Source organism: Biomphalaria glabrata, chromosome 5 (genome assembly GCF_947242115.1).
Source record: "Biomphalaria glabrata chromosome 5, xgBioGlab47.1, whole genome shotgun sequence".
Classification (NCBI taxonomy): Eukaryota; Metazoa; Mollusca; class Gastropoda; family Planorbidae; genus Biomphalaria; species Biomphalaria glabrata.
The window spans coordinates 31668507-31785815 of record NC_074715.1 but is presented as its reverse complement, the minus strand read 5'-3'; the positions used below and the strand labels follow the sequence as shown (position 1 = coordinate 31785815).

The following is a 117309-nucleotide window of genomic DNA, read 5'->3' as shown; positions in this document are numbered from 1 at the left end:
GCACTACAAAACAGCGATGTCCTTGAAAAACGCCGAAATGGACAGTATAGAGGGACGGTTACGCTGGGTAGGGCACGTATTTCGTATGGGAGACGAACGTATGCCAAAAGCAGTCTTTTATTTTTGGTGAGCTTAAAGGTGGTCGACGTAAAAAGGGTGTTCCACGGAAACGCTTTAAAGACCAGCTTAGGCGTCAACTTTCCTTGGCTGACATAGAGAGCACCTCGCTGCATGCGGCCTCAGAACGAGACACTGGAGGTCACTCACAAAGCCCTCGGGATACACATTTGAAACCAAAAGAAAATCCGCTGCCGAGGACAGATGCAGACGGCGAAAAGAAAATGTGGCAAAATATGTAGATCACAGCTGGGGCTGCGTAGCCACGGGAAATACTGCATTCCTCATTAATATTCAGACTCGAAGACAAGCCTTATGGGCTGGGGCGGACTGGGTGTAAAAATCTTCCCGGGCATTTCTATACAATCAGGCCCATAAATTGCATATCATATGATGGACATCCAATTATAGGCATGCCTGTAGTCAAAATCATTACGTTAAGTTTGAGTATCAATAACTGTACACGTGCATACATACTATACTTTCTAGAGGATAATCTGAAGGAGTAACTTATTAGAATTGATTAATTCTGATTCCTGTTCATCAAATGTGGCTGTTATGTGGTCGGCCGAGTTCTGATACACTTCAAACAGCACCAGACACCTTTTTCATAAAAAAAATAAAAATAAATACAATGAAATGGTTAAATTGTATTTCTAAGTTTTGATAGCACACTTACATCAATGCATATCTTGTGACAAAGAATAGAGTCACATCCTAGGCGTATCCTTATTAATGTTGTTCTTTGTTAATAATAAAGAGCTTTCACATTTTAATTATTTCTACTACATACACACGCATTTCTTATTCTCCCTAAAAATGTGTGTGGAGGGCAGGGTAGTAGTTGTCACTATCATTTAAAAAGATCATGGCGCCATATTCTTAAGAGATTCCCGGCAAAACTCGTCTCCAACAGGATTGTTCTTAAGTGTTATACGACCGTCCGTCTGGGGGGTTGATGCAGGGGCGGACTGGCTATATGGGCAAACGGGCATATGCCCGGTGGGCCGGTACCAAATGGGCCGGTACCAAATGGGCCGGTCTGGTCGCGACACAAGAAAAAAAAAAGTTCAATGCAGACAACTTAAAAAAAAGTGACAGCAGCAAGACACAAAGGCCCGAACACGTTTTCTTGTTGTTTTTTTTTAAATTCTTATTACAATTCATTTTGTTTGAAAGAATATAAAAAAAAAACAAAAAAAACTATACACTGTACGTATTATCATTTGCAAAACGTTAGACTGTACTTTCTGCTATGCATGAGCGGCATGGACTGCTTTGTTGTCTTCGAGGTTGTGTTTAACCTACTCATTTTGCTGGTCGGCATGGGCCTTTGATGGCGCTCCCATTTTGTTTTTGCTCCTTCCCTTCCCCGTCTTTTAATGGTTCCAATGAAATTTAACCAAAAAGAGGGATGACAGAGGTTAAGTTAGAAAACATTGATATAACGAGAGCAAAAAAAAAAAATTAAAAATATAGGTGCGACAATTAGCTCTTTAACAATACTTTATAGAAATAAACTTTAACACATACACACAGCCACGAAATTGCAAACCACCCAACTTATTCACAGCTCAATTTGGGTATAAAGCTCTACTTCTGCGATTTGAAAAGAAAAAGTAAGATTCTCTTTGTTTATTTGTAATAACATAGATCTAAAAATACTACACTTAAGGCTTACAATAAAAATTATTTAATTAAAAAATAAATCTAGATCTAAATCAATTTTTATACTATTATAATTAATGGCAAGCCTATGCTTAGTATGAAGCATAGACTATATATAGTCTATGGTATGAAGTCATTAATGACTAAAATTATTACAATAATTACAATAATTTATATAGCGCTGTCACACCCGGTATTTAATGAAAGGAGATTTATATTTTAAATAATGGGTCATGGTATATTCATATAGAAATCGCGTTTTTGAGAATGTACTTGGAGGAAGCAAAAGCTTTTTACATTCAGTAAGTGCCTCTCTAACCGTTCTGCTTTCTCTTATATTTTAATGGAATGGGTTGCCTGCGTCAGCCACGAAAACCAATGATTAGATTGACATATAAAATGCGTTAGACGTAACAATCTTATTTTTTGAAGAAACGTCTGTTATCAATAAGTAGCCTAATACCAAAAAGCTTCAAACTCATCCAGTTTTCGATGCGTTATCAAACTTTATATATTTTGTAGAGAATTAGGCTTACACCTATAATATAACACACGGGCGTAGCCGGGAGGGGAAAGTCTTCAAACCATTACTTGCCTCAGACCTCATTGTCTGAAACGGAAACTTTACTTAATGCCCCAGTGCAGTAGACTTAAGCAAACTACAGTCACGAAATTTCATTAGCGTAGCCAAAAGGGGTTTAGTGGTTTCCCTTCCCCCTACAATAACAAAATTTAAAGCAAAACTATAGTTACCATTTTCTACCAGTCGCTGGACTCCATTGAATAGCATATTTGGTTTTTGATTTTTTTAGCGGAAGATTATCAGGATAATTCCACTCTATATACCTCAGAATATGCATTTTTAAAGCTTAAAATAACGGAAATAATGCTTGGTTCCGGGGCTTCGCCCCGGACCCCAATGGGGGGAGCTCTCAGCGCTCCCCCCGGACTCCCAAATTGCCCTTTGGTGGTGTGTACTGGTGTGTACTGTCTTTCCACTTATTATAGGAAGAGAGTATTCTATGTTAGAAAAAACGATTAGATTAGAATGTAATGAAGATTAATTACATATATACACACACTATATATATATATATATTGCGGAGTGGGGTAAACCCCCCCCCCAATGAAAATATATGACATGCCATTTGTGGGCCGGTTTATCTGGTAATGCCCGGGCCGATTTTGATACCCAGTCCGCCCCTGGGTTGATGACTGAGGTGTGAAAACTCTTGAGCGACACTAATCGTAAGCTTGGAGCGAGACCACGGAAATGTTACGTTGGTTACAGTAAGACACGCCGATGTGGGCGCTGTGCAGTATTGATAGCAATCACTTGTGAAATGGTGATCTGTCGAAAAACATTATAGGGCAGAAGAAATATGTGAATTTGCTATGTGAATCTGTTATGTGAATCTGCTAGATCTATGGCTTAGACTTATATGTTATACTAGACTGGAAATATATATTTTTATGTACGTAAACTCTTTGTCAAGCTCTAAGGGGAGTCGTCCCAGCGCCAACTTGGAAAAGTAATGATCTTTAGTTTTCAAAGTTTAGAAATAATGCAAAATCATTTCTCGGATATTCACGCAAATATATGAAACAAAGCCATTTCCTGTTTGTTTCCATTGAGATAATGTTTCAGAAATCCTAGATCGAAATAATTCATGTTGATTTGAATCATCTTTTGTATATTTAAATAGATTTATTACCCAGGTCTTTCTAGATTATGTATCTAAAAATTGCAAAATAATAATTATGAGACGAGAATACCCTTTTTTTATGTTCAATTACTAGATCTAGATCATAGACATAAATAAATATAGACTGGTCGATTAAAGAGTTTTATGAAAAGAAAATTTGTGACTTGCAATTTTGTGTACTTTATTATACAGCATTTATGAGCAGTATAAAAGTTAAGTATTCATATCTATTTCAGCCATAACCTATATAAGTATTACAATATTTTCATTAGTGTTTTGTCATAGACATATATATATAGACTGGACGATAAAGAACAAATTATTATCGGAAATATTTATGTCTATGTGTTTTGTTTAATCTCTAAGAATGAAGGTCATGTAATTTTTTATAATTCGGAAATCCGAATACAATAGATATATATGTTTTCAAGTTACATGAAGTTACTTCCTTCAGCCAGTCTATATTTATTTATGTCTATGATCTAGATATATAAAATTAAATTATATGTTACATAGGATAGGGTTGAAAAAAAAACCGCAATAACTTTACTTCTCTTAACTACTTTACAAAACAACGACTTGATCCAACTTTCAAAAAAAAAATTCACATTTTTTGTAGTGTTAAAAAATGTCCATGTCCAGTCTAGATATAGTGTATATATATAGATCTAGATAAGTCTATGATCTATAGCCTGAACATGGAACTATACTAGTATAGTTCCATGGCCAGACTGAATAGTGGACTTTTAAAACCGTTTAGATATGTATAATTAAAAATGATTATCATAATAATATAGCGAAAAAATTAGGCTACAATAAACTGCTAATATTCTTTTTTTAAATAAACTTTTCTAATAATTCGTCTTTTCCTGGAAAAGAAATTATTAAATGTTTTTTTACAATTTATTTCCTATAAAATTCATTAAAATCAAAGGAATAAACCCAAACCCAACACATATAGATCTACGGTACATCATCTACTAATTACACCGTCTTCTAAGATGACTCGACAAGTTTGCGTAATTTCCTTAGCCAACGTTAGACTGTCAACAATTACCCCACCCTCTTTGATAACAAACAGACACCCCCCACCACCACCACCCCAAAAAACAACAACTCTAAAATTGTTAAATTACACTGATCAGGATTACATACGAAATATTTAGGCCTATGCGATTGGTTTCTTGGTCTCATAAATTCTCTTTAAATGAAGCCCACGTGCAAGAAACCCGTATTCACAAACTTTCAAAAGATTTGACAGATTGCTTTGGCGGCTTTGGCTTTATTAGTTATGTGTAGCAAGAGACGGTGAGGGAAGAAAGAGAGAAAAAAACAAAGGAGGGGTGGGGGCTAGAATGTTAATGAAATAAAAAAAAAAAAGAGAAAGCCGGAAGAAACACAAATAGTTTGTGTGGAAAATGGAAACACGAGCCCTGAAGTGGTCCACTCAGGCAGGTAAAGAGCCAGCTTTCAATATTTTCAGCAAGAACTACTATCAGCAACCCAGAAATATGCATTTACCAAATGGTATCTTTCTTATCTATTAGCCAGAAATAATTTTAACAAAATTAATTAAAATGCCGGTAATTCAGTCTATGTCTGGTCCAAGTCCAGAAAGTGAACGGAGAGGGGTGAGCCTAAAAGGTTATGTGAAGGAAGATATGACATGTCCTTTACTCCCATACAATCTTGGTTGGTGTTGGTTAAAGTGTCCAGACATTTGACCAATGAGCCAATGGCTACACGTAAGGCGGAGAAATAACGATGCGTAAAAGTGCTCCACGTGCCTATGGGCGGAGAAACCAATGATGCGTAAACGCCTCTATAAAGAAGCATTCTACATCAAGGATGATAGCAACTTAGAATTAAGTATAACATAGAAATAATCTACCAAGTGTTGATCTTTTCTTTTGTAGACCTACACTTTTTGACTTCACATGTGTTAAAGATATTGGAAACTGCCAGTAAGTCTTGTTTTATTCTCTTCCAGTACCCAGGGCTTTTAAATACTTGTTAAGTTATGTTCAAAGTGATTTAACTATGAAATTTGTTTTGAATAAATACATAATCAACTTCATAATCTATCGCATTAAAATAAAATGGGGGTCAGGAGCCATCTCTAAATAGGTCCTACCTTCCTCCTAGAGAAGACAAATCTTATTCGCCTGTCACTGATTTCGGTAAAACACGATGGTCCAAGCTGCCACATCCCTTACTTGAGAAAAGAATGGAATGTAACAGTCTAACCTTTTTAGAATCAATGAAATACCGGGGTATTATCATTAGTAGCCTAAATAGTAACCCAATAGGTACAATTTATTTACAATAAGTGTAACAACTAAGCTCATACTTACAGAAAGACGAATTTAATAAATAATAAAGTTTGAAATAGATTTAAGAATTATACATTTAAAAATTGATGTCCGATTCTGACATTTGATTTTAGTGTACTGTAACGACACTTGTTCCTCTGCAGCCCGTCACTGGCACATTAAGTGAAGTGAACTTAAGCCTTAAGAAGAATGTGTGCTTTTATTACGCGCTTAAATGAAAAGTAATAATAGTATAGTACCGACTACGCCCGCTGATGGTTGAACGATAAGTAATAAAGCATATATAAGTTGATCACTCTATTGGACACACGAATCAGTAGGCCTATATAGTGATGGGAACTAAACTAAATTTTAAAAGTTAAACTAAAACTGGATATCAACTAAAATAAAGTAGTTAAACTATTAGTTTATCATGAATGTCAAAAGATAGTTAAACTAAACTAAAGAAAATTAATTAAAGTATAACAAACTTTTTTGTTGGGGGGGGGGTGACCTTGAAATATTTATCCATTATAAAATCAGTAATAAGGAATATGTTTCTTACATAAACGTTAATGCACGTGTTTATATCTAGCTGACCAGACGTTAAAATCAGTTGGACACAGTCTATTTATTTTATGGTCAAGAGAGGGTGTGGATTAGATTTTTTTTTTCTAGAGTTGGTTATCCTAATGCTTTAAGATCTATCTAGGTCTAACTGTCGATTCTTAGATCTCAATAATAATGTCTTAAGACTATAAAAAGAGTGTACTTGATGTTCCTGTAGTCCATAAACCAAAACGACTAAATATTGACCTAACTCACTAATCTGACTCCCACTAGAAACAGAAATTACACAACACCACGTGGCTCAAAAAAAAATTAATTCGGAACAATCCCAATCATAATATTGCAAAGAAGCTTTTAGCAAAAAATGTTTAACAACATTTATTGCTACTGCTATATACTGCTACTTTCAATTGTAGATATTTCATCCCATGACTTCTACCAGCATTTTACTTTACCCTCTTCAAATGCAGACTAAATAGTTGTTAACTGCATCATTTTTTTGATAATCAAAGTTAATGATATCACAAGACCAGAAAATAGGGATGTGCTTTTTAACCCTGACCACATATTGAAAAGTTGTACAAATTTTAATTAAACTTTTTAGTTAGTAACTAAAAAAATTAATTAAACTACAATTTTAACTAAACTTCTTTTCTAGTTAAACAATGGCCTTAACTAATTTTTTTTTTAGTTAAACTAAAAGTTTCTAACTTTTTAGTTCACTTTTGCCCATCACTAGGCCTATATCTTCTCACCCCCGCCCTGGTCTGTAACGGTAGGCGCGGCCCTTGGTAACCCGGGCGACGGCCGAGCCGGTATGGGTTTATTAACGGTCATCATCTCATTTGGTGTAACAAGGGCTATTTACTTGCATGGCGGCGCCCATCCCTCTCCATGCTGACCACAGCCGAATGCCTCCAATTAGGTGGATCGCCTTGGTCCTGAACACGTGGCCGTTGTAGTCCATCCTGGGACTCTTCCGCCCTGGCCGGTGACCTTAATCTAGAAGGCCTTTCGCCCAGTGGTGCCATGTTATCACCACCCCCTCACATGGTTTAGTCCGCCAGCTGAAGCGGTTTTCCAGGGCATGGCGCTTGGAGCCACATGTGAGAGATTTAGGGGTTGGAAGGGGACCAGTGAGGCCGTCCACCTAAAGGTGCAGCATGCCGGACCATCAAAGGTACTACCCCTTTCCAATACCCCCTTATGCCCAGCACAACAGCACAACAGAGCAAATCCTAAACCTCAGAATACTCTGTGAGAAATATCTCCAACACCAAGAGAATCTTTTCCATGTCTTTATTGATTTCAAGAAAGCTTTCGATCGAGTATGGCACGGAGCACTCTGGGCGACAATGGAAAAGTACAACATTAATAAAAACATAATCAAAGTTATCCAGAACCTCTACAAGGAGGCCACCAGTGCGGTGTACTTCAACAATAATATTGGGGACTGGTTCAAAACCACAGTTGGAGTAAGACAAGGCTGCCTACTGTCACCAACACTCTTCAATATCTTCCTTTAAAGGATAATGGAAGATGCCCTCGAGGGCTATGAAGGTACTGTTAGCATTGGAGGAAGAAGAATTACTAATTTGCGCTTCGCAGATGACATTGACGGCCTAGCAGGGACAGAAGAAGAACTAGCTGACCTGGTGATGCGCATTGACAAGACTTCCGCAGCATATGGCATGCAAATAAATGCCGAAAAAACTCAAATTATGACCAATAGCCATCAGGGCTTTAAAAGAGGCATCAGTATTGGAGGTGAAAAGCTAACTAGTGTTAACAGCTTCAAATACCTCGGAGCTATTGTCTCAGATGAGGGAACAAAACCCGAATTATTGGCCCGAATAGCACAGTCCACAGCAGCCCTTTCAAAACTTAAAATAATATGGAAAGATAAGGGCTTAGCCCTCGGCACCAAAATTAGACTGATGCGCTCTCTGGTCATGGCCACATTTTTATATGCTTGTGAGTCGTGGACGTTGAATGCAGAGCTTGAGAGGAGGATCCTAGCAATGGAATTGAGATGCTACAGAAGGATCCTAGGCATCACATTCAAAGACCGCATCACAAACCAAGAAATCAGAGACAGGGTTACTGTAGCGATCGGAGCTCATGACGACCTGCTTACTATTGTGAAAAAACGAAAGCTTAAAACCTTTGGCCACATTACGAGATCTACGGGGCTCGCAAAGACCTTTCTTCAGGGAACAGTGCCAGGGAAAGAAGAAGAGGCAGACAGAAAAAGCGATGGGAGGACAACAGTAAAGAATGGACAGGCCTGCCATTGAGAGAGGTTCTGAACAAGGCAAAAAAGAGGGAGGAATGGAGAAAGACGGTCGACAAATCTTGCCTGGTGCCCCAACGGTCCAACAGACTAAGGGATAGGTAAAGGTAAAAGGTAAGGTAAAGGCCTATATGCTTCAAAGTATTTTGCTTTGGATTGTTACATTATGATTATGTCCTTTCTGCAGGAAAATATGCGTAAAGTTCACATAAATTTATATAGACCTATGTGATAATTAGGTGTACATATAGTGTATGCACCATGGGCGTAGCCAGGAATTTTTTCGGGGGTGGAGGGTTTATCCCCACCCCCTGTTAAAAATAAATTATATATATATATATGTTTGTATGTGTATATATTATTAATCTTTATTAAATTCTGACCCTTCATTCCTTCGGATGATGTTCATTGTACCCGAGAATAGGTTCTTCCTGGAGTTAGTGGAAAAATTGTAGACAATGGGGTCTGGGGGAGAGCTGTGAGCTCCCCCAGCACGGGGGAGGGGGGAGGAGTCCCCACCGTCAAGCACTATTTCTGGTATTGAAAGCCAAAAAAATACATATTCTGAGGCATGCATTATCCTGTTATTAAAAAGATTTATTTCATAAACCTAGTAATGTGCCATTCTTACTGAATTAGATCCTCCCGCGCCGTTTGGCGCATTGGGCGGAAAGCTGTTTCCACAAAATTCTGTCACTGGCAATGTATGAAGCCTCTTCCCACCTGCTCTGAAGACCTCTATGAAAGTGTGGCGTGAAGTTGTACTAGGATGTTCCTGTTTGCGATGTCCTCGTAATATCCTCCATGTCATCGCAACTCTTTGTATGCGTAATTCATTTTGTCGGAGAACATGTCCCGCAAACATCATTTCTACGCTTTGTCACAAACTTACTAAGGGTCGACTCCCAGTTCGGCATATGATTTCCTTAATTGAGACCCGATCTCTATAACGGACTCCTAAAATCCGTCTTAGCTATCTATCTTTGTTGAGCCACATTTAGTATTTTTCAATTTTGGCAGACTATTCAGCCACTGGTAGAAATTTGTAACCTCTCTTGGAATTAGGTGACTGTAGTTTACTTTAGATTTTATATCGAAAAGGAAAGTTTTATCGTCAAAATCATCTGTTGAGGGGTTTTAAACTAAAAAAATCTCTGGAGTATTTTTTAACAAATATAAAACCGCATTTAGCTAAGCTCATAGAATTAGGTGAGAGTAGTTTGCTTTAGAATAATATTGAAGAGGGGGTTTTCAACCTCAAAACCCTTTGTGGGGGGATTTCATCTGGAGGGGTTTTAAACTTAAAAAAAAAAAAGCCATCTGGAGGAAGGGGGTTTAAACTCAAAAAAACCCTTGACTTAGCTACGAAATAGCATTTAGAGGGAGTAATTTACTTTTTTTTATATTGAAGAGGTACTTTTTTTTTAGCTGGAAACCCCGCTGAAGGGGGTTTAAACTCAAAACCCTCTTTGGCTACCTAATAGCATTTCGAGTGCGTAATTTACTTTTTTTTATATTGAAGAGGTATTTTTTAGCTGGAAACCCCGCTGAAGGGGGTTTAAACTCAAAACCCTCTTTGGCTACGCTCATAGCATTTTTTTTAATATAAAGAAGATGTATTTTTTAAGCTTCAAACCTGCTGAAGGTGGGGGTGGGGGGGGGGGTTAAACTCAGGTTCCCGGTCATTTCATCCCCGGTCACTTCATCTCCGGTCATTTCATCCCTGGTCACTTCATCCCCGGTCACTTCATCCCCTGGTCACTTCATCCCCCGGTCACTTCATCCGCGGTCATTTAATCCCCTGGTCACTTCATCCCCGGTCATTTCATCCCCTGATATTTTCATCATCTGATCATTTTTATCTAACAAATTGTAATTTTAAAAATCCTGAAATTAGCAATATTTAATGTATTCATTTTTTATTTAAATGACAAAACTGTAACACATTAATGTTTAAAAGGAATTAAAGCAAAACTTAGACAGGCGACATGATATCCCGAGGATGGGTAAACTCCGCCTTTATGAGAAAAAAATAAAACCTTATTTCAAGGCTAAAAATGACGTGCCCATTTTCAAGAAAGAGCGATTGAAAAATAAAATAAAGTGAAACATGGTCGTACTTTCACCACACCTTGGCCTTTGATGATAAGTTATCAGCGGCATGATCATAATTATTGTAATCGCACTTCTATCTCTCAAAAGATTTCCTCTACTTGCACCACATCTTGGCCTTTGATAATAAGTTATCAGCGGCATGATCATAATTATTGTAATCGCACTTCTATCTCTCAAAAGATTTCCTCTACTTGCACCACATCTTGGCCTTTGATGATAAGTTATCAGCGGGATGATCATAATTATTCTAATCGCACTTCTATCTCTCAAATGATTTTTTACTACTTCCACCAAACTTGGCCTTCTATCCGGATAATATTATATTACAACCCCCACATCCATTAGAAGCGCTATAGCTAAGTACACACCCAGATTTACAATACAATATAAGATTTCTCATTAAGAAAACAAAGTGGAAGAGGAAACACTATAAACGCATTAGTAACAAGTCATAAAATGTCAAAAAGCATTCTACAGAATCATATTTATATATAAAATATTTAATTGGGGATGAAATGACCGGGGATGAAGTGACCGGGGGATAAAGTGACCAGGGGATGAAGTGACCAGGGGATGAAATGACCGGGGATGAAATGACCGGGGATGAAGTGACCGGGGATGAAATGACCGGTCACCTAAACGGCCAGGGATGAAGTGACCGGGGATGAAATGACCGGTCACCTAAACTCAAAACCCCTTTGACTACTCTCATAGAATTTTGAGTGTGTACTTAGCTTTTTTATATTGAAGAGGTGGGGGGGGGTATAGTAAATTTCGAGGGGGTTTTAAAATCTAAATATTCCTTAGCTATGCTCTTGGAATTTGGGGATTGTCGTTTGCATTATTTTTTGTTTTGTTTTATAGAAGAGGGGAGTTTAACTGCAAAACCCCCCCTGGTAGGGGGTTTTAAGTTGGCTGCGCTAGGACAAGTGATGGTTTAGTATTAAAATCTCACCTAAAATAAACAAAATCAAAGCAAAAAATCAGTCACTCAATTACGTCGGGTGGGGGGGAGGTCGGACCCCCCCCCCCTGGCTACGCCCATGGTATGCACCTATTTATAAATCATTTTTAAATCATTACTAAAAACTTCAATAGTCTGTGTTTCAAAGTAGAATAGTCTGAATAGTACAATACATCCTATGAAACAGGTCCTCTCTTAGGCCACTGCAACCTATGCGGCCGCAGTGGGCCCCGCACTTTCATTTGACAGTGATTTTGTACTTAGTAAAGTATGAATAAAATGCAAAGACGAATTTATTTTCTAATACAAAATCTTAATTTTCACTTATTATCCTTATCACAACCTAGAATAGGACTCGCGCAAACCGTTTCGCATAGGGCCCCGCAATCTGTAAGACCGTTCCTGCTATGAAAGAACCTATTCGGTGTGACGGTGTCTGATAACGTGGGCTAAATACTACATTGTTTACTTTAAGATTTAAAGGTTGCAAAAAAAAAACACAAAAAACCCAGCTTGTCCTGAGGGTATTGAAACACGTAGAATCAATATTACCAGAGATTTAGAAAAATTAATTATAAAATAAGTTCCACGTGTATTTAATATTTCAAAGAAAATCTTATCTTATCATGCATCTCACGGAAGTTGTTCACATTGCAAGTGATTTGGAAAGAGCGCGAACTTTTCTCCAACTCACAATATTTTGAGAAAAACGCCTCCAAACTGCCCCACTTGTGAGCGAGCTATGAATGAAATTAAAAGTGCTGATCGTCATGACAAAGTAAGTCCCATTACAAATATCACCAAGTATTAGGTTTTTACTAGGTTTTTTTTTTGTTCCAGCTAGTTTGTAAACCGGTCAAAAAGGACTGGGAAACAAAAACACGAGCTCTATTTGTTTTATATGTTTCGGGTGTTCCTATAGTCTAAATCTCCCGCATGAGCATCGCAAAGACAGTCCAGAGCACGTACCACATGACCAGACAGCTATCTATGGTTATGGTATGTTGGCGTAGGAACAATTGGTCACTGGCCGGGCAAAACTGAGTTACTTTATGTTTGCAAGGATCACACGCATCAAAACGAGAAAACAAAATTGTCCTACGGTTAAGGAGGAGAACATTAAGCCTATTTCACGTGACCTACTTTGATCTATAAATAGATTTTGTCACTTTCAAAGCAGACTAAATCATTGTTTGCCGGTGGCCAATTTTTCTCTTTTTCGCCATCTCTGTCAATGGTGTCATGTATGACTTTGTGAGAGATCTCTAGCTACTACTAATATTACATGACTTATAGTCACTATCATGAAGAACTATACAAAATGTGGGCTTCAACTCTATTTACACTTTGTTTTGTTCTGAATAAAAATTAGGAGTATCTATAATTTTGTTTTGTTCTGAATAAAAATTAGGAGTATCTATAATTTTGTTTTGTTCTGAATAAAAATTAGGAGTATCTATAATTTTGTTTTGTTCTGAATAAAAATTAATATATCTATGAGGGTCTAATATTGAATAGCGCAGCCAATTAGTTAATACCTCCCCACTTACATTAGCAAAATAATTTATTCAAATAGCCTTTAAAAAATGCTTTCTTCTTGTATTATTCACAGATGATTTTCAGATGTCCATCACACAAGTCAAGAAAAATGTCCATTAGAGCTGGCAGCATTCTTTCACGTTCTCCATTGTCCTTATCTGACTTTATTTTTCTACTTTACTTTTGGAGCGTATCGACCCCAAGCAGAGTAGCCATAGAAATGTTAAAACATTCTAGCGTCACGATTCTCAAATGGTACACTTCTTTCGAAGGCGTCTGCACAATGTATCTGAAAGAAAATTCCATCCAATCAGGAGAAACACGACATTCAGCCTGTGATAGTCAAGGACAGGAGCTGAAGCAGAAGAGAAACACTTTGGTGTTCGACGGAAGAAACACCAAGATGAAATTCTGTGGCGAGAACTTCGAGGTAGAACATGTGAAGAAGCCTTTGAAAATATGTTAACTGATATAGGCACATTTTATCCCGTGCCCTGAAAATAGAATATTGAAATAGATGTAAGAACTACTTGTTTATTTTGTTATAATTTTGTAGTCGTCTTAATTTCCCATAATTTTTTTATAAAATGAAAGGCTAATTAGCATTCGCTAAATTAAAAAAAAAAAAAGCTATCTAAAACACCATTTAAAGCTTTCTTATAACTAGGGTAAAAAAAGTACCCCTTCCAGACCTTGCAATCTAAAGGGTAACTAGGGTTCGCCCCATAGTTAATGACTGTACATTATAGTAAAGGCTATCCTTCGAAGTAAAAGATCAAGGGAAAGTGCACTATTTTGCAGGGCTAAGACCTAGTTGGATTCCTTGCATGCCTGTCATGGGCAGATTCAATACTTTTTCTTGTACTGGGGTGGGCACCAAGTTTTGAGGGACCGCATTGCACCATGCAATTAATTTGTGATGTAGGGCTTGCAACGATGCAGAAAACCCAAGTTCTCAAGTTCTTCTAGATCTGGTGAAAAGCAGTTTGATGCAGGCTTTGAAACTCCTATTTATTTTTCATTGAACACTTTAAGAATATATTTTAAGTATTCCATATTATTTCTGAAGTTGTTTTTTTATTTATAAAATAATCTCAAATAATTAATAAGAATAATAAAATATGAATTGGATTAATAGCTGTTTTTTTTTATTTTTTCGCCCCCAAATGTTTTGTGGCATGGATTAGTTTCAGTAGTATTCAAAGCCTCCATTAATGTATCAAAAATGGAAAGTGCCAACTACACTACTAGCTAAGAACATTTAAGAGTCCAAATGAATCATTTTTTTAAACCATTGTTTATTTATCTAAAAAGAAGATAAAAACATGAAATTATTTACATTGCAACGAGGGACATAACTACACCACAATCTACATTGGGAGTAGAGCAAGTGTCAGGGAATAATGACATGATGCTGATATGGCATGAGCTTGTTTTTTTCATGGCATGCATAGATCCACTTGGGTTTCACAAAGATAAGACTGGGATTTTCTGACATGGCCTGTAGTAAAAACAAGAAAGTGTTAGTATTAGTTTTAAGACTTAAGCCAATCTGTTTATGGATTACTGGCAGTATGACAATGAAAGTTGGCAAAGGTTTTTCTTTGTTTATAAGTATGTGTGTTTGGTTGCTTGGCTTTCGGGTATAACCTGTGGACTGCAGATTATTTACTGGGTAAGTGAGTTTGGAGCGTGCTAAATTTCCTGCTTTCCAGAGGAAGATTTGTGCTAGGCAACATCACCTATATAGATTTTGTTCTATCAAACTCTGTTGTACTGAAACTTTAATCATTTTTATCAAAATTCCAGTCAAGCCCTAGGAGGGCATTTCATTTATCTCAACTTTCACTTCTTTTGATTATTTAAACACACAAATAACAAATAATTGTAGTACTAATAGTGCTGAAAATTAATGTTCAAAAAAGCAACTAGTTACTTGGTCAAAGTTTGAATCCCATTGTTTTGAAGTGACCACAAAATTGACAGCTTTGGAGATATAGTGTGAGACTTCACTGAAGGAGTAAGTAAAAACAAAACATCATTTAGAACAAACAAATCAATGCTAATGGCAAAGTGAGGATTTAGCAGATATTTAGGTTGCAGGGCAGGTAAAGGAAACAGATACTAAACTAAGGGTATGAGAATGAATCTTGCTGGTAATTTTTTTCCTCATTTTTAACCCACCCAGTTCTAAATAGAAATAGGAAAGTAAGGACAATCACTTAGTGTAACCTTGTTAAGCTATTGGCTATACAAAAAAACAAACAAAAAAAAAAGGGAATTTATTTTAAGCAATATATTAATATATATAATATATATACTGTGTACTTACCCATTGTAGGCAGCTATGTATCTTGTTAATAGTCTTTTCTCTGCAGCTTCCATTTCTCCATAGAAGAAAAATACTTTGTCAGTAAAAAAATCTGGTAAATCTGGCAGTCCTGAGTCAATATTGTCATCAATGTTATGTGCAGTAGAATTATTTTGTGTACTTTCATCTCCATCATCTTCTTCATCAGTTGATCTAGCAAACGGATCATCCTCTTTAATTGCACTAGAAGTTATTGTTTTTTTCATCTCAGCTGGTGATTTATCTTTTTTTTCTGTAACTCTAACAGAAATGACATTTATGAATAGACAAGTTGCTATAAGCAGCACTAAATGATATTAGTATACTACGGAATAAAAATAAAAATATATTTAATGAAAAAGCAATACTTTTTTTTTTTTTTTTTAATTTCATTGAGAATTATTTTTTCTAATCTTGTCCTTCATTTGTAAAAAAAATAAATATAAAACAAATAAAAAAATAAAGACACTAAGCCTACAGTGAAAAAAACACCTCAAGAACCTTGTCTAGAAACTTACTTTGAATTTTTTTTTACTTTATCACTTTCAGATTCAGAATCAGAGTTTTTAGGTGAAGAATTATCTGGGAAAAAAAATTATTGATCTATGATAAACCTAAAAAGGGAAATTAAAACTACAAGAAAAAGTCAAAATGAAATCAAAATTAACTTTCTTAAATGCAAAATGAAAGTTTTACAACAAATGATAAAGTGACACTAAAATGATGTCAAAATTGAATTGACAAAAAGCAGCTTACATAAAATGAGATTACAAACTGAATGAAGTTCCAATAGAAAAACTGAAATAGTTATGAAACTTTAAAATTGGTGGCCATTCTTTGGCTCCAATTTTATGTTTTGGTTTTTGCTTTCTTATCAATTATCTTTTAACAGACATTTGTAAATAGAAACTACACTAACAATATAAAAAAAATATACTTAACAATAACTCTAAATTTTCTTTATCATGTTGCTTGTAGTTAGGCAGTCTACTTGCGTGAGGGAAAATTGTTATTGGTGTTTAATTATTCAAGATTTTAAAAAAAAAAGTATTTGATATGTTGCTTGTATTCTTTTGCCACTTTTCCTCGGGATTTTAATGACAAGACAATAACTTATTGAACAATATTTGTCCAATGTGATAAAATCTTACATGCCCTCTGCAAATAAGGCTGTACACATAGAAGGCTATATTTAAGTATAGCCCCCCCCTCCCAAAAAACAACAACAAAACAACAAACTATGTATTCATGGTCAACTGTGAGAAAGAGCAATATCACTGTCAGAGTTGTACATTTGTGATATGTCACCAAACTGCTTAGATACCATATTAACATTAAGCAAGTAGAATGAGTTTTCAAAGATCTTTGTTCTTTTTGCAAAATGCCCAACAACCATATCAGAGAAACTTAAGTTTACTGCATTGTACTTTCATTTTACATATTTGATTCTTTTGCAGACTTTTATACATTTTTATATTTACCATCTCAATTTATTATTTTATTTAAATCCTTATCAATATTAACATATTTTCTGGTGAAATATTTTACCTTTTTGAATATCTTTCTTTAAAGTTTCTTTGCTGGTTGTAGTACTTGGTTTATGAACTGCTACAGGAGGTTCATCTTCTTCATCGCTGCTTGTAGGGGGGGATGGTGCTTTTCCTAAACGATAACTTAAGAAAAAAATATTTATTACAATAAAATACATTTTTAGAAGAAAATGGTGGTTGAGTGAAATAATACTTGACGGCTGAACCAAATATATTATTTTAAAAATCTTACTTGACATAGATTTCAGAAATTAAGAGTAGTTCAACTAGATCTAGTCAATCTTATACAGGTTGGTAAAGGAATACAAATAAAAGACTGATAGACTGAACTTACCCCCGCCATGGTAATAATTTTTTCTGATTGTAGCAGTCCTTTATCCAAGCTTTAGTCACTATCTTGCCTTTTCCTGCAACTTGTTGGTATTTGGGAGTGTTTGGAAAAGCACATCTAAAATGTTTCGAAGACAAAGTAAATCAATAAATATTTTACTATTCTAAAAGATGGATCATTTTAAATTTAGCACTACTACAATTCAAATTAGAACTAAAAAGTCATTACACAAGATGTGTGCATCCCTTGCCCCAGTCTGGCCTATACTTGGCTCCCATTTCTAATGCCATGTCTCGCAGCTGACCTCTACCTGGATTCTCAAAGCCACTTAGCACAAATACAACACTTTCCATAATTTTTCTAAAGGTTTTAGAAGATGAAGCTTTGTTGGGTTCAGCTAAAGAAATAAAAAAAAATATTATTAGAAAACAATGAATTTTACAATAACCAACATTTTATAACAAGCAAGAAAATGTACCAAGAACCAAGGACAAAATGCAAGACAACTAATAATATTTTTCTTTTAGTAGAGAGCTAGCTGATGTGTAGTAAGGGCTTAAAGGGGCTTCAGTTAAACTGACATTAGCTTTAAACTAGGAAATAAAATGCAAACAATAATAAAATTATTTTACAACTAAAAACTTGCTTTAAAAAACAACTTAACTATTTGTTCTTTTCAATGTTGTCTTTTCTGAACTGGAAACGGATGTAGAGCTGGCCACAGAACTCAAACTTGTGGACTGTCTTTTAAGTGTTACTGGTTGAGCTTCTTTATCACTGTCATCTTTTGGTTTAATATTTTCTTGTTTTGGCGTTTTAGCTAGCGGCTGTGCAAGTTAATATAATAATATTTATTATCTATGAGGAAATTTGTTTTACAATTGATCATTACTCTACATAGAACAATACATTATTAGAGCAAAGAATTATTACACAAGTTTCTTTTAAACATTACACGTGAAAAGGAACAAAAGAGTTCTTGTGTCAATTTGTTTTTCTGATTGGTGTCATACATCTCCATTGTCATTATAAAATGTTAAATTTATGAATCAAAAGATGTTATTTTATATTAAAGTCTTTATAGTTTTCTTAGCAATGTTTTTCTCAAATAGGTGTCCAAGTGAGGTTTACCAAATCTTATCAAATACAGGCTTTACTTCAAAAAAGAAGATGATTACATCCTATGCATGTCCCTATGCCAATCTAGTCATGCATGTTAATCAATCATCTTACTGGCAACATTTAGGATCTTAAGTTTATTTATATTTTTAATGTTCAGATTGCCATACCAGGCAGTGATGTTGAAACTTAAAATACTGCGATGTGAGCATGGTCAAACATTGACAACGCTTTTTCACTAAAACTAAAGGAGGACATTTTTCTTAGTAGGCTTAATTTTGTTTTTCTTTTTTGGTAATGTAATCTGTGTTTGTAGTGAAATTTAATTTACTGTCTAACACCATTCTGAGGTAATTGAAAGTTACTATTTCAATGCTTCCCCCAGCTGCTGAAACAATATAATTTTATTCCTTTTCCTTTCTGAAGTTGATAATCATTTCTTTTTTTTATTTTTGACATTCAATATATAAAAAGTTAGAATTAAAATATAGGTTTGGAATTACGAAGTAGATTTACAATACAAATTTTTTCCCCATGAAATAGATACAATTTTTATGCAACAAAATTTGTAGTAGAAACTGAATTGAAATTTCAATTTGAACATTGTAAAGAAGTTAAAAAAAAAGGCTTAGTTAAAACTACATAACTTGTAAATTATAATCTAAATGTTAATCTAAATTAGATGGAAAAACAAATTCTTACAGAAGTTTTCCTACAACAAAGTTAACAATTCTTACAGTAGTTAATGGTGGAGATTCTGCTGGTCTCTTCTTTCCCACTTCATCTAGTGATGTCTTAATCAAGTCTTCTGGATGTTTGCTGGCCAGTCTTATAGCTGCCCCTGCTGCAGAGAAACTATTTATCATTAGACCTTAAGAACATATTATTAAAACAACTACCGGTATTACATTAATTGCTGACTAACTGTCAGATCTACCCTGCTAGCTCTTTGTACATTGTAATGTGTACATTTCAAATAAATATGTTTTAAACTGCCACAAAGCCACTTAACTAGCTAAATAATCATGAAAATCAGAAAAGAATAAAATAGCTCTTCAGAAGTACAAAGGAAAGAAAAAAGGTTGTCAAGTAGTTTGGTTGGAAGTTGTTGAAGGATCTATTGAAGACTTCATTTATTGAGAGAAAAAAAATGTTTTCTTGCATTTTAATTTATCAGTATTCTTCATCCTAAAGTCAAATCTATATCAATGGACTTCATTTTATTTAATTATTTAACACTTTGAACAATCCTTTAACAGTCTCATAGGTACAGAGAAAAAAAAAACTTTACATATTTTGAGCATTATTGAAACTATTAAGCTGACCTTTAGGAGTTAGTGGAAGTGTTTTGTTGAGTCTGTTGGCAAATATTGAGCCAATGTGAATGTCATCAGAATCATCATCTTCATTGATTGTGAATGCACCAAGTTTCTTCACTTTTGGCTAATAGAAAATGTTATTTTGATTGTTAATGAAATAGTAGCAAATCTTTTCTGTTATTTATACTTTCTCATAAAGAATTTGGTATTTAAGGATCTGTTACCAATAAGCCAACAGGCAATAATCACTTTTATTTAAAAGCATTAATTTTTGTTCTTCAATGTAGGTATTAATAACATTATAAAAACAGCATATATTATAAAATTGTAAAAGTGAAAAAGATATCAAAGACAAAAGAATGGCTACATTTATGTCAATGAAATCTTGTTACTTTATAAAACAAAACACATTTGCACTAACACACCATTTTTAAACTTTACAAGATAGTTACTGAATAAAAACAATTTATTTTTTTTAAATACAGGAGGCAGTGTGGCTGAGTGGAAAAGCACTTCTGAACTGGAGGTACCAGGTTCAAATCCTGGATTTTTAATTTGGGGATCTCTGAGGTCACCCAGCTCTAATGGGTACTTGACATTAGTTAAGGAAAAGTAAAGGCGGTTGGTAATTGTGATGGCCACATGACACCCTCGTTAACAGTGAGCCACAAACGCAGATGATCTTTACATCATCTGCCCTATAGATCACAAGATCTGAAAGGGGTACTTAATGAAATAACAACAAATGCAACATAATTTCACAATTTTCCTTAACAAGAATAAATGTAAAAGTAAACAAGTATACCAAAAGAAAAGTAAAAAAAAAGAAATTCAGATTGACTACAACTGTCCACCTCAGCATTACTACTGTAACATTAAACAATATAGGTTCAACATTCATACACACACAATCAGAGCCTCATTAATTAGGCTTCTATGTACTTCACTATGACTGAAAGTAAAACTAAAGGAGTTTTAAAATCATTCTCATTACGGTAATGAAGAGGAGCCTTCCACATCATCCAGATCTGATGTAACTATGGTTTAATGGGTGCAGATTGTCTTTAAGAATTTTGTGTATGAAAAAAGGCATTTTTCATGAAAAAGTCTGAGATGGTAGCTATGTTTTAGTGATATAGGACGCTTTTTTAATTAGCCTATTTAGTCAATGTTTTTGTGCCAGTGAAGTATAATCAATCATACCAGCAGGTGATGGCAAAGGTAATTGGACTACTGGTGATTGTTGTATAAAAATGTTTAAATATTGTTTTTGTTTTGTCCATTTTTATTGTCATTCTATGTCTATCATAATAAGTCCAAGGAAATAGTACTTGTTTAACCTACTTCTTCATTTTCCTTTAAAGGCAGTGAGCGAAATTTTATAAATGAAAGTCCATACTGGAATAACTGTAGACAAAGAAAAGAAAGGAGTCAACCATTAACTGTCAAGATACATTACATTGAGAAAAAACAAAAATAGCACATTAAAAGGTTTTAGCTTTGGTCAAATTAGTTTTGGTAGTAATTTTGTTTATTTTGGAAACCAATGCTGTAAAATATTATCAGCTTTTGGAAGGTGAAGTAAATAGTATTTTACTTAGTTGAATAACAGGTCTGATGAAAAACAAACATTTCACTAAAAGCAAAATGATGATACAAGCATTTCATTTTGTTTTGTTCAAAGTCAAATGGTCACAAACCAATGAAAATAAAAGTGAACACATTTTTTTTGCTGAAATTTCTTTTTCTGATTTAGGCGTAATACTAAATTTAGCTGTAGAGAGAACTAAAACAGCTACAGCTACAGTAGGATGCCCCATTGTCTCTATTTACCTTGGAGAAAGGCTGTGAGCAAACAATTTTAATTCTGTCCCAAGACTGGTTGGCAGTTTGTTTGTTCAGATCATCTGGTCCAAACATTCTGACAGATGTTTTATTAGTTTCATTTCGGCTTTCCAGCGGACTCATAAATGATGATGCTACAAGTAATACCTGCAAAACAAATGAAGTACAAAATACTACAAATAAGGACTGCACAAAAAGATCATTAAAGGAAAAAAAAAATTAGTCTCAAGTCAAATTTACACTAAAATAGTAATTTTTACTTTTCAAATTTACAACTTTTTCACTAATAACTTTTTCTTCCTTTCATATTATTTTACAGCTATTGATGAATATGTATCATGAGAAGGCTATCTAAACTTCATCTTATAAAATCATGTTATAGTAAAAAAAAATATTTAATGTTGATAACAAAATTTTTTTTTTTTACTTTATCAATACTAAAATAAATGACAATCCTTCTATTTGATTTTATAGATAAAATTATGTACAAGTACTTGAACTTAGAAGATTACACAAAATGTTTTGTATCTCTAGATAATCAGGAACTGTTATTACATTATGGAAAGCAAAATAAAAAACTCACTTCAAAGTCCTTATCATCTGTAGCAGTGGCTTTCCCAACCAAAATTTCAACAAAAGCTGAACCTTCATTGCCAATATCAATAGAATGTATCTGAGACGATTTGCTGAGCTATGGATGGTAAGATATAAGAAAGCAACTTCAGTGTTTCAGTTATGTAATAATTTTAAATAAACAGTAAGGTAAAGAAAGTGTAAATGTGTGTGTGTGTTTGGTGTGTTCTGTTTGGTATCATACATTTTCACATAAAATTGTGGTTACTATAACAACCACCACCTCACTCAGTTATCACTGGTTTATAAAATTAACTCTAAGATGTGCAGTGACTATAAAGTACTAGTACTGAATGATATTTTTAAATGAGTTTAAAAAAAAACTGTGGTAAAATTAATTAATGCAGAATACAAATAGGTTACAGGTTTCATTTCTTAGGGCCTACCTGTATTATGCATGAAATACTTTTTTCTCCTGCTGTAGTGCTCTTCCATTTATAGCTTCCATCAGGTTTCAATAAGTTCTCAGCAGGATTATTCTGTAATTGAAAATAAATGAAAGAGTAAAAATTGACAAACAATATGCTGGGGCATGGGATGTAATTATCTTCATTTCTGATGGTGCGAAACAAAATAACTGCCAGAACTGGATCAGTACTATAGTGAATTTCAACAAATAAATGCAGATCTAAGACTAAATATAGAACTAGAATCTAGATTGAAGTATCAAGATTTAGATGAAGTAGATCATAATGCAGATAGATTTAGATCTAGTATCTAACCTATTTTCTTTACCTAGGTTCATAGTATAGTATACTAGTTTATATATATATAAAAATGTAATAACCCTGTCCTGCAATACAAATAACACTAAAGGATAGGCTGAAGAGAACTGTGTGTTATTATGAATGGTTGTTGATATTTGCCTTATTCTGTAATCTACTATATAAAAGTATATTGTCATTGTTCCCTTGACATTGAATTGCCTCCATTAGATTTTTGCAGTATATATATACTATTTTATAAAGGAAAGGCAGGGAGCATTTTCCAGAGGCTGTGACCTATTTGGACATGCCAAGCTATTGGATTTGGGACAAAAATACACCTACTTAACACAATTCTCATCCCAATAGCAACATATATATGCTTGTGAGACATGGAAATTATTTGCAAAACTCAAGAAAAGACTAAATGTGACTCAACAAAAATGGCTAAGACGGATTTTAATATTCAGTTATAGAGATCGGGTCTCAATCAAGGAAATCCTATGCCGAACTGGGAGTTGACCACTTAGTGAGATTGTGAAAGAGTGTCACATGAAGTTTGCGGGACATGTTCTCATACAAAAGGAACTATTCATAAGAAGAGTAGCGATGACATGGAGGCCAATACAAGGAAAGCGAAAACAGGGACGTCCTCGCATAACTTGGAACCACACTTTCATGGAATACTTAAGAGCAGTGGACACATGGGAAGAGGCTTCAGACATTGCTAGTGAAAGATCTTTGTGGACAGTTTAATATGTATATTTATGTATACATATAGAGTAAAGCTGTCATAATCGAATAAGTTAAGTCGAATCGCTGCGATTTTTCGCATTTGAATTATTGAAACTCTGTATAGGCTAGACCTAGAAAAAAAAATGAAACCATCTATAAACTTGTCATCCATTGGTCTATAAAAAAATTAGATCTGTTGCATAGTTTCAACTTTCATAGTTAAAATAAAATCTGATGTCAAAGAGGGGTGGGGCAGGTATGACAAAATGTAAACTTCATCAGACAAATTTTTTTCCTTGACTATGATATCAAACACCTTGTAAACCATATCAGACAATATGCATTTGAAATTTATTTAATCATCTAATTCTTTCATTTCAGGTATTTTCCGGTCAAGCAAGAGGTGAACTACCAAGTGCAAAAAAAAAAACAACAAAAAAACTAATTGCCATACCATGTGTCTGAATGATAGTTCAAAATTTTGCCAAAGTCATTGCTATTTATCATAAATAGATTTAGTAATGGCAGTGGGGAGCATACTTAATATTAATTATTTTGTGGGGCAAAAGGAAGTAGATCTGCAAAAATTTTTTTGCTAATTTGTACCAAAAAAAAAATTATTTTTTTTAAACATAATGTTTAATAAGCATGTATAAAATTTATAAATTGCTTGTAAGTGTGTTTTGTTGTCTTTAAGATACTAAAAATTTACTGATTATGTTTATATTTGCTTTGAACATTAAAGAAAAAAATGCATAAAATACATGAACACTCAAAAAAAATAATTGTTCAATATTGTAGCATTTTCTAAAATGGTAAACCTTATCAAACATCCCCTATAACTCTGAATAGGTTTAATGGAAAGCAAGGGAAGTGATACATGTTCTCCTTTCAATCCTGAATCCAAAGAACAGTCTTGCTTGACTAATGCACCATGGGGCTACACTGTAGCTTTAGTTCCGGAAGCACCCCCATTCATGTGTATGAAGTCAAAATAACACACTTTCATACCAGTGTACTTTATCACCTAGTAGAAAAACTATCTTGCACGGGTATACAAAATGTGTTAAAAAATAGAAAAATGGATCGCGCACCATAATACCACAGTATTTCTGTACTAACTATCAAAATAATGATCTATGCATTAATAAAAATAAAGGTGAGATGTCCGATATGGTATACAAAAGGGGGGTTTCCAGGTTTAGATACTAGTCTATACTCTATACATGTATAAAAAAAAAGTAAAGTTCCCCTTTCAGACCTTGTGGTATATAATATCATAGATCTAATATATAGACTCTAGTATAATATTTACTTTGTCTGCACTGCTACAAGAAACAATGTGCTGTAATTCAATGTCTGGCATCTTTGACTTTACTCTAATATCTAAATATAGAATCTAGTATTCTAGTCTTAAGTCTAGACTCAAGTTAGTCAAGTTCTAGTCTACACTCTACAGCCACTACAGGGCTTGAGGTAAAGTAAAAATCTACTGACTGTACTATTTTAGTTTAAAAATAAAAGTTAGGTCTTTCCAGTTAACTTAATGAGCATGATGATGATGATTGATGTCAGTTGAGTGCATGAGTCCAGAGTACTAGAGTCTATTAGATTATTTATATATCTAGATTATTATTCTATAAATGATACTATGACTGTAAGAGTATAGATCTAGATAGACTAGTATTTATTAGTATGACTAAAACAGTAACTTGACTCTTGCTTGACTGCCTTGACTGAGGAAGTTGAAGTCAAAGTTTGAATGAAAGATACTGAGTGAGACGTCTGAGATATTCAGATAAACTTTCTTTAAGTTAAATAAACCTAAATAACTAATAATCTAATTAAATATAATATTAAAACAGCGAAGATAACATGATTCTATTTAGAGGTCTAAATGTTTTATTTAGATATAGATTATAGATATAGGCCTTTTAGATAAAACTCTAGAACTATAAATAATAGTCATATTATCTAGACCAGATCTAGATCTAAGTCTAGTGCTAGTCTAGTTAGATGTAGACTCTAATGCCTAGTCTTTTAAAATAGAGTCTTGTAAATTTAATAACAAAAGTTGCAAAAGTATTGATATCAATGATTGGTATGTTTGATTTTATAACTTTATGCCTGATTGAGATTTTAGTTTAAAATGACTATTTAATTAGATCTATATTTTTATTTTAAAGAATAAAAGTAATTGAATTTAAAAAAATATTGTGTTATAGTTTTAAAGAGTTAGCAATGCTCTAAGTAGATTTTATTAAATTCATTATCAACTATATCTACACGTATCTAGATCTAGATCTAGATAATTTAAAAAATGGCATTTTTGCCAAGCACTGGTCAACAAAACAAACAAAATGGAAGGCACCAGAGATAGAGAACAGCTATTGGCACTTAAAGGTAGGCCTTTTTTCTCATTGCTTCTACTTGTTTTAGTCTCTAGATTGTAATTTAGATTTAAATCTAAGATCTAGATCTAGATCTAGTTTTAGTTCATTAGATTTTTTACTACCGGTAGTCGTATTTATTCTTCAACAAAACTAGTACTACTACTACTAGTTATGTTATGTACTACTCAGACTCCTGTTACTGTTACTAATTATTTACTAATACTAGTGTTACTGTAGTCAGGGGTAGTCTACACTAGTTAGTTAAGTTAGTAAGTTACTAGATCTAGTACAGTTACAGTACTACAGTAGTAGTAGTACTACTTAACTACTACTACTAGTACTACTACTGGTAACTGTACTAGTCTTACTTAAACGACTTAGTTACAGTAGATCTAGATTGTCTAGAATCTAGATTGTCACTCAAGTCACTGTGACTAGTGTGACTCATGACTTGAGTGTCATCATTGTCGACATTGTGATCATTCACCATTGTGACTGTCACAATCATTGTGATATTCTGATTCTGACATCGTCAAACAATACACTTTACTTAGACTTAGACTATACTTACTTGCTTAGACTCTTAGTATACTATACTATGGTGGATGGCAGCCTGGTCGTGCGGTTTGCACGCTGGACTGTCGTACAGATTTATCGATGGTCCCGGGTTCAAACCCTGCCCGCTCCCATCCCCCGTCGTCCTGCGGGAGGTTTGGACTAGGAAGTAATTATCTTCAACTCTGAAGGAACATCCGAAACATGTAAAACATTTTACAAACAAACATTTTATCTAATATATAAAGTAGAATGTTTGACATATGTGTATGATGTATGTATGTATGTCCCTGTATAGAAATAAAAACCGCTTGACCAATCTTGATAAAACTTGGCAGAAATGTTCCTTGGGTACCAACTTAGACTGTAGTTTGCTGGTTTAAAATTGCAGGAAATTGAAAGGGGAGTGGGTGATGTCTGACAAAGATATATGGGAAAAGGGTGAATTGTTAGTACCCATCTCATTTTAAATAAAAGTGTGTTGGTTGTTGATCCTATGAGGGTGAGGGGTGCTGACATGTAAATAAGTTTATTTTAAATCTGCAGAGGTGTTTTTTGTTATTGCATTGTTGTATAGGAGTGATGAGAAGATCAGTGGTACCCCTATGTTGTGTGTTTTTGAAATGAATCACAAATGGACTTAGTTGCAAGATTTCATATGTCACTAAGGTGTTATTGGGTTTGTGTTTTTAAGGTCCTGCTTGTGTTTCCAATGTTAATAATTTAACACCTTGAGCATATTATTGCATATGACTCCTCTACTATTACAGTTGAATTTACCACTAATCTTGAGGTTCATTTTATGATAAGTGAGGGTGGGTGTAGCAAGCATGTATTTGCAGTTCTGACAGGTTGCTAATGTGTTCACTCAAAGTGTTATGAGGTTTTGTGCACAGTAATATATCTTGTAAGTTTTGGTCTCACCTGAATAATGCAATCTAGATGAAGATGAAATAATGTCTCATGTATGTTCATCGGCTAGGAGAATGTTAAGTTTTTTTATGAAAATATTTTTAGCTTTCATGTTGTGAGGGTGGTAAGTTAACTTCAATTTAAGCCTCTTAACATTGATAGATTTAGTTTTTTTCTTGAAAGCTTTTTCACTTCTCAGATTTTTCACTGGCAATAAAGATTTGTCTAAGCTTGAGGGCAACCACTACGCAAGAAACACTTCAGCGGCTTTTCAGTGAATTATTATCTCCCTGAAGAAGTTGGGATTAGGGAATAGATTCTTTACAAGATGGTGGATGCGATGACGAGTATAGAAGATATGGCTGTCAGTATCTTTGTAATAGGTAGATGTTGACTGAGAATTTTTGGTTAGATCTATTTGAATGTCCAGAAAGTTCACTCTAGTGCTAGAGATGGTATAAGTAAAGCAGATAATGGAATTGAAATTACTAGTGAACTCTTTAAATTTGATTAGTTCATCCTCTGTCATAGATGTTATGATGCAATCTAGACAGCTAGATCTAGATATAGACTCAGATTCTGGAACTAGAATATTTAATCTAAAAAAAAAACCTTGTTAGAAGTAGGTATCATTGCTTGGTAAAGATTTACCAAATTGTATTTATTTGTTTGAAATTGAACTATGTGTGCACCAATCATGACCAATGCAATCACTACATTCACAATGGTTTAATTCTCAGTTCTTTATTTCTTGATGTGTTGATTTGTCTCATTGGTTCCTTTGGTGTTTGTCTTGTTCTGATACATTACATGATGCACTTGCTGTTTCTTTATGGCATCACTCAGCAGATCTTTGGGAAAAACACCCAACTTTTATTATTGTTATTTGAATTCTTATCTCTTAATCACTTAGTGGGAACAGAGTAACAGTCTTGTTTAAGTAGAATGATAATCTCATTAGTTTTGCTTGTATGTAGTTTTATATTGTCCATTTAGTTTTCAGATATTGTTTAACGCTAATCTTCAAGTCATGCTTGAAATAAATGCAACTAGTAATTTTGGCTTTGACAAAACATGGCCTGCTTCCTGCAATAATCACCAAACAGCTGGTCTGTAGGGGCTGCACATGAATTTGTGTCAAACTCACCTTCCTCACAATGTTTTTTTTTTCCTTTGTTGGAGGTGTGGGTAGAGGAGGAAGGACTACTCCATTCTTTATTTTTCAGATTTACTGCCCTTGAGTTTCAGGATACTATAAAAATATTATTTAAGGTTTAAAAAAAAAACATTTTGGGATTGTGCAGAGCTGCAAACCTTGAGAAAATACTGAATTATAGTTGAGATATGATTAGTGTCTAAACATTAATACAGTAACTAACAAAAAGAAACCTGTTTGCAATGATATTTATTGCCATTATGATTTAAAATGTTTTTCTTGTTTATGCATGAAAATGTAGTTTAAACTATTCAGTTATCTCCCTTAAATCCATTTGTTTTCTCTAAGAGTTAACTTAGAAGAACTTTTTTTTGTCTTGGTGGATGAATGAAATTTAGTTCTCTAGTATTATTAAATTACATGGTATTTTCGATACTTTGGTTATTCCAAGCAACATAGTTTTTGGTACAGTATATTGCGTAAGCTGGCCCTTAAAATGATTTCGGGCCCATAATTAAAACTCCAACGCTGCCTATCATATAAAGTGATGTAGGCATCTTAAAAATGATACGAATGTATGTTACACACAATGACCACCCTCACGGTAATTTGTACTCATAAATTTATTATTTCCCTGCGGTCATTTGTTGTTCAACTGTTTGAAAACTAAAATGCATTCTTTCGAAAGACCCTGATTTAGTTTGTACCTAAGAACACATGTGTAACTTTTTTTGTTCAAAATTACATTCATTTAACTAATATCAAATCATTAGATTTTGCAGGAGGTTTAAATAAAACAGAGAGATCTAAATGTTAAAATAAGAGATCTAATTGTTAAGATAAGAGATCTAAATGATAATATAAGAGATCTAAATGTTAATATAAGAGATCTAAATGTGATAAGAACAAAAGCGACAGCATCTTTTCCATATGGGAGCTTCTAAAAATAGACGACCGTTGGGATTTTGATAAAGTTTCTTTCTTTCTTTGAAAAAGCAAAAAATCTTTCCAAAATATGATTTGTATAGGAAACTCATTTGCCACCATAAAAGAAGAACACAGGCATTGACAACGTTAGCATCTACCAATGCATGGTAAAGTTATCTTAAAGCTCTACCTATATGTACTTGGCAGCGCTCCCTTTAATGAATGGACCAATCCCTTTGTATAATGCCCAATGACTTTATTTTACTTAGCTTTACTCAATGCCATGTAATCGTTCCTGGCCGTTACATTGATTAAATCTTCAAGTGTTATGATATCATTTTGAAGGATTCTTTCATTTGGAAAATAGGATTTTATTTTACATGCGTATCGTTAAGCTGTTGATTGATTACCACCCCTCCCCCAGATTTTGGTGTATGTGTTTGTCCACTCATTATCCTAGTTTTGCGAAGTGTGTGAATCTTAGTCTAAATTATTTGGTGTGTGTAAATTAATTACTTTAGTTTTGCTGCGAGTCATTATCCTTCTTTTTCTCCCTCTCTATCTCTCTCTCTTTGTAGGTGAATTAATTTTGCTGCAAATGTAGATTCAGTGCACTAGTTTTGCTGTGAGTGTTAATTAATTACACTGGTTTTGCTGCTAATATGGACTCATTATTACAGTTTTACTAATTATGGATTCATTACCATAGTTTTAATGCTAGCGCGGATTCTTTATCCTAATTTTGGTGACTGTGTGAACTCATTTTTAGCGGCCCCCGAAAGGGGAAAAGACGCTATTAGTTTTGTGTGAAATGTCTGTCCGTCTTTCCGTCCGTCCCGTTTAGATCTCGTAAACTAGAAAAGATATTGAAAATCGGACATCACAATATTTTAGACCATTCAAAGATCTGATGCACGGCTACTTTTTTTTTTCTGAAAGCGAAAAATCGAATTTTTAAAATCAGTTATGCAAGTATTTTTTTAAAGAGAAAAAGCTAATTAGTATGCATTATAAGTTAGACCTAATTTAAAATGAATAGTAATCTTATAAACTTCATTTTCCTGAACTTTTTTTTTATTGCGGAATTTTTTTTTTAAGGATTCGAATAAGAGATTGAGCCTTTTCAAAAAATTAGATCAATCATAAGACATCAGTTAGGCCAGGGGAGGCGCGGTGGCTGAGCGATTAAGCGCTTGGCTTCCGAACCGGGGGTCCCGGGTTCGAATCCTGGTGAAGACTGGGATTGTTAACTTTGGAATCTTTGGGCGCCTCTGAGTCCACTCAGCAATGGGTACCTGACATTAGTTGTGCTGGCTACATGACACCCTCGTTAACCGTAGGCCACAAAAACAGATGAACTTTACATCATCTGCCCTATAGATCAAAAGATCTGAAAGGGGAACTAGTTAGGCCAGGCTCACATCTAACTTTACATTCACTTTCACTTATCCTTTGATCTGCGGGACCGTTGGGGCACTACACAAGATCTGTTAACCTTCTTTCTCCATTCTTATCTCTCATTTGTCTTTGATATAATTTCATTCGGATGTTCTTTCTGAAAATATTGAAGCCTGCCTGGGTGGACCACTTCGGGGGCCGATTTTGAGTTTGTGTTTTCACACAAACTGTCTTTTGTAACCTTGTTTTTCTTTACGATCCACTTTGTACATTTAGCTTTCTATTTGACATTCATCTTTGTTTCTTAATAGTTAAAAAAAATGTGTCTTGAAAGGTATACATGATATACATCATTTATGCATACATGTAGTTTGATTACAATACATTCGTGCACGTATCACCCTGGACAAACAACTTTTGGTATCTGTAAACAATGTGTAAAGTTTATTCTTAGAAAACAGTAAAAAGATTTGACATTCGACTCAACATTAAACAAGAAATAAACCAAACTCTGGATGACACTTGAGACTAAATCAACTAATGACAGAAAAAAATATCGTTGAAAGAAAGCCACGACGTCACTTGTAGTTTAAACAAGAAATGTGTAAACATTACAAAAACAGAAACTAGACTAGTGACTGTAACCATGTGAGCGCCACATAGTATTTCATCAGTTATAACATAGAATTGCTAACTATACTACTTGTGGACATATGGGCTAATTTCCTAACAGTCAACTAAACCCGTGCTTAGTCACAATTCTGGTGTAAGTCTTTAATCAGTAACAAAAAAAAAAAACAATTTGCTCTGGAAAGTCGTGAAGATTAATAAAACAAATTATGTAACTCACATTTTTCTTTTAATAGTTAAATAGACAATACAAATAAACACACTTTACAAAGTTCTTTGAAGGTTTTCATAAAAAAAAAATTACATGAAAAAACTCCAATTAGAAGTGATCTAATAATCAATGGATTTCTCCATCAGTAGACAACGTGATAATAAGGAAAAGAAATATGTGTTTGCATAATAAGTAAAACAAAGTGGGCTGTCAACCGAAGTTTGCTTGGAAGTGGCTTCTGCTCAACCAGGAAAACATCCGATTGGATGAGACCAAACATTCCCAGTGTGCAGCGCATGTTTTATCTGTACAGCAGTGGAAAACGTTTGTAGAGTCATTTTATAATTATACAAGCTAAACATACATAGTACACACTAAATGTATACAGTACACAGCAGACTAAAAGTTTGATTTATATCAATAAAAAAACTTACTAACATATAAAGGAAGATGCATACAAGGGAGATAATCAGCGAAGTCCCCATTTGTTTTGTCTCGTTATTTTCGTTGGAATCGCAATGTTTAAATAATAAAAAAAAAAGACAAGACAAGAAATTGTTAGCACAAAGACAGGATGAGTGGCCTCGTCAGTGAACCCTCTAGTGGCCTCGTCAGTGAACCTTCTAGTGGCCTCGTCAGTAAACCCTCTAATGGCCTCGTCATTGAACCTTCTAGTGTCATCTTCAGTGAACCGTGCAGGAATAGAAACTATGACTAGAAAATACAAACATATTGAAACTTTTAGAGTCATAGTGTCTAACAAATACTGGATATCATGCAATCATTGATTGTCTATCCATGAGCTCCACTTACAAAAGATGAACTTTGTACATGGGATTAAATTCTAATATCATGTACACACGAATCTTAGAAACATCTTATTAATACGCGTTTTGTAATATGAAGTAATATATAACATATCAATGTGTCAACAACAATGACTTCCAATTCAAATGTTTAACGAAGGTAGAAGGCGTTGATTCTTCTCCATCAGACAATAGCTTCAAACTCAACAGTTTGATCATAGCTAGGTGACATCACAAAGTATGCGTTTTGTGGGAGCGACAACAAGGAATTAACATAATGTAAACGTCATTGTATTGTCTCTCTGTTATTACACTATAGTTCTTCAAGGCGGGAAGAAACATTTGAAGGGAACATTTTAAACACTGAGGCCTGGGAAGAAACATTTGAAGGGAACGTTCTAAACACTGAGGCCTGGGAAGAAACATTCTAAACACTGAGGCCCGGGAAGAAACATTTGAAGGGAACGTTCTAAACACTGAGGCCTGGGAAGAAACATTTGAAGGGAACGCTCTAAACACTGAGGCCTGGGAAGAAACATTTGAAGGGAACGCTCTAAACACTGATGGCTGGGAAGAAACATTTGAAGGGAACGCTCTAAACATTGAGGCCTGCGAAGAAACATTTGAAGGGAACGCTCTAAACACTGATGCCTGGGAAGAAACATTTGAAGGGAACGCTCTAAACATTGAGGCCCGGGAAGAAACATTTGAAGGGAACGCTCTAAACATTGAGGCCCGGGAAGAAACATTTGAAGGGAACGCTCTAAACACTGAGGCCCGGGGAAAAAAAAAACAACTCTCAAATGTTGTTGTTTCTTAGTGCTGGACAAAGTCGTTTGCATAAAGACTGTTACTGACCAATTAAAATACGCTATTTTCTTATGCCCTTGCTTTAAGTCCTCCAAATCTTCCCCGTGCTTATCTTATAACATTGCCGAAAGTGTTGGCGTCCCAATGTTGCAGTGCACTAAATACATTTGGTTTCAGTTTGGTTTGTCTCCCTTCCTTCATCTGTTTCTCGTTCTTTTGATGTCTCCATTTTGTGTTTTCAATGTGTGTTTGTAGATGTGACAACATTCTCTTGCAATGTGAAGCCTGTCACTCTTCAAAGTTGAGTGTATCCCGCTCCTCGAAACCATTGTCTTCGCTTCTCATTGGCACATAGTAGAAACAAGAAACAATGCACTCCAAGCTAGTCTCAGAATGTTGCTTAATTTTGATATTATATATATATAGGTAAAATTATGTTACTCGCCAGTGCACATGGACTATATTCACATTGTGTTCTGCCTGTGTCGAACGTATGTTAATAATTAAATCAAAATAATTGCTAAATGATGTAGATCGATGCTGAACCAGTCTACGAAATTGATTGACAGTTCATGGCATGCAACTTTTCTCGGCAGTTTCACGACTGCCATTAGCTTATGATTCTGACGACAGTCTCTTAAGATTACACTTGTCAATAGATCAATATATACGTAGTGTACACACTGCTTTTAAAACATAAATGGTGGGAATAGTGGCCAGTCTTTTACGTACACAGCTCTGGACAATGAACAAAAGTAATACGAAGCTCTTTCCGATCTTACTATCCAATCAGCGAATATATTTGCTTGTGGCTTGAGTTCATGACAACAAAACAAAGATGTACAAACAAATATCTAGGCTATAATTTATTTACATTGTGTGAAAGAAATAACAAACCAATGGACTACTCAATCTATGTACAAGTATCACAAAGTTCTTGGGGGGCGACCACTAGACACAAACATGGGAGACTGTAGTCTATCTAAGGGAGTTGCATATACAGTTGATCGAGAAGAAAGAAGAGAAACATCAACAAAGTCTCGCACATTGGCGTCTAACCAAAATGGAGATTCAAAACAAAATAACACGTCCATCTTGTTCCCTTTTGGTGACTCTTTTCACAATAAAACAATAATTGAACCGAAACAGGCGCTCTGCGTTTGTTGCTCTGTGAGTTGACTTGCTTGCTATTTGTCAATCTACGTTACATTGTAGCATTGCTAACGACAGTTCCATTACTTAAGAAACCTAATTAGTTTGTGTTGGTTCACAGATCTAATTGCTTTTCTGATATTGAAGTATACGAGAATTATTGTTGACATTCAATTAATGACAATAGTAGGTCAATTTAATTTTCATTTATATGTCTAGATCTAGTGTGTTGATTCAAAACATTTTTAAAAGAAAAGTTAATAATACTCGTCACATCGGGACCCCCCCCCCTTTTTTTTGGGGGGGGGGGGAACAAAATAATAACATTTTCTGGAAACTTTGATCTATTTGAGAATTGAAAATTTTCTGGAAACTTTGATCTATTTGAGAATTGAACGTTTTCTGAAACCTTGATCTATTTGAGAATGTAACGTTCTTTAGCAAAATATTCTTAATTATTTCATTCATTATTGCAGCAATATTTCAGTTTCACTAGCACAGCATATTATGAAGTCATTGTTGTAACATTGTTCTTAGTGCTAGAAATACTTGTACAGGAGACCATGCAGGGTCTATTGCCATTTTGATCATTTCACATTACAGATATAACTGACTATGCGTGCTATGCTTTCAAACATATTTCAAACATGGTTAGCTGACATTGACACCATTTTATAAATTCACATTTGTTAGATTATTTTACAAAATGCCATCTCTTTAATCATCTAGATCTAGTTTTACCATGTATTATTGGTATGTAAAGGACGCTCACAATTATCACTCCCTTCTGGGGTCGCCCTGCACTCAATTGGTTTCAAAGGGGAGGTAAACACGTTGAAAATAGCTCGCAACAACTTCTTAGGAATCATTCTTAAACGTTTGTTTGGAATTAAAATGTAGACCATCGTGCTTCTGGATTGGCATCTGGCATTCACTTGCTTCCTTTTTTTTTTGTTTTTGGTTTCAGGTTAACCAGCCCTCCCTCCATCCTGCCCTCCCTTTTTTTGTTTTCATTACAGAGTAGTCAGTCGTCCAGTACAGTTTGTTTCGAATGTAATGAGCGGACATTTCGGGCTACACTACTACACTTTCACTTTTAGCAAGAGAGGGAGGGGAATGCAGTTGATCAAATCCACAAGCCTCTGCTCTAGTGACTAACACAAATATTGAACTCAAGTTATCATTGAACTCCAAATGTTTGTGTATGGAGCTTTGTTTACTTTAACATAAGGTCGCCAAGACTCCTCCCACCCCGATTTCCACCTTAATTTATAAATACAGTTATGTTTTTTTGTTTTGTTTTGTTTTTTTAACGAGAACTGGAATCTCTTTTTGAGAACGTCAGGGGTTTGTTCTTACATAATATCTACACTCTGTATCGTTACCACTACACAATGAATCATATACATCTACACACTGTATCATTACAGTACATTCTGCATCACATCTATTCACACTCTGTATCACATCTAAACTCTGTATCACATTGGCCATAGCTGATTGAAAGCAACACAAGATACTATCTTGTCGAGGGAAACATTGAATGATAGCTTTGATCAATCATTGTCATTGAAACGATAATTCGACTAATTTCTACTTTCATTCCTTGACCAGTTCTCAAGGCAAAATTATTTTTTTCCCTATTATTATCTTAGAAACTATCAATAGTGAGCTATAAAACCACTAATGACGAAACAATACAGTTTATTACAATTCCTCTTAACAGCTCGCTAATTCTTAATGGGATGAAAAAACAAACAGCTGATCTCATAAACGGCTCTAACGATTTTCCTAGAAATTTGACAGTTTATGTAAATCTTTGGGAACAGAATTACTACACAGGGTTTGAGGTTATAATTTTTCAAAGTATAATATTCTTCAAATTAAATTTGGTCTGCAGGTCTAAACAATCTATATCTTAAACACACACACAGAGCGGTATCACCATATGTTTTCATTAGAGAATCTTCTATAGGTCTATCACATAACTAGAATCTTCTATAGGTCTATCACATAACTAGAATCTTCTATAGGTCTATCACCTAACTAGAATCTTCTATAGGTCTATCACCTAACTAGAATCTTCTATAGGTCTATCACATAACTAGAATCTTCTATAGGTCTATCACATAACTAGAATCTTCTATAGGTCTATCACATAACTAGAATCTTCTATAGGTCTATCACATAACTAGAATCTTCTATAGGTCTATCACATAACTAGAATCTTCTATAGGTCTATCACATAACTAGAATCTTCTATAGGTCTATCACATAACTAGAATCTTCTATAGGTCTATCACATAACTAGAATCTTCTATAGGTCTATCACATAACTAGAATCTTCTATAGGTCTATCACCTAACTAGAATCTTCTATAGGTCTATCACATAACTAGAATCTTCTATAGGTCTATCGCATAACTAGAATCTTCTATAGGCCTATCACCTAACTAGAATCTTCTCTACCGTATGTCTAGATCCAGTATCCTAGTCTAAATGACTATCTTTTCATGTTGCCATGTCTGTTTCTGTAGCACCTAACTAGAATGGTATGTACTCTTATACAACCGGGGGGCGGGGAGGGAGGGGTGAATGGAGGGGAGGAGAATTGGGGAGAGGTAAAAAGTGTTCCTTTTTTTTTTTAAAAATCTCCCATTCATTAGTTATTAAGAACAAAGTAATCGCTCTTAATAAAAAGCCATCAGCTTCGTAAAGGAAGAATGGTCTTTAAAAAACAACTTTTTAAAAATACTTTTTTTATGAAAATATTTAAAAAAAAACGTGCTATGGGATTAGAATTAGGATTTCCTTTTACAATTGAATTCACTTTGTCACCTGTTATATGGGGGGATGATAAGCTATCGTTGAGCATCACGTCCAATAGCTCCTAGTGAATTCACCAACCGATGTTTGGAATTGAAATAGTCCTAAGTTTTTAGTGACATTTTTTTTCAGGGCTACTATGAAATGTTTTGATACCATTTCTGTACTCACTATCCTCCACTATTATTATTAACAGTCTCCCAACCCTGGCAGCTTTCTATACTTTTTGAAAAACATATAGGTTACGTTTTTGTAATCGAGATCCTTACCACAAAATCAATAAGAAGGTTACCTTAAAAACGATCTGATCTGAAGTATGACCGTTGAAAAAATAGTTGTTTGTTTGTTTGTGTGTTGGCAACACTCACGCTTGGGATGTTTTAGTGAAACAATCTGCTTCTATTACAGAGCTTGTTATGTTGTGTATGTCTTCAGTCTTAACTATAGCAGAACAATCTGTTTCTATTACATAGCTTATTATGTTGTGTGTGTCTTCAGTCTTAACTATAGCAGAACAATCTGTTTCTATTACATAGCTTATTATGTTGTGTGTGTCTTCAGTCTTAACTATAGCAGAACAATCTGTTTCTATTACAGAGTTTGTTATGTTGTGTCTTCAGTCCTAAGTATAGGGTGTATGCAGCCCACAAATTGTTCTTTAAATACATATATATATAAATGGTAACTAGGGTATGGAGTTAATATTTCATGTCACTGCTAAGTTTGGAGTTACATTAATCTGAAGATTTCACGGACATTTTTGTTTTAAATCGACAAACGTCTACTATTTTATTTATTTATAATCAATATTTGAGTGACTGGGTCTTTCATCCCCATTGAATGTTAGCATTTGATATAGTGTAACATCTGGGCCAAGACTTACGGTTAAAAAAAATCAACATGTTCTCAAACCTTAGCAGAAAGGAGACACGAGCATTGCAAGAAAAAAGTGCTGTTCCTTTCAATTGTGTTCTCGTTGTCATAATCTATATTTAGACACAGAGTGTGCAGTTTGTAAAAAGTGATTGAAAACAGGAAGAAAAAAACAAACTAAAAATACAGTTGCACTGATAAGTTTCAGCATAATTGATAATTTAGAAAAAAAAATCTACATGCTAAATCACTAGACAAATCTATCATTTCGACCTGTTTTGTGTGAAGTAAAGAAGAAATGTACATTTCTAATGATAATAAGATATTTCGTTATATAATAAAAGAATGTGAGGTATTGGTCAAATTTGAAGCCATTTTCCTTTCATCTGCTGTACTCCATGATGAGTCCGTGCTGGGAATCAGATTATATATTAACATAGATTATAGAATTCCAACAAAAAGAAAATGGCTTTGTACTTTGGTATCCGTAAATGAAATTGGAGTTCACAACTGATGGCACATAGTAACTAGCGCTGACTAGTCTTGCATTGTCTTGCGTTGTTTTCATCCAACACCACTTGAAATGCTGTTTGTCCTGCCTGTTGTATCTACAATACGGTGACTTTTTGGTTGCTTAAAGTGCTGATGGTAGCGTCGTCGTCCATACCGTCAGCTGTGACTAGAGGCGCAGACAGCGTGGTGGTCCCTGGGGGACTGACCACTGAAGAGCTCACCGAGTACGCCTTTGAAGAGTTCTGCATATCGTTGTCTTTGTTGTTCCTGTTCTGCCAGTAGTGGACCACGACCACCTTGGCCTTGTTGCAGATGGCCAGGGAGACGAAAAGTCCCGGAATGGTGAACATGACCCAGATAGGTATCATGGCGGCGAGGTCAGCATCCGGCTGCTTTAGGGAGAATCTAAGTGCCACCATCACCACCAGGCAGTTGAGACTGGACGTCTCCAGAGCGATCGTTTTCACGAATGCCAGATTTTGCCGGCAGATGGCGGCCATGGTGGCGCCGACTACGAAGCCGCACAGGGGGAGCAGCATAGCTCCCAGCAGTGCGTAAGTATTGACTAGCTCAAAAACGTACATGTTGATGTATACTCCCAGAGTGATGTACAGAATGCTGGCCAGAAGTAAGAACGGCTTGATCAGCCACATCAGAATAGCGTCGGCCACCGCTGGCCTCAGACGCTTGATGATCAAGCCGAAGGCGTACGCAAAGAACGTGGCTGCCAGCCAAATCTCGAAGTTATATATAGGAAGCATTCTTGGGTTGAGAACGGCGTCTGCGTTCGTCTGGAAATATTGGCCTAGTACAAACAGCCAGAGGGGCGCTGTACCTGAAATAAACAAATCGACTCACTTTAGGTCATAAGTTTGACTCACTTTTTGTCATTAGCTTGACACACATATACACTTGAATATGCTTTAGTCTCTTTAGCTATTATAGATTTACATAGTTCTAAATTTTAATTCACCATGTGAAGTCAGGCTTCTGTGCGTCGTAGAGTTTGATTGAGTGAATATTTTATCTCTCTCTCTATTTTGATTAATTAGAAGATGAATTATAAACTCGTGGAGGCTTATCAGAAGTTAATTTCGTTTCCACCATCTTCAAAGATATGACTCATTTAAATTCTGGGTTGCTTTGAAGGCAAGCTACGTTCCAATATGTCAGCGTAAACACCGATGTGTGTTTGTGTGCATACAATCATGTTTTTAAATCTGTTTGAAAGTTACAAAAGATAACTAAAGATAGCTTAAAAGCAATGTTTTCTACATCATGACCCATATCATCCTTAGTTAAAGGGTTTTCTTACGAGAAAATACTTGTGGCTCTCCTACTGAAAGTGATCGACTACACCCTCTAGTTGAGACTAACACACACGCACGCGCACAAAAGGTGTCTGCCCTTCAGAATGACGTCACGAGTTCGATCCTAGCAATTCATTTTGCCCAGGGCAGTAGTAGAGCACTTTAGCCCTATTTTCAGAAAGGTACAGAGTTAAGAGATTACAGCTTCAAACCGTCCCAGGATTCCCAGAGTGTTAACTCATGTGGCAGGCCTAGACAACACGATGAATTCAGTGGAACTGTCAAGGGTTAACGTCTTCTTGCAATCTATTTTTCTAAATAAAATATATTTTGTATAAAAATGCAACCTTTATTTTTTAATTCGTATTTTGATTCTTTTAAAACAGCGGCTGCACTACGAAATGGATCACATACTCACTGCACACTTTTAGAATCTTTTTGTTTTGTCTTTTGTTTTATTATGAAGTAATTGGGTTTTGTTGTGTTTTTTTTTTCTCTGTGTTTCCAACTCGCTTTCTTTCTTTTCCTCTCACGTTCTTCTCTTGCAACGTCACGCTTCCATTACCTCTACTCACACACCCCCGTGTATTCATTCAGACACAACTAGGGCTGCTTAAAAGGTATATCATGCTTATCTTATTTTGTATTTGGTACTTTTTCTTTCTCTTATCATTAAGAAGCAACTAATGATTACTCGAGAGTGACCTCATCTTCTGCGACCATTACCGAGCCGTACAAATTGTCCTAAACCCTTTGAAGTAACGTACCCAGCATGGCCACCACTGTAATCAAATTCATGGTCAAGCTGAGGGCAGTGTCTCCGTCCGCTATGATGACCGCTACGTGACTGAGTCCGCCGCCTGGCACACAGGCCACGCACAAAAGCCCAAAGCTAATGTCCTTCTGAAGTGGTAATAGCATGGCCATGCCAAACGCCAACTGAAATCACACAATAGTTAGAATGAGACGTGACTGGCATTAAAAATTAATAGGTTGTTATGAAAACATAATCTTTAAAATATATACACTTTATCTTGATTTTATCTTTGTTGTATAATTTGGAATTGATTGCACTCCCCCTCCTTCTCCGTTTCCTCACTTTAAACACGTTGTAGTCAACCCCCCCCCCTACGCCCTTAAACCTAAAGCCCATGTAAGGTTTTGGTCTATTTAAGGTAGACGTTTCCAACGAATTGGGCTTTTTGATTTCATCTTTTACGGAAAGGTTTGATTGTACGTCTCTAATCATATCGATTGGGATAATCAAATCTGATCTTATAGATGTGAGTAGATTCTTTATCATCTTATTTTACAATTAGACATTGAAATACCTTTATTACAGAACAAATCCAAAAATAGAAATTCAAAATATTTTCAAGAATAAATCTAACAAAAATAAGTACACACATTCAAGTCACAATATAGTATCACGTCAAATATATTTATTCTGCTTAACTAGCATTATTTATTAAACGAATCTACACTTCTCTTCCTCTCGGTCAAGTTCTATTGACCACAGTTAATTCTAGAGCTCATAACCACTTGACAACATAATTATTCCTTTTTTCGTTACTAAGAAAAAATATTGAATCTAATGACTTATTTGATTGAATAAACTTACAAAAAAAGTCTACAGCATCTATACATACCAGTCCAGCGCATTGCTTCCTGAAAGTCTAAATTGAGACGTACCCTTCTTTGGGCAGAATGCTATTTCAATGGACCTATTCTATCTAGGTCAAAGGGGACTACAATTATTTCGTTATTTTATAGACATCTAGAAAATGTATTGAGCTCGGGCCCCGTCAGAGTTTCTGTTGGTAAATTGATGACTGCGATTCTTTTAGAGAGGTCACTATTTTTAATGATTATGACTTAAGACCACCAGAGCGGTCACATTGTATTGGACTAGGGGGTGTCGCTGAGAACATCGCTATAAGAAATCTTGTTGCTTTTTTTTTTTCGTTGTCCGAGATGCTATGTAAAGTTTCTCCTGCTGTTCTACGATTTGGGTTTATGGTTTGGTCGGAAGTGATACTTCACTTGTTTGTTAATACTTTAGTCCCACACTCTGATCTTTCCCTTGGTGTTTTAAGAGACAGTTCAACAGTAACTCTCTCTCCCGTCCCACCCCACATAGTCTTGTTTACTCACCCTGGTTTCGTGCTGGCGCTGGGCGCGCGTGACACTTTCGTGGAGCTCACTCCCTTCAGACTCATTCAAATGCTTTTTGCCCCCTTCCCAGCCTCCTTACCCACCCAATCAATAACATGCTAGAATCGATCGCGAAGGCCACTTTTCTTTAGTGACCACCGCTAGGCCTGTGCCGGGAAGTGCAAGCATTAGATAACAGGAGTCATCCTCCCAGTTCCAGATGTGGCACGGTTGCCCTTCTGTCTCCCTCCCTCACCCACGCCTCTGTCACTAAGTCTCACTAAAGCTGGAACCTTGAAAGTCTTCGCTTGTCACCATGTTAAGTCATTTAGCACGTGACATTGCTTACTCGCTAAGGATTATGACTGTCTCTGACAACGCCTTTGCTTTCAGTTGCGATTCTACGAAGTTAATGTTTTCATAACCATCACATGATTCCATTCTAGGTTGACAATCAGATTGTTCCACTTTAGACATGTGTACTAAATGACAATAGAATTTACAGGCCTGACATTTATTTGCTTAGAGCTCGTTTGTCGAAACATAATAGAACATAGACTTATATATAGATCTATATTGTATCTAGACTGGTCATGGAGATCTTTTAAAACTAAAAAAAAATGTGATTTTTTTTAAAAGTTGAAACATGGCGTTGTTTATTTAAAGAAGTTATAAAGTTTTTTTTCAACCCTAACCTATGTAACATATGATTTAAAAAAAGAATTAGATCTAGATCTAGTAATTGAACATCAAAAATGAGTACTCTCGTCTCATAATTATTATTTTGCATTTTTAGATACATAATCTAGAAAGATCTAGGTAATCAATCTAATTAAATGTTAATAAGATGATTAAAATCAACAGACATGAATTATTTCTATCTAGGATTTTTGAAACATTATCTCAATGGAAACTAACAGGAAATGGCTTTGTTTCATATATTAGCGTGAATATATAGTTCTGTGATTAATAGCCCATTCTAAAGAAAATCCGAAAAATGATTTTGCATTATTTCTAACCTTTGAAAACTAAAGATCATTACTTTTCTAAGACAAAAAGATTGATTGGGGCGACTTCCCTTAGAGCTTGAAAAAGTGTTACGTACATAAAAATCTATATATATAGGTCTGTGAATCGATCAATCGCGGATACGAATTTGTTTCCGGTTTCCAGTTTAGATATAACATATAAGTCTATGTATGAGTTAGAAGTAGAGCACGCACATTGAACTATGAGCTTCAGCTGGTACTTATGTTTTTAAGGGGAGGTATCCCTGAAAATCTTTTTTTTGTTATTTCTGAAGCTAGGCCCTTGAAATTTGTTATGGTAACATATAATGATATTCTAAAACAAATGATGCTAAAAAAAAAGTTTTTTTAATGATGGTTGCCATGGTAACGGCGGCCATATTGTTTATTGTATACAAATTAAAAGTCTGAATTTTGTAAAAACTATTGATCAGAAATACATGAAATTGAATTAAAAGATAAGAAAAAAGGATCCTCTAGATTGATACAACGTCAGAATTAAAGATTTAAGTATGTTTAATTTTTTACAAATTTTTGAATTTTTAGTATTTTTTAGACCTAAAAAAAACAGGATAAATATTAATTAAAAATACTTTTTAAAAAAAAGTAAATAAAATATTGAAAAAAAATCATTGTACGAGTAAAGTTAATGATGTCCTTAAGAAGTGTTTCGAATTTCATCAAAATCTATCAAGTAGTTTAGGAGAAATTCCTAGTAAAGCACAATGACATGTGCAAAAACTAACGTTTTGAGAAAAATGAGTTTAAAGTATAAATTTTATTAAGATTTTGTTTTATAGACCTTACAAAAACATTTAAAAAACATGTTTTGGACACAGATTTAAGCAATAAAAATTATTGTAATGTAAAGATAAATGATTGATCTACTTAATTATGTAATTAGTTAAAAATCGATATCCTAGACCTAAAACTCAATTTTCTCTAGGGATACCTCCCCTTAAACTCCATAAGTATCACTAGCTGTTGATGGAACTCCTTTATCTACACCCTGTACTTATGTGTCCAATAATAGCATACAAAGAGAAACAATTTAGTGCCTGTACAGTCTAACGCACGTTAGCAAAACGGTTCCTCGGTCTCGATGGTTACGCACCTAAACTGCTAGCGTGTTACCTCGGTCTCGATGTTTACATACCTAAACTGCTAGCATGTTACCTCGGTCTCCATGGTTACGCACCTAAACTGCTAGCATGTTACCTCGGTCTCGATGTTTACATACCTAAACTGCTAGCGTGTTACCTCGGTCTCGATGTTTACATACCTAAACTGCTAGCGTGTTACCTTGGTCTCGATGTTTACATACCTAAACTGCTAGCATGTTACCTCAATTTCATAATGACTTTTTTCCCCCCAGGTTCGTGTAATCTGTAGTCTCAGCCTTCCATTACTTAGTAATCTGGCATTGCATCAGTTTGTAATAGAAGTTTACTCTTTAAACATTTTATCTTGTTTAGAGAAACGTTTGAATATTACCTATGATACACACATACACACACACACTTGAGACCGCCTATAAAGCAGCAACGTAAATTTTTAAGTCCACAAAACAACGTTGGTCAAAGGCCATCAACCCAGTTGCCCAAGACGCCAACCCGGTGGCCCAATGCCATCAATCCGGTGGCCCATGACCACCAACCCATTAGAACTAAAACATGTTCATTTCCTATTTAAGAAGGATGTTTTCTATTTCCACTAGATGTGACTATTAATTAATTGAATTGGTTACTAGACGCTTGGGCTGATATTAAAACACCTATATCTAGATCTAAACGTACAAAACAGTGACAATAACTGCCCTAGAGTATAGTTTTCATATTACTACACTCATACTCTTAAACCTAGTGAAATGGTTATACTTTTAAAGAGCCAGAGCCCGAGGTATTCAAAAATAAAATGATATAATGGTTGTCACAGCTTTCCTATTATATTTATACATATAACTCGATAGAATCTACCTTAGGTCTCAATACGTCTAGGTGTCCCTGGTTGAGTTCTAGTTAACGAAATAAAACAATTAAACCACTAGATCAAACACATAAACTTTAATCAGCTTTACTACATATCACACACGCTGGTCTCTCTCTAACAACAAAACACACTTCCGGTCATTCGCGCAGATTGTAATAATAGATTATACATACATACACATACATTCATCCGTGACAATGGTATAACATAATAGTTAGAAGTAGCGCACACATATTGAATTACGAGCTTCAGCTGGTACTTAAGTTTTTAAACTCAATAAGTATCACTAGCTGTTGATGGTTATAGGGGCCTACTTTTAAAGAGCCAGAACCCGAGATATTTAAAAATAAAAATGATTTTATGACCAACAATCTCGAGCATGTCATTGTTATAATCTACATGGTACCTCATGGGACGACCAGATGGCTTTGATCTCCTGACTCCTTGGGGAGCATTTTGTAGAGATCAGTGTAATTTTTTTTTTTTTTTCATCAGCTCCATTACACCAGGGTTAACGTCCCTCAGTTTTAGCTGTAGAGTTGTGCCCCTTCTTTCCATTCACAAGTGGGTCAAAACAAACACTGTTGCAGCTGACCTTTCATTTTTGTTTATTGCCACGTGGGACTAGAACGCTGTTCCCCCCAAGGCTTCACGCAAGAGTCCTATGTATGAGTCAATTATCTTCCTTAAGTTTCGGGCGGAAACAATATTTGTTGCCCTGTCTGCAGCTCGCTAAGATTATTTCGTAGATTGACGTAATTATCTCCTCGTCTCTGCCTCCTACGCGACGGCCATATTTGGAATCTTTTGAACACGAGGCAGGAAACAAAACGTTTTGGCGCACTTTTCCCTAGCAGGTTTCATTAGAGCGAGAGTAGATCTAGATCTATACGCACAGCTCGCGTAGATCACTTTGTATAGCCTTTGTAGGGGGTCCAAATAAAGTTGGACCGAATGCTCTAGTGATCCAAGAGGAAAAGAAATTCTCCCAGTTTGACATTTACTTTTGTTTGAAGAAATATTTCCTACTTTCTTCTGTTTATATTTTGAAAAAAGGCTTTTAAAACATTGAATGGTTATAAATGTAGTAAACACAATTCGAATGAAGAGGGACATCTTAGAAATAGCTTTTGTCGAAGTCGTATTCTTTAGGAATATTCGCATTTGTTCGCTTAAGTCTAGATAAGTTTGTATTTTTGATTGGTATCGACCCTGACTGGAATTGAAGACAACGTTCATGACAGATTATCAGAGACTCGGACTCATTGCTTTTTTAAGTTGCAATGTCTGTGGAGAACCAGAAGCTTTTGGGTCAACTGTTCTAACTGGAAAGGAAAAAGTGTTCTGACCAGTAGACACTAAGAGGTGGAAGGGAAGAACATTGGGATTGTCTTAACGAGAAGTAGAGACATTGTGTGTTACACAGAGATTGAGGCTTCTGCTCCTACAGTTCTACTTCTCTACTATCTATAGGAACAAATCATTGGTAGAATGTATTATGTCAAGAGTCAGCGATGTGAATGACTCACTAAGGGATGTCCACATTGAGTTATGGAGGTACCTTAGTCTGTGTTCCTCCCATTTCATTTATTTTAGTCTGGAGTGGACCGATAAAGTGATGTTCCAAGTGATAATCTTCTGTAAAGTAACACTGGTTGATGTATTGCTTTCTTTATTCAATTGTACACAGAGATAGCTATTCTATAGTGTTGCTCTGTCCATTAATACCTTTTTTAAAAAAAATTCTCAATATTATAGCTGAAATGAGTGCGCAGTTCACATTGGCTCTAGGCTGGTTTGACCATTTTAACATCGCACTTTGAAACTTATAGAAGGAAAGTCGTTACACATCTCTTTCACGTTATGATAGTGTAACAATAGTTACATCGTACTCTTTATCAATAGTACAGTCATCATTGTTACACATCACTTTTTATATATTTTTTTTATCCAATGTATAAATTAGTTTTATTTATGTCCATTAGTACTTTCTGAAGTTTTGTTTTTTTGTGTCCAGTAGTACTTTCTGAAATTTTTTTTTTGTGTCCACTAGTACTTTCTGAAGTTTTGTGTGTGTGTCCAGTAGTACTTTCTGAAATTTGTTTTTTGTGTCCAGTAGTACTTTCTGAAGTTTTGTGTGTGTCCAGTAGTACTTTCTGAAATTTGTTTTTTTTGTGTCCAGTAGTACTTTCTGAAGTTTTGTGTGTGTGTCCAGTAGTACTTTCTGAAGTTTTGTGTGTGTGTCCAGTAGTACTTTCTGAAGTTTTGTGTGTGTGTCCAGTAGTACTTTCTGAAGTTTTTATGTGTCCATTGATATTCACTGAATTCATCCTTCAACTTCGGAATCGAAGACATAGCCGTTATTATTATGACTATTTTCTGTGCACAAATACTTCGTGAAGTTCTATGAGTTAGAACTTTATCAATCAATTGTGTCCGCTCTTATTTCTATCCATTGTTGTACTTATATTCATACTCTTATTCAGAGTCCATTTAGTACGTCCGTAGAATATACTTCTAATTATTTAAAAACTACACTTTTCAATATCTATTGTTTTTGTTTTCTCTACGAATGAATCATAAGCCATTTACAGTGCACAACACCTGCTGCCTTTTAAAATGCAAATGTATTGCTACATTCTCTGTTGCATATTAGTTTCCTGTCATCAACAGTGCACAATAATTGCTGCCTCCTCCGATGGGCACATTATAAGGTGCCTCCTGTAAGGCACATTTATTGCTTCTTTTTATTGTGCACATTAAATGCTGCCTTCTATATAGAGAGCATATTAAATGCTGCCTCGTTTTGGGGTCATGTCTCCAGCATGATTAGAACCATTTCCTCCAATTGAATATTAATGAGCTTCGTTTGTTATTGTGGTTGTTGGTAAGGCAGAATTTGACATCCTCGAGATCTACTATTGATTTCTGTATCGATTTGTGCTGTCGTGTCAGTCATTGCTACTTTACAAACTTAACTTGGACCACTGACCGATCTGACCATGTAACGTTCACTTTAGTTTTCTGGTCAGCTCTGGTTTGTTATGTCATTCTAAGTATGTAGATGATCTTTTTATATTAAATATTAAATGAATCTACTTTTTAGAGTCCCATTAATACCAAGATTTACATTGTGCTATAAATAAATTTGAGTGTAGTAAGGGAGGCAAGTATTTTAGATTCAGTATCCCTCTGTTTGTTTTCATAGCTTGAGTTGCATTACATTCACACTCTACATATGAAACCAAACTGTCACTTGTTTTGTGTCTTGCATTTTGTGATATTATTGAAATTTAAATGTGTTTGGTCTTTGTGTCCAAAGTCTACACCGCGCTCATAAATAGGGCTGATCACAATTAAGGCTAAATTAAACGTGTTAAAGAAAACAGTTCAACCTCTTCTCAATCTTTCTTAACCTTGGAGATTAGCAGACGTCCCTTTAAATTAAAGTTTATTACAGCCTACGTGTATCTAACTCGAGGCTTGGAACGGGTAAAGTCTTTGATAAACGTGCCTTTTTATTGATTGTGTTGTTTGTTTCCGAAGGTAGAGTTCTGAGACCACCCAAGTCTAATAGAGAGTCTTGATTACATGATCATCTAGGTCTAAATCCAGAGGTCTCAGTTTACATCAACTTCCGGTTCCTCTATTCTCGTTTCTCTTTACAATGTCGAAATTTAAATGTTGATCTAATTAAGTCAATCAGTAATTTAAACAAATGGATCTAATCATTTACACATGGACAATAAGGAGGCTTGATTATAAATGTCTAGATCTAACGGTTGAAGTTGTTTATGTTTAAATTTACCAACCTATCAGGATAAATAAAGCTAGTAGATGTAGTAGGCTATATGTAGGGACATAAGTAGCCACTCATTTGCTTTTGTAGCTTACTGGTGTCGCAGTATTGTAGTGATTTTTTTATTAATTGGTACACTCGATATAATGTGCTAATATAAGCTTTTTTTTAAAATAATTATGTTAACGTTTACAAATGCAATGCAAACCCTGTTCAAAACCAACTCTACCCATCGTTTTAATTACAGCCAAATATTTGTACTTCTGCTAGGTATGCAGGATTAGGTTAACTCCTAGTTTATGAATCTGCTGCAATTTGACAATGAATTGTGGTTATTTCCCCTGCTTGGTCATGCACAAACAAGACAATGTCACGAGACAGACCTACCACGGGCATGATTATAAACTGACAACAGAAGCCAATAATCAGTGCCACTGGATACTTGAGTTGCCTCTTGAGGCTGTCCAGGTCTGTGATCGCTCCGATGCCGAAACTGATGATTATGGCGATGGCCGCGGCTGCACTGTTGAACACAATATCTGCTGTCCTTTCCCCTCGGACTGTGGTCACTTGATACTGGGTGGCAGCAACGGCTTGGACATAGCTAGCCTGAGTGGAAAGAAAGAAATATTCTTGACTGCTCTCTACATGCCTACATCGTAATCTGCTTGTATAGTACCTCACTGTCTTTGAATGGCTGCGAATGAATAGTGGCCTTGACAAATAATTGAGTTTTGTCTTCGTCTTTTTAGCGGCCCCCGAAAGGGGAAAAGACGCTATTAGTTTTGTGCGAAATGTCTGTCCGTCCGTCCCGTTTAGATCTCGTAAACTATAAAAGATATTGAAAATTCGACATCACAATATTTTAGACCATTCAAAGTTCTGCTACTTTTTTTTTCTTCTGAAAGCGAAAAATCTAATGTTTAAAATCACTTATGCAAGCAGTTTTTTAAAGAGAAAAAGCTAATTATATTAGTATGCATTATAAGTTAGACCTAATTGAAAACAAATAGTAATCTTGTAAACTTCATTTTCATGAACTTTTTTTTTTATTGCGGAATTTTTTTTTTTTTTTTTTGAGGATTCAAATAAGAGATTGAACATTTTTCAAAACAATTAGATCAATTATAAGACATCAGTTATACCAGGGAAGGTGCGGTGGCAGAGCGGTAAAGCGCTTGGCTTCCGAACCGGGGTTCCGGGCTCGAATCCTGGTGAAGAATGGGATTTTTAACTTTGGAATCTTTGGGCGTCCACTCAGCTCTAATGGGTACCTGACATTAGTTGGGGAAAAGTAAAGGCGGTTGGTGGTTGTGATGGCTACATGACACCCTCGTTAACCGTAAGCCACAAAAACAGATGAACTTTACATCATCTGCCCTATAGACCACAAGGTCTAAAAGGGGAACTAGTTAGGCCAGGTTCACATCTAACTTTACATTCACTTTCACCTATCCTTTGATCTGCTGGACCGTTGGGGCACTACACAAGATGTGTTAACCTTCTTTCTCCATTCTTATCTCTCATTTGTCTTTGATATAATTTCATTCGGATGTTCTTTCTGAAAATATTAAAGCCTGCCTGGGTGGACCACTTCGGGGGCCGATTTTGAGTTTGTGTGGAATTTGAGTTTGTGTTTCCACAAAAACTGTCTTTTGTAACCTTGTTTTTTTTAAATTGCTTTAGGCTTTTCTGGTTTTTATTTGCTTTTGGAATGTTCATGATTTTCTAAATTGTGATGTTACTAGTACTATTTATAATACTTATCATAAATACTAAAAAAAAATTTCAAAAATAATTTCAAATAATAATTATATAATAGACCTACTTCAGTCATTTCTTTATCGAGATCTCACTGGTTAGTTTATGTATGTATGTTAGTTACGCTTAGAGACAGTTCTAGTCAGAAAACATTTTTCTAAACATTGGCATGAAGAGGTTTATTTCTATAGGCCTCCTTGTTGAGTAACACTGAGAAACTGTCTACACAATGTTTGGCCTCCACACTAACATCTTTCTTTATTCAGCGTGGACAAACATGAAGGCTACAAAGCAGTCAAACAAGATTTCATTCACTATTAGGAAGCTAGGTTAAGTTAGGATCAAAAGTTAGAAAATAGAAAAACATCATTCAGACCTCCATACTACAATATCATTCGATATAAACAAAAGTGTAGCCATCCAGGCCAATTTAAGAATGTGAATGTCTCAGCGGTCACCACTGTGCAATGAAGTTAGTTGGAATCTTAGACTAGAGAATACACGGCTAATAAAGAAAGGAAAAAAACATCATAAAGTATGCAATGATTATAAACCAAATATGTTTGTTTCTAGACACTTCAATCTACTCGGCCTAATGCAGTAAATATACAGACAAATCTTGAGTGGCCGATTTGTTCGACTTCTCAAGAACCAGAGCAACTTTTATTGTGTCCGTTTGGCCATTGGTATTAATTCAAGTATTTACTATCAAGTAGTGAATGACAAAGTATGTTCGTGCTAAAACTGTTAAAGGTCTGGGATAATTCAATGCACAACATTGGCATCATGAAATTGACATCTGTGAATCATGTATTGAAATATGCCATTTGTATCTGAGAGTGATGCATTGAAATATGACATTGGCATTTGGGAATGATATACCGAAACATGGCATAGACGTTTGGAAATGATGTATTGAAACATGACACTGACATTTGGGAATGATATACTGAAACATGACACTGAAATTTGGGAATAATGTATTGAAACATGATACTGACATTTGGGAATTATGTTTTGTAATATGACACTGACATTTGGGAATGACGTATTGAAATATGGCATTGATATTTAAAATTGGTGTATTGAAACATGACACTGACATTCGGGAATAATGTATTGAAACATGACTTTGATGCCTTTGAATGATTTCATGTAACAGTTGATATTGTCAACTTTTTTGACTAAACAGTATTTAATACTAGTTAGTATGCAACACACTCTCACACATTTCTCAAGTTTTTTTGTTTTTTTCTTCACCATTACTACCACTGCTAGTAGAGAGAGAAATGAAAAAAAAAAATGAATAGTCTGTTCTCAGCTATGATTATGTCCCCAATTGTGAACAAATCGAGAAAGAGGCTCATGCTGTCAGATGTTTGAAGAAAAGGGATGGAGAAAGAGAGCATGACTTTTATTGATTTCGTCTTGAAATTCTCCATCTGGAAACATTTTCTACACAAACCTACGTCAGTCAGCTGACACAAAACTAGCTGAAGGTCAAATACCATGGGATACTGTTTCATTTCAGTAATTGTCAACATGAGTAAAGTACTCTTTTATAACAAATGGGATATAAATGTGTATGTATATATACAATTTATTATCCTCTCTTCTTGTATACCCCATATAAAGATCGACTGTACTAAACATATATAATTTTAACCATCAGTTGTTGATACAAGAATTGTGATAGCAAACAAAGAATTTCAAAGCTTGGCTTGATTTAGCTGATCAAGTACAAATTACAGCATTCATGGTTATGAATCAAGAGAAAAAGGAGTCAGTTAACGTCACTATAGTTAGATGCAGACTTCAGAAGTAACTCAAGCCCAAAATGGACGTTGGTTATAAGTCACAGTCTAGATGGCATGGGGGATTTCATAATTGGCGACCAATTTACAATTAGCAAGTTTTTTGGGTTTTTTTTTTTTGGTGTATACGGTGTACAGAATACGGAAGTAGTGATAAGTCTTTTATAAATCACATTTTTTGCACTTAAAAACAATGCCGAGTCGAATTTGATTTGAAACCTCCAGTTGGCATTATTTAATAGAGCATCCTTGAGATGTATATTTTGTCTATTTATTTCAAAATCTTTCAAAATTTTTTTCTCCCTTTAATTTCCATTTTATCGCCTCTTACTTCTCCATAAAGCTTACTCTTCTTTTTCCCTCTTAGTGTGTTATTTCTCAAAGAGATGTCTGTTGAATCATAAAATTATCATGATCAATTATGGCGTTGAAGCTAAGAGATTCCCCTATTAAAACATAGCGTGTCGTTCCCACTTACCTGAGGTATTCCTTTATCTCCAACTACAGCTACAGACATGGTGACTCTTCCTATGTGACGAGCCTCTACAGAGAAATTGTGTTGGCGTCCAGCGGATACAGCCATTAGAATATAGCTTCCTTTGGCATCGGCATGGCCCGCAGCCCAGCCATTGGGCATTGGTCTTGCGATAGAGTCATCATCCGAGTATATCATGACCCAGTAACTCGGGGCATTGGGCAGCCTCTCCACAGGCCTGTTTCCGTGGTTATCCTTTAGCGAAGTCAAAGTTGTTGTAGGTGAGAATGAAGAAGATGTCAGTGAAGACCTGAGCAAGATGCTGCTGTTAGCGAAGATGGATGATTTGGTGATTGGGGACAATGTGGATTCCCCAGTTTCTGGTATGGTCACCAAGGAGTCTAAGTGGTGGTCGTTGTAAGAAGCTGGTATAGATCTGGTAGTGCTCGACCGGGAGTCGTAGGCGCCCTTGGCAAACCCTAACCTGTTCTGTCTGGTGTAGAGCGTGAAGTTAAAGTAGACGAACTGGCGGGTGTTGATCTTTAGGTCGTGGATGGACGATGGGTTAAAGAAAATGAATATGGTGTCGTTGTTTAGCGCTGGAGAAACAAGTTGATAGCGGCTCGTGGAGGAGGATGCTGATGAAAAATAAGATGAAGATGGAATCGCGGCACCCTGAACTACACTGTTCGAACTCAACAGAGCGTGACCCACGAGCCAATAAAACACCACTGTGAATAAAAACTCACGCTTACCCACGTGCTTTGGTGATCCGCATGGTGATCCCGCTGCAGTAGTTGTTTGGCTAAGATACACTAGTGGCAGGCGTTCCCTGGAACGTGTTGTATTTGTCTCGCTCGAGCCCGCTCCACACTCGCCTGTTGTATTGGAATGGTAGACGTTATGATGACACTCATCTATAGAATCACAGTAAGCTGTACGCGTGCAACGTTCAGTACAAGGACACGCCACATTGTTTCCGACAGAAGTAGTATGGCTCCAGGGTTCGCTAATTTCCAATCTGTTTCTCCGGACCAAATCAGAGGCACTTTGGGCGACACGAGGAGGGAGCCCGCCTATTCTTCGCCTCATGCCACAGCACAGGACGCACTTACAGGCGTTTGATTTTTGTCTCCGCTTCTTTACGCCGACCTGCGAGTACAACGTGAGCGGCGCCGGCCCGCCGTGTCTCCCTCCATCAATAGCCCAACGTTCACCGGCCATAACTAGGATTGAACGCCTGCTTTCCGCATTTGACATTTAGCGCAATTTCAGTCTTTAAACCGAGATTGCCTCATTCTAGTCATTGATTTCAAGCCAGCCTATAGATCTAGCTTGAGTTAATGCCCATGAGAAGAAAATTGGTAGCGCAGAGTTCCATGGTCTTTTAATTTGGATCGCACCTGTAGGTAGACAAGAAAAACAAAAAAGTGATCAGTAAGAGATAAACAAAATTAAAAGTCGTTACTTCGTAATCAATCTTGTCGTTATACCTAGACTACCCTGCCTTGTTATTAAACATAGACTACCCTGCCTTGTTATTAAACATAGACTACCCTGCCTTGCTAATAATACCTAGACTACCCTGCCTTGTTATTAAACATAGACTACCCTGCCTTGTTATTAAACATAGACTACCCTGCCTTGTTATTAAACATAGACTACCCTGCCTTGTTATTAAACATAGACTACCCTGCCTTGTTATTAAACATAGACTACCCTGCCTTGTTATTAAACATAGACTACCCTGCCTTGTTATTAAACATAGACTACCCTGCCTTGTTATTAAACATAGACTACCCTGCCTTGTTATTAAACATAGACTACCCTGCCTTGCTAATAATACCTAGACTACCCTGCCTTGTTATTAAACATAGACTACCCTGCCTTGTTATTAAACATAGACTACCCTGCCTTGCTAATAATACCTAGACTACCCTGCCTTGTTATCAAACATAGACTACCCTGCCTTGTTATTAAACATAGACTACCCTGCCCTGTTATCAAACATAGACTACCCTGCCTTGTTATTAAACATAGACTACCCTGCCTTGTTATTAAACATAGACTACCCTGCCTTGTTATTAAACATAGACTACCCTGTCTTGCTAATAATACCTAGACTACCCTGCCTTGTTATCAAACATAGACTACCCTGCCTTGCTAATAATACCTAGACTACCCTGCCTTGTTATCAAACATAGACAACCCTGCCTTGCTAATAATACCTAGACTACCCTTCCTTGTTATCAAACATAGACTACCCTGCCTTGCTAATAATACCTAGACTACCCTGCCTTGTTATTAAACATAGACTTCCCTGCCTTGCTAATAATACCTAGACTACCCTGTCTTGTTATCAAACATAGACTACCCTGCCTTGCTAATAATACCTAGACTCTACTACCTTGTTATTAAACATAGACTACCCTGCCTTGCTAATAATACCTAGACTACCCTGTCTTGTTATCAAACATAGACTACCCTGCCTTGCTAATAATACCTAGACTACCCTGTCTTGTTATCAAACATAGACTACCCTGCCTTGCTAATAATACCTAGACTCTACTACCTTGTTATTAAACATAGACTACCCTGCCTTGCTAATAATACCTAGACTATCCTGCCTTGTTATTAAACATAGACTACCCTGCCTTGCTAATAATACCTAGACTATCCTGCCTTGTTATTATACATAGACTACCCTGCTTTGCTACTAATACGTAGACTTTACTGCCTTGCTAATAATACGTAGACTTTACTGCCTTGCTAATAATACGTAGACTATAAAGCCTTGCTAATAATACGTAGACTTTACTGCCTTGCTAATAATACGTAGACTTTACTGCCTTGCTACTAATACGTAGACTTTACTGCCTTGCTAATAATACGTAGACTATAAAGCCTTGCTAATAATACGTAGCCTATAAAGCCTTGCTACTAATACATAGACTTTACTGCCTTGTTATTATACATAGTCTATACTGCATTGTTACAACGGTTATTTCTGCGGTGGGTGTGGCAAAGTATGTAGGTCGCAGCTGCGACAGCGTAGCCACGCGAAATACTGCACTCCTCATTAATCTTTGGACTCGAAGACAAGCTTTGTTATTATATTGCATTGTTATTATATTGCATTGTTATTATATTGCCTTGTTGCTGTTATAGACTTTACCGCCTTGTTAATATAAATAGGTCATTGTGCTTTGCTACTATTTATCGGGTATATTGCCTTGTTATCAAAGTTCAAAGACTTCTGCTTTATTGCTATGCAGATATCACAGGACACATCACATGACATCAATTCAGACTTAAAGAAGCTATGCTAACTCCCAGTTGTCCAGATTTATTCCAGTTGTTCAAATAAAAGTTTCTCTATTTTTGGCGAATATGTTTAATCAACAAAAAATTGGGCAATTCTATATTAACTGGTAAAATTGAGTTGGACAAAACGATGCTATTCAACGCTCTCTATTTCTTCTCTTGCTAGCCAGTCAACAGTAGTGCTTAATCCTAAGGCTGGCTTGTGTTGGATGGAAGTTTCTGACATTAAAAAAACAAAACTTTTATTCTTCAATAAGTTTTCTTCAAACTTTATTTATTTTCAGTGTAAGTTTTTTCTCCAGGCGACTACTTTTTTTCATTTTTAGTTGCAATGATAACACAATTGTGTACTTGGTCTATCAACTATCAACCTTTGCCATGATAACACAATTGTGTACTTGGTCTATCGACTATCAACCTTTGCAATGATAACACACTTGTGTACTTGGTCTATCAACCTTTTTCAAATCCTTATGTTATTATTAATTATCAATGTATTTACCGAAATATATAAAAATAAATCTTTGTGATCAAATGTATTTCTGGCCACTGTCTATATTCTTATAGTCTGGGTTTCCTGTGTCTGTGTATTTGTGTTTTTCTTGTAACGGTCAGCATTGATTGAAACGTGCCTGCACAGACCACCACTGGCCATTTGTTTCCAAGTTGCTCAAGAGAGAAGAAGCTATTTGTCATCCCTATTTAATTGTCTAGGTCTTGGGAGTTTGGGAGATCGATGATACATCCTGGCTGGACAATGTGTGTGTGTGTGTGAGAGTGTCTTCTCTAAACAATTCTACTTGATTGCCTTTGTATGCAATCTAGTGAAAGATTAAAATCAAAACGAAGTTTTCATAACCTCGCAGTGCATGAAGAATTACGATTGAAACTCGTGTTAATATACAAATGTCTAGAATTAATTAGAGCTTCTATTAGTTGCCGTTAGACACACCTAAATTATGTCTGTATATTTCCTGTATTAGAGAACTCAACTTTCCAAGAAGTTCATGCGTTAACTATTTGATTTGACCAATGTATTAAAAGATCAGAGAAAAGTGGATGTGGTCACCTAGAGAGATAATACTAAACTCATTCTGGGCTGTTGCTTTGTTTTTTAATAATCAAAGCCTCTTAGTTTATTGATTGTAGTCGACCTTTGACTTTAAAGTTTGAACTTGTAAAAATGTTATTCTTGACAATGTACCAAACTATTTCCCATTAAGCTCACATGATTTGTATTCAAACCCAGGGTCATTCCAATATTTATCTTTGCTTATTTATCATTTCTTAAACCTTTTTCTGACGCTATTAATGAAAATTGCTTTAAAACTTAACATAACATAGCCAAAATGTAATTTAAAAATACATTTACTTTTGAAAATGCACATCGTTGTATAAATATTGTCATACTTCTACCATTGGGTAAATATGAAAGCATGAAGAGGCTTTGGATGAGAGGCTTTGGGTTGGCTGGAAACAGAGATAAATGGACAGAGCTGGCTTGTAGATTATTTGTGAAGCTCTTACGGTCAAATGTCTTTGTAAAGAAAATTGAAGCCCGAAATAGTTTTCAGTTTTGTGTGTAGCATCTTCGTATGTGTGTGTGTCTTTACCTATCACTCAATGCTGAACATAGCTGTCTTTATGTCTTAGAGATCTGTGTATATAAAACATAGCTGTCTTTATGTCTTAGAGATCTGTGTATATAAAACATAGCTGTCTTTATGTCTTAGAGATCTGTGTATATAAAACATAGCTGTCTTTATGTCTTAGAGATCTGTGTATATAAAACATAGCTGTCTTTATGTCTTAGAGATCTGTGTATGTAGAACATAGCTGTCTTTCTGTCTTAGAGATCTGTGTATTTAAAACATAGATGTCTTTATGTCTTAGAGATCTGTGTATATAAAACATAGATGTCTTTATGTCTTAGAGATCTGTGTATGTAGAACATAGATGTCTTTATGTCTTAGAGATCTGTGTATATAAAACATAGATGTCTTTATGTCTTAGAGATCTGTGTATGTAGAACATAGATGTCTTTATGTCTTAGAGATCTGTGTATGTAGAACATAGATGTCTTTATGTCTTAGAGATCTGTGTATGTAGAACATAGATGTCTTTATGCGGTGATCTGTAAATTTAGAACCTAAATGTCTTTTTGTCTTATTTTATCGGAGATCCGAGTACACTGTCAACCCTGATGACCGGAAATACGATTTCACAGGTCAACATTTTCTTCCACTAAACAGACGGGCTACATTCCAGAGTTTTGGGCCAAAGTTAGACTTGATACACCGAAAACGTTGGAAAGAGGGCGGTAGGGGCCGGCCAGACAGAGAGAAGTGATGTGATTAGCTGGGGAAACAAACAATAAAATTAGTGAAGATGCATGCTCCCCCCCCTCCTATTTTTTTGTGTTCTCCGCCGATCTCTAACAATGCTCTGAATGACACATCTACGTACATAGTCTTACATCCTCCCAGTGCCTCTCAGGGCCAGTTTTTGGTTCGGATCAATAAACCTATAATGAGATTTTCTTCTCGCACCCCGCCTCCCTTTCCTTGCCACCCAGTCAAGCCGCCCCACCACTTTTAATAAACTTTCGGCAATGGAGAGCTATTTTGGGGCTTTTCGAATATTAAAACATTATTTCGGCGAAACGTGCCTCCGAAATCTGTTGCCATTGCATGATGCGTGTCCTGTTGATATGTTGGCTACGTGCTTGGTAGAATCTTAAGAATGAATAATATAGTTTAAGCGACAGCATTTTTATGGGATATAGAACTAGAAACAGTCTTGAAAGCCATCATTCAAAGCATTTGGACACTAAAGTTATGTTTTAAATGATGGAATGCCTTTTAAAAATGCGATAATTAACTTAGAATGAAACTACTGTAAAATAGCGAGTTATATGTGGTGTTATATGCTAGACAACAGTATTGGTTAGAGAAGTCAACATTTTTTTAGAACTGCGAAACAAACTTCAATTATTTTTGTGCCAAAACACTCTCCCACTTATACTTATAGTGAAGAAGAAGATGGCATTACTTGACATCACATGACGTCCGCCTCGTTTAGGATCGGGTTTGTTTGAAAGGCTTGTCTATGACGTCTAAATCTTTCTTTATTTAGCATTCACCTTCACCTATCCCTTAGTCTGTTGGACTGTTGGGGCACTACACAAGATCTTATGACCGTGTTTCTCCATTCCTCTCTTTTGCCTTGGATAGAATCTAATGACAGGCCCGTCCATTCTTTTATGTTGTATTCCCATCGCTTTCTCTGTCTGCCTCTTCTTCTTTTTCCTGATACTGTTCTCTGATGGAAGGTCTTTGAGAGCCCTGAGTTTTAGTTTGCTTTTTTTGACATTAGTTAGCAGGTCAACGTGAGGTCCAATCGCTTCTAATCTCTTCGTGTGTGATGCGGTCTTTGTATGATGATTCCCAGAATCTTTCTGTAACATCTCGATTCCATTGCTAGTTCTGCTGTCAGCGTCCAAGATAGGTCTGATTTTATCGGGAAGGCCATGCCTTTGTATTCCAAATTGTTTTGAGTTTTGCAAGTGCTGCTTTGGACTGTGCAATTATGGCATGTAGTTCTAGTTTGATTCCTTCCCCTGAGACGATAGCTCCGAGGTATTTAAAACTACTGACTCTTATCAGTTTTTCATCCCCAATATTGATGTCCCTTTTAAAACCCTGTTGGCTATGGTCATAATTTTGTGTTCTAAACTTTTGAGCATTGCATGATATCATCTATGGATTGCCACTTCGATTGTATCCAAAGATTGCCTACAGTTATCCAATAAGCCTTTCACGAGTCTTGCACTTAGCTTTAGGCCCTATCAAAATGTTTCTCAAAATGTGATACTACAGAAAATAGATGAGGATATTACAATGTTTGAAGATCCCCCCACCCCCATTTTCCCCTCCCTCCTTTCCTTTATTCCATTTTTTTCTCAACTTCCAAAAATAAAATACTTTTATTTTTTTTTAACTGCTTAAATCTCAGATATGGACAAGAGAAACCACAATTGAATATTTAATTTTAAGAGAGAGTTCTAGTTTTTGATGGACCAATACAAATGGGCCCAAGACAACCAAGTAGGGCCTACATGCAATTTGAAAAAAACACCATCTCGAACAGTGACAAGTCTGAAATGTCACTTATAGTAGTATTTTTAGAGGTCCCCGAAAGGGGAAAAGACGCTATTAGTTTTGTGCGAAATGTCTGTCCTTCTGTCCGTCCGTCCCGTTTAGATCTTGTAAACTATAAAAGATATTGAAAATCCGACATCACAATATTTTAGACCATTCAAAGTACTGATGCAACGGCTACTTTTTTGTTCTGAAATCCAAAAATTTTAATTTTTAAAATCAGTTATGCAAGCATTTTTTTAAAGAGAAAATTTAATTAGTTAATTAGTATGCAATATAAGTTATACCTAATTTAACACGAATGGCAATCTTGTAAACTTCATTTTCCTGAACATTTTTTTTATTGCGGAATTTTTTATTTTTTTTTTGAGGATTCGAATAAGAGATTGAGCCTTTTCAAAACAATTACATCAATTATAAGACTTCAGTTAGGCCAAGGGAGGCGCGGTGTGAGCGGTAAAGCGTTTGGCTTCCGAACCGGGGGTCCCGGGTTCGAATCCTGGTGAAGACTGGGATTTTCAACTTTGGAATCTTTGGGCGCCTCTGAGTCCACTCAGCTCTAATGGGTACCTGACATTAGTTGGGGAAAAGTAAAGGCGGTTGATCGTTGTGCTGGCTACATGACACCCACGTTAACCGTAGGCCACAAAAAAAAGATGAACTTTACATCATCTGCCCTATAGACCACAAGGTCTAAAAGGGGAACTAGTTAGGCCATGTTCACATCTAACTTTACATTCACTTTCACCTATCCTTTGATCTGCGGGACCGTTGGGGCACTACACAAGATCTGTTAATCTTCTTTCTCCATTCTTATCTCTCATTTGTCTTTGATATAATTTCATTTGGATGTTCTTTCTGAAAATATTGAAATCTGCCTGGGTGGACCACTTCGGGGGCCGATTTTGAGTTTGTGTTTCCACACAAACTGTCTTTTGTAACCTTGTTAAATTTTGTTTCACATGTGGAAATTCAATATCTAGATCTATATTCATATATAACTAATTCATGCGAGTTATCTTATTAAAGCTTTCCAATCAGTCTAAAAACATGTTAATCTGGTAAAGTAGATAATAGAAAAAGTGAGATATAATTAATATCAGTCTCTCCTGTCTTCCCAGATACTCTCCCCTTTCCTCAAGCCATTACCCATAAAATTATTATTTTAAGATTTACGCCATATTTGTGTCTTCTACTTTGAACAAGAGCACTTTCAACATGTGTCTTTTATATTTAGTACTGTTAAGAATAGGTCCAAATAAAAGAGATGTATTAAAATATTTAAGAGAGCTTGAATTTCTAGATTAAAAAACAAAGTTGATAATACAGCTAAATTATGGAGTATTCTGAAGTCAAAGTCAAAGCTAATGCCACACCATTGCGGCTAGTTTTGCTTTTGTTCTCTCTGTTATGACCTGAATGAGCACACCATTCTTGTTCTTCATTGTCTCCCCTGGGAAATATCTTATTGCACGGAGCGCTCCAGCCCTCATCAAAATCTCTTCTCCCCGTGGTCATCGGTATGGGTAGGTGTGGCTGTTGGTCAACACTGACCCTTTGCTCACAGGTCTTAGGATAAGAAGCGAAAGTGATGGTCGCCCACTGAGTCGAGAGAAGCCGCTTAGCCGTCGTCTTGTGTGGTTAGCAGTTTATTTATCTCAATTAACTGACATCTATGTCGTGGTCGCCCTCTGAAAACGTGTACTCCCCCCTCACCCTCTTCAAACCTTCCAGCTTTCGATGGGACAAACTTTCGGCTAGGAGACGGCAGTTGAAATAAAGTAATCGATAAAGCTATCGTGTTCCCCCCCCCCCTTTTTTTCCCCATAACACCTTTTTTTTTTGTTTTGTTTTGCTGTGTTCTCCAATTTGTGTTTTTCTTCCTTATTCTTTTGGGCGACCTTTCCATATATATTTTTTCTCACACGATCAAAGAGGGTTTCTTTTTTTTTCATGTCTGTTTCTCCGTCTTTCTCTCTCACACACACACACTGATATTTTATTGCAACATTCGATTAGTCTATGATGTTAAATAACGTGTTATTGCTTCTGTCTGATGTCGGAAAGGGCTTTTCCAGCAGATGTAAACCTACTAGATCGAGATTGTGGCTTTTTCTGTTGAGACGTATGGAATAGGCTGTCAAATATCGAGCAGTGTGACTAATGCACTAAACTTTCTGACCGCAAAAGTTATTGCATAGCATCAAGACATAAAAAGAAAGAAAGCTTTAAGACAGTTAAACACTGGATACTTCAGATCTGTCATGGATAACTGTCTCTCCATACAAGTAGCCACCAACAAAACCTATCAATCATCTTAAGACACAATCCAAAACGAAGCCTTACGTCTAATCAGTGGAGGTATGAGAACTACTCCCACAGCAGCCTGTGAAATAGACTCCAATATTGAACCTCTTAAGTTAAGGGGCAACAGAGCAGCATTAGAAGCTATTGAGAGATACAGAAGGTTGGAGGACGACCATCCAAATAAACTACTAACACAGAGAAATAAGAAAAACAAGGAAAAAAGCAAAGAACTCTTATTCAACTTACTGACGAACTAGCCCTAAAACACCATCTACCCAATAACAGAGAAAAATTACCAGATTCTCAAACATAACTATTGGACTTAACTACAAAAAAACAACCATTAAAACACATTTAATAAATAACACTCTAACAAAAGAATCAAATCCACTGGAGCTCAAAGTAGGCACGCTCGAAACAATTGATAGCTATCCAAAAACAGCCATCCATATATATATATATATATATATATATATATATATATATATATATATACACTGACGGATCAGCCTTCAAAGCCACCATCAATGCTGGTCTTGGTGCCTTCCTGGTCTTACTAAAAAATAAACACTTTGAAATAAGTGTACCCTGTAGCGACTACAGCTCAAACTTCCAAGTAGAAATTAAGGCTATTATCATAGCTTTGCAGACAGTCGAAAACGAATTTTATGAAGGGATACAACCACCATCAGATATTGTTGTCTTTACAGACTCCCAATCCACTCTTCAAGCACTTAACAGCAGAACCTCAAAAAGCCCAAGAGAGTTGACAACACTAATAGTGATAATACACCAGATGATGACAAAATTATCCATCAACATCACATTACAGTGGATCCCTGGACACATTGGCGTCATGGGAAATGAAAGGGCAGATAAGCTTTCAAAGGTAGGATCATCTATGAAACAACCAGATAGACCTGTTAACTACCTCACCCTAAGGTCAATGTTAATTAACAACCACAAAGAGGAGTGGCTCAACCAATGGGCAACAGGAAACACAGGCAGAGCCATGTACAAAGAAATGACTACGCCTAACAAACTGGACAGTATTAACTTCCTCCCCCGCAAAGAGCAATCTACAATCTTCCAACTAAGGACAGGACACACACCTCTGTTAAATTACCATCTCAATAAAATAAATCCCACACAACTCCCCCTTTGTAGATACTGCGTCCACTCTTATGAAACCGTAAACCATATCCTTTTTGAATGCCCCTTCCTAATCCACCTTAGGCAGACCCTAATACCACTCCAGCCCAACATAACCAACACCCTTTACGGCAGTGCTGAACAACTGAAGAAAACAGCACACTATTTTTCCTTGGCACAGTCTGGAAAAGAGCTGACAGCTCAGCTGCAATAAAGCTGGCTAGAAGAAGAAGAAGAAAAAGATCAAGACATAACAACCTATAAAATACTTTAAGCTTGACCTCCATCTGGTATATTCTCAAGACAACCAATAAAATACTTCAAGCTTGACCTCCATCTGGTATATTCTCAAGACAACCAATGAAATACTTCAAGCTTGACCTCCATCTGGTATATTCTCAAGACAACCAATAAAATACTTCAAGCTTGACCTCCATCTGGTATATTCTCAAGACAACCAATGAAATACTTCAAGCTTGACCTCCATCTGGTATATTCTCAAGACAACCAATGAAATACTTCAAGCTTGACCTTCATCTGGTATATTCTCAAGACAACCAATGAAATACTTCAAGCTTGACCTCCATCTGGTATATTCTCAAGACAACCAATGAAATACTTCAAGCTTGACCTCCATCTGGTATATTCTCAAGACAACCAATGAAATACTTCAAGCTTGACCTCCATCTGGTGTTGTGTGATTGATGCGACAACAGAATTTAGCCAGACATACGAATATAGCATGGCGAACATTTTCTTCCGAATTTTATTTTACTGGTTAAATTTTCATTTTTAGCGGCCCCCGTAAGGGGAAAAAGCCGCTATTAGGTTTGTGCAAAATGTCCGTCTGTCCGTCTGTCACACTCAGATCTCGAAAACTAGAAGAGATATGAAAAAGATTATTTCATCATTAAATGCGGCTTCAAAAGTTTAGGTGCAACGGCTACTTTTGGTTTTCTAAAAGCAAACCGTTTAATTTATAAAATTAATTATGCAAGCGAGTTTTTCATAAAAATACACCAATTCTAAAACAATTACGTAAATGTAAGGGAGGCAATGTTACAATATGCTAACAAAGATGTATAATTTTTGTGTATTTTCAGAATACAGAAGTCAAATATATTTTTAAAATGTACAGGAAATGTTTACAACAAATATAAATAATAGTTAAAGATGTTTTTTCTGGTCAACTAGCTGCTAAAATTAAAAAGAAAACATTTCTGTTTGTTTATAAAGGCTAATAATGCACTTTGTATGTAAATATTACGCACATTTTTTTAAATGGACTTTTTATGCAGCGATTTTCGTGCAGTAGCGTAACGTCGCAACATAACCAGGCGCTAAACAAATTCCTTAAACTTTAAAAAAAAATCTGATTTTATTTATTTTTTGTTTAGTGCCCCCATCCGAATAAAAGAAGATTATTTTTGTGCGTTTTGTCTGTTGGTCGGTCTGTCCGTCACGATTAAATAAAAAAAAACTAGAACTGTAAAAGCAATTGAAAATCTGATTTACCCTTTAATTTTCCTCCCGTAACATCTCAATAGTTTTAATTATCTAAAAATTGATTGTTCCGGATTTTTTTGTGCAAAACTAATCAACCCCAACAAATGTTTGTTTGCTCTTCTAATTTATATTACATTCAATTTCCATGCTTAAACGTTGCAAAAACACATTATCAATAATATGTTGTTCCGTTTTTTATGTAAATAGCATATTAATGCTAAATCAAAATCTCTATACTGACTTATATTTCATTAAGTGTAAAAATGTTCCGGATATTGTTTTATAAAACATGAATTATGCCTAATGATTTTTTGAAATCGCATAATTTACTAATATTACACTTATATTATTTGACAATGCGTCACTATAATTTGGTTATCAATATCAAATTGTTCCGTATTTTCATCTTTAAAAAAATTTTTAAAATATCGACAATAGGTTGTTCAAGGCTTTAAAAAAAAGTAATTTACTAGAATTGATTACCGAATATTACTTTTTAGACATTTAATTTTCTTGCTGAAACATAACATAGAGGTTTTGTAATCGATAAAGAATGTTCCGGATTTTGTTTTTTAAAAATCGTCGCCAGAAAGTTCCGAATTTTTAAAAAAATCTACTAACGCCAAATAATTGTATGAACTCTCTCTTCTAATTAATAAACAAATAATCTTCTCATTTACGAAATAATGTTTTTACGGATTTTTATGAAAAATATTTTAACTCACTACTCTCTTACAGTACATTTAACTTTCTACCTAAAACATTAAAAAATCTAATTATCGTTAATATTATGTTCCGATTTTTAAGGAAAACAGAATCCAAACACCAAAGTAAGGTATGAAAATCTCTCCACATGGCTGTAGTACATCTAATTTTTATACGAGACCATCCAAAAAATTTAATTAACGGTATTACATTTATCTGAAATTCTCTTTTTCTTTTACTATTTATACAAACATCCGGAACAATCTATTATATAAACTTTTCAATTGTGTTCATACCTAAAAATTATTGCGATGTTTTGAAACGTAAAATAAAGGTTAATCAATTTTTAATAACTTTTAGTTGTTGTTTTTTTAGATCAAGATGACGGACAGACCGACTGACAGACAAAACGCAAAAACAATGCGGCTTTGATCCTCTTTAAATAAATTCTATTAGAACTCAGTGCACCAATGTCTATGAACCCTCGTTAAATATCTCGTGTAAATAAAGACATTTTTTATGGTACCGGTACTAGCCTATTGTGAGGTAATGGAATTTTTTTTCTTTGACGTCATATGAATGACTCTTTAAATGTAATGCTAAAAGAACGCACTCGGTGCACCAATGTCTATTAACCCTCGAAAATTGCTCGTAATGATGAAAACATATTTTGTTGGTTGCCTGGTCGTGCGGTTTGTGCGCTGGACTGTCGTTCGGATTTATCGACGGTCGAGGGTTCAAACCCTGCCCGCTCCCATCCCCCGTCGTCTTGCGGGAGGTTTGGACTAGGAAGTAAACTATCTTCAACTCTGAAGGAACATCCGAAACATGTAAAACATTTTACAAACAAACATATTTTAGTCTAACTAAGCCGTGTGACGTAGTGTTTTTTTTTCCTTTGACGTCATATGGAATGAATTCTTTAAATGAAATGCTAAAAGAACGCACTCGGTGCACCAATGTCTATGAACACTCGATAAATGGCTCGTAATGATGAAGACGATTTTTAGTCTAGCTAGGCCGTGTGACGTAGTGTTTTTTTTTCCTTTGACGTCATATGGAATGAATTCTTTAAAAGAAATGCTAAAAGAACGCACTCGGTGCACCAATGTCTATGAACACTCGATAAATGGCTAGTAATGATGAAGACGATTTTTAGTCTAGCTAGGCCGTGTGACGTAGTGTTATTTTTTTTCCTTTGACGTCATATGGAATGAATTCCTTAAATGAAATGAAAAAAGAACTCGGTATAGTAATGTTTATTAAGCCTCGTTATGTGACTCGCGTTTAAAAAAGGAATGATATCTTGATTTAGATCTAATCTAGATTTTTTTAAACTAGATCTAGATTTTTATTACAGTATATCTAGATCTGGATTTATATTCTAATTAAAATTATTTTAGAGTCTTGATCTACAATTTCTAGATCTAGTTAAGACTAAAATAGACTAGATTAAAATGTAGAATTTCAATTTCTAAACTTAAAGTGTAAAAAAAAAGTGTAGATTTTCATTTCCAAACGTTTTGATCAATATTGCAATGTTTTAATATACTAAAACTAATCTACTATTTTTTATTTAATTTAAATTTACGGCAAATGAATCTTTGAAACATTATTACTTTTGACCATCAAAATTAAATCACCTCTTGAATATTATTTGCGAATATGCAGATCCGACAGGGATCCGACTTCGACGGGGGCCGCCTCTTAATTTTTGTAACACAAACTCTCTTTGTAATCTTGTTTATTTTCCCTTTGCAAACATTAATTATTTGTTAACGCCCGGATCTTCGAAACGTTTAGTCCTCTTGGTTCTTCTAAACGTCTGTTCTCTTGACTCTTCTAAACGTCTTGTTCTCTTGGTTCTTGCATACGTCTAGTTCTCTTGGTTCTTCTAAACGTCTAGTTCTCTTGGTTCTTCTAAACGTCTAGTTCTATTGGTTCTTCTAAACGTCTAGTTCTCTTGGTTCTTCTAAACGCCTAGTTCTTTTGACTCTTCTAAACGTCTAGTTCTCTTGACTCTTCTAAACGTCTAGTTTTCTTTGTTCTTCTAAATGTCTTAGTTCTTCTAAACGTCTAGTTTTCTTGGTCCTTCTAAACGCCTACTTCTCTTGGTTCTTGCATACGTCTATTGGTTCTTCTAAACGTCTAGTTCTCTTGGTTCTTGCATATGTCTAGTTCTCTTGGTTCTTTTAAACGTCTAGTTATCTTGGTTCTTCTAAACGTCTAGTTCTCTTGGTTCTTCTAAACGCCTAGTACTCTTGGTTCTTGCATACGTCTAGCTCTCTTGACTCTACTAAACGTCTAGTTCTCTTGGTTCTTCTAAACGCCTAGTTCTCTTGGTTCTTCTAAACGCCTAGTTCTCTTGGTTCTTCTAAACGCCTAGTTCTCTTGGTTCTTCTAAACGCCTAGTTCTCTTGGTTCTACTAAACGTTTAGTTCTCTTGGTTCTTTTAAACGTCTAGTTCTCTTGGTTCTTCTAAACGCCTAGTTCTCTTGGTTCTTTTAAACGTCTAGTTCTCTTGGTTCTTGCATACGTCTAGTTCTCTTGACTCTTCTAAACGTCTAGTTCTCTTGGTTCTTCTAAACGTCTAGTTCTCTTGGTTCTTCTAAACGTCTAGTTCTCTTGGTTCTTCTAAACGCCTAGTTCTCTTGGTTCTTCTAAACGCCTAGTTCTCTTGGTTCTACTAAACGTCTAGTTCTCTTGGTTCTTTTAAACGTCTAGTTCTCTTGGTTCTTCTAAACGTCTAGTTCTCTTGGTTCTTCTAAACGTCTAGTTCTCTTGGTTCTTTTAAACGTCTAGTTCTCTTGGTTCTTCTAAACGTCTAGTTCTCTTGGTTCTACTAAACGCCTAGTTCTCTTGGATATTCTTACAATCTTGGCTTTTCGTTTTGATTTGTTCTTATTTCTACTATTTCATTCTTTTATCGATTTGTATTGGCCAACAGGGCATGATTCACCAATGATTTTATTTCTACATGTATATTTACTTTCTTAAGACATTTGTTCTGCTTATTTCTTTAGTAAAATAATTGTATTTCTATTGAGTGAAAAGCCGACCTTGGTTCGTCTGGGCAACATATTTCATGAGTTGTAATTCATTTACTGATGGTGCTCCAAAATGGAGATCAACTTGTTCGACCTATATCCATGTGTTCATTTAGTCCTTTATGTCGACACACTTGGATTTCTTCCATGTCATTACCCGTACCACTCTTAGATGATGCTTAGTAAGCGACATTATTTACGTTTAATTAGAATCAGTTATCCAACCAGAAATACATTTTGTTAAATGAATAATAATGTAACCTAGTTTTGGTCAAATCAGGGAGTTGTTTACGTATCATGTCTTCTTGACCTTGAATCAAAGGATAACTATGTAAATGTAAATCATTGAAATGTGTATGAGTCACACCTTGCAAGGTTGAATGAAGCGGTCATTAACAATTTATATATATAACATTCTTTCTATAACATGTCTGTTGCTTTAACACAAAGTAACCTTTAATTTTGTGGCCACTATTGAAGAATTTGTATGACAGGTGGTCGACCTTGTAACTAATATTTAGAAATTATATACGCCTGTGTCAGACAGATGGGACGCTGATTTGTTTTGCCCTATTACCTGAAAACTATTATATCTGTTGTTTCCCTTGGTCCCAGGTTCTGATGTTTATACTGATTGCATAATGATACAAGTCACGTTCTTATCTCGCGCGCACACAACGCATATAACAAAGTGCGTGAAACAGTGCTAGAAAGTCGGGAAGATGTTTAAAACATTGCAGGAAAGAAAGTGCAATTAAAAGCATTAAAAAAACTTAATTATAAATTAACTTGTACCGCTTTTATCTTTCAAACTAAAACCTTTCCAAATGTTTCGTTCAATCTAGATGATATGTTTTTAATTGAAGGTACGCTATTCTTTATTACGTCAACCTAAACTTGATCTGTCTACGAGGCTGGAGAAATCATGTTTACTACTACAAGATGGTTGGATTCTTAATGGTCGAACACTATGTCTTTATAAACTCTGGAGTTACATCCTGAAAACATAATAATGATATTGTTTAAATACACAGGTCTATCTTTCAAAGAGACAAGTGCGTTTACCGAACAAAAAATCAATAATTTCAATCATTTGTTTCTGAGCAAGTATTTTGTTTACAAAATAGGCATTTTTACTCGAGTATCCTTAAGCCATCAGGTCATTTAGGATTTCGTATTTCCAGATTAAGAACTGCTGCGAAGAAATTCATTAAGGTGTTGTCTTGTATTTCTTAAAAAAAAAATTTGGTTACGTCATTCCATCTAAGGTCATATTGGATCGCTTCAATGTATGACCTTCTCTACTTGGACTCTCTCCCAATTGGTAGTTTTAGACTTTTGTCTCATGGGTGTACCATTTTCTGAGTTCATTCGATTTCCAGAATCAATACCGCCACTCCCTTTATTGAAGACTTTAAGCGTTTTTCTACTATTCCATTTCGTCTCGTTTTTTTCTCCAACAGTTGATGTAAGAAATAGTCGTTTCATGCTACGGTACCGGTCCATAATTTCATAGGGAACATCCTGGTCGGATGACGCTTTTTGGCGTAAAACTTCATTTCGAGTTGACGGTACAATGGAACCACCGAAGTCTTAATGATTTGACCTTCTAGCACACCACTCGGTGGTGTTGGAGAGAACGAGCATGGCTTAATGAAGGGTGAATTCCTACTGAGTGGTTCTCATGCTTTGATCTAGCGTAACTAACTAACGTCTTTCTAACCGGCAAGTTATTCTGAGATTCTTTTAAAAAATCACACTTAGGGGATCCGTTTTACACTCATCACTGATTCTTATTACTAGGGGTGATACTGTTTACATTAAGTTGTTATAAACCCCAACCCCTAATTCTTTACATACATTTTCCCCATTCCCTTAATAACTATTCAAATACTTGACATGAACCTTTCCATTTGAACTTCTAGTATATCCCCCCCCCCCCGTTCCTTCCCTTCCCGTGAATACCGTAAGTCTAGTCTGCGAATTATTGATGCAGTTTTAAAACGCCTCTAAATGATATTATAAGCGCTACACTATACTTCCCAAACACATTCTATTTCGACAATCTCAACCACTATACAGTAATAATTTAGTAATATATAGCAATGATAATTTGAAAACAGTAATAGTGTGACATAATATGAACCTACATGTGCCAGATATAAAACTGTATCATCTTTCTATTCCAAAATTATATTACCTGGCATTATTAGTATCAAGCTGTTTATCAGTAGGTGCCAAATTTAGCTTTATGTTCAAGAATAATGTTCAAGAATAATCTAAGAAATAGGCGAAATTATATTTAAAAAAACAACCCTGAGAGCAGAAACCAGCGAGTATGCGGGGAATGACCGGTGAACCGCGTAGTGGTAACGATTTAGTGTGTTTTAATGGTAATAAAAATCTTGTAAAAACCAAGATAATTGATTGTAAACATTTTGTATGGACACTTACTATTAAGATGCAGTAAAAATGTTGCTGATACTGAATTGGCTGTGCAGTACTGGTAACGATGGAGATGAAATGAATGTCAAGACGTGCGTTACTGCTCTTCTTTAAATAAGTGAAAATAGCGTGGTAAATAGTGGACACTAATCTACTAGTGTTGGGCATGAAGAGTTTGAGTTCGCGATAAACCAACACCGAACTAACGCTGAGGCATTGTGTAGATATAATATTGAAGCCTCACTGTTACTGACGAATGTTGTTTTTAATCAGAACCTTATTTCTGCAAAGCCTGTATCAACGCACTCTGGGTGGAAGCTTGTCCACGTTATTACTGTCACTTCTCATTCTCGGATCAAGTGGAAACTTGGCACAATTATTGAGTGTGGATGACAACAGACGAATCAATCAAAAAAAAAATTAATTACCAATTAATAAATAAATTAAACGTAATTAATTAATTTTGTAATTTACTAAAACATATACGCACTAACAAGTAAGTACATGTAGCCTACTCACTCTGCACACGTATTTCAACAGTAGAAAATTCTGGCACTATTTCATGGTGACCTGGAGATGTTGTCCTCTAGGCTTCGGCGACATTCGTGTGAAGGAAAAACTGTGTTAAGTATCCATAGACTAGATCAGTCAGTCAGTCAACCAAGACAAACTTTATGATAAGTATCCATAGACTAGATCCATAGACTAGACCAGTCAGTCAGTCAACCAAGACAAACTTTATGATAAGTATCCATAGACTAGATCAGTCAGTCAGTCAATCAAGACAAACTTCATGTTAAGTATCCATAGACTAGATCAGTCAGTCAGTGTATTGGGCATAGTGCGTCCTGCCAAGTGTACACACCGCCCCACCTTTTATTTCTCCGGACACGCTTTCCCTGTGAACATCAGGGCAGTCTTACACATATACCACAATGTAGGGAAAGGGACGGAACAAAATGTCTGGGTGGAGGGGGGGGGAGCCTTTGAATTTACATTCATAATCATCATCGACCAAACATAGAAGCCATCTTCTCTCTCTCGGTACCTTGTTGTTTTAACCCACCCCCATCCACACACCTTTTTGTACTGCTTCTAAAGTCACTCACTCTTTCATTGAATACGTTCACACGTTACTCATCTTCAGTTTTCTATTTACTACTCACATGTCTGTCCATCTCCAAAAACCCTCCCCCCCTCTCTTTCACTCTTCTCTCTCTCTCTTTCTGATGTCTCCCTTTTTTTTTCTCATGCACACAGCACACACATCACATACTGGATTGTCCCTAAAGATTTGCCAACCCACCCCCACACACACACACACAAACACACACACACACACAGAGACACTCAAACTTTATGACGCAGGAAGTAACAGAGGGAGGAAACAGTGAATTTACTTTGAATAGAGCAACTCGCTCTATTGTGTGGTGTATACAGTTAGCTTCATATTCTAGATCTCTACATAAAGTGTAACTATAGCACCAACTCTACAGTGTGTGGTCTACACATCATTTGAGGTCCCATTTATGAGTAGGCTACTCGTTGGTGTCAAAATTAATGATTATAAATGCGTCATTTCTTCCCCACCCCCACCCCTGAAAGTTAATTGAATAGTTTCTGTTGTTTGTTTCTGATTAATTCCATAGACCCACCATCTGAGAATTACATTGTTTTATACTCTATTATTCTTTTTTTTCCCCCACAACTATTAGATATCAAATAGATAACTGTATGCCTACACTTCTTTGTGCATTTTAAAATCTCTGCCAATGATTTCTACACCCCTCTTAATTTTCTGTCACCTTTAAGTTAAAAGCCAATGTTATTTCATGGAGATGGAGTTGATACATGTGTAGAAGAAAAAAAAGTCCGGGGTTTCATCTAACACTCGGTTTGGTCTGGATTTACTCGATCCAAAATGACTCCACGACGTTGTAAAATCGAAATGCACATTTGAGACTATCTTGGCAACAACAATAATAATGTTACCCATGTTTCCAAACCGTTGAGTCTTTAAGAAATGATAGAACCATCATTGATGTCACATAATGTATAACGTGGAGTGACATAATGTATAACGTGGAGTGACATAATGTATAACGTGGAGTGACATAATGTATAACGTGGAGTGGCATAATGTATTACGTGGAGTGACATAATGTATAACAGAGTAGTAAGATATCTACCGTATGAAAGTATTTGATAAGCAGTGAAAGAAATGGAATGAGTTCAAGTGTCCAAGATTATGTATAAACTAGATTCAATCAACTCTCACGAAGAATCGAGCACACTTGAAATACACAATATTCTTTCTGTAGTGGAACTAGATTTAGTCATGTTTCTATTGAATATGCAAATATTTATACTGTTTTGGAACTAGATTTAGATATGTTGGTGTTCAATCTACTACATTCTATATTGGAAACTTGAATTTTTTTTTCTGAGACTTGTATACAATTCATTGAAGTCCTACCTTTCACTTGATAGTCTTGGCGATTGAACATTGCCAAACACAAGAAGCAAAGAGTTCAATGAAATATGATCCGGCACCATCTGAAGTCTGGCATTGCACTCATCGTTTTGTGCCAACATTAGTGTCGCGTCACAGTTTCAACCGCATGGGACATTGGGATATGCTTGTAACAAATCCTCACCTCCAGCGATATAAGAGCAAACAACTACTTCTTGGATCGATACACGGGGGGGGGGGGGGGGGGGGGAGGGTTCTTTACCTGTCATAGTGCCATCTGAAAACTTGGAATCAGCAGCCAGGTATGAGTTACCAAGCACTTTTGTTTTGATTTGTTGCGTTCGTGATATTTTGTTTTCACGTTTTCTTTTTTTGTCTTTTTTTTAAAGAGATGCACGAGAGCTTCTGAAAAGTTGTTCAGGTCATCTTTGGTACAGCTTCTAGACATTGACATCTACGTAATAGGATATAAAGCTGTACTTAGTGATTGAACTTTAGACTCTTCTTTGTCATTTGGATTGAGTTTGGTGCATATATAGCCTTTAAAGCAACACATTGTACAAAATGATGTAATGTTGATTGGAGTATGAGAAACTGCAAGATAATGAAATCATCTTTTCATCATTTATAGACACAAAGAACACAATTTATTTTTAAAAGTTCAATATAAAAAAAATACCTTTTTAAAAACCTTGCATATTGTGAGTGAAATTGCATCAATTATTTACAATTAATCATGTAACTAATTTTTACTAGATCTAAACAAACAGTAATAAACTGGTCAATTGGAACTATTTTTATTTAGCGCATTGTTCCTGCTTAGAGCTTGCTCAGTGTGCTTAAGTCCGATCACTTTTGTGGACTAATTGAAAAAGGAAAAAAGGGGTTGGTTCTGTGAAAAGCTTTGCATCCTGACTTTTCAAAAGCAATTTTCAAAAAATAAAAAGAAAGTTGCTCGAGTTTGGAATCCGATTCTTGAAAACAAAATGGCTTGTCTTACAAGTGGTATATAAGTCAAGTCTCCGCTAAGAAATTCTCATTCTTTCTTAGGCTGATTGCCATGACCAGCGGTAGTAGACGTAAATCTCTCGCAAAAATTATGAAATCATTTCTACCAATACATTTATTCTTCACTGAGAAATTTAGTTGGTCAGTTGAGTTATTTGCAATCATTGCTATGATTTAGTATTATGAAAACAGTATGCCATTATTTAAAAAATGTTTTTCTAGGATCCATTGCATATATCAATGAATAGAAGTATACCCAGTCTCCAAGAGAAAGGTCAGACTTAATAAACAAGTGGTCAAAGATTTCTCAGGACAGCAAGAACACTGCGGCCACAAGTTCTATTATATCGATCATGTAAATGAATTGAGTCCCCCCCCCCCCAATCTGCTCCTCGTAATGCCGGGCGTGTCTACAAGGAAATAAGCGTATGAATAGATTTAGACCATGAAGATGGTCTAATAGAATTGTTGGCAAGATGATCTGGAATTGCTTTTAGATTATGTTGAGTCTAGACGTATTTAACAAATAGTCAATTGCTGGTCATTACATCAACACAATTAATACACGCTTCAATCATAGGTCCCATTTCTTCAACAGTTCTTCTTAAAGACAGCATATTCATTTTCAAACAACACAATGTCGTTGTTAAACCCATTTCTGAATCTATTTTTTCTACTTGACTCACAATTTATTGCTAAGTGGATATTATCGTAACTTTTTAACTAGCATAGCTATTTACTAGGCTTAGAACATATGCGTTTTCAGTAGACAAGTAGATGTTTTTCGACAGTGTTCAGGTCCTATATCTTGTACCTTCAATTTCTCTTTCTACTGTCTGTGTCATATAGTTTTGTCTAGTATAGAGACGTCTAAAGAATGTCCAAGTTAGTTCAGGTCTATGGCATACTTCGTCTCCTCCATGACAAATCACGTGTCCAGTTTCGAATGTACACTGGGTCGTCTTTCCCCCGCACTTCAATAGAAGCATTTCTTTGTTGATCTCTTTAGTCTTCGTGTACTTCATACATAATGAACGGAAGGCGTCTTGAAGGCTTTGTTTTGGACGAAACCAAAACTGCTACACTGGTGTGCTCAAACCTAATGCACCGTCGTTTACTTGGGAATGAGTAGATCTACGTAAGTGAAGACATTTTTCATATAAGCCACCGTTTCTCAAATTGTGGGGGCGCGCCCCTGACGTCTTGTATATCGGTACAAGAAAAACAAAATCTACAAAACACTATTTCCAAAATCAAGAGTAAACTAAGCTTGAACCAACATTCATTACGTACATATGGATTCCAAACAAGTTTTAAATATATATTTGCAAAGTAAAAACCGGAAAATTGTATTATAATTGTTTTTCATTTTATTCTTTTTCATTACTGTACATTCTTAAAGACAGCCCTTACTCCTCTGTGGTAGCTTACAGTGGGCCCTCCCAACCCCCAGCTGGTTAAAGGAGGCGAGAAGGATTATTTGCGGCCCCCGAAAGGGAAAAAGACGCTATTAGTTTTGAATGGAATGTCTGTCTGTCCGTCCGTCCCGTTTAGATATCGTAAACTAGAAAAGATAGTGAAAATCCGACATCATAATATTTTAGACCATTCAAAGCAGTTTTTTTTTCATAAAAATAGTAACAAACACGAGAGGCTTTTTCGTTGCTAAGTTAAGTAAGTTCTGTCATATCTAACTACTACTTTTACAAAAAAAAATTAACTTTTTTTAAAGAGAAAAATTTATTTAGTATGCATATAAGTTGGACATGATTTAAAGCAATATTAATAAATAGCTTCTTATATTATCGCATAAACTGCATTGCTGCACTATAACTATAAAGCACTTAACTAAGGAATTTTTTTTTTTTTACTGAAATGTTTTTTTTTCTTGAAGATTTGAATAAGAGATTGACCCTTTACAAAACAATTAAATCAATTAGATATTCATTATAAGACATCAGTTATGCCGCGTTCACATCTTACTTCACATTCACTTTCATCTGCTGGACCGCTGGTGCACCACACAAGATCTGTCAACCTTCTTTCTCCATTCTTCTCTGTCATTTATCTTTGATAGAATTTCATTCTGATGTTCTTTCTTAAAATATTGAAACCTGCCTTTTTGCCTGCCTGGGTGGATCACTTCAGGGGCCGATTTTGAGTTTGTGTTTCACACAAACTGTCTTTGTAACCTTGTTTTTTTTTTTGCGCCTTGGGGGGGGGGGGGACGCCACTAGTAAAAGTTTGAGAAACACTGCTAAAAGCTCTTTGTACACTACGGTCTCTCCACAGTGACATATTTTTTCAATCTATGGACTAACTTTGACTTGTAATTCCAATTGATCTATTTGTATATTGTTCTCTTACAGCTCTGGGTTACTGTATTTTGGATCCTTTTACCTAGCATTTGATATTCAAATTGTATGCTGTATTGTGCTAGCTCCTAATAGACACATGAGCACTCTAAGCGTGGCTCATTGTTCTTGTTCGTTTCTTGTTTGTTCGTAGTGTGTGTGTGCGTTTTAATTGCTGTTCTCTTGATTGATTTCTATTATTGGGAGTTCTTTTTTTTTTTTTAATTAAGCTTCACACTTAAGGAATAAGAGCTAAACTAAGAGCTAAAATTGGCTCCATGATCCCGGGTGTTCTGTCTTGAATGGCACTGACTATTTCGGTAGCTAACAGGAGCCTCAGTGTGTGACATCCACCGTTTATCCGTTGCGGTGTGGATGTTGAATTTATTTGTTCCTCCATCGGGGGGCTACCGAGGCAGTGGTAACATTCAGCAGCAGATGCGTCCCCTGTTGTAAATATTTAGCAGGAGAAGCTACGCAACGAGTTGTGCTGTGGCCTACCCACGAATGTTCGGGTTCTAGGGACCGGTCTGAATATTGCTCTCACTCACGCACTTACCCAGGCTGGTTGCATGGTGGTGGTGGCCCCAGACTTTTGGCTCAAGTTAACTCATTAACTTGTGAATAATACATGGGCCAAGTCATTCCCAGGACGCCCATGCTAGAAGGTCAGGTTGAGGTGATGTCCAGTAGCCCCAACATTGACCCCATTCCCTCCCCTTTAGTTTGATCTGCTTCTTTGCTGTGTACACTTGGTTTCTTTTGAAATACATTTAAAAGAAATGTATAGACTAAGGGACAGGTTTCTTTTCCCTCCTGTGCCACTATAGATTTGTTGTTCATGGACTAAATGTTATATGATAGGGCTCATATGGTATTTCAAAAATGCATTTAAACAAGTTTACTTTGGAATATATTGATAGATTCATTGTAGAGTGTTTTGAACATTTATCTTTTTTTAAATCATACAACTTTTTTTTATCGCTCACTCATTCATTTCTCTTTTTCTCTTTCATTCTCTCTCTCTCTCTCTCTCTCTTTTATTTATTTATTTCTTCATTTCTTCTTATTTCTTCCTTACTTTGGAAATATATACAGATTTATCTTTTTTTTCTTTCCTTTCCGGTTTTATGAGACGCACTCTCTCTCTCTCTCTCTCTCTCCCTCCCCAGTCCTCATGATGTATTATTCATAGCCAGTATTGAGCTGATCATGAGATTATTGAGAAATAAATCTTTGGAATGTCTCGCCACTGCCGCGTCCCTTGGAATAATTCGACCATCTGACCACAACCGGATTAAAGAAGTCACTCCCAAAGGAGTTCAAGACTGAACATTAGAGATGAGAGCGAAGACAAAAGTAAATAAAATATTTTTTTTGGTTGCATAAAAGAAATTGATAGTTCTTGACGTCATTGTGCGTTCCAGTGTCTGACAAACTTGGTTTTCTTTTTTATTGATACAAGTTTGTTATTTTTTTTTGTGTTGTTTTTTTCGAGTTAGACAATTAGCAGCTTAAGTATTATTATATAAGATTACAAAAGACAGTTTGTGTGGAAACACAAATTCAAAATCTGCCCCCGAAGTGGTCCACCCATGCAGGCTTCTATATTTTCAGAAAGAACATCCGAATAAAATTATATCAAAGACAAATGAGAGATAAGAATGGAGAAAGAAGATTAACAGATCTTGTGTAGTGCCCCAACGGTCCCGCAGATCAAAGGATAGGTGAAAGTGAAGTTAGATGTGTACCTGGCTTAACTAGTTCCCCTTTCAGACATTGTGGTCTATAGGGCAAATGATGTAAAGTCCATCTGTTTTTGTGGCCTACGGTTAACGAGGGTGTCATGTAGCCAGCACAACGACCAACCGCCTTTACTTTTCCCCAACTAATGTCAGGTACCCATTAGAGCTGAGTGGACTCAGAGGCGCCCAAAGATTCCAAAGTTGAAAATCCCAGTCTTCACCAGGATTCGAACCCGGGACCCCCGGTTCGGAAGCCAAACGCTTTACCGCTCAGCCACCGCGCCTCCCCTGGCCTAACTGATGTCTTATAATTGATCTAATTGTTTTGAGAAGGCTCAATCTCTTATTCGAATCCTCAAAAAAAAATAATTCCGCAATAAAAAAATGTTCTGGAAAATGAAGTTTACAAGATTACTATTCGTGTTAAATTAGGTATAACTTATAATGCATACTAATTAGCTTTTTCTCTTTAAAAAAACTGCTTGCATAACTGATTTTAAAAATAAGAATTTTTGGATTTCAGAAAAAAAAAGTAGCCGTTGCATCAGAACTTTGAATGGTCTAAAATATTGTGATGTCGGATTTTCAATATCTTTTCTAGTTTACGAGATCTAAACGGGACGGACGTACAGACGGACAGACATTTTGCACAAAACTAATAGCGTCTTTTCCCCTTTCGGGGGCCGCTAATAAATAAATAAAGGCGAACAATAAGAACGGTCACTAATATAGCGATCGGAAGAAATATTTAGAATTAGATGTTTCTGACTATGTATATCTTGTTCATTCTCGTGTGAACTTGTTTCTAATTCCACTAATTCCATAGCTACAGCGCATGCTCAGTATCACACGCAATGTGCCTCATTGGAATTTATAGAACAGCATTTTTTTAAAAGCACTTTTTTACACTAAATCTTGACCTTATGGATTTTTTTTAGATTTCAGGTTCATACTTCATGAGACCTCACCAGGATTTTCAATTCTAGAAGTACAGCCTGTTTCTATGAACCAATGTTAGTTTCTCTAAGATCTTGAAAAGATAACCTTTACCGTCTGTTATTCTAACGTCGACTATTCAGAAAGTCTACAAGTGTATCGGTCCCTAAACCTTGAATTTGTTTATGCTATAGCTATAGTATAGTTCATTTTGTTTATTTGTTTGTTTTAGCGTCCTTCTTAAGGAAAAGCCGCTGCTGGTTTTTTGCTGTCTGTCAGCCCGTCATTTTTTTTTTTAAGATCTCAAATACTAAAACTGTATCGTGACCAGAACTGTTAATTTTGAAATCAGACCATATCTATACTATAAAGTAGAAAGTAAGGCGTATGAATGTATGTATGTATGTATGCATGAAAGTATGTATGTATGTATGTATGCATGAATGTATGTATGTATGTCCCGCATTGAAATGAAAACCGTTTGACCAATCTTGATAAAACTTGGCATAAATGTTCCTTGTGTACTAACTGGGACCGTAGTGTATGTATTAAAGCCCTAAAACAAACTTAAGACCCTCAGAAAAAAAAGTCACCAACTCTATGAAAGTATTATAATTATATCGATATAGGCTATGTTTACCATGTATAAATCGAAAGGATCTAGATCTAATTTTTAAAACTGCATATTGCTCAGATAGTTTTTTACTTTGACACATGAAAATACAAAATATAGTCTATTGATTTCATTATTTAATAAAATTAACCTTCAAATTTGTGTTTCAAAAGCATTTTTACATAAATTCGTTCCTTATATCTGCGAATTTAGAATTCCTGACGTACATTCTTTCATTAGACAATACCGAAATGTTACACATTTCTCTATTCCTAGGTCTAAAACTCTAATTCAACTCTAAGATGATAGAACTTCTCTTCGCAAAGTTAGTTTAAACTTTAACACATGAACATGCTAATTATAGCTCATTCATTTAATATTTTAATCAAATTAACATTCAAATTTGTTTTTCTAAAGCATTTTTCATACATTCGTTCGCTAAAGCTGCGAAGCCGTGTTGAGATATATTTTAATAGTTCCATTCATGAATCGCGTACATCTAATAAAAATGGTCACGCATGCGCAGAGCGAAACCATCGCGCACTCGCAGAATGAACTCTATCCGAGCCAATATTTAACTTTAGATTAGTCTAGATCTAGATATATCTCTAACTGAAGAACTTCTTTATACTTTAACACATTAACATACAAAATTAAGACTATTCATTTCAAATTTTAATCAAATATCTGAAGGTCTACAAGCAAATGTTTTTATTTGAAAAAATGGATTTAAGTCGATTAGCTATTTTGATAGCTCCATTCATACTATTTTTACATTCACGTGTTCCGCATTCGCTTTACTTATAACATTATTATACCGTTTAATTGTTTACAAAACACTCTCAGTGACTATATCGACAGTGATACGCAAATTAAGACCCGCGGGCCGCGGGTAACATACGTCTAGCTGCTTTATAAAAATTAGACCTCCAATTTTTTTTTTATACAACAGGATTTGTAACTGCATTGAGCAATATGTATTGGTAATAACATTCCGTTACAGAGTGTTACAATGAAACTGCATATAAAAAGTGCTTGACTTATTAGGGTTAGGGTTAGGGTTAGGGTTACGAAGTATGGTCATCTTATTCTCTAGGCTTGTTATCCAACCTGTCTTTGACAAAATGTCGGCAGGTTTGAAACACCTTTTTTTATCATTTGAGTGTTTAAGATATTCAGTGTGTCCTATCATTTGAGTGTTCAAGATATTCAGTGTGTCCTATCATCCTCTCCTTGGAAAGTCCAATTCAGTGCAGTCCTCTGAAGTTCATCATTATTAGTATTCAGTTAATTCAATGCAAACCTATTTGCTTTTCTTCACTTATATCTAAAAGTCTTCCATCTTACAAGATGGCTGAAAGGTCGGGCTACTTAAGGCTTTTTATAGTATAAAAAAAATGTAAAATAAGCAGTTTATTTGGTAAGTCAATTCTCTACTATCTTTCGAGTTCCGGCCAAGACTGTGAAATCTACATGATATTGACATTAATGATATTAATTAATTTAATGGACAAACATTTTGCAATTATTAGAATTTGAATTGGAATTCTTTGAGATATCAATAGTTTACATACAGCATACCTTGTTTCATGAAACTAGACCAAATATTTTTTTTTCAGTGTATCCCAATTCTTTTTAAGAAAAAAAAAAGTGGGGCGCTGATTTTGCTTGGCTTTGTTCTGTTTTGTTCCTGAACATGTTACAGCGTCTCTTACTGAACATGTTACAGCGTCCCTTACTGAACATGTTACAGCGTCTCTTACTGAACATGTCACAGCGTCTCTTACTGAACATGTTACAGCGTCTCTTACTGAACATGTTACAGCGTCCCTTACTGAACATGTTACAGCGTCCCTTACTGAACATGTTACAGCTTCCCTTACTGAACTCAGAAAGCCAGAACGCGGCGGAGTCGCATTAGTTGATTAGCAGGATGTCTCTAGAAAACCAGGAAAAAATAAGAGGGAGGAGTAAGGCCTACAACAATGCTTTGAATTTTTCTTTTGTTCTTTAAAAAACTATAAATCTAGTTAATAGTCATAATGTTCGTGTACTTTCTATTTTGAATGATACAATAATAATATCCTGTCTAATGGATAAGACAAGGCATCTCAATATTAATTCCTGTTGGTTTGTTTTTTAAAACTCCTTATTAGCTTGCAAACTCTTCATGTATTCAAAACAGACACTAGGTGGAAACTGGGCGGATATTAACGATTTTCCTAGAAATTTGACTGTATATACTTTTTGGCCACACCTTGATGTTTGACCGTTTTAATATGTCCAAATATCTGAACATTACATTTTACGTCGTTGTACACTTTGACCGCACTCTCAGCGGGGATTTCCGCACTCGACTGCCACTGTTTCTCTGTATTCAGTTTAGAGTTTTGACTAAAGAAATAGACGTACATATATTCTTATGTAGTAGTCATAGGCTGAACTGTTCATAGAAGAACTTGTTTATACAGAACTTAGTGGAAACACTCGTTGCAATAATGAATTAATACAAGAAAGATAAAAACCGACACCAGTTTAAAGGAGGAATTGATTTGAAAAAAAAATTCATTTTATATTACTTTAATTTATTAATTCATATATTTGTTATTTTCTATTTGCTAACTTGTGATGCTTTATTTGTCTCTATGTACTATAAATAGATGTACTCTTATTGTGTGGAGTTTTTGTTATTGCATTTATGCATTTCAACTATTTGCCAATAGTTATTGTAAAGTGATAATAAAACTCTTCACTTTCTATTCCTGCTAGATTATAAATACATATTGATCTTACACAGGCCTCGATCATATACATATTCTTGTATATATAAATACAATAGTGTCATATATTTATCATCAATACAACTTGTTTGTAAAGTTCTAGACATGTTATTTCTATGTCTGCATTGTTTCACTCACATTGTTTCCTTTCGAAACACAAAGTAGTGCACACAGGTTTTGTTTCTTCCTACGCGTAAGTGTGTGTTGGGGGATTAGTCTTCTGTGTGTTCGAGCCAGACTGTGTGCGTGTGTCTGTTGGTTTGAGTTGATATCTATTGTTTTATCTAATTCATATCGTCGACTTGATGGCCACTAGTAGCGGCGTGTCATGGAACATAAAGGCCAAGTTGGAAATGGTTGCCGAATTTGTAATGCAATTCAATGAAAGAAAAAAATAGTTTAGCTGAAAAAGTTGTTTTTTTTAAATACATAGATATAGATATCTATATTGACTATTACTATGAACTGCCGCTTTAAGTACAAGGAATAAACTTGGTCACTGCTAATTGATTGTGTAGTTCAGTGTTTGGAAAAATAAGGAATTAAGTATACAATACACATACACACAGCGATATACTTTTCATTGGCTAATTTCAGGTACCAAAGTACTGAGTGAATCGATAGAAAGTTTTTCAAACTCACCCCTGCCCCTCCTCCCTATGTGTACTCTCGCGCTATTGATTCCTTACCATTCATGTTCTGGTGGTGTTGAGTTAGAGACTCTTGATCTGTCCCCCCCCCCTCCCAAATCATAAGACAAAAGTAAGAGCTGTACACGGAACAATGATAGGGCCGGTGTCTTGGGTGGAGGGAAAGTAGTGGCCGTGGAAGGGACTGAATACATTGGGGGGGGGGGGTACTCAACCTAAAGTATCAGCGCACGTTGTAAACTAGAGACCTGAAACTCAACTATGTTCCGCTGTCTCATTGCCCATACCATTAACTTGAATAATAATCTGACCAGATGGACAAACATGATGCCAAGAAATATCATTCAGGACTATTTTGATCTTAATGCTTTAGATGGGAGACAGTAGGGGGTAGGGGCAGACATTTGTATGAACCAGTTTTTTTCATTTTAGTCTATTACTACAGTATTCCGTACTGATCTTTTCAAAGTGAATTAGTTGATGTATTTTGTAATTCTGTTATACTTAGCCTGTCTATATGTATACATTTGAAACATTAGCAACATAAAAATAGCCTTAGTTTTCCTAGTTCAATAGTTATATCGTCATAATACTGAATTATCCACTTTGAGATCGTATATATTGATGTCTCTAAATGGATTGTCTTTCTGAAGACTAAAGTAGTAAAGAGATTAACATGATCAACAAATACATCTTACCTGCGTTGTCAGGCTCACGAGAAACACTCCAGGGGAATACACTCCAGTCGTAATCCTCTTATGGAAGTAGTTCACCATTCTGGCAGGTGTCTCGCTTATGGGGGGAGTTACGCCTTTAAAGGGGAAATCGCTTGGTGAGGGGTTCGATCTTCTCCCTGACGGGGGTGGCCTGATTTGATGTGAACGCGCATACACACACACATACCAACAAGTCTTATGTACTCACGCACGTGAGTAGTACCTGGCACATCGACCTACCGCGAGAGTGGCTCACTTTATTGACGCGGGCGGCCCGCTGGCTCCAGCGAACTGCACACCGTGATAACACCGGTGCGAGAATATAATGGCAGCGGAGCCCAATGAGTGGCGAATTAGATCGGTTGACAACGTTCCAGTTGAGGCGGTGCTACGATCCACATGGGCGCAACATCTCTAGGGAGCTCTACTCAACATACGCGCTGCTTTAAGGATACATCTGTAAAAAGAGAACACGCAACAGTCGGCCCCGTCCCATGATGCAACGCTGGCAAACAATTCGATTCGCTTTTGTTTAAATTTGATTTCTAAAAAAAAAAAACCGTTTTTTTTTTTCATTTTTTTTCCTCTGAATGACCGAAGTGGCTGTTTGGTGCCTCGTGCTATCGAGACACGCGCACAACACACACACTCACACACAACTAAACACACACTCACGCACGTCTCTTAACTCAGAAGACACAAGTAGAGTTTTGGGCTACTCAGGGGGCTGACCCGACTGTCCAACCCTTGAGGGAAGGGGCGTGGAGTCTGATAGAGGTGGAACAATCGAAGTGGTAGACGGAGTCCAGTAGTAAAGTACTCCCCCCCCCCCCCCGTATGTACTAGTGGTATATCAGTGTTTGTTGTTTGAAATGATGCCTTGTTTGTTTGCTTTGAAATTAGAGCCCGATTATTGAAGACTGATGACGGCGCCAACTGGAGATGTAATTGAACTCAGTGGATTCAATGGTACAGTATTATCTGTGTTAGGAACAAAATCTCTTGGGCAACATTTCATGCACAGAACTTTGAAGTTAACTGTTTTTTGTTGTTGTTTTTTTGGGGGGGGTTTTGTTGAATTATGTCTTAGGTGTGTGTGTCTATGTGTGCATGATGATTACCAGTTAACACTATGTTACAATGGAATTGATTAGTGGTTAGTGCAAGTTAACACAATGTTGCAATCGAATGTTGATACCAACTCTGGTTACTGGTTAAGGTCCAATAATTAGCTGGTATTCCTTGTTGAGGTGAACACATAGCCAAATTCTTGTTTACGAAATAAAGTATTTTAATGCTTCAAGAAGAAATTATGAAATAACTGCACACAAACTAGATATCAAGCAATTATACAGTTTATAATTCAAATAAATCAATACCGTAATAAATTCCCAAAAGTAGAGTTCTCATGATACATAGTTTTACAAATAGAAAGTTTCCGTAGCGGAAACTGAAAGCTACGAGAAACCAGTCTATACATTAATATCCTGTTTATACTTCTCTTGCGACCATAACCAAGACGATTGGTCTCGCCATAATACGTGATATTCTGAGGCTGAAGCTACTACTCTCCCACATAGAAACGCAAGTCTAAAAAATCTTAATTCAACGTTGCCGTGCTGTTTAAGATCATGTAAAACTTCTTGCCCAGCCATTTTGTCATTAATAAGGTGATAGAAAGACCTGGAACTTATTACAAATGGATACATAATATAAAGTTATTACAGGACCCATAAGCTTAACAGTCTTATCCAGTCTTAGGGCTCCAAAGCACTGCTGCTTTTTTTTAATTGAAAAAAAAAAAAGAAAATTTGTAACGAATAGTGTTTTATTTCCCTTGGTGTTTAAATAATGCGCCATGGTAACACTGTCATAATATGTGAGATATATTTTGATAAAATCTAAAATTTAAAAGAAATACTGGTATTATGAGATATATTTTGATAAAATACTGCATTCCTCATTAATGTTCGGACTCGAAGACAAGCCGTATTATTATAATTTCGTGAGTGGACCTGCCCCATCGGGGCCGCCCATGAGTTTGTGTCCATCACTCACCTCTTTATTATCTTGTTTGTTATTGCTTGACTCGTTGATTGGAATGCAAATATATTCATAAAACTGCGACTGGCTGTTAATACAAATGCATTGTGGTAGCCATTATGACCTATAATGCTATGGAAGGCCAGCACAGACTCGCTCATTTAGGATAGTAGTGGAAATCAGCACAGACTCATGAGTGGTTTGGTGCTATATGCATACCTTATTTTCATACCAGCTTTCTTATATGAATATTTCCAAACACTGTATGTGTTACTGCATTTTATTTTTTGTGTTATAATTTATATTTTTGAAACAGATGTTTCCAGTAGATTCAGATTGTCAAGCGCTCTGATAGCTGAGGTGGATTGCGTTCATTTAATTAAACATAACTTCATCTTGCCCACTACACGCACACTTTTCCTGGCGTATTTAGAGACAGACATTTGCTTTCGTTAACTTTATTAAACTGGGAAGGGGGGGGGGGAACTTGTTTCCATTCTACTATCTGATAGTCAACGTGTAACTTGTTTCCATTCTACTATCTGATAGTCAACGTGTAACTTGTTTCCATTCTACTATCTGATAGTCAACGTGTAACTTGTTTCCATTCTACTATCTGATAGTCAACGTGTAACTTGTTTCCATTCTACTATCTGATAGTCAACGTGTAACTTGTTTCCTTTCTACTATCTGATAGTCAACGTGTAACTTCATATCTTTATTCCGCTCTCTTTCTTCCTCCCGTTTCTCTCAATTCTTTGTACATACTTGAAAACTTTAAAAAAAAAAACAATTCTAGTCGTACCATCCGGCTACACCTAAATGTATCTCACTGTAAAAAAAAAAACATTCTCGAAAACTAAAGCAACAATGAGAATATATAAAATGGATCAGACAAAAAGTGAACTGATTTAATGACACATGTTCACCTATGTCGGGAAACAACTCAAAATATCTCGCTTTGTGGAGTATCCGGTGTACAGAAGAAAGGAAGCTTTCAGCTGTTGTTTGTTTTGTCAAGTTTTATGATAATTTTGTGCACTTTTTAGCACTGCAGAATCTTTTTTTTTTAATAAGTGCTGCCGCTGGTAGCCATTTTTTTTAAACATTTAGTTGGCAACACTGAAGTTCAATTTAACTTTCTTGACATTGTTTAGTTGATAGTAAAAAAAAAACAACAATATTATAATTTGTATGTAACTAATCCCCCCCCCCAATATTATACTTTTTATGTAACTAATCCCCCCCCCCCCCCAATATTATAATTTGTATGTAACTAATCCCCCCCCCCATATTATAATTTGTATGTAACTAATCCCCCCCCCAATATTATAATTTCTATGTTATTATCCCCCCCCTCAATATTATAATTTTTATGTAACTAATCCCCCCCCCAATATTATAATTTGTATGTAACTAATCCCCCCCCCCCCAAATATTATAATTTCTATGTTATTATCCCCCCCCAATATTATAATTTTTATGTAACTAATCCCCCCCCAATATTATAATTTGTATGTAACTAATCCCCCCCCCCCAATATTATAATTTGTATGTAACTAATCCCCCCCCCCCCAATATTATAATTTCTATGTTTTTATCCCCCCCCCCCAAATATTATAATTTTTATGTAACTAATCCCCCCCCAATATTATACTTTTTATGTAACTAATCCCCCCCCCCCCAATATTATACTTTTTATGTAACTAATCCCCCCCCCAATATTATACTTTTTATGTAACTAATCCCCCCCCCCCAATATTATACTTTTTATGTAACTAATCCCCCCCCCCCAATATTATAATTTTTATGTAACTAATCCCCCCCCCCAATATTATACTTTTTATGTAACTAGTCCCCCCCCCAATATTATAATTTTTATGTAACTATTCCCCCCCCCCAATATTATAATATGTATGTAACTAATCCCCCCCCCCCCCCCAATATTATAATTTCTATGTTATTATTCCCCCCCACCAATATTATAATTATTATGTAACTAATCCCCCCCCTCCTTATTATTATAATTTGTATGTAACTAGTTCCCCCCCCAATATTATAATTTGTATGTAACTAATCCCCCCAATCCCCCCCCCCCCCAATATTATAATTTTTATGTAACTAATCCCCCCCCCCAATATTATAATTTCTATGTACTTATCCTCCCCCAATATTATAATTTCTATATTATTATCCCCCCCCCCCCCAATATTATAATTTGTATGTAATTAATCCCCCCCCCCAATATTATAGTTTGTATGTAATTATCCCCCCATGTTATAATTAGTATGTAATTAACCCCCCCCCCCCCCCAATATTATAATTTGTTTGAAATTAATTCCCCCCCCCCCCAATATTATAATTTGTATGTAATTAATACCCCCCAATATTAAAATATGTATGTAATTATCCCCCCCCTCCCTCCCAATTGAAATAGTATCAGTGGTCTTTCAGTAACGTAATTTTCAGGTCTAGTCAATCTTGATTTCGACTGCCTTACGGCTCAGCGGCTTTGCCTCTCTGAGCTTAACAACTGGACAACTATCTCATTATTATAACTAATCACGGGAGAGAACTGTGCACCACACAGGAGACACTGGCCCCTGGGCCACTACAAAGAGGCAGTTGCTTCCCATTGGATGGAAAGGGCTTGGCTATGTTAGCAATAATGAAATAGTCTCATTGAAGCCGTGTGGAATGAGAACTATCATTACCCCAGAGCGTGCGTTTCTTCTAATCCTTAGTAGAGGCTGGACTTATGTCTGACCGCAGAGCCTGAAGATATTAAGCAGACATATGTCTCACTCACTGAAGCTAGACAAAAGCAGCACAAATGTATGGAATGTTGTTTTTTCTCAGCTTATATCAACTCACTCTGTCTGGTAAAAAGTTGATACAAGTTATTTCTTCCTCACACAATCTCGAATCAAGCTGAAATTTTGCAGTTTTTTCTTTTACATGCAAAAGAAGAATTAATAAAAAAAATTAACAAATTAACTTTTGGTAATTAATTATTTTGTTTGGTATCTCGAACAAGGGAAAGACATTGTACTTGAATGTTGTGGTGGTATAAATTTGAATTAGTTCCCTTTATACTTTGTAGAGATAAAAGCTTGAAAGTAACAATAGATAACTATAAAACCTATTTTCATAAGCATTTTCCTGGAACAGTGGTTTGTTCACCCAGATACCTCTTTAATTACACTTCATGTAAGCTTTCTTCTATTCGTTTGCTTTTTAAATTCTCTATAATTTATATTGATATTATAATTTGTGTAACTTATGTGATTGTTTTAAGAAAACATAATAATTGTAAGCCAGTTGGAAGAATGACATAGCTTGGTGGTCCTAACATTGACACTGTCTTGAAGAACAATATAATGTATAAAACTAACATAGTAATGACAGACCGTGTGACGTTGCAGGTCAGTGTTCAGGCCTCCTATACCGAATGTCCTCGGTCAGATGCTGTAGGGTAGCAGGCACATCTAACACTAGAAAGACAGTTTTCAAATAGCACATCTGGAAGGAAGAGAACAAACAACATTGAAGAACTCCCTAAAACTTCTTCTTTCACTTAGTAACAAGAGTAGACATCTTGGTTTCAAAGTTTGATTTGCTGTAGCTGGTGCTCTTTACAGTCGAAGATTTTTTCTTGCATTTCTTTTCATTTGTTTCTATGCGAGAAATCATTGCTATGTCATGTCCAATGAAACGTGTGACATTAGAGAGTCAGGGGACACGATTCAAAGAATCTTCTTTCTAGTCAACTTGATGGGTCCAACTGTTCTGAATAGACATTATGTAACTAATCCCCCCCCCCAATATTATAATTTTTATGTAACTATTCCCCCCCCCCCAATATTATTAATATGTATGTAACTAATCCCCCCCCAATATTATAATTTATGTACTATTCCCCCCCCCCAATATTATATTTTTATGTAACTATTCCCCCCCCCCAATATTATAATTTTTATGTAACTATTCCCCCCCCCAATATTATATTTTTATGTAACTATTCCCCCCCCCCCAATATTATAATATGTATGTAACTAATCCCCCCCCCCCAATATTATAATTTTATGTAACTATTCCCCCCCCCCATATATAATTCATTATGACTAATCACCCCCCCCCCTCCTTATTATTATTATGTACTAGTAACTAGTCCCCCCCCCCCACAATATTATAATTTGTATGTAACTAATCCCCCCCCCCCAATATAGCATCATATTAGATCAATCGAAACCTTGCGAGATTTATTAACTAAACCATTTTCTTGAAAAATCGTATCAAGACATTCGAGGCTTAAGATCTATATGTTTTAATATTAGATAGGACAGCAACTAGTCTAGACCAGCACAACAGTCAGATCTTCGTTCAGTTTGGCAAGACATTCTATTAAATTCGTTGTTTGCTCATTCTCCAACGTTGAGCCAAGGAGTCGAGCCTCTTTCATGCAACATTTGACTGCTTGAGATCATCTCGCGCTTGTCAAATTGTACAACTCTTCAGATCCAACATTGACATTTTGCTTATGTGATGTTTCCCTTCCCCAGACGTCATTAGTTGTATATTCATGTAATATTGTGTCATGATGTCAGCTCAGCGGTGACATTGTTTACACTCGTGTGTATCAATAGAATCTCATTGATTTCTTCCTCAATACTTTCCACATATAGAGCTGGAATCGATTCAGCTCGAGCGAAAACTAGAGAGCAAGGGGAAAAAATGAAGTCAGTTTTCAAAGTGTTTCTCATTATCCCGTGGTCTGGGTTCCTCCATCGTAAGGTCTGAATGAATGTTGACAACCTAATGGTTCCAGTCTACTTTCTGTAGTCACATGTCATGAACACGCTAAGGCCGTGAACTGTTGACATTATCTCTGTGCCTCGATACTAATCTCTCTATATATATCGATAAAGTGCATTGCTTATAGTAAGTAATCCATAGACGTAGCGACCTGGAAGTCAACTACCCGTGTTATAGTCTTCAAGTAAGCAGTAGATCGTCATTAGTAACTAATTATGCTGCAGCCGCCAGCCAATTAATAGACCAATGCAGCCAATGCCTCAAACTTGAGAAAGTAAACTAATTGACCAATGCATCAGATTTGAGTCAATCAACAACTAGACCAATTCCTCTGACTTGACTAAATCAACTTATAAAACAATGCTTCAGGTTGGACTAATTATACGAATCAATTAATCAGTGTAATTTAATGCTTAAAGACAAACGCTGGTGTAAGAAAGCAAATGAAGCAAACCACAGCCAAACTTGATGTCAATTCATTCAAAGTAATCCTATCATTGACTAAAGACACTGTAAATAAAACCATGAATAGACCAAAGACACAGTATGTACATCTATATTGACAGACCATAACCATTCTGTTCAATCCATTCATTATTCAATAAACACCGATCACTATAAGTAATCTAATGACTAGTGGCTCGCTCTTATATTATTGTACACATTCAGTAATAATACTAAGTACTTCAAAAGATTCCTATCTTTGTTCTTTTGTTCAAATGTTGGGATACAATCACTATTTGATTCAGACCAATTCATTCCTTAAGACTGATATTTGATTGAAAATGAACGCCTCAGTTCTTCTCTCACACTAGTGATGATTAAAATCATTTTCTCCTGGGACGCTTCTGTCATCGGCAAGACACCTGAATCGTCAACTACTTTCTGACTTCAAAGTCACGGACTATGTCACTAAATGTCAGGGGCCAAGATGACGTCATTGATAGCGCAGCAGTAGTGTTTAGTGTTCTGTTTAATGTACTACAGTCTGTAGTTTAGGACAAAGTCTTCATTGTCTTGATTTTTTGCTTTGACTTACAAACTTGACTAAATGTTGTCATTGTATGATATGGTCTCACAAACAAGTACTCCTGGTCCTAATCGGTCACCGTGCCACATTGTATTTGACAGGTCCCATATAGAAACAAAAAAAAAAAAGATATCTTAAAACTATGAAGAACATTTAAAAAACACACTCCTACTCGAAGACCCACCTTTAGAAGCGCCTGATGAAACCTTTTATATCGTGTTCTGAATAATTGTACATTTCCGTTTGGTATTAACGTTGAACCTTTTCTTAAACTCCAATCATCATAATGATGTTTCAATATACCAATGACTTACAGTAGTGTTTCAATCATAACCTGTTTGAACTTCATCTCAGCGTTGCTCAAGTCCTATCATGGCGCCATCAATGGCCTAAAGCCAGCCAGTACTTTGGCCAATCCTTTGATCTACTTCCGGACACCTAGGGTTAAAGCGAGTGGCTGAGTCTGCGTACATTGATAAGTATCCATGGAAACGACGAAACAGTTCAAACAAATATAATATTCTCCCAAATAGTGTATTGAAATAAGCGTGTCTGTGTGTCCATTATAGTTTTAAGTAGGCATATCAAGATATTGATGCAGAATGTAGATATAACCCTAATCCAACCGAAGTGACGAATTTAGAATTACACCTATAGAATTGATGATTGTAGAATCAGATATTAAACGTTTTGGATGTTATAGTATGACTACCAAAGTTATGAATATAATAGTAGGCCTACCAAAGTTTTGAATGAAATAGTAGGCCTATTAAAGTTATGAATGGAATAGTTGGCCTACCAAAGTTATGAATGGAATAGTTGGCCTACCAAAATTTATGAATGGAATAGTAGGCCTACCAAAATTTATGAATGGAATAGTTGGCCTATCAAAGTTATGAATGGAATAGTTGGCCTACCAAAATTTATGAAGGGAATAGTTGGCCTACCAAAGTTATGAATGGAATAGTTGGCCTACCAAAGTTATGAATGGAATAGTTGGTCTACCAAAGTTATGAATGGAATAGTTGGCCTACCAAAATTTATGAATGGAATAGTTGGCCTACCAAAATTTATGAATGGAATAGTTGGCCTATCAAAGTTATGAATGGAATAGTTGGCCTACCAAAGTTATGAATGGAATAGTTGGCCTATCAAAGTTATGAATGGAATAGTTGGCCTACCAAAGTTATGAATGGAATAGTTGGCTTACCAAAGTTATGAATGGAATAGTTGGCCTACCAAAGTTATGAATGGAATAGTTGGCCTACCAAAGTTATGAATGGAATAGTTGGCCTACCAAAGTTATGAATGGAATAGTTGGTCTACCAAAGTTATGAATGGAATAGTTGGCCTACCAAAGTTATGAATGGAATAGTTGGCCTACCAAAGTTATGAATGGAATAGTTGGCCTACCAAAGTTATGAATGGAATAGTTGGCCTATCAAAGTTATGAATGGAATAGTTGGCCTATCAAAGTTATGAATGGAATAGTTGGCCTACCAAAGTTCTGTAGTATTGTAGGAGACCAATACATCTTTATTTACTTTAGTGATGTATGTAGTAGCTCTTTTGCTTCCCATTTCACTTTATTACAATACCTCTATTCAAGTCATAACTTCATGGAGAATGGAACATGGACGCTGATGTCAATAACGGGTCTAACGATTTTGCTATAAATTTAACAGTTGATGTATATCGCTGTACTAACTAGTTGGCCACATTGGGAAAACTCTAGTTTGGCCTTTATAATTTTTCAAAGTAAAGAATAAATAAATGTAAATTTGTATAGAGAACTAGATCTACTTCTAGACCCAGATCCAACATTGATTTTGAAAGGACTATCTCGCTTTTGAAAGGACTGTTGCTTTTTTTTTTTTTTTTTTGGGGGGGGGGGGGGGATTTCCGAATGTAAAGCTTTATTGATTCAAGAGTTGAATCAATTAATGTTCAGGAAATACGAGTTGACAATGCAAAAGTAATGCCTTGTCTACATATTTTTTTATATATAATTTCTTTTTTTTTTAAATATTCTTTAGTAGGTTATAATGGAATGTTTTTCTTGTTTGATGTTTTATTTCGAGCATTTGGTTGTAACCTTGGCTGTAAGAAATGCACATATCGATCAAAGAAATGCAAGTCAGATGTCAACAAATGTATTGAAAGAGAGGAAATGTGACAGAAAGCAAATATGTACATTTTAATTAGGAGTTGTCTTTCGCTTTACCCCCCCCCCCCCCCCAATGGTCCTGTCCTAGCGTTAACACATTGTGTTCAAGACTCCCCCCCCCCTCCCCAATCAGTAAAGATGACTTATACATGCATGGCCCGTTACCCTACGATCCAATGTTTGTAAACGTAGGTAAACAAATAAAACACGTCATAAGTACTCCATAAATTACTTGATTATAAATGACTCTCACTCTCTCTCTCTCTCTCTCTCTCTCTCATACTCTTAGTGTGTGCTCGCCCAGATGAGATCTACGTTCTATTTTCATTCTTCAGAGTTGATGGATTACTTACGGTACTAAAGATCTTAACTTTTCAAGAAATGCAGCAATTATTCTGACAACAGGCATGCACTTCATGTCAAGACCAGTTTTATCAAATAAGTTTCAAATCTTGCCTCGACTTGGCTAACCTTGTCAAGACATTCCATTGCCTAATTTGAAGACTTGTCTGTTTATATAAACACACTTTAGGCCGAGTTCTACTTCGTGTTTAGAGTTGTTCCAATGGAAGTAGATGTCTTAGATTTATCTTTACCGATTCCGAAGATAAAACGGAATCGAATCGATCTGTTGTTTTCCCTGGAATTGATTCATCTTGTTGCAATTTTTCTCCCTTGAACATTGAACTTAAGTGGGACATCTCGAGTCTATTGACGTCACTGTACAGAGGTCTACTTTCAATGAAAGGTTGTTTTTTTTTCAATCATTCGTTATTGTATACTTAAAGATGCTTTAGTCAGTGCTAGAATTATTCTGGAAAGACGATTTCTGATCTGTAGGCTGCCTTCTCTGTCTTTTATTTCTAGGAATCCTACCGCTAAAACATTGGGTCCAGTCAGAGATCTGTAGGCTGCCTTCTCTGTCTTATATGTCTAGCAATCCTACAGCTAAAACATTGGGTCTAGTCAGAAGATCTGTAGGCCGCCTTCTCTGTCTTATATGTCTAGCAATCCTACAGCTAAAACATTGGGTCTAGTCAGAAGATCTGTAGGCTGCCTTCTCTGTCTTATATGTCTAGCAATCCTACAGCTAAAACATTGGGTCCAGTCAGAGATCTGTAGGCTGCCTTCTCTGTCTTATATGTCTAGCAATCCTACAGCTAAAACATTGGGTCCAGTCAGAGAGAAAAACAAAAATCGATATTTCTTTGAACTGGTACGCTCCTTCCAATTGTTTTTCTCATTTATACCCCCCACACACACTTCTCTGTATCTTCTGCTGTGTACAAGTTCTGAACTGAAATGTCTTCTGTTGTAAATATAAAAAATCCAGAACAAACTTGAATATATAGGACTCCCAAAATTGACCAAACCCTCTGCGCTCGAGTCTACACACCCTGCTTCTTTTCATGTAGTGTCCTGTCTTTTGCTAATTCCTCTGACAGTTGAGTCCATGTTTCAGCGATTAAAGTTTCTGGTTTTGATAGCTTCCATCACGTGATAATTGGATCACATGATATCTCTTCAGTTCCTCATTAGATCTGTTGGAGAAAAAAACTGTAGCATTGGACATGGTTTCTGAACAACGAGAAAAATAACACGACACTTGGAGAAAGTTGATTTGAAAAATGAAGTTAGTAACATTACACTTGGAGAAAGTTGATTTGAAAAATGAAGTTAGTAACACGACACTTGGAGAAAGTTGATTTGAAAAGTGAATTTAGTAACATTACACTTGGAGAAAGTTGATTTGAAAGATGAAGTTAGTAACACGACACTTGGAGAAAGTTGATTTGAAAGATGAAGTTAGTAACACGACACTTGGAGAAAGTTGATTTGAAAAGTGAATTTAGTAACACGACACTTGGAGAAAGTTGATTTGAAAGATGAAGTTAGTAACATTACACTTGGAGAAAGTTGATTTGAAAGATGAAGTTAGTAACACGACACTTGGAGAAAGTTGATTTGAAAAATGAAGTTAGTAACACGACACTTGGAGAAAGTTGATTTGAAAAATGAAGTTAGTAACACGACACTTGGAGAAAGTTGATTTGAAAAATGAAGTTAGTAACATTACACTTGGAGAAAGTTGATTTGAAAGATGAAGTTAGTAACACGACACTTGGAGAAAGTTGATTTGAAAAGTGAATTTAGTAACACGACACTTGGAGAAAGTTGATTTGAAAGATGAAGTTAGTAACATTACACTTGGAGAAAGTTGATTTGAAAGATGAAGTTAGTAACACGACACTTGGAGAAAGTTGATTTGAAAAGTGAATTTAGTAACACGACACTTGGAGAAAGTTGATATGAAAGATGAAGTTAGTAACACGACACTTGGAGAAAGTTGATTTGAAAGATGAAGTTAGTAACATTACACTTGGAGAAAGTTGATTTGAAAGATGAAGTTAGTAACACGACACTTGGAGAAAGTTGATTTGAAAGATGAAGTTAGTAACACGACACTTGGAGAAAGTTGATTTGAAAGATGAAGTTAGTAACATTACACTTGGAGAAAGTTGATTTGAAAGATGAAGGAGGAGCTCACTGGAAGGCTTGGCGCAGGCCATGGGCAAAGCTTGGCATAATGTGTTTTGCTTAGATTCCTTGCTGTCTAATGACAGGAATTATGTCATCTGGTTGCATCAAGAGTGAGTGGTTTACATAACTAGGTTAATCTTTGGCCCATAGCTCGTCACTGTGTAAGCCTGATATGCGAAATAAAGCTGGACATGGCGTAGGCCATATCTGTCACACACACACACTCACACACAGACAAATAATCTCCTTTAATTCAAAATAATATTTTGTAACTCCCTCTTTGGTTTGTCTGATACAATTTGTTGACACGCTGTTTCCCCCACACCTATTCTCGGATCAAGTGGAAACTGTACACAATTATTTATTGTACCTAACAAATCAAGAATCAATTTTAAAAAAATCAATAAATTAATTAATTAGTGGTAATTAATTTTTCTGATTGGTATCGATTAAGGGAAAGAAATGATACTTATTGAGAGATGTGGTTGTATATATAAGTGTATTTCCATTATTAAGTTTTATACCGTTTCTTTCTCCCACTTCCCATTCTTGGATCAAGTTAACATTTTCATACTTATCTATAGTTGATGACAATAAACGAATCAACCTTAACCTGTTAGTTAATCAATTAGAGGTAGTTCATTAATTTTGTTTAATATCTGGGAGTGGTTTTGACGTTATCCTCCTTAGATAACCATTTAAGTATTTTGCTTTTTATTTTATTTATATTTATTTTTTTTTGTAACTAACAATTTGATAATAACACCTAAAACAGATCGTGAGCTTAAATATAGGCTCTGTTAACTCATCAGTGTCGCCATATGTGTGTGTGTGTGTCACACTGTGTGTGTGTGCGTGACAGACTTTGTCAATGCCTTGGACTACAATCAAATGTAATAGTGTAGGTGTCACGTCATTGCTATCTTGATTGGATCCATCTGGTGCAAACAGAAGATGACGTTTAGGTACAATGTCGTGATGGACAGTTTTGTGACATCCTTTAGGTCCAAAGATCCTGTAGGTGCATGGTGACACGACAAGATATCATCTTCTTTGTCCTTCACCGATCAAAGTTTAATTAGTGGCAGTGATTTAGTGTCTGGACTAAACCATGGCAGCTCATGATGTGTTGATTTTATGGAGCTGTGAGATACGAGACTTGATGCTATTGTTAATGGGGATGGGGTTCTAACACCTGCGCATGTATAAGGATCTATATTTAACGTTTTCTGATTGCCAGATATGATTGTAGAAGGACTTTTTTTTCTCCTTCCTAGTGCTAGGTGGATATTGATCATTTACTCAATGAACGCTGTGATATCATCAGCGGTTAGTCGCATCATTACGCTTCTTCCATGTTTAGTTCAATGTTTCAGACGTAGGCATTTAGCGAGAGAGACACAGTTGTACTAGTGGAAGACAGGAACAACACTAGAATATCTTTGAAATGTATTTATGGGCAGTCTGTGGAGAGTTTATCATCTGTGATTGGTTTTCAATGAGTATCGACAATGAAATAATAATAATAATAATAATAATTTTATTTATAAAGCGCTATCAACAAACAAAATGTAGGCTCAAGGCGCTGTAATAACATTACAAACACAAACACGACAATAGAGATATAAAACTAATCTAAAAAAGTTTTAAACAAGTAGGTCTTAATATTCTTCTTAAAAGTGGTATAGCATGTTGTCTGTCTGAGATCAATGGGGAGTGAGTAATGAGATACATTGAATAATGAATAATGAGATACATATTCGTCATGTTACAATTTGAATGTGTTATTTCTGCAATATTTATTCAAAGATTGAATGATCTTTGAACCAGGAGCTTTGGTTCTCTGTATAGAGATGACAAAGTCAATAGGAAAAGAAATGTGACTTTTCTTTCAAAAACAAAGTTTTAATATGAAAAATTATTTTGGCACTTTAATTTTTATACATTAAGTTTCCCACCCTAACCTCAACTAACCCACTTTTTTAAAAACTATAACATTATCTCCCTTTGAAGTATTTTTACTTTCACTCTTCCTATTCTCTTCCTATTCTTGTGTATTCCCATGTATGTTTTTTTGTTTTCATTTGATTGAGCTTTGTCAATGACACAACTGCATTCTCACTAGAATAATAACAGTCACAACAATAATGTTGTCGTTATCAATAATACTCGTATGCAGGCTCTATATGACATTTTATGGATGATTATACGAACTGTCGATTAAATCTGATACTAGCAGTGTGAATGACGTATTGGACATAAGGACACATCACGGCATATATAATGACAATGACTCTTTAACTACTGCAATGCAACATTATTATTTTTACTCACAGTTTTTTTTTAACTCAGCCAATTACTACGTTTGCACACCTACTTCTCTCACTGCTTGCTGCCTAGGCTTACCTCCCCTTTCTTCCCAAAATGAAATAGTGTCTTGAAAGAGCCAGCTCCTAGTGTGTCCTGTATATTTACTTGTTTGAATAATTGAATAATTCAACCCCAGATCTTCTTAACACTTGGAGCCTAGTGGATAGTGGACAAGAAAATTGTCTGAATAATTGAACACACTTTTCAACACAAGTTTTCTGTCCGATAGTATCTTCCTTCCCCCCCCCCCCTTTTACACAAACACTCAATGCTAAAAAGAGCATTTTTGTATTAATTTGCTACAGGAAAATGAATTGATAAATGGTCATATATTTTATAGTGTGGGTGAATATAAACAAGCATATGATATAACAAATCTAGTCAACTATTCTACCGTAACTTTAAAAAACACTGTTGAATAATTACATGATTTAAATAAAGGTGTGAAGCACTTCATTGTCATTCCAAACACCTACCTTGATTTATTTCCAATAGTTTGATTTTGATCAATGATATTTATAAGGTAAAAAAAAAAGTCCTGTTATGTTTTCCACTGCAGCAGATCAGGCTCAATATTAGAACCGAGATTACAGTTAAAGCTTAAGTGTTTGCAAACAATCAACAATTTACTTATTAATCACAGACACTATAAAAAAAATAATTGTCTATTATTTTGTCTGTCTAAGGGATACAGGTATTATTAAAATAATTGGTATTTATCATGTAAATCCAGGAAATACAGTCATTTAAAAACAACAATCGACTCTTATCTTGTCAGTCCAAGTGATACAGACATTCAGAACAAAAACAACAATTGACTCTTATCTTGTCAGTCCAAGTGATACAGACATTCAGAACAAAAACAACAATTGACTCTTATCTTGTCAGTCCAAGTGATACAGACATTCAGAAAACAAAAACAATCGACTCTTATCTTGTCAGTCCAAGTGATACAGACATTCAGAAAACAAAACCAATCGACTCTTATCTTGTCAGTCCAAGTGATACAGACATTCAGAACAAAAACAACAATTGACTCTTATCTTGTCAGTCCAAGTGATACAGACATTCAGAAAACAAAAAAACAATTGACTCTTATCTTGTCAGTCCAAGTGATACAGACATTCAGAAAACAAAAAAACAATTGACTCTTATCTTGTCAGTCCAAGTGATACAGACATTCAGAAAACAAAAAAACAATTGACTCTTATCTTGTCAGTCCAAGTGATACAGACATTCAGAAAACAAAAAAACAATTGACTCTTATCTTGTCAGTCCAAGTGATACAGACATTCAGAAAACAAAAACAATTGACTCTTATCTTTCAAATCCATCTAAGAATAACATTTTACTTTAACTAGTTTTAATTTCAAGTTACTGGATTTACCTCTTATATAAATCTGCTGTAGTGGTTATCTCCCCTCATATGTTTTCAATTCTCTTTGATTTCTCTGTTTTAGTGATGAGGCTGACCAAGCCAACTTTAATGCCACATCAGCCTCTCTTGACAGAGTCCAGAGATCTATGTGGTGATGTTCTAAATCGGCTGAATGATGCAGAAATTGCCAGAACTCCGGGTCTGGGGAATTTCCCACTAGGAAACCTTCTGACTCTCCCACAAAATTTTGGGTAAGTTATTTCTTGTTTGAAAGAACATTTCCACTTGAGTTCTTGTCTTGAGTTCTTCTGACTCTCATAGCAAATTTTGGGCAAGATATTTTTGTTTGTTTTAAAAAACATTTCCACTTGAGTTCTTCTGACTTTTATTTTTTTGTTTGTTTGTTATTAAGAAGTATCCACTTGAGTTCTTGTCTCTCTTTGGTCATGGAGACTATTATCAAATTTTCAGATTGTCAAGTGTTTGTCATGGGGATAGGAACTATTAAAACCTCTTTAGACTTAAAAATGCCAACTCTATATGAGGAAGTATATACATTGAGGCTTACAACTCACAAAGTGATTTGTATTTGAAGCTTGTATTTTTAGTCAATGTTTAATTTAAAAGAAAAATAACACGAGAACTAAATTGCAGCATGTTAATAAGATTCAGCAGATTTTCTGTTTTGTCTGTTCAATCAAAATGCATGGTGGTGTCTAGTGGTGCCTGGCCTGGTGCCATTATTGATTTCATCTAATGGCTGTTTTTCTGGCTTAGAATATCTTTTGCCTTTGTTGTTGGGTTTTGTTTTTTTTTTTTGCTTTTTTTTGTTTTTGCAAGTCTAAAAAAACATGATTCTCTTATTAATTAGCTAATTTTGATTTCTTTTTTTTTTCATATTTGAAACTGCAAATTCCAATTTTTTTATTCAATCAAATTCATAACATTAATTGGGGATTATGTTGTAGATTTATATATGGTTTCTATTTATTCTTTTTAACTTGTATGTTTAGAACATACACAAAACAATGACTATAAAGAAACCTTATTTGATTGTGTCATTCCAATGTTATCAAATCATTTTTTTCTTCGCAGAAGAATTACATAACCAGGGTACATGAACAAATAAAACCATAATGACAAAGTAATTTAGAAAACAAATAGTTATGGCTAATAGTGATCTACTTGTTTTGTTTTATAATGATCTGGATTATTTGTTTATTCTTTTCATATTCGAAGAGTTAAACACAGCTCCAAATTGGTATCTAACTCTTACACTCTGTCAAAGCCACACTAAATAAATTCTAGATCTAGTAACTCATGGAGTTCAATGTGTGTCTATAATGAAATAATTGACTGGAACAGCAATGAAGCAATAGCTTGATTTTTACACACTATGTATTGTGAACAGGCAGAGAAGTTTCTCCAAATAAGAAAAAACAAACTGTTTTAGAATTAAATTTACTGAAGTAACAGTAAAAATGTTTTTTTGTAACATTATTTTAACAATTCGCTAGTTTCTTCTGTTCTCACCTTTTTATATCTATATTTAGCATCCAGGAGATGCTTGAAAACAAAAGTACTTTCTCCACTACTCTATTTTATTCATAGGAAATTGCTGAGTTATTTCTAATGCTTCTTAAATGGTGAGGTCTTTTTGGAGTTACTGCTTGTAAATAATTTATTAGAATGTCTTTATGGCATTGGCATTAACTGTGACTGGCCATTGTGCTGTGTGCACATTACCACTGTGACTATAGCAATAACTATTATTTCAAATAATTTGTGGATTTTATTATTTCATTTGTGGGTTTTAATCCATACATTTGTCTGCTCCTTTTCAACAGTTTCATTGCTGTAGATTCTACAAAGTAAAAATTGTTGAACTAGATTTAGTGCCAATAGTTAATATGCGATGTTATGAGCATCACATGACCGTTATTTTTACAATTGTTGTCATGTGCTAATTTTAGATGAGTCTTAAAAACATCTACAAATCTAATATAAAATTCCCAATCTAAATGAGGATTTGAGCACAGCAGGTAGGACTCTTGAGTTGACTAGCTTCATTTTTTCATATATTTAAAAGTAGAACCTTGTGCTGATATCACAAATCTTGGTTTCAGCAACATCTTCCTGGGTGAGACATTCTCCAGTTATATCAGTGTACATAATGACAGCAGTCAACTTTGTAAGGAAATCACACTCAAGGTAAGTGCCCTGTACCTCATGGAACTTGTGCTTTCAAGTTATTTTGTTTGATTAGTAAGCTATGATGTATCAGCCTTAATTGTAAATTTCACTTTGTGAAAATATTTGACATAAGGAGATTTAATGTCATTTTTATTGAAACATTTTATTTTTTCAACTTTAATTTTGGAATGGATGTGTTGGGGAGAGGAAAAAGACACTTGGCTACCTATCAAGGGGGCTTAAGTTTGATCCCAACTCGAGCAGAGTTGTGTTTTCTGAGCACACAAAGGCAGCAAGAAACCTTTTCTCAGTTACCCCCCCCCCCCAGCTCACTACTTCATATGTAAAAAGCAATTTCTAAAAAGGAAGGGTGGGGCAGGAAATATATAATTGGTAAATTAGTACTGGATAGTTTCTTAAAACAAGCATTGAACATGTTCAAAACTATAATCACTTCCCACATTACTCTGACTCTTCTGTGCAAAGCTAATAGTAACAGAAGTAGTCTAAGCACAAGATAATTTGCACACAGTAGGTATTTGTGTGAAGTAATTCTTTGTTCAATTGCCTGGATTGAATTTCTAATAAAATATTTGTTCAATTTCTTTTTATGCTCTTTTTTTTTTTAACCTGTTTTAAATGGCAATGTGTATAAAGCCTTGCTAATCAAAAAAAAATTTTTAACATCACTGCACTGCTGAACATCTGCTGATCTAGTATGAATAGCCCAGAGAGCATGAGAAGGAAAGCTGACTCTAAGCAGTTTGCTCATTCTCTCAGCCACACACACAATCAACCTTTTCTTATTCTCCTTGTTGGACTTTGGCACTTGTGTTGAGCTTATCTGCATACATTGTTTTTTCTTTCAACAATAAGCTCATTATTTTAATTATTTCTTTTTTTTGTTTACAAAGCTTCTATCAACTCACTCCTTCTGTCTGGTAAAAAGTGTGTACATGTATTTCTTCCTCACCCTTTGATTGGATCAAGCTGAAACTTCTGACAGTTATTCATTGAAATAGACAAGAAATAAATCAATTTTAAAAAAGTATCCAATTAGACAATTTTCCAGTATTGCTAAATTTGTTGGGTTTAGTCCCCATACATAAGTTTTAATGCTATTTCACCCTTACATATTCTCCAGTCAAGTTTATATTTGAAACAATTATTTGTTGTACCTAACAAAACATGAATCAAGAAACAAAAATACTCAATTAGTCAATTAATTATTGTTAATTAATTATTTTGTTTGATATTGAATAAAGGAAATAACCTGTACATTATTGGTAGATATAGTTTTAAGGAAGGAGTTCTTCCCTTTTAGATAAGCTTTGTTTTTTTTGTGTTTTTTTTTAAAGGATTTCTTATATTTTGCTTGTTAGTCTTTTATCATAGCCATTGTTACTTTCCTGTCAGCCTGTTGGGGTTCTGTTGTAATGATTTGTACCCCAACCTCCTTCCCATTATCTAAATCAGTGATGCCCAGAATATGGAACTAGCATTAAACAGCTTTAAGAAGCCAAACACATAAATAAATAAAGCGGAATTCTTGGGTAGAGAGGATTGATAAAAATACTAACCAAAAAGAAGCAAAATGAGTCGGCAGTAGGGCCAAAGAGCTACAGAGCTGTTCACATTTAAGTAGAGACATAAAGCAGTTTTCTGACAACAAATGCAAAGAAAAGTGCTTGCTAGCAATGATGGGAGAAAAAATTTCTAAAAAGAAGAATATTGTTGAAGCCGAGAGCCTTTCTAATAACAATAAAAAAAAAGGCGAGTGAAAGATATGTGTAGAAATGTCCATTCAAAACTAACAGACAAACCAGATTTCAAAATGTTTTCTATTACCGACATATCTGATACCACTCAAAATCTTGTAATTATTCTTGATACAAACAACTTTTTTTTTTAAATCAGAGAAGTTAGTAATTATGAAGAGTATGCATGTATAAAACATATGTGGCAAGGAGTTCAGTCTGGACCATGTGATGATGATCGTGTTCAGATTGAACAATGTTTGTGGTCTCGAAAATCCATCTGCGGCCAATGTGTCGAGTGCCTAGGCAGAGATGCAATTGGAACTGATTGACTTACAAAGCTAGACATCCCAGCTTGACAACTGATTGACTTACAAAGCTAGACATCCCAGCTTGACAACTGATTGACTTACAAAGCTAGACATCCCAGCTTGACAACTGATTGACTTACAAAGCTAGACATCCCAGCTTGACAACTGATTGACTTACAAAGCTAGACATCCCAGCTTGACACACTTTAAGTGATGCAGACAATTGATTTCTACTCTGTGTTGCTTGAAGAAACTTTTCTAAATCTCCGAAAATAAATGTTAACGATTATCACAATAATTAACAACACCTGTTTGTGAGGACAAATCTTTTCAGTGATGAATCTTTTGAAATCTATGTTATGTAATCATCTCAAGGACTAACATTTAGAATTCTAGATTCAGTGGTCATCTCATGCAGCCCGATATTTAAAAGTTGGTTTAAGATAAACTTCTCATGAATTAATGTAAGTACTAGGTTAATGGGTTTCTAATAAAAATTGTTCATTGTCTAGATATATTTCCTTTTTTTTAACCTTTTTGTGGCCTGCGACACGTGTGCTAGAAATTAAAATGACCTGCCGGCTGAATAAGGTGAGCATCACTGATCTAAATACTTAAAGAAGCAATATGGTTTTAACACAAATGACATTTATTCAGATGGACATTGAACTAACTGATACTTAAAGAAGTGCCCAAATAAGTTGCTCGCTTGTTTCAGCCATTGCACAGTCCTGCCCAAGTAGAGTAGATAATTTCTAGACTTTTTAATAAATTAGCTATTGGAACTTTGGAATTATATATCCTTTGTAATAAAAAGTATGGGGTCAGTGTAAAATTAGAAATTTGCCATTGTAATGTAATATTTGTTGACTAGAAGTTTCCATTTGTTGGACTAGTTTATGTTCTCTTTCTTTATGAACTATGAGTGTTGTATTAGACACAGCTCATTGGCTTCTCTCTCCTCCCCAGGCTGACCTTCAGACTGGCTCCCAGAGACTGTCTCTATCTTCAGTCAGTTCTCAGCCCATCCCAGAGCTGCAGCCAGATCACAGTATTGATGATGTCATACATCATGAAGTCAAGGAATTGGGAACACACATGTAAAGTACCAATTTTTTGTAGTTTCTTTATTGGTGAAGTTTTTGTTTGTTTAAATAACAGCTCTAATTGTTCCTTTCATTAATTTTGTTTTAGCAATTAAGCATGTTTTGCTGTTCATTGACACTGACACTAATGAATAAAACCTGTTCTATTTTTTTTTTCCAGCTTGGTTTGTGCTGTTAGCTACATGCTTACTTCAGGGGAAAGAATGCAGTTTAGAAAGTTTTTTAAATTTCAGGTAGAGTTATATAACTTGAACCTTTGCAACCTAATTATGCTAATTCTATCTTTCTTTTTATTCTCTAAAAGTTTAAAAGTGTGATAAAAAAAAAAAGATTGAGCTGTGGTGGTCAGAAACTTGGAAACACTTTGAATCATTCTAGAACAACATCATTGTAGCTTAAAAATATTCGATGATCCATAGTCGCTTAGGGACTGAAGGAGGCCATATATATATAAAGAGATCAGAAATGGTGAAAATGTGAAGATAAATGAAAATGTGAAGATAAATGTAAATTTGTACTCAGTAGATGTTTCCAAAGAAACATTTTAGCAATGGAATTTTCAGCAAATAATAAGTTTTGCTAAACATTTCAACAATGCAAGCTTTATCAAATAATAAGTTTTGCTAAACATTTCAACAATGCAAGCTTTATCAAATAAGGAGTTTTGCTAAACATTTCAACAATGCAAGCTTTATCAAATAAGGAGTTCTGCTAAACATTTCAACAATGCAAGCTTTATCAAATAAGGAGTTCTGCTAAACATTTCAACAATGCAAGCTTTATCAAATAAGGAGTTCTGCTAAACATTTCAACAACCTTACTTGTAAAAAATAGGAGTTCTGCACACAAAAAAAAACACACCAGACATTGCAGTGTCAAATGTTTTGACTTTGGTTATTTCATAATCTTCCCTTGCTGCCTCAAGCCCACTCGTATATTATATAACAGACTGATGCCTAAGCAATAGACTGCAAGCCAAAGATGAACTCTTGAAACTTCTGCCCATGCTGATGCCATAGAGTATCAGTTCCTTGGGGCTTGATTTTCGCCCTGAGGCTGCCCTTGACATATGATTTGAAAATTTATATGGCCCCATGCAGCAAAAGTTTGGTCACCACTGTTTCAACATGTAAATCAATCTTTGTCTAAAACATATAGTCACCACTAGTTCATAACAAAGTGTCATCCTATAATTCAATTATTGTCTAAAACATATAGTCCCCACTAGTTCATAACAAAGTGTCCTTGTATAATTCAATCTTTGTCTGAAACAAGGAAAGGGAAATTATATTTTTGCAGCATATACATTTAGATTAAATAACATCACCAGTGTATAGATCAGCAGGAAACATCACATTGCCTTCAAAAACCTGCTTCTTTTGTTTTAACTAATCTTCTACAACCAAAACATTTTCACTTTGAGTTTAGGACATTCTCTCTTGAGCTTTTTTTTTTGTATTGGGTTGAAATTATTTTTTTTACATTGTTTTATAAAGCACATCTTTCATGCTTACAGCATGTTCAGTGGGTTAGGAAGAAGGTTTCTGTGCTGCCTTAAGTAAGCACTCAACAAATACAACTTTGCTCAAGTCAGGATTCAAACTCGAGCCTCCTTGTCAGGTGGCCAGATGGTCTAGCATTAATCAAGTGGTTTTGGCCTTCGAGCCACACATCCCATGATTAAACATTATAAAATGACTTTTGATCACTTGATATATTTCATTAGTCTTATTGCTGAAAAGTTCATATTTTATTAATCTGTCACAAGATTGTTGAATTATCATATGCCTGGCTGAAAAAAATATCCATATTGATTCTCATTTCCAGTCTATAACTTATTTGATTCTTTTGTAATTTTCATTATTTTGAACTTTTTTCTGTGTATTATGCAGTTGTCAAAAAATATTTAAACTTTAATCCAGGGAACATGCATTATGTAAATTTGGAACAGTCTGCAAAGACGCCAGAGTTTACATTTTTTAATGTAGATTTATGATTACAGTTTACTCACTACCAAGAATGAAATTCTGTTTCTACTGAGGTAGCAGACCAGAACAGACAAAGTATTTATCTCATGCTTTAGAGAAGTCTAGTAAGATGGCATCTAGTCACTCAGTATTATATGAACTTTCAGTATAATCATCTATAAAACCTATATTTCCTAAAAGTTAAAACATTATGTTTACCTAGGTTTTGTTAGGATGTTGAGTCCTGATTGAAACTGGTATTTTAAGACACATTGGTGTGTTTGTGACCGCTGTCAAATTAATTGTTCATAGACCTTTAAGTTTTTCACTTTAGAGGCATTCAACCAAACATTAATTACATAGATTATAAAAAAAGCCCCAAAAAAATATATATCTGTCAGTGCTTTTTTCTGTGTTGCTTATGGTTGTGAACTGAAGTCTTGTATACATAAGCATTGAACCAGTACATTATAACAAGAGCAACACTGTTATTATCTGTTGTTTTACCTTCGCTGTATAGTTCATACAGATGTCTATACTAATTGTCTGACTTGCTTAAAGCTAAAATTGGATTTCACTTTCATTAATCTGCAAATTATAAGCCAGATAAAAAATGTAGATATTCTATTGATTGGAGAGAAAAAACAAGCTAAGTGTGTAGTTTTAGAAATGAAGTGCAGAGGAAGATTTTGTATTAGTCAGTGTTGGAGCTCATTTGTTCAGCTAAAAAACTCTAGAATCTATTTGTCTGTACAATATTGTGGAATCATGTTATAATCACATTTAGCTCATGTCTGTTGTCACATTCTCTTTTGACAGGTTCTCAAACCACTGGATGTCAAGACCAAGTTCTACAATGCTGAGGTAGTGATGTTCATAAATTCAATCCTATATTTTCTCCCCCTATTGCTTAGATTTACAGATTGTATTTTGAATGATTTGTACTTAGTCTGCTGACCAAAGTCTGTACATATGAATGGCCTGACTGAAAGATAAGTTGCATGTTGCACAGTCTTGGACTGTCAGGAGGTTGTCATCGAAGGGCAACAAATTGTAAACTAAGAATGTACAGTTTGTGTAGTGTCTTGTTTGGTGATTTTTTCAATCTCAAAACATTTGACATTTTGTGAACATGATTTTATTTTTGTGCAAAATTGTCATATTATTATATACCGGTATCAGTCAAGTTAGATTTGTTTTTTAGTAGTCTTTTATAGCAAGTTCCATTGTTAGCTCATTTGTATTTATTTATGTTCAGTTTCTGTTTTAATTTTATTTGTCTCTTGTAGTAGCTTCTGGCATAGAAATCAATGCAGAAAAATCCATTGGCTCATCCTTTATAGCACATTAATTCTGGTGTTTATTTTATGTTCTATCTGTTCTTGTGTTTAAACTTTTCAGTTTCATTTAGAGCTCTCATAATATGCAGTCTTCTTGACATAGTGCTTAGCAAAATTGTTATAGGTCTATATATTACAAGCAACACATTTTTGTTAACATTTGTACATAGGTGATATGCATGATTTATTTGAAACAAAAATTATGTCAGTCTCTTTAACTTAGAGACATTTATACTGCACTATTACACTGCTGCCATGTTTCTTTTGGTTCAGTTTAATTTACTGTTTCAATGAAACATTTGATAACTCCAGCTTCTGGAAACTAGAAGCAGCTAAAGGTCCATACTAGTGCTTTCTCATTGACTAAAACTTGCCTAATAGTTGAGCTCAAGAAATAACTGTTTTGTTTTCTTTGTTTACTACAGCACATTGTGAAACATTAGCTAAATGAAATGTATTAATAAATATTTGACTTAATGTGATGACATTTGACCCCAAGTTGAACTGAATGAGCAGTTCAGACCTTGAAGGCAATTGTTACGTGTGTTTGAGGACTGACATTAGGTCCCACTTCTTATTAATGATCTTCCATGTCTAGACATTTCAAATTGATGTTGCTCGATTTTAGCTTTTCTTAAAAAAATTATCTTAACAAAATGTTTAATGTATTTTGCATATTTTGATCTGTATTAAGTCTTACAAATGTTGAAACCAATTCTAACTGTTGACATGGTGCAATTATTTTTCACTAGAATGTGAAAGATGTTCCACTGATTACACTGCAGGTTATGTTTCGACTTGTGTTTAATTGAAACCTCTCATCAGCTCACCACTTGTTTTGTTTTCTGCTCCCATCACCTGTTAGTTCACAAACACAAACACACATACACTCCTACTGTGGTTCAACTTTTGGTTCATTTATTGTCATTTTATCCTTCAACATTCAAGTTTCTAAGAACTTTTGTTTGATCTATATGCTAAATAGTTAGAGTTCAATTAATTCTTATTGCTTTGGTTAATTTGTTCTATTCTATTCTAATCATTTAATAACATGTCATAACATAGAGAGCTGTACATTGACAATAAGATTTCATAGTGCAAGATAAAACATCTATTCAAGTCAGATTAGAGCATATGAAGACATTTATTCTGAGACACTCTATTATAAGCTTTATCTAAAGGGAAGCTTTTATTATGATGGTCTCTTTTCATGGTTTCTCTTTAATGGCTGTATTAAAAGGCATTTTTCCCCCACTAGCATCTACTTGCATTAGAAATACTCTCATTGATCACTGATACGCCCACAGTGTTTTGTTATGCATTTTTAGACAATGACTGAAGCTATCCACCTACATACAAAGTTTTTATTAAAATCTTTATTCACAATTTTCTCTCATTAATACATAAATCCACATTTTTAATTAATCCCAAAAGCTTTATATGCCCTGAATTTTTTTTTTAAGACATTATACTCTTAGGATGAAAATAAACATTGGATGAAAATATAAATTTATATAAAAAAAAATCATTACATGTAAGCTAATAAAGAATTGTTAAAGCTTACACATTCATTTGTGCTAGTTTGGTTAGATTAACTCTTAAATATGCATAAATTGTAAACAATTGTAAGTCACAAAGATCATAATAAACACCACTTCATAGAGTTGCATTTTTTCAATTCTTGCAATGCCTCGAGATGCAATCCTACCTAGCTGTTTTTATTTATTCCATAAGTTGGTTCATTGATCTTAATAATAAAGAAAATAATGAGCTCAAAGTTTTATGTACTCAATGCACAAGAACTTGAAACTACGGCTGAAGTCTAATTTATACTTTCTGAAATGTACATTTGTTCATATATTTAGGCTAAGGCTGAAGTCTCATTGTACTGTCTGAAATGTACATTTGTTCATATATTTAGGCTAAAAAAATCACTGACCTATAACAAACCAAAATGGCTAATATTTAATCACACAGAGTTTAAATTTAATTTTAATATGCTCTGTGTCCCAATTTGTTTTGCCTTGCCAGGATTTTGTCGTAAGTCAGGCCTGCTTAATTTTTTTTTTTAGGCTTAAAAGATCTCTTTATTTTTAGTTTTTATAAAATTTTATTTATTTTCTAATTAGTTTATTTTCAATGCAACATTTCACAAGGGAAACAACTGCGCTTTTTGTCCCTCACATTTATTTTATCTTCATTTCCAATAGTGTTTGATTTCAATCTCAATTTTTGTTGCTATTTTCAATGTCTCTCAGTGCATGTGTTTGGAAATGGTTTGGTTTAAACAACAACGTTTATCATGCATGGTCGTGTTTATAGATCAATTGTGCATGTATGTCTTCATCAAAGAGATTGCATGATTCTTTTGATGCCAGACAAAGACACAAATATTGTTTTCCTCTATTTTTTTTTATCTGAATTTCCCACTTCACTTTTTATAACTTAAATACATTTTAATGCTCTCAAAGAATGTTACATTTTTGTAAACTACTTTTAAACAACAGTGAAGGCTCAAATTTCATTGCGATTTTTTTTTGGTCAGTGTCTGTATTATCTCTGCTTGAATGGTGAAAGACAAAATGTAATTGTCTGCCAGGCTACATGCATTGTTTCTTTGCTTATATTCTAATGAAAAAATGTAATTTGTAAGTAGTCTACAAAAATTAAACTCAACAAAGTAATACTAAAGAATGCATTCAATAATTGATGATAAAATATTATCTTAGCACACATTACACTTTTTGAAGTCTATTTGTAACTCCTAGATTTTTGTATGCTACTGCACTAGAAATGATTCTGATTTTGGTCCCAAGAGACTTAACTGAACTAGTTGCTATTAAGTATGGTTTGATTATGTATTTGCACACCTTCTTCACCCTTTCACTTCCTGTTTGATTGGTAACAAAATAAAGCATGGCTGTCCACTCCTGTCCCTTCCCTCAACAAAGTGTTTCATAAGGCTCTTCCCAATATGACAATAGATTAGTGTAGATTCATTTGGAGCAACTTTTATTTGCCAAATGTAAAATTGTATGAAATATACACTTTACTGTTTTTCTGAAACCAAATGTATATCAGACTTTTAAATGTGTACCCTTAATAATATTTAATTATGTTAACTATAAAAAAAAAAATTCTTACATTTATGAAGGTAAATCCATTCATTAGATTCTATAATTTCTTCTCACTTTCCATTCACTTTAATAGATTATTTCTATCCTAACATGCTACAATACTAACACAGAATTAAGATAACAAAATTTGAATATTTTTAATTAAATAATACTTGTATCTGCATTGATCATTGAGCTCTGACTGCTGAGTCATGACTCTGAAGTTGTATAATGGCTCTTTCAGTCAGATGAAGTCTACCTGGAAGCCCAGATCCAGAACATCACACCAGGACCCATCTACATGGAGCATGTTAGTCTGGACCCATCACAGCAGTACACAGCACTGGAGCTCAATTCCAAAGATGGAAAGTTTGAGTCAGTTTGCTTCATTAATGTCTCTCATTTTGATCTTTCAAATAGAGTATATAGATGAATGCATATATAAGTAGTTTTCTTAAAGATTGGTTATTATAACTTATGCATGAAAAAACAAAATTAACTATTTTAGCATGGAAATAAAATATATTTTCATTGTGAATGGTGGGTTTTTGGTTTTTATGCTCCTGGGGGTTAAAAAACAAATTTGCATTACATTTAATCACAAAGAGAAATTAAAAATAGTGACAGTTATAATTGTATTAACAAGAATATACAGATAAAAAAATCAAAGCATTACTGTTTTAACATGTCCTGAGTTGGTTAAGTTATCTTCATTTCTAAACAATGAGATAAACATTTATTTTCAAATGTAATTTTGTTATCTGTTCACCAGTCATCCTGTGTTTGGAATAATGGACTGTCTGAGCCCCAATGACACTAGACAGTACTTGTACTGCCTAACGCCCCGGCAAGAACTTTATGCTGACACAAGATTACTGAAAGGAGTGACCAACATTGGTAAACTTGACATTGTTTGGAAGACAACCATGGGAGAAAGAGGACGTCTTCAAACTAGCCAGCTACAGAGAGTGGTAAGGAGAAACCCTTTGGACTAATACAACTATTTGTTCTCTGAGAGCTGAAGCTTAGCCTTTGAAAAACTAATTGAAATTGAAAATGCTGAATAATAAATATTGCTCTACCTTTGTAGCTTGAGTATTTCGAAATTTTAAGAATCTTAATTATTTTTTTCTACTTTGTCTTTAACTGCTTTTGGTCACAAAGCAATTAGAAATGCGTGTTAGAAACTGCTAAATCAGAAAAGAAAATACACTTAACTACTTATTTGTTGTCCATTGTTAGTAGTGCCTCAATCCTAGGACAAATGACTTTAATAGTCAAGGAGTGGCATCAAAAGTCTGGGACTGGGTTCATTCCTTTATTCCTATTTTTAGTTTAGTTTAGAATCTAAATTAGTTTTGTAGGTTAGAATTAAACCTTGTCCATACAAAGTTTGTCACTTATATTTCTCCAGGCACCAGGTTATGGTGACATTAGACTGACCGTTGAGAGTGTACCAGATACCATTGCTTTAGAATCAACTTTTGACATAGTCTGTAGAATTACCAATTGTTGGTAAGTACTGTCAGCTACATCTGTCCCATCCTAAAAACCTCAATGCTTGTACTAATAGGATAAAGTTATTATAATCTTCAGTAGGGTCACTATTATTATTATAATAATCCACAATAGATTCACTAGCAAGCATAGGGATAAATTGTTCAAATACATTTTTTTTTTTAAAATTCAAATGAGTTATCTAAAAAATCACCACCAACAAGTTTTTCTGAATTTTTTTTTTGTCTTAATTTTTTAAAAAATGCTTTGTTTCAGATATTGCTAAAAAGTAAGAATTTTTATGTAAATTCTAAGAATTCTTTCATGATAAATAATTACCTCCTTTGTTTTGTTGATAAATTTTGGACTTCTTTACATTTAATTCTTATAAAGAAACCATAATGAATTGAATAAGTTGAATAATAAAACTACGTTGTTGACATTTTTGTTCCCATTTCTATTATTTTGTGTAATTTGACTTCAAGTGAGAGAACAATGGACCTAACTCTAGTCCTCCAGAATATAACTCAGTCTAGTGGACTGTTATGGTGTGGTGTGTCAGGCCGACAGCTGGGCAAGCTTCCACAGAATGAGAGTCTGGACATCACATTGTCCCTCATTGCTGTCATTCCAGGACTTCAGGTATCAGTAGCTTTAACTCAGTAGATATCAGTAACAATGGAGACACAGTCACTGAGTGGTAAAGCACTTGGCTTGCAAATTGGGGGACCCAGGTTTGAATCCTGGTGAAGAATGGGGATTTTTAGGCGCTCTAATTGGTACTTGACAATAGTTGGGGAAAAGTAAAGGCAGTTGGTTATTGTGCTGGCCTCATGATACCCTCATTAACCATGGCCATATAAACAGATGACCTTTACATCATCTGCCCTATAGACCACAAGGCCTGAAAGGGGAACTTTACTTTTTTCTCTATATCAGTAGCATTAACTCAGTAGATATCAGTAGGATTAACTCAATAGATTGTACCATTAACTCAGTAGATATCAGTAGCATTAACTCAATAGATTGTACCATTAACAGTTGATATCAGTAGCATTAACTCACTAGAATTTCTCATTTTATTTGACAGTGTTCATTGAAATATTTTTGCTGTATTTGGTCAAATGATTTTCAACATTGGTAGTATTTGTCAGCATGCTACAAAAAAATCTGTTTTTTACATTTTTCTCAAGTTCTCTTGATGGCTTTAACTGATCTTTTTTATTGTTTATTTATTCAGACAATATCAGGCCTGCGTCTAACAGACAACTTTTTAAAGAGAACCTATGAACATGATGAAATATCTCAAATCTTTGTGGTATCATCTCACACTTAATAGGCCCACATCCTAGGTGTAACATTGACTTCTAGTTTGGCTTTCAGACAGTTATTTAGTTTGAAATATGTTCATACTTTGATGATTTTTTGTGTGTAGATCTTGATATTAGTGTTAGCATATGTGTGCACTAATGACACCCAGACCAATGTGTACAAATATTTATCATTTGTTTTTTGTTGTTCAAACTTGAAAGTATGTTTTTGAATCAGTAACCATGGTTTTGTCTTCATAGACCTAAATAGGACAATTTGTTTTTTCCTAAGTCCTGGATGATATTTAGGACAAAACCTGTGATACCCAGAATTGCCAATGACTTTTGATGATTTTTTTGTTTTGAAATAACATGTAGTGTCCTGACTTTTTAATTTCATTATGTAAATGTTGGGTTCAAAATGTGGTTGCTATTATTGGTATTTTAAGATTGGATGGTCTCTTCTTACTGGTTGCTTAATAATGAAGTAATTATTCTTTCAATTTTTCCCATTTTTTTTATTAAAACTGCTTCATAAATTTCTGATCTTTAATAATCAAAATTTCTCGTTTTCCACAATTATGCTCGGTTGTTTGTTCTTTTCAATATAAATGTAATGCTAAGAATGGTTAACTTTTAGAATTGACATTTTGCTTTTCTTAGGACTCAGTTTTTTCAGCTTTTCATTTTGCTTAAAGTTAGTCTAAAGAAAAGAAAATGTTTCTATTTTGCTCATGTTCTGAAGAGAACTTGGACTCATAGAGCCTACATGGTCAAATAAAGATACTGGATTCTACTTCATATTGAGCTTTGGTAGTCTTCTAGTTTGAAGAAAACTCATTGTTTTTTTATTCTCTGCTAATGATCCTTTTAGAACATATAGGCTGAATCAAGTCTTATTATAATTTAGGAACATTGTATAATCATTGAGGAGCATAAAGGCTATATCAAGAGTTCTTTCATTACCTTATTTAGGAACTAGGATTAGTTGCAATTATTCAAGTCATTAGGGGACTAGATTTTGTAAATTGTAGTCATAATTTAAAAAAATTGTTGAATACCTTTTTTTTAATTTATTTCTAAGAA

General features: G+C 35.2%; 3 protein-coding genes across 9 annotated transcripts; 1 reads left to right on the top strand and 2 right to left on the bottom strand.

Moving 5' to 3' along the window:
- Positions 1–14562: 14562 nt before the first annotated feature.
- LOC106065399 (DNA repair protein XRCC1-like) lies at positions 14563–25934 on the bottom strand. 3 transcript variants are annotated; one of them, XM_013224213.2, is made up of 15 exons: positions 25186–25933; positions 22818–22910; positions 22382–22489; positions 21787–21945; positions 21298–21360; positions 19960–20077; positions 19372–19475; positions 18180–18342; positions 17744–17912; positions 17519–17632; positions 17183–17307; positions 16153–16216; positions 15617–15895; positions 15221–15296; positions 14563–14785 (listed from the first exon to the last, which is right to left on the bottom strand). In XM_013224213.2, the coding sequence occupies exons 1-15, from the start codon at positions 25234–25236 to the stop codon at positions 14678–14680; spliced, it is 1794 nt and encodes a 597-aa protein (XP_013079667.2). In that variant the 5' UTR covers positions 25237–25933; the 3' UTR covers positions 14563–14677. The 3 variants fall into 3 exon arrangements, with proteins under 3 accessions (XP_013079667.2, XP_013079649.2, XP_055886420.1); XM_013224195.2 differs by having other exon boundaries at positions 19372–19478; positions 25186–25932; XM_056030445.1 differs by lacking the exon at positions 15221–15296 and having other exon boundaries at positions 19372–19478; positions 25186–25934.
- Positions 25935–26118: 184 nt separating this feature from the next.
- Positions 26119–116371, top strand: LOC106065376 (trafficking protein particle complex subunit 13-like). 4 transcript variants are annotated; one of them, XM_013224170.2, is made up of 12 exons: positions 26119–26273; positions 101709–101877; positions 103753–103837; positions 106857–106987; positions 107154–107226; positions 109780–109824; positions 111053–111085; positions 113661–113791; positions 114189–114387; positions 114831–114931; positions 115399–115555; positions 116154–116371. In XM_013224170.2, the coding sequence occupies exons 1-12, from the start codon at positions 26231–26233 to the stop codon at positions 116247–116249; spliced, it is 1263 nt and encodes a 420-aa protein (XP_013079624.2). In that variant the 5' UTR covers positions 26119–26230; the 3' UTR covers positions 116250–116371. The 4 variants fall into 4 exon arrangements, with proteins under 4 accessions (XP_013079624.2, XP_055886423.1, XP_055886421.1 ...); XM_056030448.1 differs by lacking the exon at positions 26119–26273 and adding an exon at positions 79184–79201; XM_056030446.1 differs by lacking the exon at positions 26119–26273 and adding an exon at positions 86191–86251.
- On the bottom strand, positions 31635–85810 carry LOC106065362 (uncharacterized). 2 transcript variants are annotated; one of them, XM_056030444.1, is made up of 5 exons: positions 85265–85810; positions 53365–54764; positions 49699–49920; positions 41109–41280; positions 31635–39866 (listed from the first exon to the last, which is right to left on the bottom strand). In XM_056030444.1, the coding sequence occupies exons 2-5, from the start codon at positions 54619–54621 to the stop codon at positions 39127–39129; spliced, it is 2391 nt and encodes a 796-aa protein (XP_055886419.1). In that variant the 5' UTR covers positions 54622–54764; positions 85265–85810; the 3' UTR covers positions 31635–39126. The 2 variants fall into 2 exon arrangements, with proteins under 2 accessions (XP_055886419.1, XP_013079603.2); XM_013224149.2 differs by lacking the exon at positions 85265–85810 and adding an exon at positions 72527–72844.
- Positions 116372–117309: the final 938 nt, after the last annotated feature.

Excerpts from the sequence above, each read along its gene's own strand:
- LOC106065376 (XM_056030446.1), top strand. The coding sequence starts at position 86,206 with ATGACGGCGCCAACTGGAGATGTAATTGAACTCAGTGGATTCAATG. Across the intron at positions 103,838-106,856 it reads GTAAGGAAATCACACTCAAG|GCTGACCTTCAGACTGGCTC; the intron begins GTAAGTGCCCTG and ends TCTCCTCCCCAG. Across the intron at positions 111,086-113,660 it reads TTCCACTGATTACACTGCAG|TCAGATGAAGTCTACCTGGA; the intron begins GTTATGTTTCGA and ends TGGCTCTTTCAG.
- LOC106065362 (XM_056030444.1), bottom strand. The coding sequence starts at position 54,621 with ATGTCAAATGCGGAAAGCAGGCGTTCAATCCTAGTTATGGCCGGTGAA. Across the intron at positions 49,921-53,364 it reads GAGATAAAGGAATACCTCAG|GCTAGCTATGTCCAAGCCGT; the intron begins GTAAGTGGGAAC and ends CTTTCCACTCAG. Across the intron at positions 41,281-49,698 it reads AGTTTATAATCATGCCCGTG|TTGGCGTTTGGCATGGCCAT; the intron begins GTAGGTCTGTCT and ends GTGTGATTTCAG.
- LOC106065399 (XM_013224195.2), bottom strand. The coding sequence starts at position 25,236 with ATGCCAGACATTGAATTACAGCACATTGTTTCTTGTAGCAGTGCAGAC. Across the intron at positions 20,078-21,297 it reads CTTTAAAGGAAAATGAAGAA|CCAAAAGTGAAGAAACTTGG; the intron begins GTAGGTTAAACA and ends ATTTTCTATTAG. Across the intron at positions 16,217-17,182 it reads AAAGAAAGATATTCAAAAAG|ATAATTCTTCACCTAAAAAC; the intron begins GTAAAATATTTC and ends TTTTTTTCCCAG.